Genomic DNA, 144,179 nt, shown 5'->3' on the forward strand with positions numbered 1-144,179 from the left:
AATGGTGATCCTTGTGTGGAGGCGCAAGATATGGGTATGGTACTTAATGAAAACTTTGCAGCTGTCCTCGCAAAGGAGGGGGACGATGCCGACGTTGAATTTAAGGAGTAAAATAGTGAAATATTGGAGATGATAAACAGAGTAAGAGAGGAAATATTAATGGGTTTCGCATCCCTAAAACAGATAATTCGCCAGAGCTGGATGAAATATATCCGAGCCTATTAAAGGAAGCAAGGGAGGAAAATGCGGAGGCTCTGACGATTCTCCCAGGCTACAAGAGTGGTGCCAGAGGATCAGAGGACTGCTAATGTTGTATCTGTATTTAAAAAGGGGGGAAGGGTTAAACCGAGCAATTAAGGGCCAGTTAGCTTAACCTCGGTGTTGGGCAAATTACTGGAATCAATTCTCGAGGCAGTATCAACCTTCAATTAGAAAGACAGAGAGCAATCAACGACAGTCAGCATGGGTTTATTAAGTAAAGCCGTATCTGACTAACTTCATATAATTCTTTGAGAAGGTAACAAGGAGGGTCGAAGAGGGCAGTGAATTTGACGTTGTCTACATAGATTTTAGCAGGCTTTTGACAAGGTCCCACATGGCAGGCTCATTAAAAATGTAATAGCCCATGGGATCCAAGGGAGAGAGGCAAACTAGGTTCAAAATTGACGCAGTGGCAGGAAGCAAGGGGTAATGGGTGAGGGGTGTTTTTGCGACTGGTAAGCTGTTTCCAGTGGGGATCCACAGGGCTCGGTTCTCGATCACTTACTTTTTGTGGTATAAATTAATGAGTTAGACTTAAATGAAGGGGGCATGATAAATAGATTTGTCGATGATACAAGAATTGACCGTTTGGTTAGCAATGAGTAGGAAAGCTTTAGACTGGAGGAAGATATGATGAAATGGTCAGATCAGCAGAAATGTGGCAAATGGAATTCAACTGGAAAATTGTGAGTCAATGCATTTGGGGACTGCCATAAAGGCACAATTAATGGGAGGATACAGAGAGGAGTGCAGGAACAGAGGGACTTTGGAGTGTATGTCAACAGATCCTTAAAGGTAGCAGGACAGGTCAATAATGTAGTTACAAATGGCGTAGATAATGCATTCCTTTATAAGCCGAGGCCATGAATATAAGAGTAGGAAAGTTATCCTATAACTGAATACAACACTGGTTCTGCCATAGCTTGCGAGCTGTGGGCAGTTCTGGTCACCACATTGCACGAAGGATGTAATTGCACTGGAGAGGTTGCAGAGGAGATTTACGAGGATATTTCCAGTATTGGAAAACTTTAGCTATGAGGAAAGTTTGGATAGGCTGGGGTAGTTTTCCTTGGAACAGAGGAGGCTGATGGGAGATTTAATTGAAATGTATAAAATTATAAGGGGCCTAGCAAGAGTGGCTAGGAAGGAACTAATTCAATTAGAGGAGGGTTCAAGAACCAGGGGGGGGAACTTAAAGTACTTGATTGAATGATTAGAGTCGAGATGCGGATTTCTTATTTACCCAGAGGGTGCGGGGGAGTCTGGAACTCACAGACTGAAAGGGTGGTAGAGGCAGAAATCCTCATCCCATTTAAAAAGTACTTGTATGTGCACTTGAAGAGAGGTAACCTTCAGGGCTACGGACCGAGTGCTGCTAGGTGGGATTAGGCTGGCTAGCACGGATACGATGGGACGAATGGCCTCCTTCTGTGTCGTAATTTTTCTATGTTTCTATTTCAGAGGTAAACATGTCGTTATTCTGTATTGTCAATCCCAGACGACCAGCTGCCCAGAGGTGATGAATTCATAATCCCACTGTAACAGGTTAGGAAACTGAATCTTAAACTGGGGCAGTTGATGGGCTAGCGGCAGGAATGTGATCAGGAAACAAGCGGGAGGTCGAAAAAGTCAACTGGATAAGTAACGTCTTTCAGGGAAGAGCATTTTAGTAAATTGTATGCGGTGAATTGTCACACTGCCGGGTGGAAATGGGCCGTAGAGATTTGGTAGCCTGTTTTACAACCATCCTGATTTGTGTTTGCGGTGATTAGTGTCTAATATTCAAATGTTGTCACGTTGGACCCTGCAAGGTTCCAATCCATCTTGCAATCCAGCAAGTACAAAAACTCAGTGCAGTTGCTTTAATTGTGGCGACCACCTCACTTCCTCCCAGCATCTCTTGCCGCTCTCATTGTCTTCAAGCTTCTGGGTATCATTTTCTGCGAGGTGGAGCAAGAGACTCAGTCGCTGTTCCTTACAGCTCTTATGTCTCAAATTAACTGACACTGTAACATGGACTGAGCCTCCTTTTTAATGCTGTTTGCTGAGTCGTGAAGAATTTTATACCTAAATTACTGCATTTCGGGACTGTGAGGTAACTGAGTGGGCAAATTTAAGCGGGAGAGTGGGACTGAGTCTGGCGGTGACCGATCTCCGGTAACTCAGTGGAGTAAAGCAGCTCCTAGTGTTGTGTGGACCACTTTAGTTTGGAAAGCTGTCGGAGCCGTTACATGCTTGTGCAGAATTCTCCGTAGGTAAAATTGAGAGAGTGCAAGTGGTATCAGTTTTTGGGAAAGGTGGGGGATTTAGTGCGTAGAGAGAAGTAGAGAGAGTTCCCGCTGCTGATCGTTACCTCGTGACCCCTGTTTACAGTGCTGATTATTGGATATCCACTGAGGACACTGTGAGTTAGAGAGAAGTAAAGTTCCCGCTGCTGATCATTACCTCTTGGCCCCGGTGTACAGTGTTGATTAGTGGATGTCCACTGAGGACACTGTCAGGTTCCATGATTACACATTCTGTAATCAGACTGTTCACGGACACACAGAGTCTGAGCTTAGATATGAAAAGTGTCCACTCTACGCAAGGGCAAAACAGAAATGCGTCGGCCTTACAAAGGTGTTCCAGGTTGAGCCGCTGCCTTCACAAAGGGGAGGGGGAATATTATATTAATTGAACGAAAAAGGTTAGTTTAGTGTCTGATAATGCACAATATCAGCTGATGAGGTTTGAGGGTTCACAAAGATATCAGTTGAACTAAAAGTTCTTCAGTCGGTTCTGTAACGCTGGCTTATTTGTGGAGCAGAACAGGAACGTGTCCAGTATACAAAGGAAAATTATTTCCGGCCAGCACAGACACGATGGGCCGAATAGCTTCCAGTGCCTTCCGCTTCAATGATTCTATAATTCAGGATGTATGGAGAGAGAAGGAGCAGAAAAACATTAACAGTCAGTGGATATTACTCTCAATGTATTTTAGATCTGACTTTGGATCTGAGACACTGTTCTTTCTGTGAGCAGCTCAGTTCCTCTTTCTTTCAACTGTAGCTCCTTCGAGTTGAAACCGCAGCCTTCCGTCTTCACAACTAACTGCTGTTACTGTTTGCCGCAGTACTGAACATTTGGGGTAACATTAGCTACCCTCCAATCCATGGGAACTGTTCCAGAATCTATAGAAATGTGTAAGATGACCAGCAATGCATCTATTATTTCTAGGAGCACTTCCTTAAGTACCCTAGGATATAGATTATCAGGCCTTGGGGATTTATCGGCCTTCAATCCCATCAATTTCCCTAACACCATTTCCCGAAAAATACTGTTTCATTCAGTTCCTCCCTCTCATTAGATACTATTTTCCCCGCCATCTCTGGGTGGTTATTTGTGTCGTCCTTTGTGAAGAGAGAATTTCCATTCTGTCTGCATGTTCCCCTAAATATATAGTTTACGAGATAAATGTGGAATATTATCTCTCCATGTATTTTAAGAGCATTAGAACATACGAAATAGGAGCAGGATTAGGACATGCTGCCATTCCAGCCTGATCCGCATTTAACAAGATCATGGCTGATCTCCGACCTCAACCCCACCTTCCTGCATTATCCCCATACCCCTTGATTTGCTTAATATTCCAAAAATTAGCGATATTTGCTTGGATATACTGGACAGACTGAGCATCCACAGCCCTCTGGGGTAGGGCATTCCAAATATTCACCACCCTCTGAGTGAAGAATTTTCTCCTCATCTCAGTCCTAAATAGCCGAGCACTTATTCTGGGACTGTGACCCTTGGTTCTAGACGGCACAGCCAGGAGAAACATCCTTCCTGCAACAACCCTGACAAGCACTGTAAGAATTTTGTATGTTTCATTGAGATTACCTCTCATTCTTCTAAACTCTAGAGAACGAACGCCTTGTCTACGCAATCTCTTCTCCTAGGACAATCACCCCCGCCCAGTTCATTAAATATATTCAAGAAGGTGTTGCATATTTTTCTTAAGGCTAAAGGTATCAAGGGATATGGGGAGAAGGCAGGGACAGGGTACTGAATTTGGATGACCAGCCATGATCTCATTGAATGGCGGAGCAGGCTCGAGGGGCCGAATGGCCTACTCCTGCTCCTATCTTCTATGTTGCTATGTTTCTATGAATCAATCTTTTGCACTCCCTCTATTGCAAGTATATCCTTCCTTAGGAAATGAGACCAAGACTGTACACAATACTCCAGGTTTGGTCTCAGCAACGCCTTACATAACTGCATTAATTGTCTTGAATTCAATGTTATTATTAATTGAATGTCTGAGAATCAGTCTGTTGTTGCAACTCTAATTGTAACTGTCAAAAGGGAATTGTCTAAATGTTTCAAAGGGAAAAGCTTGCAGGGCTATGAGGAACCAAATATCAGAGGGACTAATGTGAGTGGTCTGCCAAAGTGCCAGCACAGTCAGGATGGGCCGATTGGCCTTCAGCTCTGCTGTCAGTTTCGGTGATTTCCCGATTCTATCTGTAGATGTATACAAATAATTAACTGATTATTCGGTTAAACCATCTCAGCGAGATTGCTACGTTGCATTATCATTCAATATGTTAATCCTCAGTATTGGGTCTGATGCCCTGCTCTTACTGTCAGGGGTTAAATTCCTCATTTTCCGAGGTGAAGCACTTCTGAGCTGAAACCACAGGTTACGGTTGTAAGCATTTCCAGTCACTGTTAACATCAGTCTGAAATATTTTCATAATCTATTTATATCGGTTTTTAAATCCACTATTTAGATCCACGCAGATTACACCTGAACAACCCCAGCTTCTCTCATCTCTCCTCATAACCGAAGTGAATTTCCACAGGTACCATGCTGGTAAACCTTCACCTAGCCTTCTCTGCTCTAAGGAGAAAAAGTTAATGTTCTCTAGACTCTCCTCATAGCTGAAGTCCTTCATTCCAGGTATTTTTATGTTGAATCTCCCATTAATATTCACTGCTCTAATGACACAAATCCAAGTGTCTCTCATCTCTCCGCATAGCTGAATTTGCACAGCCCTGGTGCCATTCTGGTGAATTTCTGCTTAAACCTCTGTGCCCTAAGGAGAACAATCCCAGCGTCCCTAGTCCCTCTGCATAACCGAAGTCTCTATGATTAAGGCCATCAGCTCAGATGCTACATCACACAGTTCCCCAGGTTACAACGTGCAAACACCTCTGAGTCTCCAACCTCTCTGTGCTCTGATTCTGAGTCTTTCTTCAAACTCTCTCCTATCCCCACACTTGCTCTTCTCCTGTTTAATTTGCCTGTGAAACCCACCACCTTGGCCTTGAACTTGTTTTAGTGAACAGCTGACCATCTAACTTCCTTTCAGGCCTGAGACAGGCTGAAAAATTGATTTAGTTTCTCTTCAGTTATGGTAATTCCCTTGCAAAACTGCATTGTGCCTCATAGTATCCTCCGATTCATCCCATTCTGTTTCTGTGATGTCCCTCATCACATCCCCTTTCATATAGTTTAGAAGATTCCAGTGGAATATGAAAAATATTTTTATTATTTTAATAACTGGACTTGGATTGAATTGTATTAATAACTGACAGTCTGGAGTTTCAGTCTGCTACTGCACCCCACATGGTGGTGGTTTATCCAATAATTAATTTATTATTCGGTTGAAAGTGTATAAGAAAGATTTGCACAATGTATTTTGTTCAATGTGTTTATACACATTCTTGGTTCTGATGCACTGCTCTTACTGTCAGTGGTTAAATTGCTCTCTGCACGAGGTGAAGCGATTCTTAGCTGAAACCACAGGCTTCCGTCTGCAGCATTTGCTGTCACTGTGAACTTCAGCCTGAAATTAAATAGAGTTACATGGAAATAACAGCACAGAGACAAGGCAATTCGGCCACAACAGGTCTATGCCATTGATTATACACCACACCAGCCACCTCCCAATCTAATTCAGATGGCGCTATCAGCATATCCTCCTATTCCTTTCCCCATCATGTTGCCAACTAATTTCACCTTAAATGGATCAATGCTATTCGCCACAGCTACACCGTGTTGTTTCATTTTCCACACTGTGTCTACTCTCTGGGTGAAGAAGTGTTTCATGAACTCCTTATTGAATAGGTTGAAATAAATGATCATCCCTCGGTTTGAAAAGGCACTTTTGAATTTTTTACTGGACTGGATTTCGAGAATAGGGCATTTTATCAGGAGAATAGTGGAGCATATTGGTCTCCCCATAGCTCAGTTATTGCCTGAAGTGCAGAGCTTAGAAATACATCAAAGTAAGACCCAATGATCAACTTCCGCTCCTTGCTGGGTTCCCTGATCTCCATCAAGGGGAGGTACTGGCGCTACCATTCAGCTCAGTGCTCCCAGGCAACTGAAGGAAGCCTCGGCCAAATGCCGTGATGTAGCTCTTTATTATCTGTTGCCTGCTGGAGAGCGAGCATGCGCAGTAGGAGGGCAAAGATCTGCCAGGCTCACCACTGCTGACCTCAGGTCAAGCAACCCACTCAGTGTCTGCACTCAAACATGAATAGATAATGCGCGGGGTCGGTGTATTGAAGATTTCGAGAGAGAAACTGGATGAGAAAGTTTTAAAATAGAGAAACTGTATATTATAGTAAATATATTTGTGTCTATGCCGTTGGTTCTCATACACTGTTCTTTCTGTGAACAGCTTAGCTGCAATTTCTTTGAACTGAATATCCTTCGAGTTGAAACCGCAGCCTTCCGTTTTCACACCTAACTGCTGCAACTTTTCACTGCAGTACTGGCCATTTTCACTTTGTTTGCGTTTTTTCATTATCTTTTCGATCTTGCATCTCAATTTCAGGCACTTTTTGATATTTTTGGATGTGTGTGTACTGTCTGTACATCTAAAGCTTTTTGGTGAATATATCATGCAGCTTTCAGATCAAGGAACATAATTTAATTCCACGTCCTCATTCAGTCTGCTGGAGCTGACCATATCACTGAATTACAGATCTGCACAGTGGGTGGAGACTAATGTCCTCCAACTTACACACTGCTGCAGCTTCCTTTGGTGCTCAGAATTTAATTCTTAAACTCCAATCCTTTCAGTCGCAATTCCCACCGATAATGTCTCAATCCATTCCATAATGGACTTTCCACGATAGCCTTGCAATTCTGTTTCTTGGTATGGTCGCATGCGGAGATGTGTAAAGATGCTCATTGTTTGAACACAGACTCCACCCAGCTGCTATCCTTTGTCTTTCAGTGATGGTTGCACTCAGTCACAAAATTGATCATTTGTGTAAAATAACAACAGAGAATGCTGGAAAAACTTAGCAGGTCAGGCATCATCCGTTGAGAGAAATTTGAGTTGACGTTTCGGGTTTAAACCCTACTTCAAAATTTGTGTATCTGTGTAACTACTTCATCATTTGTGTATCTGGGCATCATTTAAATGTGTTTTGCTTCTTTAAGGCACAGGCACATCTTGATCCTAGACATGGAGCATTGGAATTGTTTACACATGTTTATCTCAATAGATCTTATTTAGTTAGAGTCATTGAATCTTACAGTGCAGAAGGAAGACATTTAGTCCCAGGTTCGAGCTTTTAACCCATAAAGATGCAAATTTGTGCTCTTCAAGTAAATGTCCAATGGTCTTATGAAAGTTCCTATGGAAACTGATTCCACCACACTTTCAGGTGGTGCATTCCAGATCTTAACCAGACTCTGTCAAATAATGTCACCTCATTTCCCTCTGGGCCCTTTGCCAAAATCCACGAACTTTGCTTGCCGACAATATATCTCGCTACATACTCTATCAAAGCTCCATATTATTGCCACTATCTCTGTTGGTTCTCCCATTAGCATGTTCTGTTGTACGCAATGCAATTCCAGCTGCTCCAAAGGACGGCCCACATGCTTCATATTATCGTGCAAGCACTCTCTGAACTCTCCGGAAGCACTTGATATCGTTCCTAAAGTGTGGTGCTTAGAAATGTACACAAAACTCAAGTTGAGGCCTAACCAGGGATTTGTAAGTAATTAGAATGACTTCATTGTTCTTTATTCAGAACCTATTTTTTTCAAAGCCAGTTAACCCATACACGGCCTTATCTGATCTATCTACTTGACCTGTCACCTTCAATGTTTGTGAGTATGTTTCCCCAGTTACGTTTTGCCCTTTTACCCCTTGAAGACAGTTTCCTTTACAATGTACTTCCTCTCCATGTTGTTTCCCCCAAAGTGCTTCACTGCACAGTTAGCCGCCGTCAATTGCATCTGGCATCTGTCTGGCCATTTTACCACTCTCTCTATATCCTCCTGAAGTCTGCTGCTATCCAACTCACTATTTACAAGGTAGCCAAATTTTGCTGCAAATGCAAGATTCGTAATGTTACCCCTTACAAACAATTCCAATTTATTTACATATAACAAGATAATCAATGTCCTTAACAGCGACCTCCGGGGGATACCACTGCGGATTTTCACACTGTCAGTGAAACATCCGTTCATCACTGTTCTCTGCCTCTTATCCCTTCTCCAATTAAGTACTCAATTTACCATCATGCCTATAATATCATGACTTCTACTTTTCGAGTGAGTGCGTTATGTGATACATAATTGAAATTCCAGATATACGAAATAGATTGCACGGCCTATTTGTTATTTCATTAAAAACACAGTCAGGGTAGTCAAACACGATTTCAGTTGAACAATTCCAAGCTGACTGTCCGTTATTAAAGCATGCTTCTGTAAGGGAGAAATAATATTGTCCTTGACAATGGTCTCTGGTAATTTTCCCACCACCGAAGGCAGACTGTTTAGCCTGCTGTTACCAGTTATATCGCTCTCCACTTTTTTGAACAATCATGTGACATTTGCAATACTTCAGTCCTCTGGCATCAGTCTCATTTCCAAGGAAGTTTGTAATATTGTGGTCAGAAATTCTGCTATCTCCTCCATCACTTCCCTCAGCAATGTTGGATACATCCCATATGGATCGGGTGAATTGTTAATGTAAATAACGTCGACTTATTTTCCACGTCCTACCTATCTATTTTATCCTGTCCAGTAGATCTACGGCAACATGAACATAATCCTTTTCCTATGTGAAGACAGATGCAGCTAATCATTCAGTACCTCAGTCATGCTCTCTGCCTCCACAAGAATATTTCCTCTTTTGATATTAATCGGCCCCACCATTCCTTTAATGTTTATAAAAGATTTATGTTACCCACCAGTCTGTTTTCATGCGCCCCCTCTTCGCTGCTCATATCGTTTTCCAATTTCTGCCTCCACTGTCCACATTCTGGTGTTCTGCTGTATTCTGCATTTCACATTTGTCATAAGCCTCCTTTTCTCTGTTTAGTTTAATCTCTATTCTGTTTCTCTTCCAGGCGCTCTAACTTTGGAAGCCCCTTCTATCCTCCTTATGGGCACATGCTTGGTTTGTACCAAGCGGAGCAATCCCAGCTTCTCAAGACTCTCCACAAAACTGAATTCTGTCAACCCTCCTCCCACTCTGGTAAATTTCCTCTGCACCATTTACTAGGTCATGAGATCCTTCCTAATATTTGCAGGCCAGAATTGGAGACAAAGCTCCAGCTGAGGCTTAACCAGTAATTTACAAAGATTTAGCATAACTCCTTCATTTTGTACATTATGGCCCATAAATTCGGGTCGGGGGCTTCCCGCGGGTGTAAGCCCCCGACCTGCTCTTACCTTGCGTGCCGGCCGTTGAGCTGTGGGCCCCCATGGAATTGCGATCCTGGGCCTCCTCCAACTGCCAGCGCACATTGCTTGCTTATCCCAGGGGCACAGTTAGTTCGATGCGTCCCCTGGGATCACGTGGGCCTTGTAGCGCCAATGGTAGCAGAGAATGCATCATTCCTAAGTTTGACAGGAAGGGCTGTCAAACTTATAAAAGCTATAAGCCCCAAAACATCGCTAAATCTTCAAAGTTTTTTCTTACAAAATCACATTTTTAAAATACATGAAATAACTATATTAAACTAATTTAAATTTTTGAATAAAATTAATTTTATATTCTAACGGGGCTAAAAATGAATTTACCTTTCTTTAAAGTATTTAAAAATAATAAATCCGTGGAAAAAATGTTTTAATTTTGATGAATTAATCACTTACCTTGTAAAGAGCAGGCCTTGCGTCTGCTTTGTATATGTGCAACTCCTGGAGACTTACCTTCCCAGGAAAACCTGCAAAATAAATGTAAGTTCGATGCACATGCACAGCCTCTCCTGTGCACTTGTTTGAACTCTGAACCCCTTCCTTCAGGGTAACGGAAGTGCCGGTTTCCTGCGCATGCGCAGTGCAAGCAGGAAACCCGCACTTCCATTGGGCTTACGGGTGAGTAATCCATGTTTACACACCCGTGGAGACCCGAATTTCTGGGCCTATATCTCTACTATTAAAGCAAAAGGTCTTCAAAGATTTTTTTTAAAGATTGATCATATGGTCCTTCCACCTTTAAAGACTTGTGTATGTGCACTCTGTTCCTGAATGCCCTGGAATATTTTCCAATTTCCTGTACATTGCGTCTCCTCATTCGTCTGCCCAAAATTCATCACTTCACACTTCTCTGCCTTAAATGTCAGCGGCAAAGTATCTGGCCTTTCTCCAGTCTCCCTCTGTCCTGCTGAAGTCTGCTGCTATCCTCCTCACTGCTTACTACAATTACAAGTTTACTACATATCCAACCATGCTCCAAGCTGACTTGCTTTTCAGATGAAAAGAATGCGGAATGCAGACAACATCATTTTAATTTTCGTCGAAACAGAATTTAGTCCTTGTTGTTCCAATGTCGTTAAACCACTTTAAATTAATTGGGCTCAGAAGCAATCTACATTGATTTCAATGCACAGCTACATTTGCAGCACAATACAGCGAAAATAGGCGGCTTGTAACCTTAAATTCTTCCACTGTGTTGTATTTAAACCCCCTAAATTTATAGTTTAGGAAATGTTAAGTGTAATATTATCTCTTCATGTATTTTAAGAACATAAGCAATAGGAGCAGATTTAGGCCCTTTTCCCTTTGCCCCTCCTCCATCATTCAATAAGATCATGCCTGATCCTCTACATCAAATCCAACTTCACGCACTACAGTCATAGAGTCATAACGGCACAGAAGGAGGCCAATTGTTACATCGAGTCCTTATCGGATCTCTGCTGAGTGAACCAGTTAGTCCCACTCCCTCGCCTTATCCCCGTAGCCCTGCTAAAAAAATCCAGCTTCTCTAACCTGTCCTTGTAGATAAGATCCCCCGTCCTGGGAACCAATCTGGTAAATCTCGGCTGCACCTTTTGAAGGGCCTTCACATCCTTCCTAAAGTGGGCCGACCAGAACTGTATTCAATACCCTAGTTGTGGCCTAACCAGTGCTTTATAATGATTTAGCACAACTTATTTACTTTTGTACTCAATACCTCTATTATGAAGCCCAAGATCCCATATGCTTTCTTAAAAATTCTCTCAATGTGCCCTGCTGCCTTCAGGGAACTATGTCTATTAACTCCAGGGCTCCACATTCCTTGCACACTAATTAAAACTATGCCATTAAGTGTGTAATGCCTCTCCCTGTCCCTTCTGCCAAAATGCATCACCTCACACTTCTCTGTATTAAATGCCATCTGCCACTTGTCTGCCCATTCTGCTAGTCTTTCTATGTCCTGATGCTTTCGATTGGTATTAACATCATTGTTTGCCATATCCCCAAATTTGGTGTCATCAGCAAATTTAGCAATTTTGCTCTGCATTCCAATATCCATGTCATTGATATATCTCAAAACAAGCTGTGACCCCAGCACTGACACTTGAGGAACACAACTGTCTGGTATCAGACACTCTGAAAAAGAGCCATTTAACACAACTCGCTGTTTTCTGTCCTTAAGCCAATTCCTTATCCAAGCTGCCACTGCCCCACCTATTCCATGCACCTCAATTTTGATAACCAGCCTTCTATAGGGTACTTTATCAACGCATTCAGAAAATCCATGTAGACAACATCCATTGCATTCCCTTCACCAATACTCTTTGTTAATTCAGCAAAAAATTCAATTAAATTAGTCAAACACGTTCTGCCTTTCACAAATCCCTGTTGGTTCCCCTTAATTAGCTTGAACGTCTCTAAGTGCCCGGTAATTTATTTCTTGGTCATTGTTTCTACAACTTTACCCACCACTTATGTTAACTGACAAGGAGTAGCTACTAGGATTTTCCTTACACCCTTCTTCTACAATGGTGTCACATTTGCCACTTTCCAACCCTCAGGCACCACCCCCACATCTAGGAAAGATTGGGAAATTATGGCAAACCCTTCCGCTATCTCCTCCCCCAATTACCTTAGCAACCTGCGATTTAAGACATCTAGACCAGGCGACTTGTCCGCTCTAAGCATACCCAATCTTTCTAGTACATCCTGTCTATCAATTTTCAACCCTTCTGTTGCTTCTCGCTTTTGCTCTTCTATCGTTATTTTGACAGCATTCACCTCTTTATTATACACTGATAACATGTGCTCATTGAATATTCTAGCCTTGCCCTGCGCCTCTAAGCATAATAGCACTTTCTTTGTCTCTAATAGGCCCCACACCGTCTCTTACTATCCGCTTACACTTTACAGGCTGGTAGAAGATTTTAGTGAACTGCCATTCTACTATCATATTATCTCTTTGTCAATCTTCCTTTCATCATCACTTCCCCTCTCAACTTATTGCATTTCGTCTGGTTCTCCTTTGAAGAATTCACTTGACATGCATCATGCAACCCCTTTTTTGTTTCATTATCTTCTCTATCTCCCTCGTCATCCAAGGAGCCCTTGTTGGAATGGATCATCTCCTCCTTAAAGATCACTCATTGTTCCGTTGCAGTTTTCCCTGTCAGTCTTTGTTTTTCAATTTTACCAGGGCTAGATCCTTTCACATCCCATTGAAGTTAGCCCTATTCCAGTATAGAAACTCCACTCTTGATTTCAGAAATTCCTGCCCCTGCTTTCCCTTTACCGGAGCAATATCCCAATCGATATTTGGGTAACTCAAGTGCCCCAATATCACCACTCTAAAGCTCTTGCATGTCTCTGCAATTTCCCTGCAGATTAGCTTGTGGGAGACTACGATCTCCCGCATAAAGAAATAGGCAACACAGCGAGCTACAAGATATTGGTCTTTACTCCAACTCTCACAATACAGTACTGAATTTGTGAAGCCCGCGAACCTGTGATGACTCACGGATTGGTCACCTGCTGGAACCTGATTGGTTTTCCTTCTATCAGCAGCAGGCAAGTCTGAACGTGCCTTATTCCTCTCAGCTTGCAACTGTCTTGCGGGGGGAGGGGAATACAGCAGTTAAAAGGGGATTATACAGGTTTATCTACATAAACACAGTGTTTCCCCAATGTGGCAACGGCACATACGCCCGCCCAGAATCCTCGTTAACTGTAAAAGTCAGTCTCTGCGGAGGTTTGACCAAGCGGCCGTAGCGGCTGTAGTAGCGATCTGGCGTGTGAGGAGGGCTGTCTGGGAGGTCGGCCGGTTGGTTCGTCGGCTGGTCAGGCGGATGGTCTGCTGGTGGGCTGGCTGAACAGGCTGCCGGCGAAGGTGGGGCGGCGGCTGGAAAGTAAGGTTCTGGCATGTCTTGGTCCTCTGCTGGGGCCGCCGCCAACACAGGAGGTCTGCCCTGCCATGGGGGAAGAGCCGACCGAAACGGGAAGCTAAGGTCCAGGTGCGCCGGTTTGAGGCGGTCTACTGAAATAAGGTCCGGCTTCCCGCCGACATCGATAAGAAAATCTTTTTCCTCTGTCTCCAATACTGGCAAGGGGCCGGTGTATGGTGCCTGCAGTGGGCCTCTGTGCATGTCCCGGTGCACGAAGACGAACTCCGCATGTCGGAAGTCTCGAGGCACGTAGGACAGCTGCGGGCCGTGTTGCGAAGTGGGCACTAGACAGAGTTGCTGGGCCGCGTCCTGGTGCAGGGAAAGCTGTTTGGCGGCCGACCACGGCTCCGTTGTCAGGGGGAGGAAGTCGCCTGGTACTCTGAGTGGTCAGCCATAGGCCATCTAGGCCGCAGAGGCGCGGAGGTCCTCTTTGGGCGTGGTACGCAATCCGAGGAGAACCCAGGGTAGCTTGTCGATCTGTCTGGTATCGACCAGGCTGGCGCAGAGAGAGGCTTTCAAAGAACGATTAAAGCGCTCGCAGAGCCCGTTGGCCTGCGGGTGGTAGGCTGTTGTCCTGTGCAACTTGGTGCCGAGGCCGGCAATGATGGCATTCCACAACTGTGAGGTGAACTGGAGGTTATATGTCGGTCGGCACACTGAACCGGGCCACCCATGTCGAGACGAATGCTCGCGCGACGTCAGTCGTGGTGGTGGAGGCGAGGGGAACCACCTCGGGCCTTCTGGTGGTGCGGTCGACGATCGTGAGCAGGTGTGTAAAACCATGCGATGGCGGCAAGGGTCTACCAGATCGACGTGGACGTGGTCGAAACGCCTCTCGCGAACCGGGAAACACTCCAATGGTGCCTTGGTGTGCTGCTGGACCTTAGCACGCTGACACGGCATGCATGTTTTGGTCCAGTCTCTCACATCCTTGTGGAGTCCAGGCCAGGTGAACTTCGCGGACATAAGTTTCTGAGACGCACGCATTACTGGATGTGAGAGGCCGTGGATGATGTCGAAAACTCGCTTGCGCCAGGCGGATGGAACGACCGGCCTAGGCGAAGGGACTGAGACATCACACAGGAGGGTTGTGCCAGCTGCGTGGAAGTGGATGTCGGCCAGGGTGAGACTGGTAGTTGACGTCCTGAGGGCCTGGATCTCCGCATCGGCAGCCTGGTCTCTCGCCATGCCGGTGTAGTCGATGCCCAGGTGCACTGCGTGGAACGAGGGTCTTGAGAGGCAGTCGGCCACCAAATTATCCTTGCCGACGACGTGGCGGATGTCCGTGGTGAACTCCGAGATGAAGTTGAGTTGGCGCTGATGGCGCGCGGACCAGGGTTTGGTTACTTTGGCCATGGCGAAAGTGAACGGCTTGTGGTCCACGAATGCGGTGAACGGCCGGCCTTCCAGAAGGAAATGGAAGTGCCGGATTGCCAGGAACAGGGCCAGCAGCTCTCTGTCGAATGTGCTGTAAGCCTTCTCGTTCTTGCGCAGCTGTCAGCTGAATAATGCCAGTGGCTGCCACGCCTTCAACCCACTGTTGCTGGACGGCGCCGACGGCGTAATCCGAGCGTCCGTGGTGAGGGTGGTCTTGGCGCCCGGGATGGGGTGGGCCAGTACTGTGGCGTTGGCAAAGGCGCTTTTGGTCTGGTGGAAGGCTGTCGCCATCTCGCTGGACCAGGTGAGTTGCTCTTTGCCCGTTTTGCCCCTGGTGGCTTTGTAGAGGGGGCGCATGAGTGCGGCGGCACTGGGCACAAACCGATGATGGAAATTGACCATCCCCAAAAATTCCTGCAGCGCCTTAACCGAGGTGGGCTGGGGAAAGTCCGCCACCGCCTGCACCTTGGAAGGTAGGGGAATGGCTCCCCTTGGCGAGATTCTGTGGCTGAGAAAGTCAATTTGGGCTGCTCCAAACTGGCATTTGGCCGGGTTGACGATTAGACCGTGTTGGCTGAGGTGCTGGAAAAGGGAGCGCAAATGCGCAATGTGCTCGACCTTGCTGGTACTGGCCACGAGGATATCATCCAGATAGACGAACAGGAAGTTCAGGTCGCGTAGGACGGAGTCCATGAGCCGTTGGAAGGCCTGTGCGGCGTTCTTAAGCCTGAAGGGCATGCGCAGGAACTCAAACAGTCGGAAGGGGGGTGATGACCGCCGTCTTCTGGATGTCTGCGTGGTAGACGGGGACCTGATGGTAGCCGCGAATCAGGTCGACCTTGGAAAAGATGGACTTTCCTGCTAGGTGTGCCGAGAAGTCTTGGATGTGCGGAATGGGGTATCTATCGGGCGTGGTGGCGTCGTTGAGCCATCTGTAGTTGCCACAGGGGCGAGAGCCACCGCCCGTCTTGGGTACAATATGGAGGGAGGATGACCAAGGGCTGTTCGAGCGGCGGATGATGCCCAGTTTTTCCATCGTGGTGAATTCTTTCTTGGCCACCGCCATCTTGGATGGGTCCAGGCGTCTGGCTCGAGCGAACACTGGTGGTCCCGTAGTGGCGATGTGATCTTCGACCCCATGCTTGGCTGCCGTGGCTGAGAGGGTCGGTTGTGTGAGCCTAGTGAAATCTGCGAGTAGGCGGGCGTAGTTGTCATGCGCCGGGGCGGAGCAGGACCCGACGAGGGCTGGGCTGTTGCTCTGCTGGCAGGCCAGTGAAGCGAAAGTTGCTGCATCGATCAGGCGCCTGTCGCGGACGTCGACCAGGAGTCCGTGGGCGCAAAGAAAATAGGCGCGCAGCAAAGGATGTGCCACCGAGGCCATCACGAAATCCCACATAAATCGCTGGCCATTGAAACAAACCTCGGCCCGTCGCTTTCCGAAAGTAGCAATGGCTGCGCCATTTGCCGCCACGAGGGGTGGGCTGCTGCGGCCTGCCTAAATGTCGAGCTGTGAGGCAGGAATTATGCTGCATTAGGCTCCGGTTTCGCAAAGGAATCTGCGCCCAGAAAGAGAGTCGGTTATGTACAGCAGTTTAACTGTGGTGCCAATGGCCATCGTGGCGGCGGGGGTGCGGTCAAGCAGGCCTAGGCGGTGGCCCGGGGCTGGTGCATTGGGCTGGGCGGCCACCTTGGTTTGATCAAAAGAGCAGGGTGCTCTGCAGCGTTGGGCTTTGTGGCCAAAACGCGCGTGGTAGTAGCATAGTTCTGCGGCCTGGCGTGGCGGCGCGCGCTCGGTGGTGTCGGGGAGCCTCGCGGCTGCACAGCCGAGTTGGGCGATGGTGAAAACTTTGTCCGTGGCGGCTGCCAGTTGTACGCAGTCCGTGATCGGGGACCCCGCGAGGGCAGTCTGTACCTGCTGAGGAAGATGGCTGAAGAAAAGGGCCCGAAACAAAAGGCACTGCGGTACAGAGCCCAGGAGCGCAAGCATCCGGCTCATCAAGTGGGTTGGGGTAGATTCGCCGAGGCCTGGTAGTCAGAGAAGCCTGCGGGCCCTCTCCTCCTTGGACAGGCCATAAGCCTGCAGCAAGCGGCCCTTAATGATTGAGTACTTGCCGGTCTGTGGTTGGTTCCCCAGCAGGTCGAGAACTTCGGTGGTGGTAGAGCTTGCTAGTGCTGAGACTACGTGGAGGTACCTTTCTTCATCATCTTGAATCCTGCGAAGGGTGAATTGGGCCTCCGAGTGCGCGAACCAAGCTGGTGCTTGGTGTTCCCAGAAGGTGAGGTGCTTCAAGGACGCGGCGCCGGCCGACATCAAGCTGCTGCTGGTTGCCATCGGGTCGTTACTGGCCTCTGTTGGGCTGCGTGAGTCGGGGGCTTCGACCGTCGGCATCCAGGGTCACCAATGTGGGGGACTACAGTCTCCCGCGTAAAGAAATAGGCAACACAGCGAGCTACAATAAATAAGTTTTTACTCCAACTCTCACAACACAGTACTGAATTCGTGAAGCCCGCAAACCTGTGATGACTCACGGATTGGTCACCTGCTGGAACCTGATTGGTTTTCCTTCTATCAGCAGCAGACAAGTCTGAACGTGCCTTATTCCTCTCAGCTTGCAACTGTCTTGCGGGGGGAGGGGAATACAGCAGTTAAAAGGGGATTTTACAGGTTTATCTACATACACACAGTGTTTCCCCAATGTGGCAACGCCACAAGCTCCTGTATATCACTCTAACTCTTTGGAGGCCTATAGAATACGCGAATACCGTCATCATACGCTTTTTGCTGCTGAACTCTAACCAAATGGATTATGTCATTGTCCCCTCAAGAACATCCACACTTTCCAACAGTACAATGTTTTTCTTAATCGGCACTGCCATCCCACCTCCCTTTTTTCATTTGCTCTCTTTTCTGAATTCCTTGTACCCTTGAATAATAAGTGTCCCGTCCTCACAGTTTTAATGGCACGTTTCCGTTCTTGCCACAACATCATATTGCCACACAGCTATTTGTGATTTTAGCTCAAAAACGCTACTCACCACACGTTGAGAGTTTACGTACATGCATTCTAAACCCATCTCTGAATTTGTCATTGTCTTTTTTAGTCTGCTCCTACATAAAATTGTATTATTACCGCCTCAAGTACTGTCTTCTCTAGTACTAGCTAACACAAGCACTCTTTTATGCACCTTATTCCTCTTTTCTACTTGAATATGCTGGTGCTCTTTTCCCTGCCAAGTTAGTGTAAATCCTCCCCAACAGCAATAACAAACCTCACCCCGAGATTAATGGACCAGAGTCTGTTGAGGTGCTCACAGGTGATGAGTTCATAATCCCACTTTAGGAAACTTAAATCTTAAATTGGGGTAATTGATTAGTTGACGGCAGGAAAATAAACAGGAAACAACGGGAGGTCGTACATAGTCAACTAGATAATTAAGGTCCTTCAGGGAAGAGAATGATAGTAAACTGTTTGGGGTGAATTGTCACACCGCAGGGTGGAAAGAGGTGGTAGCGATTTTGCAGCCCGTTTTCAACCCTAATGATTGTTGTTGCCGGTTATTATTGTCTAATATTCAAATTTTGTAAAGCTGGAGCTTGCAACGTTCCAATCCGTACTGCATTCCAGCTTGTAAACAAACTCAGTGCTGTTGCTTTAATTGTGGGGATGACCTCACTTCCTGCCGGCCTCTCTTTCTGCTCTCAGTGCCTCAACGCTTCCTGGTATGAACTTCTGCGAGGCGGAGCATAACAATCAGTCGCCGTTACTTACAGCTCTCATCTCTCAATTTAGCTCACACTAGAACATGGAGAGAGCCGCCATGTTAATGCTGTTTGGTGAGTCGTGATCAATTTATTACCTGCTTTGCTGGATTCTGGGTCTGCGAGGTAACTGAGTGGGCAAATGTAAGCAGGAGAGTGGGACTGAATCCGGTGGTGACCGATCTCCGGTAGTTCAGTGGATTAAAGCAACTCCTGGCAAACTAAGTGGACCACTTTAGATCGGCAATCTGTCAGAGTGGATATTTGTTTGTGCTGAATTCTCCATGAGTAACATTGAGACAGTGCAAGTGGTATTAGTTTTCGGGAGAGGTGAGAGATTTGCAGCGTCGGAGATCAGATATGCAATGTATCCACTCTCCCCAAGGGCAAAACAGAAAACCGCCGCCCTTACAGCCATGTTCCAGGGTGAGTCTCCTTCTTCACAAAGGAGAGGGGAAAGATAAGAGTAATTGAAATAAAACGGTTAAGAGTATGTCTGATAAATCACAATATCACCTGATGAGGTGTGCGGTTTCACAATGTTGTTCGGTTGACTTAAAGGTTCTTCTGTCGGTTCAGTAATGCCGGCTAATCTGTGGAAAAGAACAGGAATGTACCCGGTGGGCAAAGGAAGATGCTTTCTGGCCGGCACAGTCACAATGGATCGAATGGCTTCCTGTGCCGTACGTTTCCATGTTTCTACAATTTAGGAGGTTTGGAAAGAGGAGAAGAACAATATTATCTGACAGTGGATATTACAGTAAATATATTTTTAGCACTGCCTTTGTTTCTGGGACACTTTTCTTTCCGTGAACATTCGAGTTGAAACCGCAGCCTTCCGTTTTCACACCTAACTGTTGCTACTTTTCTCTGCATGACTGAACATTGTCCATTTGTTTGCTTATTTTTCATTCTCTTTTCACACTTTCATCTCAATGTAAGGCGTTTTGTGATATTTGTGAGCCTGCGTGTACTGTCTGTGCAATTAAATGTTTCTGGTGAATATTTCGGGCAGCTTGCAGACCTAGAAATTTATTTTAACCCCTTTTCCTCATTCAGTCTGCAAGAGCTGAGCATCTGACTGTGATATTGATCTGCCCAGAGTGCGGACACTAATGTCCGCTAACAAATGCTGGGCTGCATCTGCCCTGCTGTGCTGATAATTTATCTCTTAGACTCCATTTTTTCAATCTCAATTTCCACCGTCAGTACCTCCATTCATTCCATAAGGGAGATTCCACGGTGGCCTTGCTATTCTTTTCCGTGCTATGGTCGATTGTGGAGATCAGTAAAAATGCTCAGTTTTTTCACACACACACCGCCCAGCTGCTTTCCTTTGTCTTTCAGTAATGGTTTCACTCAGTCACAAAATGGACCATGTGTGTATCTGTGCATCATTTACCATGGCTTTGTTTCTTCAAGGCAAAGGCACATCCTGATACCAGCCATGGATTTTTGAAATTGTTTACACATGGTCGTCTCGATAGGCCTTATTTATTTAGCCATTCAATCTTACAGTGCAGAAGAAAGACATTTAGTCCCAGGATCGAGGTTTTAACACATAACCATGCAAAATATGAAAGATTATATGGAATCTGATTCAATCACACTTTCAGGTAGTGTGTTCCAGATCTTAAAAAACCTCTGTGTCAAATCATTTCACCTCATCTCCGCTCTGGAACTTTAGCTGTTTATCTGAAATCTTTGAACTTTGCTTGCCGACAGTTTATCACTCCTTGCTCTATCAAAGCCCCATATATTGCTAATAACTCTGTTGTAAGGAGAGCAATTTCAGCTCCTCCAATGGATGGCACTCATACCTAGTATTATCCTGGAAACTTTCTCTGATCCCTCGCGAAGCACTTGAAATCATTTCTAAAATGCGGTGTTTAGAATTTTACACAATACTCCAGTTGAGGCCTAACCAGTAATTTGTGAATGTTTAGCTGGACTTCCTTGTTCATCTATTAAGTGCATCTTTTTCCAAAGCCAAATATCTCGTACACGCTCTTAACTGCCTCTTTAATTTGCCCTGCCACATTCAATGATCGGTCAGCATGTGCTCCCAGTTACCTTTGCTCTTTGACAACTTGAAGATATTGTCATTTGTATTATAATGCCTCGCCATGAAGTTTCTACCAAAGTGCTTCACTGCACTGTTAGCCACAGTAAATTCCAGCTGTCATAGTCTGCCCATTTCACCACTCTGTCTATTTCCTCCTGAATCTGCTGCTATCCAGCTCTCTATATATAACCTTGTCAAATTTTCCATCAGTGCAAAATTCGAAATGTTACCCCTTATACACAAGTCCAATTCATGTAGGTAGAACACGATTATCAATGGTCTTAATACCGCCCCTTGGAGGAATACCACTGCATATTTCCACACATTCAGTAAAACTTCCATTCACCACTGCTCACTCCCTCGTATCAATATATTATCGCCCCTATAATACCATGAGCCTCTGCAGTTCGGGTGATTCTGTTATGTGATACTTAATTGCAATTCCAGATATACAAAATCTACGGCACAACTTTCATCAGCCCTCAGGGATATTTCATCAAAAAACTCAATCAGGTTAGTCAAACACAATTGTTCTTGAAAAAAGCTTGCTTCTGTAAGTGAGAACTTAATGTTGTCCTTGACAATGGTCTCCAGTAGTTTTCCCAGCACTGAAGGTGGACTGATTAGCCTGGCATTAACAGGTGTATCGCTCTCCCCGTTTTGAAGAGTCACATGATATTTGCAATCCTTCATTCCTCTGGCGCTACTCCCATTTCCAAGGGGTTTTGTAAGATTGCGGTCAGAACTTCTGCTATCTCCTCAACCACTTCCCTCAGGAATGTAGGATACCTCCCATATGGATTGGCTGACATGTTAATGTAATTAACGCAATCTTATTTTTCATATTCTTTTTATGTATTTTATCCAATCCAGTAGATCTACTGCAAAAATGGACTCCATCCTCTTCCTATGTGAAGACGGATGCAAACTACTCATTCAGTACCTCAGTCATGCTCTCTGCGTGCACAAGAATATTTCCTCTTTTGACATTAATCGGCCCCACCATTCCTTTAAAATTTATTAAAGGTGTATATTACCCACTAATCTGTTTTCATGGGCTTCCTTTGCACTTCTTATATCGTTTTTACATTTCTGCCTGCACTCGCCCTATTCAACCTGGTGTTATGCTGCGTTCTGCAATTCTCATTTGTCATAAGCCTCCTGAACTCCGCTTAGTGCAATCTCTATTCTGTTTCTCATCCAGGCACTCTAACTTTGGAAGCCCCATTTTTCCTTCTTATGGGCACATGCTTGCTTTGTACAGAGGAGAACAAATCCAGCTTCTCCAGCTTCTCCACATAACTGAAGTCCCTCATCCCTGGTACCATTCTGGTAAATGTTCTCTTACCGTTCTCTGCCATAAGGTGAACATTCCCAGCTTCACAGGTCTCTGCACATAACTGAGGTCCATCATCCCTTGTACCATTCTGTTTAATATTCCCTTAACCTTCTCTGCCATAAGGTGAACAATCCCAGCTTCACTAGTCTCTCCACATAACTGAAGTCCATCATCCCTGGTACCATTCTTTTTAATATTCCCTTAACCTTCTCTGCCATAAGGTGAACATTCCCAGCTCACTAGTCTCTACACATAACTGAAGTCCATCATCCCTCGTAGCATTCTGTTCAATATTCTCTTAACATTCTCTGCCATAAGATGAACAATCACAGCTTCGCTGGTCTCTCCACATAACTGTAGTTCATCATCCCTGCTACCACTCTGGTTAATCTTCCATTAACCTTCTCTGCCTTAAGGTGAACAATCCCAGCTTCACTCGTCTCTCCACATAACCAAAGTTCATCATCCCTGCTACCATTCTGGTTAATCTTCCATTCACCTTCTCTGCCTTAAGGTGAACAATCCCAGCTTCATTAGTCTCTCCACAGAACTGAAGTTCATCACCCCTGCTACCATTCTGGTTAATCTTCCATTCACCTTCTCTGCCTTAAGGTGAACAATCCCAGCTTCACAACTCTCTCCACATAACTGAAGTTCATCATCCCTGCTACCATTCTGGTTATTCTTCCATTAACCTTATCTGCCTTAAGGTGAACAATCCCAGCTTCACTAGTCTCTCCACATAACTGAAGTTCATCATCCCTGGTACCATTCTGGTAAATATTCACTTAACCTTCTCTGTCATAAGGTGAATAATCCCAGCATCTCAAGTTTTTCCACATAACTGAAGTTCATCATCCCTGCTACCATTCTAGTTAATCTTCCATTAAACTTCCATGCCATAATGTGAATCATTCCAGCTTCACTCGTCTCTCCACATAACTGAAGCTCATCATCACTGCTACCATTCTGGTTAATCTTCGCTTAACCTTCTCTGCCATGAGGTCAACAAACCCAGCTTCACTAATCCCGCCACATAACTGACGTCCATGATCCCTGCTACCATTCTGGTAAATTTTCCGTTTACCTTCTATGCCATAAGGTGGAAAATCCAAAATGCACTAGACTCTCCACATAACTGAATTCTGATTATCCTCCTGCAATTCTGGCAAATTTACTCTGCACCGTTTACAAGGTTATCAGGTCCTTCCTAATGTGTGGTGGCCAGAATTGGACACAGTACTCCAGCTGAGGACTAACATGTGATTTACAAAGGTTTAGCATAACCCTTTTTCCTTTTATATATTATGTCGCTAATATTAAACAAAAGATATTAAAGATTTTTTTGACACATTGATCAACGAGTCCTGCCACATTTAAATACTTTTCTATGTGCGCTCTGTTTCTGAACGCCCTGTAATATTTTATAATTTCCTATACACTGCCTCTCCTCTTTCGTCTGCCCAAATTCCAAAACTTTATATTTCTCTGTATTAAATGTCAGCTGCAATGTACCTGCCCATTTCACCAGTTTCTCTCTGTCCTCCGGAAGTCTGCTACTATACAGTGCATTGCTTACTACATATTTCAAGTTTACTACTTTTCCAACCAAGCTGCAAGCTGACTTGCTTTTCAGATGAAAGAAATGGAGAATATAAAGCACTTGGCTTTCATGCACTTCCAAATGCAATTTAAAGTTTTTTATTTCAATGTCGTTTAATTACTTTAAATTATTTGGACTCAGAAACAAACTACATTGATTGCAATGTTCAGTTGTATTTGCAGCACAATAGTTGTGTAGTAGTCGTTTGTACAGTTCTATTTCTTCCATTGTGTTTCTATATAATTCCCCTAATTTATAGTTTACGAGAGGTAAAGTGGAACATTTTCTCTTCATATATTTTACGAACATAAGAACATAAGAATAGGAGCAGAAATAGGGCATCCTGCCGTTCTCGCCTGATCCGTCATTGAACAAGATCTTGGCTGATCTTTGAACCCCACTGCACCTTCACGCATTATCCCCATACCCATTGATTCGCTTAATAACCAAAAAATGATCGATCATGGACTTGAATATATTAACGACTGAGCCTCCAAAGCCCTCTGGGGTAAAGATTTCCAAAAATTCACCACCTTCTGATTGAAGAAATTACTCCTCATCTCAGTCCTAAATGGCTGAGTATGTATTTATAGACTGTGAACCCTGGTTCTGGACGCCTCAGCCAGGGGAAACATCCTTCCTGCATTTACCCTGTCTAGCCCTGTAAGAATGGTATATATTTCAATGAGATTAGCTCTCATTCTTCTAAACTCTAGAGAATATAGGCCTAGTCTGCTCAATCTCTCCTCATAGGTCAATCCACCCATCCCAGGAATCAGTCTGTTGATACAACGTTGCAGTCCCTCTATGGAAAGTATATCCTGCCTTAGGTAAGGAGATCAAAACTGTACACAATTTGAAGGTTTGGTCTCACTGGGGCCCTATATAATTGCAATAAGTGTCTTGAATTCAATTTCATTAATAATTGAATGTCTGAGAATCATTCTGTTAGTGCACTTCTAATTGTAAATGTCAAAGCAGAATAGTGTAAATGTGTCAAATGGAAAATCTTGCAGGCCTATGAGGAAAAACATATGAGGGGGTCTAATGTTTTGGGTCTGAGAAAGAGCCAGGACAGGCACGAGGGGCCGAATGTCCTCTTGCTCCGCTGTCAGGCTCTGTGATTCGCTGATTCTATCTGTGGTGGTAAGCAAGGTATTAACTAATTATACGGTTAAACTATATCAGAGAGATTGTCACAGTGCATTTTCATTCAATATGTTTATCCTCATTCTTGGGTCTGATGCCGTTCCCTTGCTGTCAGGGTTGAATTCCTCATTGTACGAGGTGACGCGCTTCTGAGCTGTAACCAGGGGTTCTGTTGTCAGCATTTTCTTTCACTGTTAACCTCAGGCTGAAATATTTTCATCATCTATTTTTATCGGTAATTAAATCCACTTTTTAGTTCCACACAGATTGCACCTGAACAACCCCAGCTTCTCTCATCCCTCCTCATAAATTAAGTGCATTTCCCTGGTACCATACTGACAAATCTGCACCTAGCCTTCTCTGCTCAAAGGAGAAAAAATTAATCTTCTCTAGTCTCTCTTAATAACTGAAGTACTTCTTTCCCGGTATGTTTATGATAAATCTCCCCTTAACATTCTCTGCTCTAAGGAGACAAATCCAAGTGTCTCTAATCTCTCCGCATAACTGAAGTTGCTCAGGCCTGGTGCCATTCTGGTGAATCTCCAATTACACCTCTGCGCTCCAACGTGGACAATCCCAGCTGCTCTCCTCTGACTACATAACTGAAGTCTGTAAGATCAAGACCATCAGTTCAGCTGCTACATCACACAGTTCCCCTGATAACAACGCTCAAACAGTTCTGAGGCTTCGCCCTCTCTGAGCACTGACTCTGAGTCTTTCCCGAATCTCTCTCCTATCCCCACGCATGCTCTTCCCCTGTTTAGTTTGCCTGTGAAACCCATCACCTTGGCCTTGAACTTATTTTTAGTGAACAGCTGACCATCTGACTTATTTTCAGACCTTAAACAAGCTGATGTATTGAATTATTGTCACTTCAGTTACTGTAATTCACTTGCAAAACAGCATTCTGTCTGATAGTATCCTCCGATTTATCCCATTCTGTTTGTGTGATGTCCCTAAGCACATCCCCTTTTCAAGTTTGGAAGTTGCTGGTGGAATATGAAATAACTATTTTTATTTTAATAATTGAATCAATTTGTACTAATAAACGACAGTATGGATTTCCAGTCGGCTAAAGCAACGCACACGGTGGTGGATTATACAAGAATTAATTAATTTTTCAGTTGAAATTGTATAAGAAAGATTGCCACAATGTACTTCTTTAAATGTGTTTAAACACATTCTCGGTTCTGAACCACTGTTCTTACTGTCAGGGGTTAAATTACTCTCTGTCCGAGGTGAAGCGATTCAGAGCTGAAACCATAGGCTTCTGTTTACAGCATTTACTGTTACTGTGAAATTCAGCCTGAGAATTAAATAGAATACATTGCAATAACAGCACAGAGACAAGGCCATTCGGCACCAAAAGGTCTATGCCATTGATTATACTCCACATCAGACACCTCCCAATCTATTCAGATGACACTATCAGCATATTCTCCTATTCTTAACTCCCTCATGTTACCAAATAGTTTCAAATTAAATGCATCTATGTTATTCACCGCAACTGCACCATGTGATCCCATTTTCCTTATTGTGTCCAATCACTGCGTGAACAATTGTCTCCTAAAGGCCTTATTGGATAAATTGAACTAAGTCATCATCTCTCGGTTTGAAAAAGCACGGTTTAAATTGTTACTCGACTTAATTTGGAGAATAATGTTTATTGTCAGGAGAATAGTGGAGCATACTGATCCCCCGATAGCTCAGTTAGTGCCTGCAGTGCAGACCTAAGAAGTACATAAATGTAAGGCCGAATGGTCAACATCGGCTCCTTGCTGAGTTCCCTGATCTCCAACAAGCGGATACTGGCGCTACCATTCAGCTCAGTGCTCTGAGGACAGTGAAGGAAGCCTCTGCCAAAAGTCGTGATGCAGCACTTTGATATCTGTTGCCTGCTGCAGAGCGAGCATGCGCGGTAGGAGGGTAAAGTTCTGCCGGGCTCACCACTGCTGACCTCAGGTCAAGCAACCCACTCAGTGTCTGCACTCAAACATGAACAGATAATGCCGGGGGTATTGGACACTTCGCGAGAGAAACTGAATTTTTAATACAGTCACTGTATATTATACTAAATATATTGTAGTTGTCTCGCTTGTTTTGAGACACTGTTCTTTCTGCGAGCAGCTTTGTTCCTCTTTCTTTGAACTGAAGTTCCTTCGAGTTGAAACCGCTGACTTCCGATTTCACAACTAACTGCTGCTGCTGTTCTCTGCAGTATTTAGCATTTCCCTTTGTTTGCTTATTTTTCATTCTCTTTAGCATCTTGCCTCTCAACTTCAGGCACGTTTTGCTATCATTGAGCGTGTGTATACTGCTTGTATATCTAAATCTTTCTGGTGAATAATTCAGGCAGCTTTCAGATATAAGAATTTATTTCAATTCCATTTCCTCATTCAGACTGCTGGAACTGAGCATATCACTGAGAAACAGATCTGAACAGTGGGCTGAGACGAATGTCCTTCAAGCAATACAATGCTGCAGCTGCCTTTGGTGCTCAGAATTTAGACTTTATCTCTTCAACTCAATTTTTTCCCAATCTGAATTCCTACCGTTACTGCCTCCATCTAATCCATAATGGAGATTCCACGATAGCCTTGTGTTTTGTGGTATGGTCGCATGTGGAAATCTGTAAAGATGCTCATTATTTGTACACAGACTCCACCCAGGTGCTTGCTTTGTCTTTAAATGATGGTTTCACTCCATTAAAATTGACCATTTTTGTATCTGTGCATCCCTTAATGGTGTTTTGTTTCTTTAAGGCAAATACACTACTCTCTGCCTCTTATCCCTTAGCCAATTACGTACTCAATTTACCATCCTGCCTATACTGTCATGTGCTTCTACATTTCGCATCTGTTATGTGATATTAATTGAAATTCCAGATATACAAAATCGGCTGCATGGCCTGTTTGTTATTTCTTCAAAAAACTCAGTCAAGTTAGTCAAACATGATATTTCTTGAACAGCTCCAAGTTGACTGTTCCTTTTTACACCATGCTTCTGTAAGTCAGACTTAATATTGTCCTTAACAATGGTCTCCAGTAGTTTTCCCACCACTGAAAGTAGACTGATTAGCCTGGCATTAACCGGTATATCTCTCTCCACTTTTTTGAACAGTCACATGATATTTGCAATGATTCAGTCCTTGGGCACCACTCTGATTTCCAAGGAGCTTTGCAAAATCGTGGTCAGACCTTCAGCTATCTCCTCCACTACTTCCCTCAGCAATGTAGCATACATTCCATATGGATCGTGCGAATTGTTAACGTAAATATCGGCAACTTATTTTCTACATCCTTGCTATCTATTTTATCCTATCCAGTACATCTACTGCAACATTAACTTCATCATCTTCCTAAGTGAAGACAGCTGCAAACTATTCATTCAGTACCCCAGTCATGCTCTCTGCCTCCACAAGAATCTTTCCTCTTTTGACATTAATCGGCCCCAACATTACTTTAATGCTTATAAATGATACATTTTACCCGCTAATTTGTTTCCATTTGCTCCCCTTTCCCTTCTTATGTAATTTTTCAATTTCCGCCTGCACTCTCCCTATTCTACCTGGTGTTCTGCTGTATTCTGCAATTGACATTTGTCATAATTTAATTTAACCTCCATTGTCTTTCTCATCCAAGCGCTGTAGCTTTGGAAGCCCCATATTTCCTCCTTATGGGTACATGCTTGCTTTGTACCGAGGAGAACAACCCCAGCTTCACCAGTCTCTCCACATAACTAACTTCTGTCAATCTTTCTACCATTCTGCTAAATTTCCTCTGCATCATTTATAAGGTCATGAGATCCTTCCTAATGTGTGGTGGCCAGAATTGGACACAATGCTCCAGCTGAGGCCTAACCTGTGATTTACAAAGGTTTAGCAAACCTCCTTCCTTTTGTATTTATGTCTCTACTATTAAAGCAATAGATCTTAAAGGTTGTTTTAACATATTGATCAATAGGTCCTGCCACCTTTAAAGATTTGTGAATGTGCGCTCTGATTCGGAACGCCCTGTAATATATTTTAATTTCCTATACATTGTCTCTCCTCATTCGTCTACCTAAATTCCATCACTTCAGATTTCACTACATTAAATGTACCTGCCCACTTCACAAGACTGTCTCTATTCCGAAGTCTGCTGCTATCCCCCTCACTGTTTACTACAATTTAAAGTTTACTGCATTTCCAACCAAGCTCCAAGCTGACTTGATTTTCAGTTGAATGAAATGGTGAATATAAAACACATGGATTTCATTCACGTCAAAATTGAGTTTTATTCTTATTGTTTCAAAGTCGGCTAATTTCTTTAAATTAATTGGACTCAGAAACAAACTACATTGATTTCAATGCACAGTTACATTTGCCGCACAATACAGGGTTATTAGGCGGATTGTATCATTCTATTTCATCCATTGTGTTTGTATATAATACCACTAAATTTACAGTTTACGAGATGTAAAGTGGAATATTATCTCTAAATGTATATTAAGAACATAAAAACATACGAAATAGGAGCAGGAGTAGGACATCTAACATTCCAGCACTATCCCTAAACACCATGATTCAATTAATATCCAAAGATTAATCGATATTCTGCTTGGATATAATTAACGACTGAGCCGCCACAGCCCACTGGCATACAGAAATCCAAAGATTCACCACCCTTTGAGTGAAGAAATGTCTCCTCATCTCTGTCTTAAATGGCCGACCCATTATTCTGAGACTGTGGCCCCTGGGTCTAGACGGCCCAGCCAGGGGAAACATCCTTCCTGCATCTACCCTGTCAAGCCCTTTAAGAATTTTATATATTTCCATGAGATCACCTCTCATTCTTCTAAATTCTAGAGAAAATAGGCCTAGACTACTCAGTCTCTCCTCATAGGACAATCCCCCCATCCCAGGAATCAATCTGTTGAACCATCGTTGCACTCCCTCTATGGAACTCTAATTGTAACTGTCAAAATGGAATGGGCTAAATGATCCAAAGTGAAAAACTTGCAGGACTTTGAAGAAAAAACATATGAGTGGGACTAATGTGATTGGTCTGGCAAAGAGTCAGCACAGACACGATGGTGCTGTGGTTCCAGCGCTGCTGGAAAGTTCTGTGATTTGCTGATTCTATCTGTGGTGGTAAACACAGAATTAATTAATTATATGGCCAGAAACATAAAAGAAATATTGTCAAAATGTATTTTCCTCCTTAAATTAAATTCCTCATTGTCCGAGGTAAAGTGCTTCTGAGCTGACACAATAGGTTTCTGTTTTCAACATTTTCTTTCAGTGTTAGCTTTAGCCTGAAATATTTTCAAAAACTATTATTAACTGTATTTAAATCCACTTCTTAGTTCCTCGCAGACTGCACCAGAACAACTTCAGCTTCTCTCATCTCTCCTCATAACTGAAGTCCCTTTCCCCAGGAATCATACAACTAAATCTCCACCTAGCCTTCTCTGCTCTAAGGAGATCAACGTATATCTCAAGTCTCTCCTCATAACTGAAGTCCTTCATTCCCGGTACTTTTATGTTAAATTTCCACTTAACATTCACTGCTCTAATGACACAAATCCAAGTCATTCTGGTGAATTTCCGCTTAAACCTCTGTGCTCTAAGGAGAACAATCCCAGCTTCTCTAATCTCTCTACAAAGATGAAGTCTCTAAGATCAAGTCCATCAGTTCAGATGCTACATCACACAGTTCCCCTGGTCACGACGTTCAAACACCTGAGGGTCCGCCCTCTCTGAGCTCTGATTCTGCATCTTTCCTTAATGTCTCTCCTATCCCCACACATGCACTTCTCCTGTTTAATGTGCCTGTGAAACCCACCACCTTGGCCTTGAACTTATGTTAGTGAACAGCTGACCATCTAACTTCCTTTCAGGCCTTAAACAAGCTGAAGTATCGAATTATCGCAAAACTGCATTGTGCCTGATAGTATCCTCCGATTTATCCCATTCTGTTTCTGTGATGTCCCACAACACATCTGCTTTTATACAGGTTACAAGATGCTAGTGGAATATGAAACAGCTTTTTTATTTTATTAAATTGACTTGAATTGAATTGCATAAATAAATGACAGTATGGCGTTTCAGTCTGCTACTCCATCACACATGGTGGTGGTTATAGAGTCATAGAGTCATAGAGTTTTGCAGCACAGAAAGAGGCCCTTCGGCCCATCGTGTCTGCGCCGCCCATCCATCCCTGTCCAGTCTAATCCCATTTTCCAGCATTTGGTCCATAGCCTTGTATGCAATGGCATTTCAAGTGCTCATCCAAATGCTTCTTGAATGTTGTGAGGGTTCCTGCCTCTACCACCCTTTCAGGCATTGAGTTCCATATTCCAACCACCCTCTGGGTGTAAAAGTTCCTCCTCAAATCCCCTCTAAATCTCCTGCCCCTTACCCTGAATCTATGCCCCGTTGTTATTGACCCCCCCACTAAGGGGAAAAGTTCCTATTTATCTACCCTATCTATGCCCCTCATCATTTTGTACACCTCAATCAGGTCCCCCCTCAGCCTTCTCTGCTCCAAGGAAAACAACCCCAGCCTGTCCAGCCTCTCTTCACAGCTGAGGCGCTCCATCCCAGGTAACATCCTGGTGAATCTTCTCTGCACCCTCTCCAAAGCAATCACATCCATCCTATAGTGAGGCGACCAGAACTGCACACAGTACTCCAGCTGTGGCCTCACCAGCGTTTTGTACAGCTCCATCATAACCTCCCTGCTCTTATATTCTATGCCTGGGCTAATAAAGGCAAGTATCCCATATGCCTTTTTAACCACCTTATCTAACTGCTCCGCTGCCTTCAGGGATCTATGTACATGTACACCAAGGTCCCTCTGACCCTCTGTACTTCCTAGGGTCCTACCACTCATTGTGTATTCCCTTGCCTTATTTGTCCGTCCAAAATGCATCACCTCGCACTTTTCAGGGTTAAATTCCATTTGCCACTTTTCCGCCCATCTGACCAACCCGTTTATATCGTCCTGTAGCCGGAGGCTTTCCTCCTCGCAATTTACCACCCCACCAATTTTCGTGTCATCTGCGAACTTACTGATCATACCTTTTACATTCTCATCCAAATCATTTATGTAGATCACGAACAACAAGGGACCCAGCACCGATCCCTGAGGTACCCCACTGGACACAGGCTTCCAATCACAAAAGCAACCATCAACCATCACCCTCTGCCTCCTGCCACTCAGCCAGTTTAGGATCCAACGCGCCAAGGCACCCTGGATCCCATGGGCTCTTACCTTCTTAACCAGTCTCCTATGCGGGACTTTGTCAAAAGCTTTACTGAAGTCCATGTAAACCACATCCACAGCATTTCCCTCATCCACCCCACTAGTCACCCCCTCGAAAAATTCGATCAGATTTGTCAGACATGATTTACCCTTGACAAAGCCATGCTGACTATCCCCGATTAATCCTTGCCTCTCCAAGTGGAGATTAATTTTGTCCCTCAGAATTTTTTACAATAATTTCCCCACCACAGATGTTAGACTCACTGGCCTGTAATTCCCTGGTTTATCCCTGCTACCCTTCTTGAATAATGGTACAACGTTAGCTGTTCTCCAGTCCTCTGGTACATCCCCTGTGGCCAGAGAGGTTCTGAAAATTAGTGTCAGAGCCCCTGCAATCTCCTCCCTTGCCTCCCACAGCAGCCTGGGATGCATCTCGTCCGGGCCTGGGGATTTATCCACGTTTTGGCCTGCTTAAACCGCTAGCCTCTGCTCCCTCTCGATGCTAATATGTTCAAATATGTCACAGTCCCCTTGCCCGATTTCTATGTCTGCATCGTCTTTCTCCATAGTGAACACAGATGCAAAAAAATCATTTAAAACCCCGCCTACATCCTCTGGCTCTACACACAGATTGCCACTTTGGTCCCTAATGGTCCCTACCCTTTCCCTGGTTATCCTCTTGCCCTTAATATACTTATAAAACATCTTAGGATGTTCCTTTATTTTGCTCGCCAGTGTTATTTCATGGCCCCTCCTCGCCCTCCTAATTTCTTTTATAAGTATGCCCCTGCACTTTTTATACTCCTCTAGGGCTTCCTCCGTCTTTAGTCTTTTGTAACTGCCAAAAGCCCCCCTTTTATTTCTAATGCATTTTTGTATATCCCTTGTCATCCAAGGTTCCCTTTGCTTGTTGGTCCCACCCTTGACCTTTACAGGAACATGTTGACGTTGTACTCTCTCAACTTCCCTTCTGAAAGTCTCCCATTGTTTTGATGTGGATTTTCCTATAAGTAGCTGCTCCCAGTCCACTTTGGCCAGATCCTGCCTTATCATATTAAACTCGGCCTTCCCCCAATTTAGAACCCTTATTTCCGGGCCGTCTTTGTCTTTTTCCATGACCACCTTAAATCTCACTGAATTATGGTCACTGTCGCCAAAATGCTCCCCTATTTACACTTCCACCACTTGCCCGGCTACATTCCCCAGAATTAGGTCCAGTACCGCCCCCTCTCTTGTAGGACTTTCTACATGTTGGCTCAAAAAGCTCTCCTGGTTGCACTTTAAGAATTCTGCACCCTCTAAGCCTTTCACACTCTGACTGTCCCAATTTATATTGGGGAAGTTGAAATCCCCCACTTTTATTACCCTATTATTTTCGCACTTTTCTGAGATTTGCCTACATATCTATTCCTCTAACTCCCCCTGACTGTTTGGGGGCCTATAGTACACTCCCAGCAAAGTGCTTGCCCCCTTTTTGTTTTTAAGTTCCACCCATATGGCCTCATTGGAGGAACCCGCTAATATATCATCCCTCCTTACAGCAGTAATTGACTCCTTAATTATTATCCAATAATTAAGAACATAAGAACATAAGTACATAAGAAATAGGAGCAGGAGTAGGCCAATCGGCCCCTCCAGCCTGCTCCGCCATTCAATAAGATCATGGCTGATCTGATCCTAACCGCCAATCCACTATCACAGAACCATCTCCTGAATCTAACAAAATTTGACACACGAAATAGGAGCAGGATCAGGCTACACGGCCCCTGGGCCCGCTCCGCTACCCACAGGGCCATGACCGATCCGAACCTAGACTCATGTCCAAATTCCTGCCCGCTCCCCGTAACCCTTAATTCCCTTTACTTCTAGGAAACTGTCTATTTCTGTTTTAAATTTATGTAATGATGTAGCTTCTACAGCTTTTTGGGGCAGCAAATTCCATGGACCTACCACCCTCTGAGTGAAGTAGTTCCTCCTCATCTCAGTTTTGAAAGAGCAGCCCCTTATTCTAAGACTATGCCCCCTAGTTCTAGTTTCACCCATCATCGGGAACATCTTCCCTGCATCCACCCGATCCAACCCCTTCACAATCTTATATGCTTCAATAAGATCGCCTCTCATTCTTCTGAACTCCAATGAGTAGAGTCCCAATCTACTGAACCTCTCCTCATATGTACATCCCCACATCCCCGGGATTAACCGAGTGAACCTTCTTTGTACTGACTCGAGAGCAAGTATGTCCTTTCACAATTATGGACACCAATTAATGAATTATACGGTTGAAAGTGTATAAGAAAGATTGCCACAAAATACTTTTTCGAAGTGTATATATACATTCTTGATTCTGATGTATTGTACTTACTGTCAGGGGTTAACATACTACCTGCCAATGGAGAAATGCTTCAGAGCAGAAACCACAGGCTTCCGTTTACAGCATTTGCTGTCATTGTTAATTTCAGCCTGAAATTAAATAGATTTACATGGAAATAAAAGCACAGAGACAAGGCCATTCGGCCCCAACAGGTCTACACAACACCAGCCACCTCGCAATCGAATTCAGATGACACTATCAACATATCCTCCTATTCCTTTTTCCCTCATTTTAGCAACTAGTTTCATCTTAAATGCATCTATGCTATTCACCGGAACTACACCATGTGGTCCCATTTTCCACATTGTGTCCACTCTCTGGGTGTTGATGGGTCTCCTAATCTCCTTTTTGGAAAAGTTGAAGTAAATGATCATCTCTCGGTTTTATACGGCACTTTTTAATTTGTTACTGGAATGGATTTGGAGAATTGTGTATATTGTCATGAGAATAGTGGAGCATATTGGTCTCCTGATAGCTCAGTAAGTGCCTGCAGTGCAGAGCTAAGAAATAAATCATAGTAAGACCGAATGATTAACATCCGCTCCTTGCTGTGTTCCCTGATCTCCAACAAGCGGAGGTACTGGCGCTACCATTCAGCTTAATGCTCCGAGGCCACTGAAGGAAGCCTCGGCCAAATGTCGTGATGTAGCTCTTTGATATCTGTTGCCTGCTGCAGAGCGAGCATGTGCGGTAGGAGGTTAAAGTTCTGCCGGGCTCACCACTGCTGAACTCGCGTCAAGCAACCCACTCAGTGTCTGCACTCAAACATGAACAGATAATGCCGGGGGCATTAAAGATTTCGAGAGAGAAACTGGATGAGAATGATTTTAACACAGTCACTGTATATTGTAGTAAATATATTTTAGTATTTTCTTTGGTTCTGAGACTTTGTTCTTTCTGTGAGCAGCTAAGTGCCGCTTTTTATGAATTAAAGCTCCTTCGGCTTGAAACCGCAGGCTTCCGTTTTCACACCTAACTGCTGCTACTGTTGTCTGCAGTACTGACCATTTTCCTTTATTTGATTATACTTCTTTCTCTTTTCCGTCTTGCATCACAATTTTAGGTGCTCTTTGATATAGTTGAGCGTCTGTGTACTGTCTGTACAACTAATGCTTTCTGGTGAATAATTCAGGCAGCTTTCAGATCCAGGAATGTATTTTAATTCCATTTCCTCATTCAATCTGCTGGAGCTGAGCATATCACTGAGACAGAGATCTGCACAGTGCGCGGAGACTAATACACTACTAAGACACAGAGCTGCATTAACCTCTTAATCAACAACGTCTCCAAACAAAATTGCCCCTGGTAATGCCTGAATCCATTCAATAATGGAGCTCCGGCCCTGCCATTGCCATTCTGTATCGTGGTGTAGCCGCATGTGGAGATCTGTAAAGATGCTCAGTGTTTGCACCCACATTCCATGCAGTTGCATTCATTTGTCTTTCAGTGCCGTTGTCACAAAGCCACAAAATGGATCTGTTATCATTTCACGTGTTTTGTGTCATTAGGCCCAAGGGCACATTTTGTTAATTGCCGTGCATTATTGGAATTAGATGCAAATGAACATCTCGGTAGAATTTCTTCAGTCACGGTGGGTGAATCTAAAACAAGGAGCAGGATATCTAAACTGATGCCAAATAATTTGGAGTGAAAACTGGAAATACTTTCTCACACAAAGTGTAGTGTAAATCTGGAACTCTCTGTAATTAGTGTCTGCCTACATTATGTGTTCATGTACTGGAGCGGGAGTTGAAGTAAAAGGAGCCAGAATGTCACCAACTCAGTCACACTGTGAAATGTCCATAAAACAATACACGGCAGTCAGTCAGTATATTCAGCCGCTAAAGGTTTTGGTGTTTGAGTAACTGATTCATGTTCTCTCTTTTTAGTGGTTTTTGGGGCTCGGAGAATCGTTTCTCAAGGTTAGTGTCGACGCTTTTCTCTAATATAATGAAATTGAGCAATTAAATTTCAAACTGCTCAATAAATGAATTTGTTATTATGTAATTGAAATTCATTGCTGTAATGCATCATGTTGTGAAGTTTGTAGCAGTAATGCATGTCTGCATCTCAGTAGCTTTCATTGCCCAGGTACTATGAGAGATGTCTTTGTTTTCTAACATTTTGGTCAGCGATTCAAGGAAAAGTACAATAAATATAGGAAGACATATCTAGGTTCAATATACGTAAAAAAATGGTGATGGAGAAGATAATGACATCAAAGATAGAAAAAAATTCCAGGACCCGAGTGTTTCTACCCGATGGGCGTGTGGCGGGAGGGGTGGGGGCGGTTAATATAACTAGGTGAGGAAATTGCTGATGCGTTAGTCATGAACTTCCAAATGTCTCTCGATTGATGAATTGGCCAATTCGATTGGAAACTAACAGGCACTGTTTATTTACGACGGGAGGAGAGATCAACTTGAAAATTTTTGGCCCATCAGTCAACATCCGTTTTGGGAAAGCACTACAATCTATTATTAGGAACAGCGTGACTGAGCATTTGGAGAGATATGAACTGACCAGAGAGATCCAGCATGGATTTGTAAAGTGCAAATCACGTCTATCGAACCAATTGTTATTTTGAGAAGGTACCTAATTGGAGTTAAACAACTGTCTATGAATGCTATTTATAGGGACATCCAGAAGGCATTCGAGTAGCCATGCGTGCAATTGCAGGCAACATATTGAATAGGAAATGAAATGGTTATTTTGTTGGAGAGAGTTAGTAGGGATAATGGCTCTAAACTCACATTGGCAGGATGTGAATAATGGTGTCCCCGGGGATCTGTACTGGGAACTCAGCTTTTCACCATATTTATAACTGACTTGGATGAAGGAATAGAGAGCCATATATCAAATTTCGCTGGCGAAAATAGTTAGGTTGCACAGTACATAATGCACACGTGAGTAAAAGGTTGTAAAGGGACATTGTTTGATTGGGTGAGCGGGAAGACAGTAGCAGATGGAATTTAAAGAGAGAAAGTGTGAGTTCTTTCCCTTTGGACGTACAAAAAAGATTTTTCGATTTTCTAATTGCTATAAAGCTCGGGAAATTGGAAACATGGAGTGAATTAAAGGTCGAAGTACAGGGATAGCTAAAATTTAGTGGAAAGGTACAGATAATTACAAAGTTTAATGGAATAATGTGCTTCACCTCAAGAGAGCTGGAATACGTGGCGGTGGAAGTTAAGTTGGAGCTGTACAGAGTCTGGCTAGACCCCATCTGGAGTAACTGGAGCTGTACAGAGCTATGGCTAGACCCCGTCTGGAGTAACTGCATTATGATCAATGAAGCGGGCCTCAGGAAGGATATAATGGCCCAACAATTGCATCGGGCGCATAGATACAGAGTATAGAGATGCAGAGAATGGATAGTTGCTCCTCGGCGATGCAGAGTTGTGTGCCACGTATGAGATCACTAAGGCCAGGAGTGCAGCGTACATCCTCTGCGTAATGGAAGAAACACCCATAAATTCTGTTAAAAATAAACCACGCCCAGAAAAGGCTCTTTCAGTCTCTTCCATTGATATAATTTTTTCAAAACTTATCAAAACTTCTAAAAAAAGATAGTTTATCTGGTCTTATTTCATATATCAATCCTTTGTTTTATGCTTTCATACAGACCCACAAGCTATTAGTCCCTTTGGATACAACTTCCTTTTTTGATCCTCAGTAAAGGGCTAAAATTGTCCTTTATCTCTTACAGGTAATGTTGTTGAACTTCAGAAAGAGATTCCCAACCATATATTCAAAGTTAATTTTCAGTATTAAATATATTATTCAGACCTCATTTAGGCTGGTAATCAACAAATCTATTCTCCATGATAAAGAGAGATTATTATATAAGTTATCTTGTTCATTTATTATTTGGAATAATTTTTTCACTGAAATTTGTTAGAATTTCATTTTATTTTACTTTCTTTTTCAACTTCCCAAATAAGTAAAATTAAACTCAAACAACAAAAAAGTCTCCTCCACCAAAACGTCCACAATTTACAGTCACAGATCTTTTAAAATGTGACACAGCCTCTTGTGCCCATTTTCAGTAACCATAAGATATGCGGATGTAATTGCTAGGCAGTTTGTAATTCGGCCAAATCTGCACCTTTCATTAGTACTTCCCCATCGGTGCGGATCATGTGTTAAGGCGAACCTGGAACAATCACAATTTCGGGAGTTAGTGCCTGTGCAAGCACTTGTGGAAATCCCGAACTTGCAGTAAATGTGACGGAGCACTCTCAGAGTACGCCGCCATACACACCGCAAAATCTGCCCCATTGGCTTTGGAGGGGGTGCAGCGGAGATTGACCAGAATGATAACAGGTCAATAAGGGTTAATTATGGGGAGAGGTTCCATAGTCTAGGCTTGCATTCGCTCGAGTACAGAAGCTTAACGGGTGATCTAATTCAGCTGTTTAAGTTCATTAACGGATTTGATCTGTTAGAAAGAGAGAAACGATTTCAGCTGGTGGGAGAGTACAGAACAAGAGGATGAGACCGGGAAATTAATGGTGGGAAACATGGAGATGGCAAAAACACTGAACAATTACTTTGTATCAGTCTTTACAGTAGAGGACACTAAGAATATCCCAACACTGGACAAACAGGGGGCTCTAGGGGGGGAGGAACTAAATACAATTAAAATCACTAAGGAAGTGGTACTTGGTAAAATAATGGGACTCAAGGCGGATAAATCCCCTGGACCTGATGGCTTGCATCCCAGGGTCTTGAGGGAAGTAGCGGTAGGGATTGTGGATGCATTGGTAATAATTTTCCAAAACTCACTGGACTCAGCAAAGGTCCCGGCAGATTGGAAAACTGCTAATGTAACACCATTATTTAAAAAGGGTAGTAGGCAGAAGGCTGGAAACTATAGACCTGTTAGCCTAACATCTGTGGTTGGTAAAATGTTAGAGTCCATTATTAAGGAGACAGTAACGGGACATTTGGATAAACACAATTTAATAGGGCAAACTCAGCATGGTTTCATGAAGGGGAAGTCATGTTTAACAAATTTGCTTGAGTTTTTTGAGGAAGTAACATACAGGGTGGATAAAGGGGAACCAGTGGACGTAGTGTATTTAGACTTCCAAAAGGCATTTGATAAGGTGCCACACAAAAGATTATTGCTCAAGATAAAAAATCACGGGATTGGGGGTAATATTCTGGCATGGGTGGAGGATTGGCTCTCTAACAGAAAGCAGAGAGTTGGGATAAATGGTTCGTTCTCAGATTGGCAACCAGTAACTAGTGGTGTTCCGCAGGGGTCAGTGCTGGGTCCCCAACTCTTTACAATCTATATTAACGATTTGGAGGAAGGGACCGAGTGTAACATATCAAAGTTTGCAGATGATACAAAGATGGGACGGAAAGTAGTGAGTGAGGAGGACATAAAAAACCTGCAAAGGGACATAGACAGGCTAAGTAAGTGGGCAGAGATTTGGCAGATGGAATACAATACTGGAAAGTGTGAAGTTATGCACTTTGGCAGGAAAAATCAGAGAGCAAGTTATTATCTTAATGGCAAGAAACTGGAAAGTACTGTAGTACAAAGGGATCTGGGGGTCCTGGTGCACGAAACTCAAAAAGTTAGTATGCAGGTGCAGCAAGTGATCAAGAAGGCCAATGGAATGTTGGCTTTTATTGCTAGGGGGTTGGAATATAAAAACAGGGAGGTATTGCTGCAGTTGTACAAGGTATTGGTGAGGCCGCACCTGGAATACTGCATACAGTTTTGGTGTCCATACTTAAGAAAAGACATACTTGCTCTCGAGTCAGTACAAAGAAGGTTCACTCGGTTAATCCCGGGGATGAGGGGGTGGTCATATGAGGAGAGGTTGAGTAGATTGGGACTCTACTCATTGGAGTTCAGAAGAATGAGAGGCGATCTTATTGAAACATATAAGATTGTGAAGGGGCTTGATCGGGTGGATGCGGTGAGGATGTTCCCAATGATGGGTGAAACTAGAACTAGGGGGCATAATCTTAAAATAAGGGGCTGCTCATTCAAAACTGAGATGAGGAGAAACTTCTTCACTCAGAGGGTGGTAGGTTTGTGGAATTTGCTGCCCCAGAAAGCTGTGGAAGCTACATCATTAAATAAATTTAAAACAGAAATAGATAGTTTCCTAGAAGTAAAGGGAATAAAGGGTTACGGGGAGCGGGCAGGAAATTGGACATGAGTCTGGGTTCGGAATGGTCATGGCCCTGTGGGTAGTGGAGCGGGCCCAGGGGCCGTGTAGCCTTGTTCTGCTCCTACCGTGTTCTAATTCTGTTAGATTTCAGGAGATGGTTTTATTCCTGTTCCTGGCTGGGGTGGAGATCGCCTTTACAGAAGGTAAGTACTGTAGAAAATATAGGGACAGAGTGATCTCCTGGAAGAATTTCGATCACCTAGATGGGTCGGAGAGGAATTTCCCAGATTTTTTTCTCCCAAATTGGCCATTGGGTCTTTATCTGGTTTTTCGCCTCTCCCGGGAGATCACATGGGTTCGGGTGGATGCAGAGTGACAGTAGATTTGAGGTTAGGATCAGATCAGCCATGATCTTATTGAATGGTGGAGCAGGCTCGAGGGGCCGATTGGCCTACTCCTGCTCCTATTTCTTATGTTCTTATGTTCTTATAACCTTACAGTTATAGCTAGGTCCTTCAGGGGTGATGTGATGAAGCACTTCTATACACAAAGTAAGCTGAAAACATTGAACTCTCACTCAAAATTACGGTTGTGACTAGATCAATAGGAAATGTCAAAACTGAGATTAGTAGATTTGTATTAAGAAAGGGTAATACGTTTTATAAAACCAAGCCAGGTAGATGGAGTTAGGATACAGATCAGCAATGATAGTATTGATTTGTGAAACAGACTAGAGGGGCTCATGACCTAGTTCTGTTCATATGTTCTTACATCCTTAATCTGGTGCACTCAGCATTCCAAGTGGAATGTATATCTTGCTTCGGTCTAAAGTGGGTGAGCTCACACTCCAACCACACTGAAGTGAATCAACTTGAGTTTTGCACACTCACTTAATCTAGCAAAGTCCCCTTGCAACATTCTGCTGCCAGCTCCTGAATTTGCAATGCCACCTAACGTAGTTTCGACATTAATTTGGATGTAATGAACTATATTCATTCCTGTAACTCATAGAGCAATGCAGTGAAAACATGAGGCCACATTACAGAATCCTGGGGACACCACTTATCACATCCTGCCAATGAGATTACATACCCGTCATCCCTGCTCTCTGTCTCCTAACTCCTTATCAATTCGCTACCAACGTCAATAGGTTGAATTCAGTTCCACGTGATTTACCGGACAAATGCTCTACTTAATGTCACGATTACTGATTTTGATCACACAAGTGGATCATTTTGTTAGCACCCCATATACTGACATTTGGCTTGAGCCAGAGATGAGCTGCAGGAGTTCAAGTGTCAATCTGCCATGAGTCCCATATCCCTTTTATTAATTCGCTCTTTTCTGTAATTCTCTATTCTGCCCTTAATTAATGGCCAATATCCCAACACTTCACTACTCCACTAGGTTTCCAATCCCCTGCATTTCTAGAATTGAATTATTCGTGAACAGGTCCACAGTGACCCTCTGTGCCTCTCCTGGCATTCTTTGAAAGGCCCATCGAGAGTTTTATCAATCGTTTCATGCGAGCAGCAAAACCAGTTCCCGCTCCTTCACTGTTGCTGCTCCTCACACACATCACCTTTACTGAGGCCAAATCTCACCAACTACTAATCCATCCCAGTCAATGAATCCTCCACTGATCCTCACACACATCGCCTTTACTGAGGCATAATCTCAACAACTACTGATCCGTCCCAGTCAATGAATCCTCCACTATCCCCTTGGACTCTTCAATGGATCAACGAACGCCCCTGCCAATTTCCATCCAGAATGATGGTTTACTATTATATATGTATTTATATAAAAAGTCTGATGTGGAAGGGTATACGTGGAATAACCAATATACTTGTGATATGGATGGCAATTACTCCTTGGAAAAAAAGTATCTAAATGGTGTAGAGGAGAAGAGGAAACTGGGGGTACAGGCACACAAATCACTTATAGTTGAGGCGCAGGTTAATAAGGCCATAACTAAGGTGGGTTTGCTCGCGTTGTTTTCTATGGAACAGAGAAGTCTGAGGAGAGACTTGAATAAGATGTTTAAAATGATGAGGGGCCTAGATTGAGTGGACAGGAAGCACCTGCATCGCCTCGCATAGAGGACAATAAAGAGGAGGCAAAGATTTAAAGTAAATTGTAAAAGGATTAGAATGGAGTTGAGGAGAGCTTTTTTACACCCAGAGGGTAGTGGGGTTCTGGAACTCACTGGCTGAAAGGGTGGTAGAGGGAGAATCCCTCATCACATTTAAAACGTGCTTGGATATGCATTTAAGTTCCATAACCTACAAGGCTATGGACCAAGAGCTGGGAAATGGGATAAGGCTGGATGGCACTTTATCGGTAGACTCAGACACGATGGCTCGAATGGCCTCATTTTGTGCCAGAAATTTCGGTGATGCTATGATTCTAGGAAAGCAAAGAATACCCTGGCATTCATTTCAAGAGGCCGAGAATTGGAAAGCAGGGAAGATAAAATAGAGAGCTTCATTAAAAGACATGAAGGTGGATAGGAAAAGACAAAAACTTAAGGAACGAATGCATGAATTTCAACAGTTATACATTACTTTCTGGCGCAAAAACAGAAAAGGAAAAGCAGCCAAAACATGGCTAACAAGATATATTACGGATAATATAAGATCCAAGGAGGAGTCACAAAAATTTGCCAGTAAAAGTAGCAAGCCAGAGGATTGGGAGCAGCTGAGAGTTCAGCAAAAAATGACCAAGAGATTGATTAAGAGGGAAAAATACAGTACAAGAGTAAACTTGCAAGAACCATAAAAGCGTATTGTAAAAGCATCTACAAGTATATAAAAAGAAAACGATTAATGAAAACAAATGTATGTCCCTTACAGTCAGAAGCGGGAGAATTTATAATGGGGAACAAGGAAATGGCATGGCAATTAAACAAATCCTTTGGTTCTGTCTTCACAGAAGAGGACAGCAATAACTTCCCGAAAATTCAAGGGACCCAAGGATCTAGTGAGAAGGAGGAATTAAAGTAAATTAGTATTATTAAAAAAATAGTGGTGGAGAATTTAATGGGACTGAAAGTTAAGTGAGGTTTAAACAGATGCTGCGAGTTGGGAATTGGCTCTTACTTTGCACCAAGGAAAGTGTCCGAGAGTGGGAGCAGTCAAACAACAACCTGCGAAAGCGAAAAAGCAACGTGACAGTCAGTGAAGGAGCTGATTGTTAATAGGACCTGGTGACTATTTCTACAGTCCAGTCGTTAAAGTAAAAGTAAAGTCTCTAGTTCAGAGTAAGTAATGTTTAAAGGGAAGTAAGGTCCCTAGTGTATTTAATATTCTTTAATTTAAAGGAAGAAAAGGGAGTATATTAAGGGTAGGACATGGCATGGCAGCTCGGCAATGTGGAGTGCTCCTCCTGTGCTATATGGGAAGTCAGGGACATTTTCGGTGTGCAGTGCGAACACATGTGCAGGAAGTGTCTATTACTACAGCTACTCGAATTCCACACTTCGGAGCTGGAGCTGCGGCTGGAGTCACTGTGGAGCATCTGTGAAGCTGAGATCTTCGTGCATAGCACGTTTAACGAGGTCGTCACACCGCAGTTAAACAGTGCACAGGGAAACAGGAAATGGGTGACCGCCAGACAGAGTAAAAGAGCAAGGATGGTAGTGCAGAAGTCCCCTGGGTCCATCTCCCTCTCCAACAGATTTTCAGTTTAGGATACTGATCGGGGAGATGGTTTCTCAGGGGAATGCAGCAAGATCCAAGTCCGTAGCACTACGAGTTGCACAGCTGCACAGGAGGGGAGGAAAAAGAGTGAGAGAGCAATAGTGATAGGGGATTCTATCGTAAGGGGAACAGATAGACGTTTCTGTGGCCGCAGACGTGACTCCAGGTTGCTATGTTGGCTCACTGGCGCTAGGATCAAGGATGTCACTGAACGGCTGCAGGGCATTCTGAAGGGGGAGAGCGAACATTCAGAGGTCGTGGTTCAAATTGGTACCAACGACATGGGTAGAAAGAGGGATGAGGTCCTGCAACAACAATGTAGTGAGCTAGGTAGCAGATTAAAAAGCAGGACCTCAAAGGTTGTAATCTCTGTATAACTCCCAGTGCCACATGCTAGTGAATATACAAATAGCACGATAGAGCAGATGAATGCGTGGTTGAAGAGTTGGTGCAGGAGGGAGGACTTCAGTTTCCTGGATCACTAGTTCTGCTCCTGGGGAAGATGGGGCCTGTACGAATCAGACGAGTTGCACCTGAACCGGAACGGGACCAAAATATTTGTGGTGAAGTTTGCTAGTACTGTTGGGGGGCGGGGGTTCAAACTAACTTGGCAGGGGGATGGGATAAGGAGTGGAGCTATAGTAGCGGGTGATGCACACCTACATATATCAGAAAAAACAAGTCAGCCTGGAAGACAGAGCAAATATGTAACAGCACATGGGAGTATGGCAACGCTGGATGGCATTTTTTTAATGCAAGGGGTCTTGCGAGTAAGGCAGATGAATTGATGTTGGTGATAAAAACATGGGAGTCAGATATTGTTGCAATAACAGAGATATGTTTGCGGACTGGCAGGTCAATATTCCGAGGTATAGAATTTTTAGGCGAGAAGGGGGAAGTGTAAAAGAGGAGGGGTTGTCGCATTATTAATCAAGGAGTCAATTACTGCTGTAAGGAGGGAGGTTATCTTAGAAGGTTCCTCTAACGAGGTCATATGGGTAGAACTTAAAAACAAAAAGGGGCCAAGCACTTTGCTGGGAGTGTACAACAGGCCGCCAAACAGTCAGGGGGAGATAGAGGAACTGATATGTTGGCAAATCTCAGAGAAGTGTAGAAACAATAGCGTAATAATAGTAGAGGATTTCAACTTCACCAATATCACCTGAGATAGTCAGAGTGTGAAAGGCATAGAGGGGGCAGAATACTTACAGTGCATCCAGGATAACTTTTTGAGCCATCATGTAGAAAGTTCTGAAAGAGAGGGGGCGGTACTTGAGCTAATTCTAGGGAATGTATCCGGGCAAGTGTTAGTAGTGTCAGTAGGAGAGCATTCATTGCGGTGACAGCGACCATAATTCGGTGATATTTAAGGAAGACATGGAAAATGACAAAGATGGACCGGAAATAAAGTGTCCAATTTGGGGGAAGGCCAATTATAATATGATAAGACAGGATCTGACCAAAGTGGACTGGGACCAGCTAATTGTAGGGAAATGCACATCAGAGTAGTGTGAGTCTTTCAGAAAGGAAATAGAGAAAGTACAACGGCATCATGTTCTCGTACAGGTCAACGGTGGGACCAACAAACCCATCGCACACTGGATGTCAAGGGACATACAAGAATGGATTAGGAAAAAAAGGCAGGCTTCTGGCAGATACATAGGAATGAAAACATTGGGAGTCCAAGATGAATAGAGAAAGTGCAGGTGGGCACTTATATATGCGATTAGGAGAGCGATGAGGGGCATGAAAAAACACTGGCGGGCAAAATAAAGCAAAATCTCAAGTTGTATAATAGAAAAATAGAAACATAGAAGATAGGAGCAGGAGTAGGCAATTCGGCCTCTCGAGCCTGCTCCGCCATTTAATGAGATCATGGCTGATCATCCAAATTCAGTATCCTGTCACTGCTTTCTCCCCATATCCCTTGATCCCTTTAGCCTTAAGAAATATATCTAACTCCTTCTTGAATATATTTAATGAATTGGCCTCAACAGCCTTCTATGGTAGAGAACTCCAGAGGTTCACCACTCTCTGGGTGAAGAAAATCCTCCTCATCTCTGTCCTAAATGGCTTACCCCTTATCTTTAGACTGTGGCCCCTGGTTCTGGACTCCCCCGCCATCGGGAACATCCATCCTGCATCTAGTCTATCCAGTCCTGTTAGAATGTTATAAGTTTCAATGAGATCCCCTTTCATTCTTCTAAACTCCAGCGAGTATAAGCCCAATCGACCCAATCTCTCCTCATACGTCATTCCTGCCATCCCAGGTATCAGTCTGGTGAGGCTTCGCTGCACGCCCTCCATGGCAAGAACCTCCTTCCTCAGATAAGGCGACCAAAACTGCACACAATACTCAAGGTGTGGTCTCACCAAGGCCCTGTACAACTGTGGAAAGACATCCTTGTTCCTATACTCGAATCCTCTCGCTATGAAGGCCAAAATACCATTTGCCTTCTTATCCACCTGTTGCACCTGCATGCTTATCTTCAGCGACCGGTGAACAAGGACACCCATGTCGCGTTGCACTTCCCTTGCTCCCAATCTATTGCCGTTCAGATAATAATCTGCCTTCCTTCCTGTTTTTGCCACGATAGTGAATAATCTCGCATTTATCCACATTATACTGCATCTGCCATGCAACTTCCGAATAATCCGACCTCTCCAAATCATACTGGACTGTCTCTGCATCCTCTTCACAGCACACACGCCCAACCAGCTTTATGACGTCTGCAAACTTGGAGATATTGGCCCAGTAGTTCCGTTCCAAACGCGTGCCTACGGTCGGGGTACTCACGCGTCTGGCCGGCGGAAATGCCGGTTTTCAGCATGCACAGCGCATGCGGAGAAAACTGGCGTTTCCTGTCCTCTGAACGAAGGGGTTCAGAGGCACAGCGCATGCAACTGCACAGGCAGCGCGTGCGCAGTGAACTTCATCGATTTCATTCATGGATTCAGTGAGGTTCAGTCCTTACAACTTACACATGAAAAAAGCATGTGTAAAGTTGCTCCAGAGGCTCCGGAGGAAGATATATTTTATCGTGGAGCTTCTGAAAGGCAATATTTTTGTTTGGGAAAGGGAGGAAAGTTATTTTAAGAAATTATGAGATAAGTTTTAATGTTTAATTCCTTTTTTTAATCGGGTTTTCAGTACTCTAGGTAGAAGGAGCAATTGTGGCTGTGTGAATTGAATTTGCTGTGTTTATTAAATGTGAAAATGACTGTTCTAAAATGAGTAATGTAACATTTCCAACATTTTTAAGAAAGAAACGGTTCATCAGTAATATATTCTTTTAAGTAATTATGTATGTATGTCCGTATATTCCTTTACGTATATGTATATATTCCTTTACTAATGTGTATGAAGGTATGTATTTAATTATGATATTCCAATAAGTTACTTTCTCTGAAAGTCATAATTAAAAACATACATTCATACACAAGTAAAGGAATATATACATACATATACACAAAGGAATATATACAGACATACATACATAATTACTTAAAAGAATATATTACTGATGAAAAGTTTCTTTCTTAAAAATGTTGGCGTCATTTTCACATTTAATAAACACAGCAAATTCAATTCACATAGCCACAATTGCTCCTTCTACCTAAAGTACTGAAAAACCGTTTAAAAATAAAAATAAACTTTAAAACTTAGCTCAGCATTTCTTAAAATAACTTTCCTCCCTTTCCCAAACAAAAATATTGCCTTTCAGAAGCTCCACGATAAAATATATCTTCCTCCGCAGCCTCTGGAGCAACTGTACTCATGCTTTTTTCATGTGTAAGTTGTAAGGACTTAACCTCAATGAAAGCATGAATGAAACCGGCGAATTTTACTGCGCACGCGCTGCCTGTGCAGTTGCATGCGTTCTGCCTCTGAACCCCTTCTTTCAGAGGACAGGAAATGCCGGTTTTCCCCGCATGCGCTGTGCATGCTGAAAACCGGCATTTCCTCCTGCCAGATGCGTGAGCACCCAGATCGTACTCATGCATTTGGAACGGAATTACTGGGCCAGCATTTTACAAGTCAATAAAATGAAAAAGTTAACAATTGCACGATTTGCCCCCTCGCATCTGCGACTGTGGGTCCAAGGAGGTGCATTGCGCAAGAGGTTATCGTCGTACGTATCCTCACACTGTTCCCTTTCGTGATCTGTATGAAGTGGTGGAAGAATTTCTGGCCATGTTAACACTCTTTCCGTGACCATAACCATCTTCATACCAGCCATTAGGGTGGTTAGTCCTATGGCGTGAGGGTTTTACGGGCTCCCACAACCCATCTGAGGGGGGGGGCACCCACACCCGCGGACGCAAGTATCCCACTGGATGTCCACCCAGAATTTATAGTTGGAGCTCCGACTCCACTTGCCGGGACTGTCTGGGGCGGGGCTCGCAACCCTATTCCTTCTGGCCCAGAAGCGGGGATGCTTACCGCTACGCAAAAGGCCCACTCCGTGCAAAAGGTGACACCCATACGTTTCCTGCGCCTTATCCCTCCCCGTGACTGGAGCCCTATGCTGCCACTTGAAAGACCAAGCTATCATCTGTACTTTTTGCGGCGCCTTGGACTTCTCATTACCAATGATGAGCAGGCGCTGCACATCCACCACGTTGAGGAGATTGCTGAGGTCATCATCAGTTCAATTGTGAGTTATTTTAATGCCGTGAATTGTGCTCATTCCAGCCATTTCACGTTGCTAATGTGAGTGGGCCTTTGGCATAGTGGTAGCATCCCCGCCGCTGGGCCACACGGCGTAGGGTTTCTAACCCCGCTCCAGACAATCCCGGCAAGTGGAGTCGGAGCTCCGGCACTAAATTCTGGGTAGACATCAATTGGGATATTTGCGTCCGTAGGTGTGGGTGGCCCCCCCCCTTCATATAGGTTGTGGGAGCCCGTAAAACCCTCCCGCCATAGGTCTAACCACCCTAATGGCTGGTACAAAGATGGTTACGATCACAGAAGGAGCGTTAAGCACGGCTAGAAATCCTTCCACCACTTCATACATTTCCCCAAAGGGAACAGTGTGAAGACACGTACGACGACGACGTTGCTAATTAAATAAATGGAATGAAAAAATGCTTTCAGGGCTTTTAAAAGGCTTTAATTCTGTTTAAAACTACTTCAGATTCTTCAAAAAAAGTAAACGTTTATAAAAGTTATCAAAAACTTCTTAAAAATACCAAAAACCTATTTAAAATGCTGCTCTACATGTAAAAATGCTTTGCAGCTTGTGAGAAACATTGGGGGCGTGTCCTTTTAAAATGAGACCTCAAGGGGCGTGTCTCACTCGCACTGCGTGCTCCAGGCTTCGCGCTGGCTGCACTCCTGGGCGGCGTGACGTCAGACGCTGCCCGGGAGTCAACATTTTAAAACAGGAATTCCAGGCGTCGCTGATGCTCAACGGCCAGCGCGTCGGGTAAGTGTAGATCGGGGGCATGCACGCGCGGCAAGCCCCCGACCCGAATTTCTGCCCCATTACAACTAGTTCCATCGTCTAGATCATTCATATATATTGTGATTAGCTGGGGTCCTAGCACCGATCCCCACTAGTCACTGCCTACCACTCGGAAAAATAACTGTTTATTCCAACTCTTTGCATCCTATCTGCCAACCAGTTCTCTATCCAATTCAGTAACTTGCCCCCAATCCCATGTTCTTTAAAGTTACACGCTAAACTCTTGTGCGGGATCTTATCGAAAGCCTTCTGAAAGTCCAAATACACCACATGCACTCGTTCTCCCTTATCTATTCTACCAGTTAAATCCTCAAAAATTCCAGTAGTTTAGTCCATCATGATTTAACTTTTGCAAATCCATGCTGAATTTGTCCGATCCTGTCACTATTTTCCAAGTGCTATATATAAGTATATTAAATGCAAGAGGATAACCAGGGAAAGAGTAGGGCCCATTAGGGACCACAGTGGCAATTTGTGTGTAGAGCCAGAAGATGTAGGTGAGGTTTAAAATGAATATTTTGCGTCTGTGTTTACTATGGAGAAGGACAATGTAGACATAGACATCAGGCAGGGGAATTGTGATATAAATGAGCAAAATAATCAGAGATTCATACAGTTATACAGCACAGAAGGAGGCCCATCGACCCATCGTGTCCACGCCGGCCATCAAGCCCTATCTGTTCTAATCCCACTTCCCAGCACTTGATCCGTAGCCTTGTATGCTATGGCGTTTCAAGTGCTCATCTAAATGCTTCTTGAATGTTGTGAGGGTTCCTGCCTCTTCCACACTTTCAGGCGTGAGGTCCAGATTCCAACCACCCTCTGGGTAAAAAAGTTTTTCCTCAAATCCCCTCTAAACCTCCAGCCTCTTACCTTGAAACTATCACCCTGGATATTGACCCCTCTACTAAGGGGAAAAGTTCCTTTCTATCTACCATATCTGTGCCCCATATAATTTTGTACACCTTAATCAGGTCCCCACTCAGTCTTCTCTGCTATAAAGAAAACAACCCTAGCCTGTCCAGTCTCTCTTCATAGCTGAAACGCTCCAGCCCAGGTAACATCCTGGTGAATCTCCTCTGCGCCCTCTCCAATGCAATCAAATCCTTCCTATAGTGTGGCTTAACTAGCGTTTTGTACAGCTCCATCATAACCTCCCTGCTTTTATATTCTATGCCTCGGCGAAGGAAGGCAAGTGTCCCATATGCGTTTGAACCACGTTATCTACCTGCCCTGCTGCCTTCAGGGATCTATGTACATGCACACCAAGGTCCTTCTGATCTTCTGTCCTCCCTACGATCCTGCCATTCATTGTATATTCCCTTGCCTTGTTAGTCCTCACAAAATGCATCACCTCAGAATTATCAGGGTTAAATTCAATTTTCCACTGTTCTGCATATCAAATCAACCCGTCTATATCGTTCAGTAGCATGAGGCTTCCCTCTTGCTGTCTTCCACTCCACTAATTTCCGTGTCATCTGCAAACTTCCTGATCATACCTCCTACATCCATATCTAAATTATTGATATTGTGGAGATGCCAGTGTTGGACTTGTGTGGACAAATGTGAGAAATCAGAAAACATCATGTTATAGTCCAACAGCTTTATTTGAAATCACAAGCTTTCGGAGCGCTTCTCCTTCATCGGGTGAAGTGGAGAGATGCATACAAGCACAGAATATAGAGTCAGAGTGCACTGCCAGATGGTTACAGGTAAACCTTCTAACTGCCCTTTATCACACCTCGGCAGAGAGATAATCACAGCAATCGAAGGTGTGAATGGTGTCCAAACAGATCAGTCAGGAAAACATTACATCAAAGAACAAAGAGGTGGTGTCATAAGGGGTCAAATGCTGCAGATGCTGGGGTCTGTATGAAAAACAAAAAACAAGCAAAAAACAATTTTTTGCAGGAAATCACAGCAGGCCCGGCCGCACATGTGTAGAGCATTGTCGTGTGTCTTGAAGGCCGCTTTGGAGAATGCTTACCCGAAGTTCGGAGCTGAGTGTTCCCCGACTGGGAGGGAACACTCCTGCCTGGCCATTGTTGTGCGGTATCCGCTCATCCGTTGTCGCAGTTTCTGCATGGCCTCGCTGATGTACCATGATCTGGGGCATCCTTTCCTGAAACGGAAAATCTCATGATGCTCCACTTCTCCAGCTTCCACCCTAACCACGTTAGAGATGCCATCCCCTATAGACAAGCCTTGTGAATACAGAGGATCTGCTCAGAGGAGGAGGAACGCGATGGACACCTACAGACGCTGAAAGACGCCCTCGTAAGAACGGGATATGACGCTCGACTCTTCGATCGACAGTTCCGACGGGCCACAGCAGAAATCGCATAGACCTCCTCAGAATACAAACACGGGACACAACGAACAGAGTACCCTTCGTCGTCCAGTACTTCCCCGGAGCAGAGAAACTACGCCATGTTCTTCGCAGCCTTCAACATGTCATCGATGACGACGAACACCTCACTAAGGGCATCCCCACGCCTCCAGTACTCACCTTGAAACAGCCGCCTAACCTCAAACAGACCATCGTTCGCAGCAAATTACCCAGCTTACAGGGGAACAGCGACCACGACATCACACAACCCTGCCACGGCAAACTCTGCAAGACATGCCAGATCATCAACACAGCTACCATCATCACTCGTGAGGACACCACCCACCAGGTACATGGTACATGCTCATGTGACTCGGCCAAAGTTGTCTACCTCATACGTTGCAGGAAAGGATTCCCCGGAGCATGGTATATCAGCGAGAACATGCAGACACTGCGACAACGGATGAACGGACAACACACAACAATCGCCAGGCAGGAGTGTTCCCTCCCAGTCGGGGAATACATCAGCAGTCAAGGACACTCAGCCTCTGATCTTCGGGTAAGCATTCTCCAAGGTGGCCTTCGAGACACACGACAACGCAAAATCGTCGAAAGAAACTGATAGCCAAGTTCCGCACTCATTAGGATGGCCTCAACCGGGATCTTGGGTTCATGTCACGCTACATCTAACCCCACCTGGCGTATAGTCATCCAGACTCGAGTAGTCATTGGCTTGTTCTCTCTACACAGCTGCGGCCAGACCTGCTGTGATTTCAGGCAAAAAATTGTTTTTTGCTTGTTTATTGTTTTTCATACAGACCCCAGCATCTGCAACATTTGACCCCTTATGACCCCACCTCATTGTTCTTTGATGTAATGTTTTCCTCACTGACCTGTTGGGACTCGATTCACACCTTTGATTGCTGTGATTATCTCTCTGCCGAGGTGTGATAAAGGGCACTTAGAAGGATTACCTGCAATCATCTGGCAGTGCTCTCTGACTATATATGCTGTGCCTATATGCATCTCTCCACTTCAGCTGACGAAGGAGCAGCGCTCTGAAAGCTTGTGATTTCAAATAAAGCTATTGGACTATAACCTGGTGTTGTGTGACTTCTCACATAAATTATTGATGTATACTACAAGGAGCAACGGAACATGCACTGACCCCTGCAGTACACCACTGTACACAGGCTTCCAGTCATAAAAGGAACCTGCGATCATCACCCTCTGCCTCCTGCCACTAAGACAATTTTGATCCAATGTGCCAAATTGGCCTGGATCCCATGGGCTCTAACCTTCTTGACCAGTCTCCCATGCGAGTCTTTGTCAAAAGCCTTACTTTGAAAAGAAAACCGTGTTTGACCAACCTACTGGAATGTTTGAGGATGTAACTGGCAGATATATAAGGGAGAAACTGTTAACATGGAGTATTTGGATTTTCAGAATGCCTTTGATAAAGTTCCACACAAGAGTTCAGTGTGCAAAAATAAAACACATGGGATTGGGAGTAATATACCGGCAGGGAGAGAAAATTGTTTAACAGACAGGAGACTGAGGGTAGGAAGAAATTGATCTTTTCAGGGTGCCATAGGGATCAGTGCCTGGGCGCCAGCTATTCACAATATATATCAATGATTTGGATGAGGGAAATATGTAATATTTCCATGTTTGCTGACGACACGAATTTGGTGGGATTTGTGAGTTATGAGGAGAAGGCAAAGAGGATTCAAGGCGATTTAGACAAGTTGAGTGAGTGGGCAAATACATGGTAGTATAACGTGCATAAATGTGAAATTATCCACTTCGGTTCGAAAAACAGAAATGTAGAGTATTACATAAATGTTGAAAATTTGGGAAATACTGATGTACAAAAGGAACTGGCTGTCCTTGTACACCAGTCACTGAAAGCAAACATGCAGGTGCTGCAATCAGTTAGGAAGGCAAATGGTATGTTGGCCTTCATTGCAAGATGATTTGGGAGGGAAAGCAGTGAGTGAGGGGGACATAAAAAACCTTGCAAATGGACATAGACAGGCTAAGTGAGTGGGCAGAAATTTGGCAGATGGAATATAATGTTGGAAAGTGTGAGGTTATGCACTTTGGCAGAAAAATCAAAGAGCAAGTTATATCTAAGTGGAAAGAAACTGCAAAGTGCTACAGTACAAAGGGATCTGGGGTCCTGGTGCATGAAACACAGAAGGTTGTTATGCAGGTACAGCAGGTGATCAGGAAGGCCAATGGAATCTTGGGTTTTATTGCAAGGGGAATGGAGTATAAAAGCAGGGAAGTCTTGCTTCAGTTATACAGGGTACTGCTGAGGCCACACCTGGAATACTGCGTACAGTTTTGGTTTCCATAATTAAGAAAAGATATATTTGCTCTCGAGTCAGTTCAGAGAAGGTTCACTCGGTTGATTCCGGAGATGAGGGGGTTCACTTATGAGCACAGGTTGAGTAGGTTGGGCCTCTACTCATTGGGACTCAGAAGAATGAGTGTCGATCTTATCTAAGCATATAAGATTGTGAGGGGGCTTGATCGGGTGAATGCCGGGAGGATGTTTCCACTGATGGGTGAGACCAGAACTAGGGGTCATAATCTTAGAAGAAGGGGCTGCCGTTTCAAAACTGAGATGAGGCGAAACTTCTTCACTCAGAGGGTAGCAAATCTGTGGAAGCTGCAACATTAAATACATTTAAAACGGACATAGACAGTTTCCTAGCTTATAAGGGAAGTAAGGGTTATGGGAGCGGGCAGGGAAGTGGACCTGAGTCCAGGTTCGGATCAGCCATGATACTAATGAATGGCGGAGCAGGCCCGAGGGGCCATATGGCCTACTCCTTGTCCTACTTCTTATGTTCTCATGTTCTTATTTGAATACAGGAAAAAAGCTGTCTTACTACACCTGTACAGGGCCTTGGTGAGACAACACCAGGAGTACTGTATGCAGTTCAGGTATCCTTACCTCAGAAAGGATATACTTGCCATAGAGGGAGTGCAGCGAAGGTTCACCAGACTGATTCATGGGATGGCAGGGCTGTCGTATGAGGAGCGATTGGGTCGACTAGGCCTCTATTCTCTAGAGTTTAGAAGAATGAGAGGGGATCTCATTCAAACGTATAAAATTGTGACAGGACTAGACCGACTCGATACAAAGAGGATATTTCCCTTGGCTGGGGGTATATAACGAGGGTTCACAGTCTCAGGATACGGGGTAGTACATGTAGGACTGTGATGAGGAGAAATTTCGTCACTCACAGGGTAGTGAACCTGTGTAATTCTCTACCTCAGAAGGCTGTGGCGGCCAAGTAACTGATTGTTTTGAAGAAGGAGATAGATAGATTTCTAGACGCAAAAGGCATCAAGGGGTATGGGGAGAGAGCGGGAATATGGTATTGAGTTAGAGGATCAGCCATGATCATATTGAATGGCGGTGCAGGCTCGAAGTGCCGAACGGCCTACTCCTGCTCCTATTTTTCTCTGTTCTTTGTTTATAAGTTAACCTTGTATAGACCAGGGTATTACTACACTTGGAGCATTCTGCAGAGTCCTGGTCTCCATTTTATAAAATGGATATCGAAGCACTGGAGAAGGTGCAATGTATAGACCAGGGTTTAACTACACTTGGACATTGTGCAGAGTCCTGGTCTCCATATTATCACATGGATATCGAAGCACTGGAGAAGGTGCAATGTATAGACCTGAGTTACACTAAACTTGGAGCACGGTGCAGAGTCCTGGTCCCCATTGTATAAAATAGATATCGAAGCACTGGAAAAGGTGCAATGCATAGACCAGGGTTTTACTACACTTGGAGCACTTTGCCGAGTTCTGGTCTCCATATTATCAAGTGGATATCGAAGCACTGGAGAAGGTGCAATTTATAGTCGAGGGTTTTACTGCACTTGGAGCACTGTGCAGAGTCCTGTCCTCCATTTTATATAATTGATATCGAAGCACTGAATAAGGTGCAATGCATATTGACAAGGAGGATACCAGAACTGAAAGGCTATATCTATCAGGAAAGATGGAACAGGTTTGCGTTCCTTTCTCTAGGAAAGGGAGGACTGGAGACGGGGATCTGATGTAGGTCTTTAAGTTTATGAAAAGTTTTGTCAGGGCAGACGCAGAAAAGATGAGTCCACATGTGGGGGAGACCAGAAATAAGTTCCATAAATAGAAGCTCGTCACTAATGATGATAATAGGGAATTAAAGAGAAACTCTTTACCCAGAGAGACACCAATGCAAATGTAGATCAGTAATTTAAATCCCTTTTATATTTCGGTTGATCATACAATCATGGAATCATGAAGATTTACAGCACAGACGGAGGCAATTTGGCCCGGCCTGCCTGTCGCGGCTTTTGGAAAGAGTGGCCCATTTTAGTCCCATTCCTCAGCTTTTCGCTTAATCCTGCAAATTAGTCATCTTCAAGTACATGTCCAATTGCCTTTCGAGATTTCCTCTGGAATCTGTTACCACGACCCTGTCAGATAGTACGGTCCGGAGCTTAGACTTGTACGGCCTTCAGCCCTCGATCTCCCTTTATCTCCCTTATCCAGTCTCGCTGATTCCCCATCGTTCCATTGCTCAATGATTCTCGCAGTCCTTCTCTCTCTGTTTCTCTCCCAATCCTGTTATTCATCTTTCTGTCGTCTTCTCTTTCTATCGTGTGCTCTTTTCCACTTCTTTTGCGAATCCATTTAACCTGTTAATTGTTCTTTCCTCTCTCTGGATGCTATCTTTGATTTGTCGTGATCTCTCTCTCTTCCTCTCCCACGCTGTTCCTGTCTATCTCTGTCTCAATCTCTCTCCCTCTCTTTGTATTTCTCTCCCTGCTAGCCATCACGTAGCTCTGTGCCTTATAACCCCGGGTAGTTTGATGTGGACAGACTAGATAAGGTGGGGTTATACGCTTGGAGCAGAAAATAATAAGTGGAGTATCAATAGAGTTGTTCCAAATTATGACGCGTATCGATAGAATGAATAAAAATAAACTGCAACCAAAGGACAAAGATTTAAATTAATTGGCAAAAGAACCAGGATGGATAAAAAGGGGATTGTTTTCCAAAGCGAGTTTTTATGATCTGGAATGAACTGCCTGAATTGGTGGTGGAAACAGATTGAATATTACCCCCCAAATAGAATTGAATGAATACCTAAAAACGGAATAGTTGTATGGCTCCGGGAAAAGGGCAGCGGTTGAGACTAATTGGAAATCTCTTTGAAAGCTTTTGGTGGGCCCACAGTTTCAAATGTGAATCCAAGGAGTTTAGCAGGTTGTTCACTCCTTTTTTTCGAATTAAGGGCAGCAGGCACATGGGAACACCATCACCTCAAAGTTCCCTCCAAGTTCCACACCATCCTGAATGGGTTCAATTAGAAGGCCACCGACCTTCTGAAGGGAAAACTAATGATGGTCAGTAGTTGCTGGCCATGCCAGTGACTGTCACAGCGGTAATGATAACAATATTGCGGGCCCACCAAAACTTGTCAATTATTTGAAATGTGTGACCGTCACAGCCTCGCTGAGATTGGTTTCTAATGCCCTTCTCTTGGTGGAGGATTCATAATTGCATTGCTTCCAGTCACGGTGCGGGTACAATGGTGACTTTCACTCTCTCAGATCGCATCATCACCTGGGCTAAATTAGCAGCACTGGGCTTTTCAAAGCAAACTTCTTTGTTCTGCTCGTATCCCAGAGTAAAATGTTCAGCCTTAAACCAGACTTTTGACAGCAAACTCGAGCTGATTTAGGTTCTTTGGCACCGCCGTTTGATTTCCTACATTACAACAGCGAATACACTGCAAAAGTAATAAATTGTCTGCAAAGTGATTTTGGACGTCCCGCGTTCATGAAAGGTGCTACAGAAATGCAAGTCTTTCTTTGTTCCCTTGTAATCAAATGCCGAACTCACCTTTTGTGGAATCTCTGTAAGCAATGTGAAACTGCACTTTAACACTGCACAATCAACATTGAGTTCCCAACCTGGCACTGCACATGAAAGTCCACAGACCCAATTCTAAAGGCTATTTCTATGTATTTTACCACAGATCCGCTAACAGCGCCAGTGATATCTGTTGACCAACCGACAGGGCTTTATGTAGTAGGAGCGACAGTCACCATTACCTGCACTGTGACCGGAGATTATCGCTATAAAACCATTTACTTTTACAAATATAATCAACGGCTGTACTCCGATCAAATTGTCACAAAGGACAATATTGGAACATTCCCGGTTACCAGTAAAGACCAAGGAGGGCGGTACCAGTGCCGATATGATATCTTCGTTCATGGAAGGTGGTTAGAATCTCACCTCAGCGAGTCTGTGACGGTCACTGTAACAGGTGAGTGACAGGGAGCAGAGGATTTTAGTATGTTTTTTTCAAGCTCCTGAAATTCTTTATACAATCATGCTTTAATCATTGGAACAATATGAATGGTTTACTATTAGGAGAGAAGAAGATAACCTAATGGGATTTGATCTTATTGCACAACTGTAGACAGGATTTGTCCACCCGTTTTATGCCTCGCCTGATAATGTTTTCCATTTATTTATTTGTGTAAAATCGAATCGTGACCACTTGTTTCAAGGAACCACCTAAGAAAAATTATCCTCTACATGTTCGAACTATCAAAGTTTAATGGCACAATGACAGCACGGCGCCAGGAATTTACATCCACTGAATGTAACGTCACCTCAGAAACCTCTCCAGACTGACTGGCGTTGAAACATTACAGGTTACGCTGTCAGGGAACAGAATCTGCATGCCGAGTCTTGCAAAATGGTCCTGTATTTTAATCTAATTACATTGTGAGGTTCCAGATCCGTCTCTGCATTGCATTTCGGCAGCAACTCACAAACAGGTGACCTTCTCCACCCAGGAGGACCAGGGCAGCATGCACATGGGGAAACCATCACCAACAAATTCACAAACAAAAACATCAATTGCAAATTTCCCTCCATATAAACACTATGGCTGCTAGAGCAGATCTGAGGTGAGAAATTCTGTGGTGAATAACTCACCTCCTGACTCCGAAAAGGCATTCCACCATCTGCATGCACAAGTCAGGAATGTGATGGAATACTCTCCACTTGCCTGGATGAGTGTAGCTCGAACTCAGGAACCTTGACACCAACCAGGACAAAGCAGCCTGCTGGATTGGCACGCCAGCCACCACCTTAAACATTTACTCCAACCACCACCAGCACAATGTGGCTGCAATGCATACCATCGACAAGATGCACTGCAGCAACTCATGAAGACTTCTTGAGCAGCACCTCCCACACCCACGACCTCTCCCTCCTAGAACGACAGGGGTAGCAGGCGCATGGGTGCACCAACACCTCAAAATCAACTCCACATCACACACGATCCTGCTGTTCCTTCATCGTCGCTAGATCCAAATCTTAGTACTCACTATTTTATTTTACACTTTGACCTCACCGGACTTGCTGTGATTCAATTAGAAGGCCACCCGTCACATTCTGAATGGGAAGCTAGGGATGGACAGTAGTTGCCGGATATGCCAGCGACTATTCCAGCAGTAACGATAACAATAATATCGGGCCCACCAAAACAATTCAGTTATTTGAAATGTGTGACAGTCTCAGCCTCACTGAGGTTGGCGGAGGTTTCATACTTGAACTGGTAGCGCTCGCAGTGTGAGTATAATGGAGCCTTTAAATCTTTCTGATCGCATCTTCATCTGGGCTAAATTAGATGCACTGGGCATTTGAAAGCAACCTTTTACGTGTTCCGCTCGTATCCCAGAGTAAAATCTCTGGCTTAAAACCGGGCTTTGTACAGAGAACTGGAGCTTATTTAGGTTATTTTGCTCCACCATTCAATATCCTACGTTACAACAGCGGCTACAGTTCAAAAGTACTAAATTGGCTGTAACTTGCTTTGGGACGTCACAAGGTCATGAAAGGCACTATAGAAATGCAAGTCTTTCCTTCTGTGTAATCAAATTCCGAACTCCCCTTTTTGTGGAATCTCTGTATCTGATATGAAACTGCGCTTCAACACCACACATTCATCAGTGAGTTCCCAACCTTGCACTGCACATGAAAATCCGCAGATCCATTTCACATTGTACTTTCTATTTATTTTACCACAGGTCCACTAACAATACCACTGATATCGCTTGATCAACCGACTGGGGCATATGTAGTAGGAGAGACGGTCACCATTACCTGCAACGTGACTGGACATAGTCGTGATAATAACTTCTACTTTTACAAAGATGATCAATATCTGCAATCCGAACAATTTGTCACAAAGAACAACATTGGAACAATCCCGGTTACCAGTACAGACCAAGCAGGGCGGTACCAGTGCCAATATAGGACCTCCGTCAATGGAAGGCAGTTAGAGTCCCTACGAAGCGCGTACGTGATGGTTATTGTAGCAGGTGAGTGACAGGGAGCAGAGATTTTTGATATGTTTTATCATCACTCGTGATATGTTTATTAATTTCTGCTTTAATCACTGTAACAGAATTAATGGTTTAATATTAGGAGAGAGGAATATAACAGAATTGGTTTTACGAATATAAGAACTTAAGAAATAGGAGCAGGAGTAGGCCATTTGGACCTTCAAGTCTGCTCCGCCATTCAATAAGACCATTGCTAATGTTCTACATCATCTGTACTTTCCTGCACTATCCCCATATCCCTTGATTCATTAAATATTCAAAAACATATCTACCTGTCTTGAATATACTAAACGACTGAGCCTTCACAACCCTCTGGGGTAGTGATTTACAAAGATTCTGGACCCTCACAGAGGAGAAATTTCTCCTCATCTCATTCCTAAATGGCCGACCCCTTAATCTGAGACTGCGCACCTTGGAGGTAGCCTCACATTTCTCCACATTATGTTCAAATTGCCGTGTTCTTGCCCAATTACATAGCCTGTCTGTATCCCCTTGAAGCCTCATTGCATCCTGCTCACAAATTATGTTACAACCCAGCTATGTATCATCAGAAAACATAGATATAATAAATTCGGTCCCCTCATCCAAATCATTGCTATAGATTGTGAATAGCTGAGGCCCAAGCACTGATCTTGCGGTATCCCACCAGTTACAGCCTGCCAACCCGCAAATGACCCGTTTATTCCTACTCTCTGCTTTTTGTCCGTTAACTGATCCTCTATAAATGCTAGTATATTACCACCAATCGAATGAGCATTAATTTTGTTTAATAACCTATTGTGTGGCAACTTATACAATGCCTTCTGCAAATCCAAAAACACCATATCCACTGGTTCCCCCTTATCTATTCTGCTAGTTACAACCTCAAAAACCTCCAACAAATTTGGCAAACACGTTTACCATTTCATAAATCCATGTTGACTCTGCCAATCCTATTATTATTTTCGAAGTGCCCTTTTACTAAGTCCTTAATAATAGATTCTAACTTTTTCTCGAATACTGATGTCAGGTCAACTGGTCTGTAGTTCACCATTTTCTCTCGCCCTCCTTTCTTAAATAGTAGGGTTACGTTTTGTTTTTATTGCTCAAATCTTGACAGGATCCCTGTAACACTGACCCTGCATTCAGACCCTATGAATCTATTAGCGGCAAGGGGCGTTACAGGAGATAATGGGATGAAAATCGTCACGGGCGGAAGCGCAAAACGAGCGAAAGCAAATCAGCCTCCCGTTTCACACCCCATGAATTCAGATTCCATTGTAGGCAATGGGAACGAAAGTCCGGTGATGTGTAAAACGGGCTGATGATGGGCTATCGCTTGTTTTAGGCTACTGTACAGGACTAATGATTACCTCATTGTGTCAGAATTTTGTTAATTCAACCCGGCCAAAGAATCATGACAGCGCAGCCCGTGGCCAAACTTGGAGAGTAACTGTAACCACATTCTCCAGGCGGGAAAGAGGCGGAGAGTGATCGGCCTCCCGTTTTATTCTCCGCCCAATTATAACCTGTATTGACTTGAATGGATTGTAATATCGTGCTAGTTTACAATTGCCCCTGTGACTGAGTACTGAGGGAATGCTGTGTGATGGAGCTGAGAGACCCGATAATTAGCGATGTGAAGACAAGCCATTCTGACAGGGGAACTGCAGGCTGGCTATTATAATTACACAATCAAAGTCCCTGATTTCAAATTTTACTCCCTAAATCTCTGGGCCTACCACAGCGAAATGTTTAATGCCAAATGTCATCATCCTGATATTTTTTTATTCCACTGAATGTATGGTCAATTCACGAGACACCGCCAGATTGGCTGGCCATGTCAGATTACAGATTCTCAGTCAGAAAACCGGAACTGCAGAATGAGATTTTCAAAATCATCCTGATATGTGAAATATTTAACTTAAGCACATTGTAGCATTCCATATCACTCAATGGGTTGCATTTTGACGGCGCTCCGCACACCCACGACCTCCGTCATCAGAAAGGACGATGGCAGCAGCTGCATGGGAATAGCATCATCTCCCAGTTCCACATCCAAGTCAGACACCATCCTGACTGGGAACTGTATCTGGCGTTCCTTCTGTGTCGCTCGCTCAAAGGCCTGAAAGTCCGTACCAAACAGCATTGTGGGAACACAAGTGGATTCAAGAAGTGGGCTGGCAATCATCTCAAGGGCAACTGGGGTTGGGCAGTAAATGTCGGCCTTGCCAACGACGCCCACGTCCTAAATTCCAGCAAAAATGAATTCCTTCATATGAAATGCACATCCCCACGTTTCATGGGAGTTGTTCACTCTGGTTAATCAGGTTATGGCTCCACAAAGTTAGTAGAAATGTGAATTTCAATCCAACCCTTCTCTTGATATCAAAGAGGGACATTGCATCGATGAGCCCACGTTAATGAACTGGATCCCCAGCTGGTTTATTTTATGTCCCACTTCTGTTTGAAACCATCAGTTCCCCTTTTATAGAATCTCAACCACTGATACGGACCTTTCAATTTTTCACGTCACAATGGTAATTGAGTTACCAACATTTGACGGCACAAGAAGATGCAGCAATCCATTTCTGTTGTTCTTTTCATTTACTTTACCACAGATTCGCTAACAGCAGGAAATATATTAATGCAGAAGAGTGCGAGGTGATACATTTTGGCAAGAAGAATGAGGAGAGGCAATAAATGGTAAAATTCAAAATGAGTGCATGAACATAGACATCTGGGGTTATATGTCGACAGATCGTTGAAGGTGTCAGGGTAGGTAGAGAAAGCGGTTAAAAAATCATACAGGATCCTGAACTTCATAAATAGAAGCATAGAGTACAAAAGCAAGGAAGTTATGATGAATCTTTACAAAACACTGGTTCCGCCTCAAAGCGATTATGTCTAATTCTTGGCACCACAGTATAGAAACGATGTGAAGGCAGTAGAGAGGGTGCATAAAAGATTTACGAGAATGATTCAAAGGGTGAATGACATCAGTTACGTGGATTCAGCAGAGAAGTTGGAGTTGTTCAGCTGAGAGCAGTGATGGTTGAGAGGAGATTTACTTTACATAGGATTACATAGGACTAAGTCGGATATACGACACAGAAACAGGCCATTCAGCCCAACCAGTCCATGCCAACGTTAATGCTCCACTCGAGATTCCTCCCGGTTTACCTCATCAAAATCTATCAGCATAAACCTCTCTTCCCTTTTCCCTCATATGCTAAACTCGCCTCCCCTTAAATTCATCGATACTTTTCCCTTCAACCAATCCCTGTGATAACGAGTTCCACATCCTCACCATTCTCTGGGTAAAGACGTTTCTTATGAATTCGCTATTGCATTTCTTGGTGACTATCTTATATTAATTGCCTCTATTTATGAACTTCCCCACAATTATAAACATTCTCTCTTTATCGAATCTATCAAAACCTTTCATAATTTTAAAGACCTCTTTCAGGTCACCCCTCCACCTCCTCTTTTCAAGAGAAAAGAGACCCAGCCTGTTCATCCTTTCCTGATATGTATACCCTCGCATTTCTGGCATCAGCCTTGGAAATAATCTCTGCACCATCTCCAGTTCCTCTATATTATTTTAAAATATGGCGACCAGAACTGAGCGCAGTTAGTGTGGTCTATCCACGTTTCGATTCAGGTTTAGCAAAACTTCCCTACTTTTCAACTCTAAACCTCTAGAAATAAACCCTAATTCTTGGTTTGCTTGTTGATGGCTTTGCTAACCTGTGTCGCAACTTTTAGTGAATTGTGTAGTTGTACTACGAGATCACTTTGCTCTTCTACCCAAACTAGACTCGCACCATCCAATTAATATTTGACTTCCCTGTTCTTCCTACCAAAACGTAATACATCACATTTATATGTGTTTATGTTCATTTGCCAATTATATGCCCATTCTGCAAGTTTATTCATGTCAGCCTGTAATTTGTTGTAGTCCTCCTCAGGATTGACTATACCCCAACCAATTTGGTGTCATCCACAAATTTAAAAATTGTGTTTTTGATTTCAAATCTAATTCGAAAATATAAATTGTGAACAACAGTTGTCCCAGCACTGATCCTTGTGGAAAACCACTACACACTTCTGCCACTGTGATAAGCTACCCTTTACTCCCACTCAATGCTTTCTGTCTTGAAGCCAGCTAACTATCCATTCTGCTACTTGTTCCCTGACTGCACATTATCTGATATTGTATATCAGTCTATTATGGGTTACCTTATGGATGGCCTTTTGAAAATCCAGGAAAATTAAACCTACTGCATTATCATTGTCGACACTTTCTGCTAACTCTTCAAAAAATTCAATGATAATGGTCAAGCAAGACTTTCCCTTTTGAAATCCATGCTGACTAATCATTTCTATGTCTTTTGTTTCGGGATGTTCTTCTATTTTATCCTTTAGTAAGTGCTCCATTTTTTTCTACTATCGATGTTAAGCTGACTGGTCTATAATTCCCTGGACATGTTCTATGCCCCTTCTTAACTATAGGTATTACATTCACTATCCGCCAAATCTCTGGCACAACACTTTTTTAAACGAATTATTAAATGTTTGTTGTAATACCTCTGCTATCGCTTCGCTAGATTCTACTAAAATGTTTGGACGCAATCCATCCAGATCAGGGTTTTTATTCTCTTTGAGTTTGATTAGTTTAGTTAATAAATCCTTTTTATTTTAAATGCACTTATCTCGTTACTAATCTCATCATCAAATGAGATGCCCACCTGTTCTATCTCCCTGGTAAATACTGAAGCAAAATAATTATTTAATGTTTCTGGCATCTCTCTATCGTTACCTGTGGTATTATCCTATCTACCCGTTAATGGCACTATTCCCATCCCAATTCTCTTACTTATTGAGGTGCCTGTAAAATATTTTACTGTTGTGTTTTAAAGATGGTTCTAGATGAAATGTAAAAGCCAATTGCTGAATTAAAGACAGCTGCCATGTGAGGGAAAGAAACCAATTGATACAGGCAGAGGTTATGATCTGAAATTGGTGAAGTCGATGTTGAGTCCAGACGGTTGTAATGTGATTAATCGAAGAGGAGGCAATGTTCCTCGAGCTTACGTTAAGCTTCACTGCAACAGTGTAAGAGGCCGAGGATGGAGATTTCAGAGTGGGAGTGAAGTGGAGAATTATAGTGACAGGTGACCGGGAGCTCAGGTCACCCTCACGGACTGAATGGGGGAGTTCCACAAAGCAGTCACACAATCTGCGTTTTGTATCCCCAATGTGGAGAAGACCACATCGTGAATACGAATACAATATACTAATTTGCAAGGCATACAAGTAAATCGTTGTTTCAGCTGGAAGTAGTGTTTGGGGCTCTCGACAGTGGGAAGGGAGGAGGTAAAAGGGCAGTTGTTGCATCTCTTGCCCTTGCACGGGAAGGTGCTGGGCGAAGGGGGAGGGGTGTTGTCGGGGGGGGGAGCTGTGGACCAGGGTGTCGACGAGGGAGCAGTGCCTTTGGAATGCACAAAGCAGAGGTGAGAGGAAGATGTGTTTGGTGGATGAGATCACGCTGGTGATTTCGTAAATCCTGGAGGATGATCCATCGAAGGTGCAGGCTGGTGGGATGAAAGTTGAGGACAAGGTGAAACCTACTGTCGTTCTGGGAGGGTTGGGATGGAATGAAAGCAGAAGTGCGGGAACTGGAATGAACACAGCAGTGGGCCATGTCAACCATGGCAGAGGGGAATCCTCGGCTGCGGTAAACGAATTACAAATCAGAAGCACTAGTAGGGAAGGTGGCATCGTCAGAGCAAGTTTGAAGGAGACACCGGGAGAATGGAATAGTGGATGCATTGGTTGTCATCTTCCAAAATTCTATAGGTTATGCAATAGTTCCTGTAGATTGTAGGGTGACAAATGTAATACCACTACTTAAAAAAGGAGGGAGAGTGGAAACCGGAAACTACAGGCTGGTTAGCCTAACATCAGTAGTATGGAAAATGCTAGAGTCAATTATAAAGGATGTGATATCAAGACACTTTATTTTTCCTGCCAAAGTGGATCCCCTCGCACTTTCCCACATTATACTCCAACTGTCATATGTTTGCGCATTCATTTAGACTCTCTGTATCCCTTTGCAGCTTCGTTTAGACCTCTGCACAACTTGCTTTCTCACCTATTGTTGCATCTTCCGCAAACTTGGCTAAATGACACACGGTCCCTTCGTTCAAGTCATTAATGTAGATTGTAAGTAGTTGAGGCCCCAGAATCGAGTTTTGTGGCACCCCACTAGTTACCGTTTGCCAACTGGAAAATGACCCATTTATCCCGACTTTCTGCTTTTAGTTAGTTAGACAATTATCTTCCATGCTAATTTATTACCCGCTACTCTGTGTGCTCTTATCATATGCTGTAACCTTTTATGTAGCACCTAATCGAATTCCTTCTGGAAATCCAAATACACCACATCCACTGGCTCACCCTTATCCACCCAACTCGGTACATCCTGAAAGAACTCCAGCAAATTTGGTAAACATGATTTCCCTTTCATATAAACATGCTGCCTCTGCTTGACTGCATTATGATTTTCCAAATGCTCTACCATTGCTTCCTTAATAAAGGACACCAGCATTTTCCCAGCGACAGATGTAAGGCTAACTGGTTTATAGTTTCTTGCTTTCTGACTCCCCCCTTTCATAAATAGGTGTGTTATATTTGATGTTTTCCAATCTGCTGCGACCTCTCCAGAGTACAGTGCATTTTGGTAGATTGCAACCAATACATCCACTATCACTGCAGCCACTTATTTAAAGACACCGGAATGCAGCCAATTTGGTCCAGGGGACTTTTCATCGTTTAGTCCATTATTGTACCAAATACATTTTCCTTAGTGATAGTAATAGTCTTTAGTTCCCCCCTCCCTGTTGTCCCTTGATTATACATTAGTGGGTTAATGTTAATGTTTTCTACCGTGAAAACACATTCTAAATATTTGTTCAGAGTCTCTGCCATTTCCCCGTTCCCCATTATTAATTCCCTATTCTCATCCTCTAAGGGAGCAATATTTACTTTAGCTACTATTTTCCTGATTATGTAGCTGTAGAGGCTCTTACAATCTGACTTAATATTTCTTCCTGGCTTACTCTGGTAATTCATATTCTCTCACTTTATTATTTTTTGAGTAATCCAATGCTGGTTTAAAGATAATCGGAATCCTCTTGCCTCCCACCAATCTTGTTTGCATTTGTTTTCAATTTGATACCATCCTTTACTTCCTTAGTTAGCCACGAATAGTGCTGCTTTCTCTTAAAGTATTTCTTTCTCACTGGAGAATATTTTTGTTGAGAGTTATAAAATATTTCCTTAAATATCTGCCACTACATTTCAACTGCCTTTCCTTTTAATTTGTTTTTTTCCAATCCACTGTAGCCAGCTATGCCCTCATGCCATTGACATCACCTTTGTTTAAGAGCAGGACACTGGTTTGAGATACAACTTTCTCACCCTCCAACTGAATTTGAAACTCAATCATGTTATGATCACTCTTTCGTAGAGGATCCTTTTGTATGAGGTCATTAATTAATGCTATCATATTACACAGTACCAGATACTAGGTAGCCTGCTTGGTTCCATTACTGAAGTCCTAGGGGGAGATTTTGCTAGTGCTGTTGGGGAGGGTTTAACTAAAATGGCAGGGGTTGGGAGCCTGTGCAGGGAGACAGAGGAAAGGGAAGCAATGATAGAAGCAAAAGACAGAAAGGAGAAAAGCAAAAGTGCAAGGCAGAGAAATCAAGGCTATAAATCAAACCGGGCCATAGTAAATAAGAATTCTAAAAGTACTAAGAGTGATGAAAAATCAAGCCTGAAGGCTTTGTCTCTTAATGTGAGGAGCTTTCATAATAAGGTGGATGAATTAGCTGTGCAAATAGATGTAAAGGAATAAGATATAATTGGGATTACGGAGACATGGCTCCAGTGTGACGATGACTGGGAATTCGACATCCAGGGTTATTCAATATTCAGGAAGGACAGGAAAAAATGAAAACGAGGTGGGGTAGCAGTGCTGGTTAAAGATCAGACTAACACAATAGTAAGGACGTTTATTAGCTCTGATGATGTTGAATCTGTAGGTGCAGAGCTGAGAAATGCCAAGGGCAGGAAACGATAGTGGGAGTTGACTACAAACCCCCAAAGAGTAATGCGGAGGTTGGCGATGGAATTACACCGGGAATTAGAGATGCGTTCAATAAGGGCACAGCAGTTATTATGGGTGACTTTATTCTAAATGTAGATTGGGCTAACCAAATTAGTAACAATACCGTGGAGGAGGAACTCCTAGAGTTTATACGGGATGGTTTCCTGGAACAATATTCGAGGAACCAACTAGAGATCAGATCATCTTAGACTGGGTATTATTGAATGAGAAAGGATTAATTAGTAATCTTGTTGTGTGACGCCCCTTGTGGAGGAGCGATCATAATATGATAAAATTCTTCGGTAAAATGGAGAGTGAAGTAGTTGACTCAGAGACAAGGTTACTGAATTAAAAAACAGGAAACTACGAAGGTATGAGGCAAGAGTTTGCTAGGATGGATTGGGGAACGTTACTTAAAGGGTTGACGGTGAATAGGCAATGGCAAATATTTAAAGATCGCATGTATGAACTATAGAATTTTTTCAGCCCTGCTTGCATAAAAATAAAACAAAATGTGACTCAACCGTAGCTAACAAGGGAAATTAGGGATTACATAAGATCCAAGGAGAGGACATACAATTTGGCCAGAAAAAGCAGCAACCCTGAGGATTCGGAGCCCTTAATATTCAGCAAAGGAAGAGAAAGGGATTAATTAAGCATAGGAAAATAGTTCATAAGTGTAAGCTTGTAGAGAACATAAAAACAGACTGTAAAAGCTTCGATAGATTAGTTAAGAGAAAGAGATTGGTGAAGTCAAGCGTCGGGTAACATAGGTCTAATGAGAGGGAGGAATTGAATGAAATCAGTATTTGTTGGGAAATGGTGTCAGGGAAATTGATGGGATTGAAGGCCGATAAATCCCCAGGGCCTGATAATCTACATCCAAGAGTACCGAAGGAAGTGGCCCTAGAAATAGTAGATACATTGCTGGTCATCTTCCAAAATTCTAAATATTCTGGAACAGTTCCCATGGATTGGAGGATAGCTAATGTAACCGCAAAATTTAAAAAGAGCGGTAGAGAGTAAACGGGGAATTAAGAAACGGTAAGCCTGACAACAGTAGTGAGGAAAATTCTAGAGTCCATTATAAAAGTTGTAATTGCAGAGTACTTGGAAAACAGTGACAGGATCGGAAAGTCAACATGGATTTACAAAAGGTAAATCATGTTCAGTAACCTACTGTAATTTTTTGAGGATGTAACTCGTAAAATAGATAAGGTATAACCAGTGGATGTGGTGTATTTGGACTTTCAGAAGGCTTTCAATAAGGTCCCACGTAAGAGATTAGTGTGTAAAGTTAATGCACATTGGATTGGGGTAAGGTACTGTCTTGGGTAGTGAAGTGGTTGGCAGACAGGAAGCAAAGAGTTGGCATAAATGTGTCTTTTTCCGAGTGGCAGGCAGTGACTAGTGGGGTACAGCAGGGATCGGTGCTAGGACCCCAGCTATTGACAATATATATAAATGATCCAGAGGAGGGAACTAGATATAATATCTCTAAGTTTGCAGATGACACAAAGCTGGGTGGGCGTGTGTGCTGTGAGGAGGATGTAGAACAACATCAGTACGATTTGTATAGGATGGGTGATTGGGCAGATGCATGGCAAATGCAGCATAATGTGAATACATGCGAGATTATCTACGTCCCTGGCAAAAACAGGAAGGCAGATTATTACCTGAAAGGCAATAGATTGGGAAAAGGGGAAGTGCAAAGAGACCTGGGTGTCCATGTGCACCAGTCGCTGAAGGTAAGCATGCAGGTGCAGCAGGCTTTTAAGAAGGCAAATGGTATGTTGGACTTCTTAGCGAGAGGATTCGAGTACAGGAACAACGATGTCTTGCTGCAGTTGTACATTCCTTGATGAGACCACACCTTGAGTGTTGTGTGCAGTTTTGGTCGCCTTATCTGAGGAAGGATGTTCTTGCCATGTAGATAGTGCAGCGAAGATTCATCAGACTGATACCTGGGATTGCAGGAATGACGTATGAGGAGAGATTCGGTCGATTTGGCTTACATTCGCTAGAGTTTAGAAGAATGAGTGGGGATCTCATTGAAACTTGTACTATTCTAACAGGACTAGACAGACTAGATGCAGGAAGGATGTTCCCCATGGCGGGGAGTTCAGAAGCAGGGTTCACAGTCTAAGGATAAGGGGTAAACCATTTAGGACTGAGATGAAGAGGAATTTCTTCACCCAGAGAGTGGTGAAACTGGAATTCTCTGCCACATAGGGCAGCTGAGGCCAAAATCATTAAATATATTCAAGTAGTAGTTAGATATATTTCTTGAGGCTAAAGGGATCAAGTGATATGGGGAGAAAGCAGGACAGGTACTGCATTTGGATGATCAGCCATGATCTCATTAAATGGCGGAGTAGGCTGGAGGGGCCGAATGACCTGCACCTGCCCCCTCTTCTATGTTTCTATGTTTCTATACTGTTCTAGGAAACCATCCCAGATACACACTATGAACTCCTCCTCAAGGCTACCTTGGCGAATTTGATTTGTCCAATCAATAGACTACCGAATAAGGTCAGAGTATGCGGAGTCAGGAGATAAGTAGCAGAATAGGTTGCTAGCTGGCTTCAAGACAGAAAGCAGAGAGTGGGAGTAAAGGTTAGCTATTCACAGTGGCAGAAGGTGCGTTGTGGTGCTCCACAACGATCAGTGCTGAGATCACTGCTGTTCACAATTTACATTAACGATTTAAACTATTCAATCAAAACACAATTTCTGAATTTGCAGATGATAACAAATTGGGGCAATAGTCAATAATCTGGAGGAGTCCAATCCATTATAGGGGGATGTTAATAAACTCGAAGAATGAGCAAATAATTGGCAAATTAAGTTCAACATAGATACATACGAGGTAATACCTTTAGGTAGGAAGAATAGGGAGGTCACTTATCACTTGGTAGGTTCGAATCTAGGTGGGGTAGAGGAACAACATTTCCACTGATTTCAAATACATACATTCACTTAAATTTGCGACATAGGTTATCAAGGCCACTTAGAAACAAAACAAGCACTAGGGTTTATTCTAGAAGGACACAACAGAAAAGTAGGGAAGTTATGCTGAGCCTGCATCGAACCTTTGTTGGACTGCATTTAGAGTACTGCTTGCAGTTCTGGTCGCCATATGTTAAAAAGGATTTAGATTCAAGGGAGAAAGGGCAGATGAGATTTACAAGAATGATACAAAAATGTGATGGTATACATATAGGAAAAGATTAAATTGCTGTGTCTCATTCCTCTTGAAAAAGGAAGGATGAGGAGTGAGCTTAGAGGGGTCTTTAATATTATGAAAGGTTTTAATAGATTGGATAAGGAGAGAATGTTTCCACTTGTGGGGAGGAGCATAACTGGAGGCCATCACTAGAAGAGTGACACCAAGAAATCCAATAGATAATTGAGAAGAAACTTATTTTCCCAAACAGTTGTGAGAATTTGGAACTCGCTTCCAAAGTGAGTGGTTGAACCGAATAGTATAGATGCATTTCAGGGAGGCAGGACATGAAGATGAGGGAGAAGGGAACAGAGTGTTACGCTGACAGATTTAGATTTAGACAGGAGGAGGCTCGAGTGTAGCATAAACGCCGGTATGGACTGATTGGGCCGAATGGCCTGTTTCTGTGCCGTATATCTGATGAAATCCTATGTAATCCTATCGAGTCATCATCTTCCAAAAGTCTCTCGATTGAAGAATTGAACGATTGGATTGGAAAATAGCAAGACGCAGAGCATTATTTAAGAGGGAACGAGAGATCAACTAGGAAATTATGGGCTCATTAGACTGCTCTCAGTTGTGGGGAATGTACAACAATCTATTATTAGGACAGAGTGACAGAGCATTCGGAAATAAATGAGCTGATCAGAGAGATCCAGCATGAATTTGTAAAGGTTAAGTCACCTCTGTCGAAGCTAGTTCATCGTTTTGAGGAGATACCTAAAGTGGTAGGTAAAGGACTGTCTATGGATGTTATTCAAATGGAATCTCAGAAGGCATTCGACTAGCTTGTGCATGGAATTGGAGGAAACTTATAGACTTCAAGGACAGGAAATTTACTATATTGCTGGAGACAGATAGTAGGAATAATGGCTCTGTAATGACACTGCAGGATGTGATTAGTGGTGTCCACCTGGGATCTGAACTGAATCTCAGATTTTCAGTAAATTTAACAATGACTTGAAAGAAGGAATAGGGAGTCGTATATTTAAGTGTGCTGGTGAAATTAATTTAACTGACGCAGTAAATAATGCACTCTTGAGCAGAAAGTTGTAAAGGGACATTGATGGATTGGGTGAGTGGGAAAAATGTAGCAGATGGAATGTAAAGTAAAAAAGTGTGAGAACTTCCATTTTGGACGTAAAACAAGATTCCTGTATTTCCTATTTGGTGAAAAACTGGGGAAAATGGAGGATCAGATAGATTTAGGAATCAAAGTACAGAAATTAGTAAAATCTAGTGGAAAGGTAGGAACATCATTACAAAGACTATTGGAATGTTAGCCTTTATCTCAAGATGTGGAGATGCCGGAGTTGGACTGGGGTGGACAAATGTAAGAAGTCACACATCAACAGGTTATAGTCCAACAGTTTTATTTGAAATCACAAGCTTTCGGAGCGCTGCTCCTTCGTCAGGTGAAGTGGAGAAATGCATAAAGACACAGCTTATATCTCAATATATAGTTTTATCTCAAGATATAGTTTTATCTCAAGATAGCTGGAATTCGAAGTGGAGGAAGAAAGTTGTAGCTGTACAGAGCACTTGATTACGGAGACATGGTTGCAGCGTGACCAAGACTGGGTGCTGAATATCCAGGGGTATTTGATATTCAGGAAGGAAAGTCAAGAAGGAAAAGGAGGTGGGGTGGCACTGTTAGTAAAGGATGACATCAGAGCAATAGTGAGCAAGGATATTTGCTCAGAAAATCAAGATGTAGAATCAGTTTGGGTGGAGCTAAGAAGCACCAAGGGGCAGACAACATTGGTGGGAGTTGTCTGTAGGCCTCCAAACAATAGTGGATCTGTAGGGGATGGCATCAAACCGAAAAATAGAGATGAGTGCAACAAGGTTTGTACAGTAATCATGGGTGGTTTTAATCTACAAATAGGCTGGCCAAACCAAATTAGCATTATTAGAGTGGAGGATGAATTACTGGAGCGTGCACGAGATTGTAATTTAGGCCAGTACGTTAAGGAGCCAACCAGGGAACATGCTATCCTAGGTTGGGTATTGTGCAATGAGAAGGGGTTAATTCATAAATTAGTTGTTATGGATACTTTAGGAAGAGTTACCATAATATGATGCAATTCTTCATTATGATGGAAAGTGAACAATTCCAATCAACCAAATTATTAACATTACTGTGGAGTAGGAATTCCTGGAGTGTTTACAGGATGGTTTCCTGGACCAATATGTCGAGGAACCAAACAGAGATCAGGCCATATTAGAATGGGTATTTTGTAACGAGAAAGGATTAATTAGCAATCTTGTTGTACGAGGCCCCTTGAGTCAGACGATCATAATATGATCGAATTCATCATTCAGATGGAGAATGACGTTGTCGACTCACAGGCTTGGTACCTAAATTTAAATAAAGGAAACTACGACGGTCTGAGGCGCAAGTTGGGTAGGATTGCTTGGGGAATGTCACTCAAAGGGTTGATGGTGGATATGCAATGGCAAACATTCAAAGATCGCATGGATCAACTACAGTATTTGTTCATCCCAGTTTGGCATAAATATAAAACGAAAAACGTGACTCAATCGTGGCTACCAAGGGAAATTAGGGATAGCATAAGATCCAAGGAGAGGACATATAAATTGGCCAGAAAAAGCAGTAAACGTGAGGATTGAGAACAGTTTAGGATTCAACAAACCAGCACAAAGGGATTAATTAAGAAAGGGAATATAGAAATAAGAGTAAGCTTGTAGGGAACATAAAAACCGACTGTGAAAGCTGTTATAGATATGCGAAGAGAAAAACATAGGTGAAGTCAATCGGAGGTCCCTTGCAGTCAGAATCAGGGGAATTTATAATGGGGAAAAAAATAATGGCCGACCAATTAAATACATATTTTGGTTCTGTCTTCACAAAGGAGGACACAAATTACCTCCCAGAGATGTCGGGGAACATAGGGTCTGATGAAAGGGAGGAACTGGAAGAAATCAGTATTTGTACGGAAGTGGTGTTAGGGAAATTGATGGGATTGAAGGCGGATAAATCCCCAGGGCCTGATAATCTACATCCTAGTGCACTTAAGGAAGTGGCCCTAGAAAAAGTAGATGCATTGCTGAACATCTTCCAAAATTCGATGGAATCTGGAACAGTAACCATGGTTTCGAGTGTAGCTAATATTACCCCACTATTGAAAAAAGGTGGTAGAGAGAAAATGTGGAATTACAGACGGGTAAGCCTGACATCGGTAATGGGGGAAATGCTAGAGTCCTTTATAAATGATGTAATAGCAGAGCACTTGGGAAACAGTGACAGGATCGGACAAAATCAACATGGATTTACAAAATGTAAATCGTGCTTGACTAACCTACTGGAATTTTTTGAGGATGTTACTGGTAAAATAGATAAGGGAGAACCAGTGGTTTTGTTGTATTAGGACTTTCAGAAGGCTTTTGATAAGGTCCCGCTTAAGAGACTAGCGTGTTAATTTAAGCAACATGGGATTGTGGGCAAGGTATTGAATTGGATAGAGAACTGATTGGCAGAGAGAAAGCAAAGAGTTGGAATAAGTGGGTCTTTTTCCGAGTGGCAGGCAGTGACTAGTGAGGTACCGCAGGGATCGGTCCTTGGACCCCAGCTATTCACAATATATAATAATGATCTAGACAAGGCAACTAGATGTCATATCTCCAAATTTGCAGATGACACAAAGCTGGGTGGTCGTGTGTGCTGTGAGGAGGATGCTGAGAAACTCCAGGATGATTTGGACAGGTTGGCTCATTGGGCAAATGCATAGCAGATGCAATATAATGTGGATATATGTGAGGTTATCCATTTTGGTGGTAAAAACAGGAAGGCAGATTATTATCTGAATGGCAATAGATTGGGAGAAGGGGAAGTGCAACCAGACCTGGGTGCCCTTGTGCACCAGTCGCTGACGGTAAGCCTGCAGATGCAGCAGGCATTTAAGAAGGCAAATGGTATGTTGGCCTTCTAAGTGAGAGGGTTTGTGTTCAGGAAGAGTGATGTCTTGCTGCAGTTATACAGGGCCTTGGTGAGACCACATCTTTAGTAGTGTGTGCAGTTTTGGTCGCCTTATCTGAGGAAGGATGTTCTTGCCATGGAAGGAGTTCAGCGAAGATTCACCAGGCTGATACTTGGGATGGCAGGAATGACGGATGAGGAAAGATTGGGTCGATTGTGCTTGTACTCACTGGAGTTTAGAAGAATGAAAGGGTATCTAATTGAAAGTTATAAAATTCTGACAGGTCTGGACAGACTAGATGCAGGGAGGATGTTCCCGATGGTCTGGGAGTCCATAACCAGGGGTCATAGTCTAAGGATAAGGGGTAGGCCATTTACGACAGAAATTAGGAGGAATTTCTTCACCCACAGAGTGGTGAACCTGTGGAATTTTCTATCACAGAAGGCAGTAGAGGACAATACATTAAATATATTCAAGAAGGAGTTGGATATATTTCTTAAGGCTAAAGGGATCAAGGGGTATGGGGAGAAAGCAGGGGCCGGGTTCTGAATTTGGATGATCAGCCATGATCGCATTGGATGGCAGAGCAGGCTCGAGGGGCCGAATGGCCTCCTTCTGCTCCTATCTACTATGTTTCTATGTTTCTATGTTTCTAATCCGAAAGTAGGGTTCTTAATCTAAACAAAGCAAAGTACGAAATATGAGGAGGGAGTTGGATATAATAGATTTGGGAGCTTAATTTAATTGCATGACAGTGGATTGCAATGATTAACGTTTAAGGAACGAAAGCAAGAATTGCAAAAGTTATAAATTCCTTTCTGGTGCAAAAACCGAAAAGAAAAAGCGGCCCAACAATGGATAAGCAAATAAATTTAGCATAGAATTAGCTCCAAAGAGAATACATATAGAGTTGCCAGAAGTAGCAAGCCTGAGGATTGGGAGCAGCTTAGAGTTCAGTAGAAAAGGACCAAGAGTTTGATAAAGAGGGGAAAATAGAGTATGAGAGTAAACTTGGAAGGAACATAAAAGCGGATTGCAAAAGCTTCCACAAGTATCTAAAAAGAAAACGATTAGTGTAGAAAAATGTAGGTCCCTTACAGCCAGAAACGGGCGAGTTTATAATGGGGAACAAAGAAATGGCTGGGCAATCAAACAATACTTTTTTCTGTCTTCACATAAGAGCACATTAATAACATCCCAGAAATTGTAGGGTACCTGAGGTCTAGGCAGAACGAGGAATTAAATAATTTAGTATTAGTAAAAAAATAGTGCTGGAGAAATTAAAGGGACTGAAAGCCGATAAATCCCTAGCATCTGATAATCTGCATCCCAGAGTACCATAATAGGTAGCCATGGAAATTGTGGATGCATCGGTTGTCATCTTCCATAATTCTATAGATTATAGAACAATTTCTGCAGATTGAAGGGTGGCAAATGTAACCCCACTATTTAAAAATAGAGGGAGAGAGAAAACCAGGAACGACAGACCGGTTAGCCTAACATCAGCAGTAGGTAAAATGCTGGAGTCTATTCTAAAGGATGTGGTAATCGGACACTTAGAAAATATGAATGGGATTACAAAATGTCAACATGGATTTATGAAAGGGAAATTGTGTTTGACAAACCTACTGGAGTTTTTTAAGGATGTAATTGGTAGAATAGATAAGGGAAACCTAGTGGATGTGTCGCATTTGGCTTTTCTGGTGGCCTTTGATAAAGTCTCATATAACAGTTTTGTGTTCAAAAGTAAGTATATGTGATTGGGGGAAATATACTGGCATGGATTGTTAATTGGTTATAGACAGGAAACAGAGAGTAGGAATAAATGGGTCTTTTTCGGGGTGGCAGGCAGAGACTATTGGGGTACCGCAGAGATCAGTGCTGCGGCCCCAACAATTCATAAAATATACCAATGATTTGGATGAGGGACAAAATGTATTATTGTGAAGTTTTCTGATGACACAAAGCCAGGTTGGATTGTGATTTGTCAGGAGAATGCAAAGAGGCTTCAAGGCGATTTAGAAAAGTTGAGTGAGTGGGCAAATATATGGCAGATGCAGTATAACGTGGATAAATGTGAAGTTAACCACTTAGGTATGAAAAACAGAACGGCAGAGTACTACTTTAAAGGTAATAGATTGGAAAATGTTGATGTACAAAGGGACCTGGGTGTCCTTGTACACCAGTCGCTGAAAGTAAACATGCAGGTCCAGCAACGGTTAGGAAGGAAAATGGCATGTTGGCCTTCATTGCAAGAGGTTTGAGCACAGGATCAAGGATGTCTTACTACAGTTATACAGGGCCGTGGTGCGACCTCACCTTGAGTACTGTGTGCAGTTTTTGTCTCCTTACCGAAGAAAGGATTTATTTGCCCGAGCGGGAGTGCAGCGAAAGTTCACCAGACAGGTTACTGTGATGGTAGAACTGCCGTATGAGGAGAGATTGGGTCGACTAGGCCTGTAGTCGCTAGAGTTTAGAAGAATGAGAGGGAATCTCACTGAAACGTATAAAATTCTGACAGGGTTTGACTGGGTGCAGGGAGGATGTTTCCCCTGACTGTGGGGACTTGAACGAGGGGTCGCAGTCTGAGTATACGGGGTAGGACATTTAGAACTGAGATGAGGAAAAACTTCTTCATCAGAGGGTGTTGAACCTCTGGAAATCTCCACCAGAGAAGGCTGTGGAGGCCATAGCACAGAATATATATAAGAAGGAGAGAGATAGATTTCTAGACACAAAAGGCACCAAGGGATATGACAAGAGAGTGGGAATATGGTATTGAGATAGAGGAACAGCCATGATCATATTGAATGGTGGAGCAGGCTCGATGGAACGAATGGCCTACTCCTGCTTATATTCTCTATGATAGACCCCGTCTGGTGGAACTGCATTCAGTTCTGGGCAGTGGACCATATGAATGATATGAAGGCCCAAAAATTGCGGTCAGTCTCGATGGAGCTGCAGAGAACTGAGACTTGCTCTTCGGCACTGCTTAGTTGTGGGCAGCATATGACATCACTAAGGCCAGGAGTGCAGCTCACAGCCAATGAGTAAGTGAAGACACGCCCACAAAAGCAGTGAAAACTAAGCCACGCCCACATTAACCTCTTTCAGTCTCTTCCATTTTAATTACATTTTAAAAAACTTTCCAAACTTCTAAGAACTTCTAAAAATATTTAACTAACTGGTGCTTGTACTTTTTTTATATATCCGCCGTTTGTTTTATTTGCTTTCATCAAAACCACAATCTATTGGACCCTCGCTATACAACCTCTTGTTTTGACACCCAGAAAAAGTCTAACAATGTTTTATATCTCCTACAGGTAATGCTGTTGAACTTCAGAAATACATTCCCAGCCATATTTTCAATGTTAATTTCCAGTATCAAAATATATTTTTCAGACATCATTTAGACTGTTAATAAATAATTCTGCTCTCCACGTTATAGAGGGATTATGTTGTTTGTTATAGAAACATAGAAGATAGGAGCAGGCCATTCGGCCCTGCTCCGCCATTCAACGAGATCATGGCTGATCATCCAAACCCTAGCACCCGGTCCCTACAGCGACAGCCATCCCACACAAGCTCTATCCCCGTAACCCCGCGTATTTAATCCCCCCTAACACTAAGGGCCACTTTTTTATCATGGTCAATCAACCTCACCCGCACATCTTTGGACTGTGGGAGGAAACCAGAGCACCCGGAGTAAAACCCACGCAAACACAGGGAGAAAGTGCAAACTCCACACAGGCAGTCACCCAAGGCCGGATTTGAACCTGGGTCCCTGGCACTGTGAGGAAACAGTGCTGAACCACTATGCCACCGTGCTTCCTTTATGTTGAAAGTACAGAATTGTTCACTGAAATCTGCTAGAAGTTAGAAGGAGTAAGGATACCGATCAGCAATGATCGAATTGAATGGCAGAAACAGGCTCGAGGGACTGAATGGCCTAGTTCGATTCCTATGTTCCTATATGCTAATTATGGTGTGGTTTGCTGAAGTGGTCACAGTATTCCAGGTGTAATATATATCTTGCTTAGGTCGAAATTGGTTGACCAAACAGCCCCCGACACTGAACTAAATTGCCCAGAGTTTTGCCCACTCATTAAGGTAGCAATGTCCCATTACAACGGTCTGCTGCTATCGCCAGAATATACAGCTTAGTGCCGTCAGTGGAGTTGGATATCTGGAACTTTATTCGTTCCTGTAACTCATAGATCAATGCAGTTAAAACATGAGGCCGCATTACAGAATCCTGGGGACACCACTTGTCACTTTTTGCCAGTTAGATTACAGACACATTATCGCTGCTCTATGATTCGTAACTGCTAATCAATTCAGTACCAATGTCACTAATTTGTCTTCAATTCCATGTGCTTTACCGGACAAATGCTCGACTTAATATTACGATAACTTATTTTGATCTAACCTGTGTATAATTTTGTTAACAACTCAATTCCCTTTTTATCCAGCTTCCCTGGCATTCCACTCTCCTTAATTTGCATGAATGATTTATTGGTGAACAATCCACAGCGGCATTCTGTGCCTCTCCTGGCATTCTCTGAAAGGTCCATCGAGATTTCTGTCAATCTTTTCATACGAGCAGCAACGCCCACTCCCGCTCCTGCTCTGTTGCTGATCACGACACACATCACTCTTGCTGAAGCCTAATCACACAATCTATTTATCCATCCCAGTCAAGTAATTCACCACTAACCCCTTGGGTTGTTCAATGTGTCAACCAGCACCGCTACCAATTTCCATCCGGATTAATTGTTCACTATTATTATAATATGTACAAAGTGTGAAGTGGAAGGATATACGTGGATCAACATATGTAAGTGAAATCAGGATAACACTTACTACGTAGAAACTAATTTCCGAAATGGGGTTGAAGAGCAGAGGAATCTGGGGGAACAGGGCACAAATCACTAAAATTTGAGACACAATTTAATTAACACATAACAAAACAAAGAACGCCCTGGGATTCATTTCTTAAGGCAGACCACATTGGAGCACTCTCAACAGTTCTGGTCTTAATATTATAAACTGGATATAGAGGCACTGGAGAAGGTGCAATGTATATTTACTACGATGATACCAGACCTGAAATAATGTAACTATCAGAAGAGATTGAAAAGGCTCGGGCACTTTTCTCTAGGTATATAAAGACGAAGGGGTGATGTGAAAAAGCTCTTTAGGATTATGAACGGGTTTGATAGGGCAGTTGTAGAGAACATTTTTCCACTTCCGTGGGAGACCAGATCTAAGGTCCATCAACATAAGATCGTCATTGATGAATCTAATAGGGAATCCAGGAAAAACCTCTTTATCCAGAGAGTAGTTAGAATATGGAACTCGCTAGTTGAGGAGAAGGATATGTTGATGGGGTCAGAAGGAGAGGGTGGGAGGAGGGTCGTGTAGAGCATAACAGCAGACATGGAATTAATGGGTCGAATGACCTGTTTCTGTGCTGCCATATAATGTAATGCAAACAAACAAGGCAGTTGCAATCCATGTGGGTGATTGCTGAATTGCTTTGATCTATTGGCTTTGCCTGAGACATGACTCACAATGGCAACATCATGAACCTCGCTGAAGCCTCCCGACGTGCTTCCGCATTCTAGCACGTTTGGTAGCACTGTGGCCCTAATCACCAACTCTCAACGCAGACTCTACTCTTGCTCATCTGTTACCTACACTTACATTCACCCCCTCAACATGATCCACGCTCCTGGTCTCTCCACAAGACATAGTTGCCTTAAAAACTCCAGTCCCATCCGAGTCTCTTACTAAGATATGCTTTCTCCCTTTCATCCCAGGACCTGTTCATTGAGCGACTCCTTGTCCTCAGTGTTTTCAGTTCCCATGTCAGTTTCTCTCCCCACCCCGTGTGTTCGGAGCTCGGCTGTGTTCCTAAACCTTTCCCTCCTCTAATACCCAAACCCACCATCACCTCCCCTAGAAATTTTCATCTCAGTACACTCCTCTATTGCTAAGGTCATCCACCCAGCTGCCTCTGATCCTTCAACTCCTTCCCTTGCCCTGCAAAAGAAACCATCCCCTTATCCCGCTCACCCTGCCCTGAACTTGAATTGCATTTTATTTCCTATTATCTCCCATCTCCCCATATGCCCTATCTGAACTCGTTCTGAGCACGAACACCACCTCCTACTCCCTTGACACAAGAGAGCACAAGTACGTCCCTGCTCTGCAGAAAGTGCCAGGGAATATTTACCATTCACCTGTGAGGAAGGTAAGGACCTCGGGTTAAAGTTTCATCCAAGGTTTGGTATCTCCACAGTGCATCACTCCCTCAGTACTGCAGTGGGCGTGTCGGCCCAGATTATGAGCTCCAGTGTTTGGAATGGGGCTCGAACCCACAATCATCTGACTCAGAGACGAGAGAGTGATAAACACTGACTGCACTGAACTTCGCACATCACAAAGACGGAGAATTCTAAGATGTTTCTCCACTCGCTTTGATGGGTTATCCCACCATTTGCTTGCAACTTTAGATGCCCTGAAAAGTGCATTAGCGCCTTCTGTCGGCGAACAACGCCATCACAAAAGCAGGTCACTAACATCAATCCCTTTCTATTTCGGTAGAGCATAAATTCATAGCATGATACCGTCTCTCAGGAACAGAAGTAGTCCACTGCACCCATCATGTCTGTGAAAGCTGTGTGAAAGAGCTGTACAATTGTGTCCCACACCCCAGGTTTTAAATTAAAGCTGGACATTAGCGCCCTTCAATACATGTCCAATTGAATCATGAGTGTTCCAGTGGAATCTGTATCCAGCACCTTTTCACTTATTGCTTTGCCAATCTTAAAATCATCTGAGTGAAGAAATTCTCCGCCGGTCCCTTCTTGTTCCTTTCTCAATTATTTTAAGTCACTGAGCTCTATTTATGGACCCAGTTTCCAGAGGATACAGATTCTCCCTATTTGCTCAAACTTACCCCTCTTAATTTAAAATACACCAATAAGGTTCTCCCTTCACCTTCTCTGCACAATCGCAGATTCTGCAATCTCTCCACGTAACTGAAGTCCCTCACCCCCGGATCATCCTGGTAAACCTTCACTTTACCCTACACAAGTCCTTGACATCGTTCTTAAAGTTTGGTGCCCAGAACACTACACTATACTCCAGCTGCCAGCAAGTCAATGCTTTATAAATGTTTAGCATGATTTTTACCGTAGAACTTCAGCTGAAACCTGAAATTACCCTGAATGAAAAATCTGGCGTGTATTTACCCGGAGAGAACATCACAATTACCTGCAATGGCGACATAAATTCCCCGGGTAGCGATTATACCTTTTATAAAGATGGGGGCAAACTTCCATTTCCCACTACCAGCAGAGTGTCTTACATTGCGTCAACCAGCAGATATCAGCAAGGAGATTACCAGTGCAAGTATGGATACCTTGTCAACGAGCAATGGACCTGGTCCTCACTTAGTGCCTCGGTGTGAGTAACAGTAACAGGTGAGTGAGACGGGCAGCGTTTTTGCAATATCACAACTGGTAAGTTTTTTATTTATCTGGAGAGACTAGATGAGATGGTTTTGTACCTTAAAGCTGAAAAGAATAAGGGGCGGCTCAATAGAGATGTTCAAAATTATAAGGGTTATCGACAGAGTAAATAAAATAGAAACTGAACCAAAGGCACAGATTTAAGATCATTGGCAAAAGATCCAGAGAGGAACTAAAGAGCACTGTGTTACACGGCGAGATGTTGTGATCTGGAATGCCAAGCCTGGAAGGGTGCTGGAGACATATTCAATAGCAACATTCAAGAGGGAATACATTTTTGATGCATAGTAATGACCTGGACTTGGTTATACAGATCATAAGTCTCAAAGTTGGCAGACGAGAGGAAACTCGGAAATATAGTGAGCAATGAGGAGGACAGTAATAGACCTCCGGAGGACAATTACACAATCCCAAACCAGCGACCTCCACCAACCAGAAGACAAGAGCTTCAGGTGTATGGGAACACCATCACCACCAGGCACCCCTCCCACTCTCAGACCCTCCTGACTTGGAAATATATTGTAATTCCTTCATTTTTCATTGCATTAAACCGTGGAACTCCCTGCGGGCGCACTGTGTGAGCACCTTCCCCACACAGATTGCGTCGGATCAAGAAGAATACCCACCCCCATCTTCTCAAGGCCAACTTGATATAGGGAACAAATGATGGCCTTACCATTAGCGGCCTCATCTGGAATGATTCAAAAATATTTTGGGACCACCGAAATAACTCCATTATTTGAAATGCGAATCCGCAGAGTTAACGTGGAGGTTCAGTAATCTTACCACATGTTCATCTTCGCTAAATTAGCAGAAATAGCGATGCCCAATTAAGCATTTTCCTTGTTCCGCCTGTATTCCAGAGTAAATTTTCTGGCCTAATATTTGACTTTGGAAAGAGAATCGAAGCTGATTTATTTTCTTTGACTTTGCCATTTGATTTCCTACATTTCAGCTGTGACTTGAGCTCCAAAGTATTACATTGTCTGTGAAGCGATTTAGGAGTTGCTGAGTTCCTGAAAGGTGCTATATAAATGCAAGTTTTCTCTTGCTTTTAATCAGGTCCCGAACTCCACTTTTGTGGAATCTCAGTCCCCAATGAAAGGACTTCCCTCCAACGTAGCACAATTACTTTTGAGTGAACAAATGACATGAACAACCGCAGATCTATTTCTAATTGTGCTTTCCGTCAATTTTACCTCAGATCCGCTAACAAAGCCAGTGATGTCTCTTGAACAACCGAGTGGGGTGTATGTAGTAGGAGAGAGGGTCACCATTACCTGCACTGTGACCGGAGATTATCGCAATAAAGCCTTCTACTTTGACAGAGATGGCCCAATGCTGTCCTCTAGCCCAATCGTAACAAAGGGCAACATTGCAACATTCCTGATTACACAGCGTAACCAAAGAGGGCGGTACCAATGCCAATATGGAATCTCCTTCAATGGAAGGCAATTATTTTCCCCGCTGAGTGAGGCTATTACGCTGACAATAGTAGGTGAGTAACAGGGGGCAGAGTTTATTAATATGTCTATGCAACATGCTTGGTATTTTCAAAAATCCATGTGTTATTCACAATACCAAAATGAAATGTTTAACGTTAGGAGAAAGGAATAAAAGCGAATGGCCTTTGATCTCATTGCTCAAAGCTTGACAGGATCCGTGTAACAATGGCCCTGAATACACCGCTGTGCATCTACGGTTATTAACAGCAATACTGAGATATTGCACCTGTAATTTGTCTCGGGTGGAGGAGCAAAAAAGACGAAAGTGAATCGGCTGCACGTTTTTACGCTATCCGATTCCATTGTGTGTGATATTAAACCTACTCGCTCAGCAGAAAACTGGCCGGTGGTCATTTACATTGTCCTGGCTATATCCAGCTCACAGCTTACAGCTCATGGTGGGCAATTGTGAGCAAATCCACCAAGCGGGAAAGAGCTTATTTCGGGCCGGTTTCACGATTTACACTCCGCCCGATTTTACCATTAATTTACTTCAGTACAACGTAAAATCGGGTCGGCTGATTGGGTCACAACCTTTCGGAAATTACTTTCATTTGACTTCAAGGAGAGTATAATAGTCTGGGGTGAAAAGCGGATTGCAGAACTGTTCACGCACGGCGGGATATTGATTTTACATTAATGTGTTTCCTTGTTATCCTCACAGCTCATCCTCACAAACCATTAATATCACTTAACCTTCTGGATAAAATATTTGTGAGAGGGGAGATGGTCAGAGTTACCTGTAGAGCCCGATCTCCATATTCAGGGAGCATGTTCTATTTGTACAGAGGAGGGCAAAATAATCCAATCAAAATGGTCAAAGCCAATTCATGGGAATCCGCGGTCATCTTTGACATCACGGACAGCATGGGGACTGGGTCAGAAGATTACTCCTGTGTGTATAAGGGAACAATGTCAGAGCGGCAGATAACCTCAGACCGAAGTGATACCGTGGAGGTAACGGTAATGGGTAAGAATCAATTGTTTCACTGTAATACAATCGGATATCACTGCTTGTCTCTCACATAATGACAATATAGGAGAATGAAACATATGGCCTGCGGTAGCATTACATGGGCGATAGCGATTTGCCGCTCATTTTATGACCCGCCTGATTATGTTTTCCATTTAATTATGTGTACAAAATCAAATTGCGGCCGCCTGATTCAAGGATCCGCCTAAGAAAATGTTTATCACTAGAGGTTCGAACAATCAACGATTAGTGCCACAATGACAGCACGGCGCCAGGGATTTAACCCCACTGAGTGTACTGTCATCTCAAGAAGCTCTGCAAGCTTACAGGAGAATCTGCGTGCTGAGATTTTCAATAAGATCTTGATATGCACGATATTTTAATCTAATTATCTCGTGGGTTTCCATCTCTCTCCCTGCATTCCATTTCGATAGTATTTCAATTCCACGGGACCTTCACCAGCCAGAACGACAAGGGCAGCAGACTCATGGGAGCAACATCCGCTCCAAATTCACCTCCACATAAACACTGTGACTACTAGAGCTGGTCGGAGGCAGGGAATTCTGTGGCGAGTGTCTCACCTCCTGACTCCACAAAGCCTTTCCACCATCTCTTTGCACAAGGCAAGAGTGGGTTTGAATACTCTCCACATCTCTGGATGAGAGCAGCTGCAACTCAGGAAGCGTGACACAATCCAAGACAAAGCAGGTCACTTGATTGGCAAATTATGCAGCACTTTAAACAGTCACTCTATCCACCACCGGCACAAAGTGGCTGCAGTGTTTACCATCTACAAGTTGCACTGCAGCAAGTCACCAAGACTTCTTCGGCAGCACCTCCCAAACCTGCAACCTCTCCCACCTAGAAGGATAAGTGCAGGAGGCGCATGGGAACACCACCACCTCCAAGTTCACCTCCAAGTCACAAATCAGCCTGACTTGGATATATATCATCATTGAGATCCCAACCTTGCGCTTTACATGAAAATCCCCAGATGCATTTCTAATTGTACTTTCTGTTTATTTTACCACAGCTCCGCTAACAACGCCAGTGATAACTCTTGATCAACCGAGTGGGGTGTATGTAATAGGAGAGACGGTCACCATTTCCTGCACCTTGACTGAAGATTATCGAGATAAATTGTTCTACTTTTACAAAGATAATCAATATCTGCAATCCGATCAAAATATCAGAAAGGACAACATTGGAAAAATCCCAGTTACCAGTAAAGGCCAGGGAGGGCGGTACCAGTGCCACTATAAAACCTCTGTCAAGGGAAGACGGTTAGAATCTCATCGTAGCGAGTCTGTGACGGTCACTGTAGCAGGTGAGTGACAGGGATCAATGGATTTTGTATGATTTTATCAAGCTCTTGGAATTTTTATAAAATCATGCTTTAATCATTGGAACAACATGAATGTTTTAATATTAGGATAGAGGAAGAAACCGAATGGGTTTTGAACCTATTGATCAATTCTCGAAAGGATTCATGTAATTCTGGACCTGTGTTCAATTGATGTGAATCCATTACCGACAAAGGGCATTACTGGAGATAAGGCGATGAAATTCGTCACGGGCGGTAGCTCAAAACGGGCGCTAGCGATTCGGCCGCCCGTTTTCAGCCCTGCCTGATAAAGCTTTCCATTTAATTATGTGTATAAAATCGAATCATAAACACTATGTTCAAGGATCCGCCTCCAAAAAAATGTCCCACTTCATGTTTAAACTTTAAATTTTATTGCCACAATGAAAGCACAGCGTGTGGGATTTAACTCCACTGAGTGTAGTGTCAGCTCAAGAAGCTTTCCAGATGGGCTGGCCATAACAGATTACAGGTTTCTCTGTCCGAGAACAGAATCTGCGTGCCAAGACTTTCAAAATGATCCTATTATGTGTGATATTTTAATCGAATTACTTTGTGGGTTTCCATATCTCTCTCTTCATTTCATTTCGTCAGCATTTCACTTACACGGGACCTCCACCAGCCAGAAGGACAAGGGCAGCAGGTGCATGGGAACAACATCCACTCCAAATTCACCTTCAAATAAACACAGTGGCTACTAGAGCAGGTCTGAGGCAGGGAATTCTGCGGCGAGTGTCTCACCTCCTGACTCCACAAAGCCTTTCCACCATCTCCTTGCACAACTCCAGAGTGTGATTGAATACTCTCCACATCTCTGGGTGAGAGCAGCTGCAAATCAGGAAGCGTGACATAATCCAAGACAACGCAGCTCACTTGATTGGCAAACCATGCAGCACATTAAACATTCACTCTGTCCACCACCGGCGCAAAGTCGCTGCAGTGTTTCCCATCTACAATATGCACTGCAGCAAGTCACCAAGGCTTCTGCGGCTGCTCCTCCCAAACCAGCGTTCTATTCCTCCTAGAAGGACAAGGGCAGCAGGCACATGGGAACATCACCGCCTCAAAGTTCCCCTCCAAGTCACACACCATCCTGACTTGGACATATATTGCTGTTCCTTCATCGTTGGTACGACCAACCCTTACAATTCATTACATTGTTGTGCACTATGACCACACTGGCCTCGCTAAGGTTCAATTAGAAGGCCACCCACACCTTCTGGAGGGGAAACTAAGGATTGACAGTAGTTGCTGGACATGCCAGCGACAACCACAATGGTATATATAAAAATAATTGTGTGCTCGCAAAAACGGCTAAATTATTTCAAAAGTGTGACACTCAAAGCCTCGCTTAGATTGGTTGCTCACTGCCTTCTGTTGGCGGGGGTATCATACTTGCAGTGGTACCAGTCGCTGCTATGGGAATAATGAAGACTTTCACTCTCTCTGATCTCATCTTCACCTTGCTAAAGTAACAGCACTGGGCATTTCAAAGCAACCATTTCCTTGTTCCGCTCGCATCCCCGAGTAAAATCTCTGGCCTGAAACCGGACTTTGGACCGAGAACTTGAGCGGATTTTGGTTCTTTGGCATCACCATTTGATTTCCCACATAACAACAGCGAATACACTTCAAGATTACTAAATTGGCTGTAAACTGCTTTGGGACGTCCCATGGTTATGCATGGCGCTAGAGAAATGCAAGTCAATCTTTTTTTATAATCAATTCCCGAACTCCCCTATTGCGGAATCTCTGTATCCGATGGGAAACTGTGCTTCAACACCGCACAATCATCAATGAGTTCCCAACCTTGCACTGCACGTGGAAATCTGCAGATCCATTTCTAATTGTACTTTATATTTATTTTACCACAGATCCGCTAACTACACCAATGATATCACTTGATCAACCGAGTGGGGTGTATGTAGTAGGAGAGGCGATCACCATTACCTGCAATGTGACCGGAGATTATCGAGGCAAATCGTTCTACTTATACAAAGATAATCAATACCTGCAATCTGATGAAATGGTCAGAAAGGACAACATTTTAACAATCCCGGTTAACAGTACTGACCAAGGAGGGCGGTACCAGTGCAAATATGGGACCTTCGTCAATGGAAGGTGGTTAGAAACTCAGCACAGTGAGTCTGTGATAGTCACTGTAGCAGGTGAGTGACAGGGAGCAGAGGATTTTAGCATTTTTCCAGCACTCTTGGTATGTTTATAAAATCATGCTTCTATCACTGTAACTGAATTAATGGTTTAATATTTGGAGAGAGGAATAAAACAGAATTGGTTTTAAGAACATAAGGATATAAGACACAGGAGCAGGAAAGGCCATTTGGCCCTTCAAGCTTGCTCTGCCATTCAGTAGGATCATTCGCAATCTTCTACAGCATCTCCACTGTCCTGCACTATCCACATATCCCTTGATTCCCTTAATATTCAAAAATCTATCTACCTCTGTCTTGAATATACTCAACGACTGAGCCTTCACAGCCCTATGGGGTACTGAATTCCAAAGATTTATCATCCAGTCAGTGTAAAAATTTCTCCTCATCTCATTCCTAATTGGCCGAAACCTTAACCTGAGACTGTGGACCTTGGATCTAGACTCACACTTCTCCATATTCTGTTCCATTTGCCCTGTCCCTGCCCACTCACTTTGCCTGTCTATATCACCTGGAAGCCTTCTTGCATTCTCCTCACACCTTAAGTTGCACCAGCTCTGTATCATCAGCAAACTTGAATATATTACAATTGGTCCCCTAATCCAAATCATTGATGTAGATTGTGAAAAGCTGAGGCCCAAGCAAAGATCCTTACATAACCCCACTTGTTACAGCCTGCCAACCCGAAAATGAATCTTTTATTGCAACTCTCTGTTTTCTGTCCGTTAACCAATCCTCAATACATGCAAATATATTATCACCAATCCCATGAGCCCTAATTCTGTTTAGTAACCTCGTGTTTGGCACCTTATCGAATGCCTTCTGAAAATTCAAATACACCACCTCCACTGATTCCCCCTTATCAATTCTGCCATTTACAACTTCAAAAAACTCCACCAGATTTGTCATACATGATTTCACTTTCATAAATCCGTGTTGACTCTGTCAATGCTATTTGTATTTTCTGAGTGACCTATTACCATTTCCTCAATAACAGATTCGAACTATTTCCCTACTACTGATGTCAGGCTAACTGGCCTGTAGTTCCCCGTTTCCTCTCTCCCTCCTTTCATACATAGTGGGGCTAGGTTTTAATCTGATTCCTCAACTCTTGACAGGATTCATGTAACATGCCCTGCAATCACTCGCTGTGCACCTGCTCACCGCAAAGGGCATTACTGGAGATACTGTGACATTCCTCATGGGAATTAGCGTAAAACAGGCGAAAGCGAAACAGCCGCCCGATTCACACCCGACAGATTTCTGATTCCTTTTCAGGCAATTGAAATGGAAATCCGGCGATGTGTAAAACGTGCTGATGTTGAGCTATCGCCTGCTTTAGGCTACTGTACAAGACGAATTTATACTCCTTTGCGTCTGAATGTTGTGCATTCAATCCCGACGAAAAACATGAGCTCACAGTCCATGGCGACACTTGGAGGGTAACTTTAACCACACCCTCCAGGTGGAAAAGAGGCGGATAGGGATCGACCTTCCATTTTACTCTCCGCCCAATTATACCCTCCATTGACTTAAATGGAATCTAATATCGTGCTAGTTTACCATTGTCCCTGTGACTGAGTACTGAGGGAATGCTGTTTGATGGAGCTGAGAGATTGGATATTTAGCGATGTGAAGACAACACATTCTGACAGGGGGCGGCCGGCTATCTCTTAAAATCACGCAAAATCTGACCCTGATTTCCAATTTTACTCACTAAATGTCTGGAACTACCACAGTGGAATGTTTAACGTCAAATGGCTTCTTCCTGCCAAAGTTTTAACTCCACTGAATGTATGGTCACCTCACGAGGCACCGCCAGTGTGGGTGGCCTTGTCAGATTACAGATTCTCAGTCAGATAACCGAAACAGCGGAATGAGATTTACAAAAACATCCTGATACGCAAAATATTTTAACTTAAGTACATTTAAGGTTTCATATCACTCAATGGATTTCGTCTGCACCTCGAAATCCCTCGACTTCCATCATAAAAAAGGACGATGGCAGTCGTAGCATCTGAACAGCAAAGTCTCCTAGTTCCACCTCCAAGTCACACACCATCCTGACTTGGAAATATATTTGGCGTTCCTTCATCGTCGCTCGCTCAAAATCTTGGAAGTCCATACCGAACAGCATTGTGGGAGCATAAATGGGTTAAAGAAGAAGACTGAACATCATCTTCTCAAGGGCTACTGGGTTCGGGCACTAAATGCCAGCCTTGCCAGCGAAGCCCACATCCTACAGCCCAGCAACTCTGCACTGCCTGATGTGAAATGTAAATCCACACAGTTTATGGGAGTTGTTCACTCTTTTTATTCAGGTTATGGCTCGACTAAGTTAGCAGAAATGTGAATTTCAAAGGAAAATATCTTCTCCTGGTATCAAAGATGGTAATTTCAGCGATAAGCCCAGATTTTGGAACAAGATCCCCAACTGATTTATTTTCTTTTTGAAACCATCAGTTCCCTTTTTGTCGAATCTCAATTGCCGATACGAACATTTCAATTAAACACGTCACAATCGTTATTGAGTTACCAGCCTTTCATGGCACAAGAACATGCAGAAATCCATTTCTGTTGTTCTTTACATTCATTTACCACAGATGCAGTAACAATACGAAATATATCAACGTGGAAGAGTGTGACATGATATATTTGGTACGAAGAACGAGGAGAGACAATAAAAATTAAAAGCTACAACGCTAAAGTGTATGTGTAACCAGAGAAACCTGGAGGTATTTGTGCACACATTGTTGAAGGTGGCAGGGCAGGTTGACAAAACAGTTATACAAGCATACGGGATCCTGAACTTCTTAAATAGCAGAATAAAGTACAAAAGCAAGGATGTCATAATAAACATTTATAAAACACTTGTTCGGCCTCAACTGGAGCATTGGGTCTAATTCTGGGCACCGCACTCTTGGAAGGGTTGGAAGGCCTTAGAGAAGGGCAGAGAAGATTTACGAGGACGATTCCAGGGAGGACAAACCTCAGTTACGTGGATAGAGTAGAGAAGCTGGGGTAGTTCTCCTTAGAGCAGAGAAGGTGGAGAGGAAGTTTGATTTGTACAATCAGACCTGCGTCCCCTGGTTACCTACCTTGCTGTCACTGGAAAAACGTTCTCCTTATTTAATCTATCTAAACGCTTCATGATTTTGATCACCTCTATTAAATCTCTACTCAACCTTCTCTGCTCTGACGAGTCAATCACAGCTTCTCCAGTCTCTCAATATAACTGAAATCCCTCTTCCCTGGAACCATTCAGGTAAATCTCCTCTACACCATCTGTAAGGCATTGACATCCTTCCTAAAGTGTAGTGCCCTATTCTGGGACACAGTATTCCTACATGGCGTCTAACCAGTGATTCCTACAGCTTTAGCATATCTTCTTTGACTTTGTAGTCTAAGCCTCTGTTTGATACAGCTTTTCTTTAAATGTAACCTCAGCCTATCCCGCCACATTCAAAGACTTGTGCATGTGCACCCCAGGTCCCTCTGTTCCTGCACCACGTTTGAAATTGTACAATTTCGTTTAAACATTCCCTCTTAATTCTTTGTACGAAATTGTGTCACTTCACACTTATCTGCATTAGATTTCATCTGCCATGTTTCTCTCAATTTCACCAATCTCTCTATGTAATCCTGAAATAAAAACAGAACATGCTGTAAATACTCAGCAGGCCAGGCAGCCTCTGTAGAGAGAGAAACAGTGTTAACGTTTCACATCGATGATCTTTCCTCAGAACTGGAAAACTTAGAGTTATAAAACATTTTAAGCAAATGCAGAGGCAGTGAAATGGGGAAGGGAGGAAAGATCAAATGGGAAGGTCTGTGTTAGGTTGGAAGGCAGGAAAGATTAAATTACAGTAGGTCTGATTGTACAATGCAAAAGGAGATGGTATGGGACCAGTAAAGAAACAAAAGCTGGGTCTAGAGGAAGTGTAAATGGGAATAGCAGAATCATGTCCCCTTGATGTGTGTTGATATCATCCTCACTGCTCACTATATTTTCGACTGTCTTGTCTTCTCCAAACGTTTCAGTTATCCCCTGTGTACACAAGCCCAGCTCATTCATATTTTGGTTCTCAAGAATAAGTCTATATTGCATTTTGAATCGATGGTCACTACTTGTTCCTTTCGAATTACAGGTCTACCCAAACCAAATATATCAATGGATTCCAATGTTCTTGTGAAGGGTGGAGAAGTCACCTTTAACTGTACAAGCCCACGGGAGCTTCCTGGCATCACATTTTACTTATACAGACATGGAGAAACGAATCACTCGGATGTCCAGCATGCTGCTGCAGGGTGTAATTCTCTCACCTTCACCATCAGGAATATAGGTCATTCCGATGGAGGAAGTTACACCTGCCTGTACAAAGCGGATGTGAGCGGAAGGCGGCTAACATCGGCTCTGAGTGACCCTGTACATATAACTGTAGGAGGTGAGTGAGATTCACAGAGTCACTGTATTTATCGGACCCCAGCACAAGGGGTGCTTGCATCATAGTTAGTCTGCATCAGTTGTTCTGTTTAAGGATTAAAACTGGCATGTAAATGACATCAATATGTTAAAATTCTTATTGGATGTTGACTCATAGGCTGCCCACTTTACACCCCGTCATACAAGACTGAACAGGTGGGCGATGTGACATTGCCCACTTTTATGCCAGTGCTTGAATACCCTTTGACTCTTATTCCATTAAGTGTTTGCTACTTACTGCGTGACTGATGGCAGAACTAAAGCGCTAACCATTGGATGGTTTTACTTCTCCAACTCCGATTAAAAGTTTGATTCACTCGCTTTCTCCTGTAGTTCCTCATCGATTCTATAATAGTGCAATATTAACCCTAGGGAAGCTGAGAAAAAAAAATATTCACGTTACCGACTTTAACAAAAGGTCATTTTAACCTGGTAAGCAATAAGCAAAACAAACAATCTGCTGTTTGAAATATACAACAGTTCAGTCGGCATCTGTGGAGAGAGCAGGATGTTGTGACAAAGGTCCGCACCTAAAAAATTAGCTCAACTCATTCTCTCCTCGCATGCGCAGTTTTGACCCAATGACCAGAATGAAACTTACAGAATGAAACTGACTAATTTACGTGCAATCTGTTATATTTTTGCCGCCAGCTGGGAACAGTCGCTTTGTCCCAGAACACGGTTAATATCCAATGAAAGAATCAAAGAATGAACGAGGCAACTAATCAATCGAACAATGAGAATCAGCTTCGTGCTGCGTCATGTTCTCCCAATGCATTGTGACGTCAACTGCATGCCAAACCCCCGCCGACTTTATTACTGATTCGCTGATATTGCAGCACTGATTTAATGCGGGTCATTTATTATAAAAAACAGAGGAGGAGAGAACGACTTTGAACATCTGAGGCACGTTTTCGAAACAGTGAAAATCCAAGGAACCGCGAACATTAAGTATCGCGAGTGTTGGAAATGCTATGCCATTTTATGTGAAGAGACAAGGGAATCTGAGGTCGTTCTCCTTAGAGCAGAGAATGTTAAGGGGAGATGTAATAGAATGGTTCAAAATTATGAGGGTTTACGCTAGAGCAGATAAGGAGAAACTGATTCTACTGGCAGTAGGGTCGATAACCACAGGGCGCAGATTAAAGATCACTGGCAAAACACAGAGGTGAGATAAAATTATTAAATAAACAAGCGAGTTGTTGTAATCTGGAATGCACTGCCTGAAAGTGAGGTGGAAGCAGATTAAATAGTAACATTCCAAAGGGAATCGGATATATACTTGAAAGTGAGAACAAAATGCAGGGCTGTGGGGAATGAGCAGAGGTGTGATACTATTTGTATAGCTCTTTCACAGGCACGATGGGCCAAATGGGCTCATTCTTTTCTGTGCAATTCTATGATATTATATCAACCTTTTAATTTCTTATGTATTTTTTCTGCTTTGGAATTCACTCCGGATCCACTGCCTATCGGTGGCTTCTGTTAAGCTGCAGATTATCTATTTTTTGTAGAAACTGTTGTTTAACTTGTTTACGCTGTGTCCCTTTACCTCACTTAGATAAATCCTTTGCGCTGGAGGCTGGTGTTGGCTCTGCTGTGGGTCTGATTCTCATCTTTGTTCTGTTGGGTGTGTGCTTCTGGAAGAAAGGTGGGTTAATCAACATGCATTATCCGTTCATTACAGACACGCAGACCATGCTTACTGCCGCCTCTCCATGAACACAGTACTGACAACCTCCTCCAACCATCTCCCACTTCACCCATAAGCTCGGACTGTAAATATTTGGAAATCGTAGACTGACAGGCGAAATAGCGAGGGTCGAAGCAGAAAGGGTCCTGGGTAGAAATGCGTCTTTGGTGGAAGCACATAACGGGAGTATTTTAAATAGCCGCCTGTTATTTGCTCCATCCGATATTTAGTATCATTGATTTCAATAGAATATAGATTTTAACGTAGAATGGGCGGCTCAACGCTACTGCTAATTTTGAGCAACTGCATTGCTGGAGCACAAATGTGTCTGACTTGACCGTGCAAGATGGATGATATCGCATTTGCCACCTATGGTATTCCTCATGTATGGAACTGAATGTCCTGTGGGGTGTAGAACATGCTGAGTGAGCGATACCGTCCATTTTCCTTTATCAGTCAAGTGGAATTCCAACCCACAGTGTCACATTGTAACGAATGAATCGAAAAACTCGGTATTCTTAGTCTGGAAGGAGACGGCTGAGAGGTGATGTTGTGGAGGTGGCTAGGGTAGTACATGAGTATGGAGGAGGAAAATGTGCAACACAGCATGGAATGAAATTATAGTTTAGCGGAGCAGGAGATGGGCACTGTGTACAATGGAAATCCTGCCTGAATTCGACCGTTTCCCACCGGTGGGTTTATTTAAAAGTACCCCCTTCGGGTTCCTTCATAAAACATTGGGTGGTTGTGTCGGGACAGTTATGGTGCTGGGGCACAGGTTTCTGTGTCCAAAAGACCTTTTCAGCTCATTGACTCTACTCTTATTTCTATTTTGTAAACCATTATTTGGCTCAGATTTCTAACACTTACATTTTCTTCTCAGGGAAGTGGAGAAGCAGCAGAGAAATTAGGTGAGATCATTGACTGTTGAATTGACAATTACAACCACACCTGGCCAAGATAAAACTCAGATGCAGATGTTCAGGAATAATTGTACCCTGTATACTTCACTTCCTTTTCATATTAGAAAGAAACTCCCCCACTCACACTCACGCACACACTCCAACACGCAATTAGACGTATATACATACATACACTCACAAATACATATATATATACACAGACTGGTATACATAATCACACACATTCACACACAAGAACACATATATTTTCTCATACGTTCAGTGAAAGACACAGATACACGCTCATAATAAAGCATACACTCCAACTCAAACACACAAATATTAAAACACACATACACACACTCAAACACACAATCATAATAAAACACACACACACTGAAACACACACACAATCACACACACTCAAACACACACACAATCACACAAACTCAACCATATTCAAACACTAATCCAGGCAGTTTTCACTTACTTCAGTAATTTTGTTTGCATCTGCACTACATCCCTTTAAATGTGTTTTTGTTCATTATCTCATTAAACTATAGCCTTTCTCATCTGGGGATCCCATATTAACGACAGCTCAATGAGAGATGAAATCCCTCTTTGTGCTCACTGAATCGATATCGCGAATCGGTTTGTGATGATTTCATCAAATTCTTATTTTTAGCCCAATGGAAATTCTGCTCGCCAAAAAGATTGTCCAACGGGAGGAAATATTCACAAACTATGTAATGGTGCCGCTCCACATGGTGAGAGCAGGAGATAGGTCCTCATTAATCACCCTAGACGTCAAACTAATCATTAGTTCCAGGGTAACAAGGAATAACCTGGCCTGGGAACAGTTGGATAAACACATGTTCCAGGACGTGGGCAGAGAGATACTTCTACATATAACATGGGATCCATGTCTGAAATCCAATCAATACCTGTATCAAGAATTTAATGATCTGTGCCATCGAAAATAAAATGATTAATTGACGATATATGTTGTTTTAAGGAACACAGCGCCTCCTGGTGACCAAAGCAGTGAGACCCTAACATGTAAGTTCAGTTTTGTATTCGTACATCCAAAATTCTCCTTTGCATTTAGCTTTTCTTGCAGTTAACGAAAAGGAATGAACACAATATTATTGTTACATTTCTAGTAACCGTTTGTAGACATTTTATTGTATTAGCAAACCAACTTTGAATCACATATACTGTCAATCATTCTGAAGCATTTAGTGAATCTGACCAAGAATCAAAATAAACTCTGAATATATATTTTCATCATTCAATGAAAGTGATTTTTCAGACAGGGAGTGATGAGGGACTGTAGTCAACAGATGCAGAGAGGATAGTCGGAAAGAGGTCGCTCGACCCGGCACATAGATGTAAAACAAACCCCTTTTTTATTCCGACCCACTGTGCTAATTTGTTTCTAATAGGAAATCTGATCATGCATTTTTTTAAATATTTATATATTTACAGTACAGTAGTGTAATAGATGGCAATTGCTGAAGCAAGTGGAGTCGGTAATAGCATCACAGGTTTTTGCAAACATGCTGAGAAGCTGCACCACGCCACCACTGGTGGATAGATGTAATTACAGTATGCCAAATTTCTGTCGCAGATTTTGATTCTACAAGTGAATCAAGCAGAGGAATTTATCATGAGCAATGTGAAGCAACTAATTACAATCGGAAGTGCGATTTATAAAGAGCACAAAAGATTTGTATGGTATTGCTCATCGAATTCGCAGTGCAATAGGCATGTGGAGTCCGGGCTAAGTAGAGTCTTCAAGTGCAGCATTGCAGGGTCATCTTCTTAGGGTGTCAGTCGGAACCGAGGATGACTTGCTTCCACACTAAAAATTAGTTCTCAGGTGACTACACGCTCTGTCAAAGGTGGGGCAGACGGTGGTTGAAGGGGTGGGTTGGTGGGCTGCATGGGTTGACGTGCGCTCCTTCCAATTTTTGCTCTTGTAGGGTAGTGAATTACTGGACCGGGGTACACAGATGTAATTAAATTCCAATGTTGGCCGTCTTTCCCTTTTGTACAATACTTCACGTTTTATTGTTATTTAATGATAAATAGCAAAACCCTTTCAAAGATGTGAAGCTAACACATTGGGTTAGGAGGAGCACCGAACTTCTTCTCCAGTAACTTTTAATGCGTTGTAGTGCCACCCGTGGTTAGATGGTGTAATAACAGTGTGAGACATTTACATATAAAGTTTCCAGAATAAAGGATCACATAGGTTATTATAATGAGAAAAGATTGAACAAAAATGATGACAACATTTTTACAACAACAAGTAAGATTTTGTAGAGAGGTAGCAACATGCCTGTATGATGTAAATATTTCGGAATCAAGTGTTTCCTTATTCAAATAGCTAAAGTTATTATCATGGATAAAAATGCATTAATATTCAACAATCGAGAGTTTAGCACTCATTCAGATCACAGGACAACTCTAGATTAGGCAAGCTATCGCTGCATCAGCGATAATCCGAGAAACATCAAGTCATACAGTGAAAATCTACTGCCCATGTCGAGAGAAACCTCAGCCAACCCATCCACTTCCTGGAGAAACCGAGGAATTGAGAAGGGAAGCTCAGCATAGGAGATGCATTCACTTCCTAGTGGATAGTCAAATACCCATTGGTAGTTGTCAATGGCCAGCTAGTTCCCACTATTGAGTGTGGAGATGGTGTCCCATCCATATGATGATAAACAAACCCTCCATAGGAATAAAACTCTTTAATAAAAGAGGGAAATGCTCTAAGTATTTAAACATCAATCCATTTGTTATTGTGTTTTGTTTTGTTTAGATGCTGTTCTTAACCTGCAAACATTGCCGAGAGTAAACGCTGTAAGTTAAAAATGCACTGGGATTTTATTTTTCCATTGATGTGGACTTTTATCTCGCTCATTCCATCTCCTGGAACGATGTGTCCAAATATTTGTTGCCTTCAGAGTTCTTCTTCTTTTGAAATATCACAATTGCCTTGTCCAGTAATTAATATACATGAGGACAAAAATGTTTTTGATCACACTTCAATATGTCTTTAAACGGCGACAGAATGATGTCCAATGCAGAATAATGAACGGATCTCTATTTTTCTAAGCGGATTGAACAAATGTATTTGCAATAGAACAATAATATTTGAGGGGTGAGGTGTAGATTTGGGCCCGCTATAGGAACTGAAGGGAAATTACAGAGTTCAATTACCACGAATGCAGCTGCAAACACACTCCTGTACAAGCGAATCTAGGCAGTGTACAGCATTTACAGTTTAACAATTGGTTAATGTCTGGAATATGCAGAGCATTTTGACATAAACAAGACCATTTTCTATTTCACCCACTGAACCAACATGCGGTTTCCACATCTTACACACAACATCCTAGTATCCCACCTGGAAAGTTAAGTTGTCCCTTCATTTTCCGATGCTGTCAGAGATAGGCGCTGGAACTTTTGGCTTAGAGTGGGCCTAAAACAGTGATCTGGATTCAGCCGCCCATTTTACACCTTACTGATGTCCCTTTCCATCGATGTCAAAGTGATCGGTGGCCGAACCCTTATCGTCCCTTCAGCACCTCTGATCAAGTAGAAAATTCCTCCCGCTCTCTGTTTCCATCATGTCCTGTTGCCCTGCTGCTGCTCGAGTGTCCCTTCTTGTTTTAAACAAACAGCATTACCTGAGGTGAAAACTTCATCTGCAAATGTAACCGTTAGCAGACAGTTAATACCCTTTAGAGCAGTGCAATATTCCCCGTTTAATACTGCTCACTCCAACAACGCTGCTTTTGACATTTTTCGGCTTCTGCCTTGGAGCATCAGCTGATAGAATTTCGCTGAACTGTTACCAGAGTGTAGTTGTTCGATTGCTTTTCTGACCATTTGCACCATTCCTTTCAGAGTCAGCGAGACACCGTCCAAAACCTCGGTGAGGACTCCGTCCTCTATGCAGCAGTGAAACTCTAGAAGACCAGGCACATCCATCTCAACAGTACCGGACAATGCCATGGTCATCAGCATTTCACCCATTAAAATATTATTCAGCGAGACTTTGTGTTTGCAAGAAGCCATCTATAGAAATGTAATCTGTGAGAAATGTCTGACCCCACTCCAGGTATTTAGTTTACTTTGTGCGTAATTTAAACAAACATTTTAGAACATGGTAACCAGGAGCCGGCCATTCAGCCCCTCGAGCCTTCTCTATGGAATGAGATCATGGTTGGTCTGAACGTCAACTCGGTTTACCCGGTTTGTGCCAATCATTTGATATGCTGACCTAACAAAACTTTTCAATCCCTCTCTCGAAATCTCCTATTGTCCCCCAGCACAGAGCCTTTCTGCGGGTAAACTTCTAAATTTCTACAAAACTTCGCGTGAAGATGTGCTTCCTGAATTTGCTTCTGAGCGGCCTACCTCTAATTTTATAATTACCTTGTTATAGATTTCATTACCAGAAGAAATAGATTACCTATAGCCAACCTATCAGATAGTGTAAACATTTTAAGAACCTTGATTAATTAACACAATAATCTCCTGTACTCAAGGGAAAACAATCCAAGTCAATGCAACCTATCCTCAGAATGTAACTCTCTAAGCCCCGGTAACATTCTGGTGAATCTGCGCTGCACCCCTTCCAAGGCCAATAGATCCTTCCTGAAGAGCGATGCCCAGAAATGACCGCAGTATTCCAGACCGGGTCTGACCAAGGATTTGTACAACTCAAGTTTAAATTCCATCCTTTTTGCCATGTTCCTTGAGATAATTGTGACTGAATCGCTGTTTCTGTGTAGCCGGGCACAAAATGCAAACTTGGCCCCCAGTCCATGAATTTCAATAATCGATTAACCACCGGATTGGGGGCTATCAATTTCGCCAATACTCTCGGCACCACCTTGCAGCAGTAGGGTAGAAGCGGTGTTTTAGTAAAGTAAAACTTCTTACTAAGCTTGCACATTACAGAACGGACCTCACTTTGGGGAAATTAGAATAGATCAGGAAACTTCATGAACATCTTTGCCCTCTCCGCTACTGCTGGAGTTTCCTCCAGGAAGGCAATTCTGCTCTAAATAATTTGCTGTAAAATATGTTTTTGCTTTTACTGCCTGGGTGCTAAGTTTCACCATAGCAGAGCGCCGAATGTTAAATCTGGCGCAGAGTATCGCGCGCACCTTGAGGAATGGGATTGACTTTCCTTTCACTGATAAAAACGGGGTTTATTATGTTAAAACTGTGCGATTCCCCTCTGCCCTGCCAGAGTTTCCTCTCTGCGCTCTGCCCGGGTGATGCTTTGTTGCAGGAAATAATTATAACTGTTAATGGCATGGAAGATGATTTAATAGCTTTATAATAGCATATGCATTTGAGCGTACAGCAATGTCATGTGTTCAATATCTGAATAAAGGCATTACAATTTCGCAGAAGTCTAATTACACAGTAGTGGTGTTTGTTTATTTACTACAAGGTCCCATGAGGTTTGAAAGTCCAATAAAAACAAATTGCATTTATATCCTTTCCTTAAACGGTCCAAGGTGTTTCACAGGAAGGTAATCAGAAAAAAATTGAGATCGAGGTATCTGAGAAGATATATATTCCTTGGCTCACCTAGAGTGCAAAAATCAATCTGTCTCAGCCTTGAATATGCTCAACGAATCAGCATCCACAGCCCTCTGGGGTAGAGAAGTCCAATGATTCATAACCCTCTGAATGAAGTTATTCCTCCTGATCTCAGGAATGAATCTATTGAACCTTCGTTGCACCACTCCTAAGGCATGTATATCCTTGCTCCGATAAGGAGATAAAAATGGCTGAGACGTTAAACCGAGTCCCCGCTTACTTTCTCAAGTAGACATAAAGTATCCAATGACACTATTCGATAATGCGCAGGGGCGTTCTCCCCTGTGTTCTGGACAATGTTTGTCTCTCAACCAACATCACTAAAACAGATGATCTCCACCTCATAACAATAGAAAATGCTGGAAAAACTCAGCAGTTCAGGCAGCATCCGTGGAGAGAAATTTGAGTTGACGTTTCGGGTCGGAACCATTTTTCAAAATTGGAAATAAAATAAAATCGATCGAAGGCAGGACTGCGATCGACAAAAGAAGTAAAAGAGACAATAAAAGGTATTCGAAAGCAAACGAGATGGTTATAGGCCGGTGGAGACAAAAGACAGCTGAGATTAGGTGTGAAGTGAACTAGCAGGTAAGAGACAGCTGCCAGGTGAAAGGGAGAAACAGAAGGAAATGCGGGTGGGAAGGAAGACCCAAAACAAACGGGTGGAAAAAATTATAAGTAAAAAAGTAATAGGGGACGAGGTTATGATCTGAAATTGTTGAACTCGATATTGAGTCCGGAAGGCTGCAAAGTGCCTAATCGGAAGATGAGGTACTGTTCCTCGCATTGCACTTCGTGGGACATTGCTGTGCACAAATTGGATGCCGCATTTCTGACATTGCAACAGTGATTGCTCCTCAAACGTACTTCATTTGCTCTACAGTGTTTCCTGAGTTCGTGAAATGGAAGACTTTATTTTTTCTTTCGACTGTAACAGGGTGGAAATACCTTGCCCTTACTAAAGCCCCCACAAAACATACTTTCCGCCCTCTTTCACGTCCACACATCTCCACTAACGGGCGGGTAAACCTATATCGCTCATGATACACTAGCTCCCAAAGATAAAATTACAAACGTTGTGTGGACCAGCGGTCAGCGCTTTGTAAAAGTGAGAACTGAAGATTGGGCTGGAATCTGAACTGTGATTCAGAAAGTGGGAGGACCAATCATCGGCAGCCAATGAGGAACAAGAGGGGCTGCTCGCTCACCGTGGACACCATCACATATTCAGGCACTACCCATTGAACTGAGCTGTTTCTGGGAGCCTGAGATTAACTCCTGCTCCGATATAATTAAATGTTTGGAGGTGATGAGTCTGTGGGAGAGGCGCTCAAAGAAGCAAACAGCAGCCCTTGGACAGCAGCGCTCCTCTCTCTGTCCAAGGTTTGCGTGCTTAGCTGTCAGTGTGGATGTAGCTCAGTGGCAGAGCGCATGCTTTGAATGTATCAAGGTCACGTGTTATAATTTTTTAGTCTCTCAAGCACAGTATGACTGTAATTATGAAAATATAATCTCTATTTTCTCTGACAGAGAGCCAGCTGCCCAGCGATACTGATGGCTCACAGCTTTTAAATACTTTTCTGTTCTCAAGGTTTCTGCTCCTCTTTGAACATTTCAAAAACAGGTCTGTGGCATAAATGCAATGACCAAGGTTTAGTTTCCAAGCTGACATCCGATCTTTGAATCAGCAAGTGAGATGGAAGAACCACAGGGCGTCAAACAGGAACTAGAGCTGTGGCTGCTCGCTCAGCATTGTGACGTCACACAATCTGGCCAGTCTGTGACTGTGGGTGAAGAGCAGCTCCGGCCCACTGAATGTTTCTGGAGCCTCAGCTGTTGTAACCTGCTGCCCTCATAAAGCAACATTCAGGAACTGTGGTTAAAGAAAATGCTTGGAGATGCAACTTAGGCTCGCATACCACTGAGCTACATGTCCGGGGCACAAAGCTAATGACATCAAGGATAGAAGGACTGAGTTCCTTACTTTCTCAATGCCAACATTCATTTGCTAGACTTAAAATAAGCTCCTTTTTTGCTCCAAGTATGTACTGAATATGTGCACCTAATACAACTGTGGGTGAAGAGAAGAAACCAGGGCTCAGCACAGAAGTGTGAAAGGGGCATTGAGCAGGAAGACATGGGGACTCCTTGGGCTCCTCCCTCAGGGAAAAAGGAGACTAAGAGGAGACCTCAGAGAGGCCTTTATCATTATGAAGAGGTAACAACATATAACCATAGAATCTTACATCACAACAGGGGCATTTGGCTCCGTTGTGAGAGTGTCGTCTCTTTGAAAGAACAATCCAATTTAATCCCACAGCCCACTATTTGTCCCATAACTATCCTTCTAAGAACATATAAGAAATAGGAGCAGGAGTAGGCCATTTGGGCCCTCGAGCCTGCTCCTCCATTGAATAAGATCATGGTTCATCTTCTACCCCAACTCCACTTTCCTGCACTATCCCAATTCCATCAATTCCTTTTATATCCAAAATTCTATCGATCTCTGTCTTGAATTTACTCAAGGATTGAGCATCCACAGTCCCCTGGGGTGATTAATTGCAAAGATACACCACCATCTGAGTGAAGAAATTTCACCTCTTCCCAGTCTTAAATGGCCGTCCCCTTATTCTCAAACTGTGACCGCTGGTTCTATACACTGCAGCCAAATGAAACATTCTCGCTGCATCTAGCCTGTCGAGCCCTGTAAGATTTGTATATGTTTCGAGAGAATATAGGCCTAGTCTACTCAACATATATTAATAGTACAATCCCCCTATCCCAGCAATCAGTCTGGTGAACCTGTGTTTGCACTCCCTCTAAGGCACGTGTATTTTCCCTTAGGTAAGGAGAACAAAAGTTTTCACTGACACTCTGAATTCTTATCCTCACATGTAGCATGTACATTGCACTTGTTGACTAGGATCAGTTTCTGAGGATCCTCGTTCTCTATCTCACATCAGTTCCCTTTAGTCAGTCCACTATCAATCAGACTAATCCCGTTGTAACCCTGTAGCTCCCTACGAGGTGTTACCGAGATCTGGAGCAAACTGTTCAGATGCTGCTGCCGACTTCCTTTCGTTAAGTTTCTGCTCATCTCCCCTGTAAACATTAAAAGAAACTGCAGCAAAGCAGCAATTGTGAAGGTTTTGTGACCAGACCAAAATCCGATATCCGAAACAGAAAGTGAGGTGGAAGAACGACAGGGAGTCAAACAGGATCAAGAGCTGTGACTGCTCGCTCTGCATTGTGAATACACACGATTCCGTCAGCCAGCGGCTGCTGTGAGCTGAGATGTTGAGGAGTCCGGGTTGATGAAGAGCAGCTCTGGGCCAATTCAATGCTGGTGGAGCTTCAGATGTTGGAACAACTTGCTGCCCTCATGAAAAGTGGATGTTTAAACTAGTGGATGGGGTGCCGAGCAAGCGCACTGTAATCAAGGGAAAAATTAACGGGCACTTGGGAGTTTAAATTAGTGAAGTAGAGCCACCACGAATTTGTAAAAGGCAGATCGTGTTTGACTAGTTCAATTCAAATTTCTGCTAAAGTAACAGGGCGGATTGATGAAGGGAATGCAATGGATGTTGTCTACATGGATTTTAGGAAGGCATTTTACAAATTACCACACAGAAGGCTGGGTACCAACATTGCGCCACATGGAATAGGCAAGTTAGATATGGAATTGGCTTCAGGACAGAAAACATCGTGTTGTGGTAAATGGTTGCCTTGCAGACTGGAGAATCGTAGACAGTGGTGTTTCGCAAGTGTCTGTGTTGGGGCCACTGCTTTTTTGAAATGTTTAAATGACCTGCATATTTGTATACAGAGTAGAATTTCTAAAATTGCTAATGACACCAAACTTGGGGGTGGGTGACAAACAGTGGGGATGATACCAATAGACTGCAACAGGACATAGATAGGCTAGCAAAATGGGAAGACAAGTGGCAGATGGAATTTAATACAGAGAAGTATGAGGTGATGCATTTTGGCAGAAATAACAGGAAGAGGCAATATACACTTCATAGCACAGTTTTAAAGAGTGTGCAGGGAGAGAGGGACCTGGGAATTAATGTGCATACGTCCCTGAAGGTGGCAGGACATATTAGGAATGTGGTTAGCAAAGCATATGGGATATTGGGCTTCATAAATAAAGGTATTGAGTACAAAAGTACTGAAGTTATGATGAACGTTTATAAAGCACTGGTTATGCCATAACGGGAGTATTGCGTTCAGTTGTGGTCACCACATTTAAAAGAGGAGATTAACACAATAGCAAGGATGGATATTAGCACTAATTATGTGGTACCCGTAGGGTTAGAGCTGACACTTACCTAGGGGCAGAAAAAGATAGTGGGAGTTGTATACAAACACCCAAAAAGTAATACTGAGTTTGGGGCTGACATTAAACGGGAAATTAGAGAAGCGTGCAATAAGGGCACAGCAGTTATCATGGGTGACTTTAATCTACACTTAGATTGGGCTAACCAAATTAGTAACAATACTGTGGACGAGGAAATAGTAGACTGTATACGGGATGTTTTCCTGGACCAATTTGTCGAGGAAACAACTAGAGATCACACCATCTTAGACTGGGTATTACGTAATGAGAACGGATTAATTAGCAATGGTGTTGTGCCCGGCCCCCTGGGGAGGAGCGATCATAATATGATAGAATTCTTCATTAAGGTGGAGAGTGAAATAATTGAATCAGAGACTAGAGTCCTGAATTTAAATAAAGGAAACTACGATGTTATGAGGCAGACAAAGGGATTAATTAATAGGGGGAAAATATAATATGAGAGTAAGCTTGCAGAGAACATCAAAACGTACTGGAAAAGTCTTTATAGATATGTGAAGGGCAAAAGATTGGTGAAGTCAAGCGTAGGTCCCTTGCACTCAGAATCAGTGGAATTTATACTGGGGAACAAAGAAATGGCAAAACAATTAAATACATACTTTGGTTCTGTCTTCACAAAGGACGACACAAATAACCTTCCAGAGATGTCGGGGAACATAGGTTTGAATGAGAGGGTGGAATTCAATGAAATCAGTATTTTTAGGGAAATTGTGTTAGGGAAATTGACGGCATTTAAGGCCGATAAATCCCCAGGGCTGGATAATCTACATCCTAGGCTACTTACAGAGTGGCCCTAGAAATAGTAGATGCATTGCTGGTCATCTTCCAAAATTCTATAGACACTGGAATAGTCCCCATAGATTGGATGGCAGCTAAATTAACCCCACTATAAGAAAGGTGCTGGCGAGAAAACGGGGAATTATAGATCGGTAAGCCTGACATCGGTATTGTGGAAAATGCTAGAGTCCATTATAAAAGATGTAATAGCAGAGCACTTGTAAAATAGTGACAGGATCGGACAAAGTCAACATGGGTTTACAAAAGGTTAATCATGCTTGAATAATCTACTGGAATTTTTTGAGGATGTATCCAGTAGAATATATAAGGGAGAACCAGTGGATGTGGTGCATTTGGACTATCAGAAGGCTTTCGATAAGGTCCCGCATAAGAGATCAGCTTGCTAATTTAAAGCACATGGCATTGGGGGGAATGTATTGAATTGAATAGAGAACCGGTTGACAGACAGGAAGCAAAGAGTTGGAATAAACGGGTCTTTTTCCCAGTGGCAGGCAGTGATTAGTCGGGTACCACAGGGATCGGTGCTAGGACCACAGCTGTTCACAATATACATTAATGATCTAGCCGAGGAAACTAGCTGTAATATCTGCACGTTTGCAGACGACACAAAGCTGGGTGGGGGAGTGTGCTTTGAGGAGGATGCAGTGAAACTCCAGTATGATATGGACAGGTTGGGTGATTGGGCAGATGCATGGCAGATGCAGTACAATGTGGGTAAATGTGAGGTTATCAACATTGGTGACAAAAACAGGAAGACAGATTATTATCTGAAAGGCAACAGATTCGGAAAAGGGGAAGTACAAGGAGACCTGGGTGTCCTTGTGCACCAGTCGCTGAAGGTAAGCATGCAGGTGCAGCAGGCGGTTAAGAAGGCAACTGGTATGTTGCCTTCACAGCGAAAGGATTCGAGTAAAGGAGTAAGGATGTCTTGCTGCAGTTGTACAGGGCCTTGGTGAGACCATACCTTGAGTAATGTGTGCAGTTTCCGTCGCCTTATCTGAGGAAGGATGTTCTTGCCATGGAGGGAGTGCAGCAAAGATTCACCAGACTGATACCTGGGATGGCAGGAATGACGTATGAATAGAGATTGGGTCAATGAGGCTTATATTCGCTGGAGTTTCGAATAATAAGTGGGGATCCATTGAAACTTATAGAATTCTAACAGGACTAGACAGACGAGATGCAGGAAGGGTGTTCCCGTTGGTGCAGGAGTCCAGAACCAGGGTTTACAGTCTAAGGATAAGGGGTAAGCCATTTAGGACTGAGATGAGGAGGAATTTCTTCACCCAGAGAGTGGTAAACCTGTGGAATTCTCTACCAGAGAAGGCAGATGTGGCCAAATTATTAAATATATTCAAGAAGGAGCTAGATATATTTCTTAAGGCTAAAGGGATCAAGGGATATCACAGAAAGCAGGGACCAGGTTCTGAATTTGGATGATCAGCCATGATCTCATTAAATGGTGGGACAGGCTCGAGGGGCCGTATGTCCTACTCCTGCTCCTATCTTCTATGTCTCTTTGTTTGTATGTTTCTCAGAAGGATGTGAAGACACTTGAGAGGGTGCAGAGGAGATTTAACGGTGATGGGGGATCTTAGTTACAAGGACAGGTTGGAGAAGCTGGATTTTTATCATTACAGCAAAGGAGGTTGAGGTGTGACTTGATAGAGGTGATTATGACAGGTTTGCCTTGGCTACACGGGGAAAGGCTCTTCCCAACAGCTGATGTTACAATGACTAGGGGACACAGATTTAACCTTTTGGGCAAAAGATACAGGTGGGATGTGCGGAAAAACGTTTTGATTGAGCGAGTGGTGACGATCTGGAAGTCGCTTCCGTTAGAAGAGGCTGGAAGTGGAGACACTCAAACTTTTCTAATGGAGACTGGATAGGCACTTGAGGGAATTAAAGTTGCAGGGCTACGGGGTAAGAGTGGGGGAATAGCACTGACTGGATTTCTCTATAGACAGCCGGCAAGGACGCAATGGGCCGAATGACCTCCATCTGTGCCGTTATGATTCTATGACTATGTTTGAAATGATTGCTTAAGGATTCAATGCCGCATGCTCCCGAATGGAGATAATCGGCCACAGAAATGTTCTTATGACTGTGTAGGTATGAGGTTAACTTAGAACAAATTGTTTATACAATTAATTTAATTCACATCTAAAAACAGGCTGTGCAGTGCGATTTTGAACTGAGTGCGTTTTAAACAGAGTAGTGCGAGTTGAGTGAATCAGGGAGTTAGGTGAGGAGTGGGAGGAGGAGTTCCCTTGCTTCGCCTTTGCTTTTCCTAACTTTTCACCCTGTAGGAATTGGTTCTTACTTTACACCAAGTAAAGAGCTCGAGAGCAGGAGCAGTCAAACAACAACTGCGAAACCACTAAAATGACCTCACAACCATGGAAGGAGCTGATTGCTAAGTAGGACCTGGTGACTATATGTACATTCCAGTCGTTAAAGTAAAAGTAAGGTCTATAGTTTAGAATAAGTAGTGTTTAAATAATATAAGGTCCCTAGTGTAATTAATGGCCCAGAAATTAGGGTCGGGGGCTTCCCGCGTGTGCATGCCGACATTTCAGACCTCGGCCTGTGTGGAAGCGTCTGTGGCCCGGTCCAGGTCCCGGCGCGCTGTGCTAGCGTGATCCAGCGACGTAGTTAGTTCGATGAGCCAGCTGGGATCACGTGAGTACTGGGCAACTAATCGGAGGTTGCAAAAGTTCATTCATGAGTTTGATATTAAGAACTGTCAAACTCATGAAAACTCCGGGCGCCCAAAACAGTACTTAAACTTAAAATAAAAGTTAAAAAAATCCCACTAATTAAATGAACTATTAATAACATTAAAAAACTATTTAAAAAATTATTCAAATTTCGGAAAACATTTTTTTTCACGAAATCGGGTCCAAAAATACACTTACCTTACTGTAAACTCTACTAAAATAATAAACCTGTGGAAAAAAAATTCTAACTTTAATTATTGGACCACTTACCTTTTAAAATGCAGTCCTTATGCCCGATTTTTACATTTCTAAAATCGAAAGACTTACCCTCACGGAAAAATCTGTAAAAAAAAACGTAAGTGCAAAGCGCACGCAGAGACTTCCTTGCGCACACGTTCGTTCAGAGGTCCGGAAATGCCAGTTTCCCACGCATGCGCTATGCATGAAAGAAACTGGCACTTCCATCGGGTCCACGCGTGGGTACTCCGTCCATACTCACGTGTTGGGACCCGAATTACTGGGCCATTATTCTTTAATTTAAAGAAAGTAAAGGGAGTAAATTAAGAGTAGGGCATGGCAGGGCAGCTCGGCAGTGTGGAGTGCTCCTCCTATGCAATGTGGGAAGTCAGGGACACTTTCTGTGTCCAGGGCGAACATGTGTGCAGGAAGTGTCTCCAGCTGCAGCTAGTCGAAATCCGCCTTTCGGATCTGGAGCTGTGGCTGGGGTCACTGCGGAGCATCCGCAAAGCTGAGATCTTCGTGGATAACATGTTTAACGAGGTGGTCACACCGCAGGTAAACAGTGAACAGGCAGACAGGGAATGGGTGACCGCCAGACAGAGTAAAAGAACTAGGAAGGTAGTGCAGGAGTCCCCTGGGTCCATCTCCCTCACCAACATATTTTCTGCTTTGGATACTGATGGGGGAGATTGTTCTTCGGGAATGCAGCAAGAGCCAAGTCCGTGGCACTAGCAGTGGCTCAGCTGCACAGATGGGGAGGAAAAAGATTTGGTGAGCAATACTGATAGGTCATTCGAACGTATGGGGAACAGATAAACATTTCTGTGGCTGCAGAGTTGACTCCGGGATGGTATTTTGCCTCCCTGCTGCCAGGGTCAATGATATCACTGAACGGCTGTAGGGCATTCTTGAGGGGGAGGGTGAAAATCGGAAGCCATGGTTCACATTGGTACCAAGGACATGGGTAGAAAGAGGGATGAGGTACTGCATTAAGAATTTAGGGAGCTAGGTAGCAGATTAAAAGCAGGACCTCAAAGTTTGGAATCTCTGGATTTCTCCCGGTGCCAAGTGCTAGTGAGTATAGGAATAGGAGGATAGAGCTGATGAATGTGTGGCTAAAGAGTTGGTGCAGGAGGGAGGGCTTAAGTTTCCTTGATCACTGGGTCTGCTTCTGCGGAAGGTGGGACCTGAACAAGTCGGAAGGGATGCTCCTGAACCGGAACGGGACCAAAAGCCTTGTAGGGAAGTTTGCTAGTACTGTTGGGGGCTGGTTTAAAATAACTTGACAGAAGGATGGGATACGGAGTGCAGCTATAGAAGGGGTCGCTGCACAGCCAAATATAGAGGAAAAAACAAGTCATCCTGTAAGGCAGAGCAACTATGTAATGGCACAAGGGTGTATGTCAAGGCTGGGTGTCATTTGTGTTAAGGCGAGGAGTCTTGTGAGTAAGGCAGCTAAATTGAAGGTGTTGGTGCAACCATGGGGGTAGGAAATTGTTGCTATCACAGAGACATGGTTGAGGGAGGGGCAGGACTGGCAGCTCAATATTCCGGGGTATAGAATTTTCTGGCGAGACACAGGGGTGTGTAAAAGAGGAGGGCTTGTCACAATATTAATCAAGGAGTCAATTACTGCTGTATGGAGGGATGATATCTTAGCAGGTTCCTCTAATGTGGCCATATGGGTAGAACTTACAAACGAGAATGGTGCCAGCACTTTGCTGGGAGTGTACTATAGGCCCCCAAACAATCAGGGGGAAATAGACGAACAGATATGTAGGCAAATATCAGAGAAGTGTAGAAATATTAGGGCAATAATAGTAGGGGATTTCAGCTTACCCAATATTAACTGGGATAGACCGACTGTGAAAGGCTTAGAGGGGCGGAATTCTTACTGTGCATCCAGGAGAGCTTTTTCAGCCAGCATGTAGAAAGTCCACCAAGAGAGGGGGCGGTAACTGGACCTAAATCTAGGGAATGTAGCCGGGCAAGTGGTAGAAGTGTTAGTAGGAGAGCATTTTGGTGACAGTTTCCATAATTCGGTGAGATTCAAGGTAGTCATGGAAAAGCAGAAACATGGACCGGAAATAAAGATTATAAATTGGGGGAAGGCCGATTTTTATATGAAAAGGCAGGATCTGGCCAAAGTGGACTGATATCAGCTACTTGTAGGACAATCCACATCAGAGAAATGGGAGTCTTTCAGAAAGGAAATAAGGAGAGTACAACGTCAACGTGTTCCCGTAAAGGTCAAGGGTGGGTTCAAAAAGCCAAATGAATCCTGGCTGTCAAGCGATATATAAGAATGGATTACGAATTAAGGGGGGCTTTTGGTGGGTACAAAGGACTAAAAACAATGGAAGCTCTAGAGGAGTATAGAAAAGACAGGGGCCTAATTAAAAAAGAAATAAGGAGAGCAAAGAGGGGGCATGAAAAAACACTGGCGGGCAAAATAAAGGAAAATCCCAAGGTGTTTTTATAAGTATATTAAATGGAAGAGGATAACCAGGTAAAGAGTAGGGCCCATTAGGGACCAAAGTGGCAATCTGTGTAGAGAGCCGGAAGATGTAGTTGTGGTTTTAAATGAATATTTTGCATCTGTGTTCACTATGGAGAAGGGTGATGTAGGCATAGAAATTAGGCAGGGGGATTGTGATATACTTGAAGAAATGAGTATTCAGAGGGAGGAGGTGCTAGCCATTTAAGCAGACATAAAAGTGGATAAATCCCCAGGCCCTGACGCGATGTATTCCAGGCTGCTGTGTGAGTAAAGGGAGGAGATTGCAGGGGGTCTGATAGAAATGGTCAGAACCTCTCTGGCCACAGGGGAGGTGCCAGAGGACTGGAGAACAGCTGACGTAGAACCATTGTCCAAGAAAGTTAGTATGGATAAACCAGGGAATTACAGGCCAGTGAGCCCAACATCAGTGGTCGGGTAATTACTGGAATAAATTCTGAGGAACAGAATTATTCTCCAATTGGAGAGGTAAGGGTTAATCAAGGATAGTCAGCATTGCTTTGTCAGGGGGAGATCATGTCTAACAATTTGATTGCATTTATCGAGGGTTTGACTAGGTGTGTGAATGAGGGTAGTGTAGTTGATGTAGTCTACATGAACTTCAGCAAGGCTGTTGAAAATGTCCCACATGCGAGAATGCTCAAGAAGATAAGAGACGATGGGATCCAGGGTGATATGACACATTGCATCCAAAATTGGATTAGTGGCAGGAGACAGTCGATGATGGTCTAAGGTTGTTTTTGCGACTGGAAGCCTGTATCCAGTGGTGCACTGCAGGGATCGGTGCTGGGTACTTTGCTTTTGTTGTGTACATTAATGATTAAGATATGAAGGTAGGAGGTATGATCATTAAGTTCGCAAATGAAACGAAAATTGGTGGAGTTGTAAATAGTGAGGAGGGAAGCCTCAGGCTACAGGACGATATAGGCGGGTTGGTTAGATGGGCAGAACAGTGGCAAATGGAATATATCGCTGAAACGTGTGAGGTGATGCATTTTGAGAATAATAATAAGGCATGGGAATACACAATGAATGGTAGGACCCTAGGAAGAACAGAGGATGAGATGGGCCTTGGTGTGCATGTACATGGTGCATCCCTGAAGGCAGCAGGACAGGTAGATAAGGTTTTTAAAATGGCATATGGGTTACTTGCCTTCATTAGCCAAGGCATAGACTATAAGAGCAGGGAGGTTATGAAGGAGCTTTACGCTGGTTCGGCCACAGCTGGAATACTATGTGCAGTTCTGGTCACCACACTATAGGAAGGATGTGACTGCATTGGAGAGGTTGCAGAGGAGATTCACCAGGATGTTACCTCGACTGGAGAGCTTCAGCTATGAAGAGACATTGGACAGGCTGGCGTTGTTTTCGTTAGAGCAGAGAAGGCTGAGGGGGACATGTTGATGTGTACAAAATTATGAGGGGCTTAGATAGGGTAGATATAAAACAACTTTCCCCCTTATTAGAGTGGTCGTTAACCAGCATGCATAGATTTAGGGTAAGTGGCAGAAGGTTTAGAGGGGATTTGAGGAAAAATATTTTCACCCACTGGTTGGTTGAAATCTGGAAATAACTGCCTGAAAGGCTGGTAGATGCAGGAACTCTAAACATTCAAGAAACGTTTAGATGAGCACGTGAAACGCCATAGCATACAAGGCTATGGACCAGGTGCTGGAAAATGGGATTATTATAGACAGGGCTTGATGACCGGCACGGACATGATGGGCTGAAGGGCCTCTTTCTGTGCTGTGTAACTCTATGTATTACACTATTAATGCCATTACAACGACATCTGACCCTCAACCAGAAAACAGTGACATTGCAGCTGATATACATTCCTTTCTGGTGCAAAAGCACAAAAGGAAAAGAGGCACAGCCATGGCTTACAAAAGAAATGAAGGATTCTATTAAATCCAAAGTGAAGTCATATAAAGTTGCCAGAAAATCCAGCAAGCCTGAGGATTAGAAGCAGTTTAGAGTTCAGCAAAAATGTGTCAAGAGATTGATTAAGAGGGGAAAAATATAATATGAGAGTAAACTTGCAACGAACATAAAGGTGGATTAAAAACTTCTGCAAGTCTGTAAAAAGAGAAAGATTAGTGAAGACAAATGTACGTCACTTACATTCAGAAATGGGAGTAACTATAATGGAGAACAAGGAAATGGCAGTGCAATTAAACAAATACTTTGGTTCTGTCTTCATGGAAGAGGACACAGTTAACTTTCCAGAAATGCGAGGGAACCAAGTGTCTAGTGAGAAGGAGGAATTAAAGGAACTTAGTAATAGTAAAAATAATAGAGCTGGAGAAATTAGTGGGAATGTAAGCTGATAACTCCCCTGTGTGACAATTATTCCTGTTTAACTTTCCTCTACCTCTCTCAGTTTCTGTCTCCATTTGTACAACAATTTCTCGCAGCTTTCTCTTGCTCACAAACTCCTATTTTTCTCTTAAGTTGTGCTGAATGTGTGCTGCTTTCTTAATTTATATGCATGTGCCTTTACTGTTTATGGCTTTCGTCCATGTAATTTCCCTCATTATATTGTTTTCTTTCTATTGTCCTCCATCTTATCTTTTGCCGGTTTCCCTTTCTGCCTTCTCAGTGTGTCTGCCCAATAATTTCTCCCTCTCTCGCTCTGTCTCTCTATTCTTCTTTCTCTCTTGTTTCACTATCCATTTCAGCATCTACATCACTTACTCTTTGCATCTTTACCTATATTGATTCGTCTCTTGCAGTGTTTACTTTCTTTACCGTGTTACCTCTGCCTCTCTACGCGATGCAATCAGTTGAACAAAGACCCAGAAATGGAAAATCGGAGGAAATCCATCGTTTTGCTCTTCAGTATATCTGGCTGTTATATATTATTATGGACGCCCATTGTTGTTTAATTTCTATCTCTCCGTATGCCAGCCCTCTCTTCTTCCTCATCCTCCTGCTTCCCATTGAAACTTTCATTCCCAAATATGTGATCAGCTTTTACATGTACGTTGACGAAACCAGTTTTAATCCTCTGTCCCCTCTATCGCCACCCACTCCACCCCCCCCTTTGATGTCGGACTACATTTCCAATATCCTGCTTTGAATGAGCCATAATTTTCTCCAAACAAACATTGGCATGGCTAAATGCATCATCTTTAATCGCAGCCACAAATATTGTATCCTAATCACCAATATCAATCCCTACATTGGGCATTAGCTGCCAATGACCCTCAGCACCTCTCTGATCATAGGTTCTGCGTTATACACAATAGTCACTCTATAACAAAGTTCACCTAATTCCGCGTCAGTAGCATCGCCGCATCCATCTTGCCACACAGAGTTCAGGCCCAATCTACTCAACTCTCCCCTTAGTACATTCCTCCCATCGCATGGATCAATCTATTAAACCGCCATTGCACTGCCTTGAAGGCAAGTATACCCTTTCTGTATTAAATAGACCAACCCCGTGCGCAGTACTCCAGGTGAGGTCTCACAAAAGCCCTGTAGTACAATTGTAGTAAGAATTCCTTACTCTTGTACTCGACCCCATTGCACTAAAGGCAAACATGCCATTTACCTTTCTAATTGTTTGCTGTACCTGAATGTACAACTGAATAGTCGTTCAAATTACACTTAAAAATGCTTACAACTCAAAGTTGCTGTTTTACTTGAGGGAGCCAAATGCCTCAAAATTCAGTTTTCTGTTTACAGGCTTAATCAGATCCAGTCGAACCATATGCATTTGTTCAAAACTATCACGCTTATAACTTTTTCGCTTACCATTATTGAGGATGAGATAACAGGGCACTTAGAAAATCATAATATGTTTAGGCAGAGTCAACATGGTTTTTTCAAAGGGAAATCGTGTTAAGGAAATTTATTGGAGTATATTGAGATGCAACTGGAAGGGTAGATGAAGAGGAAGCAGGTTATCTGGATGTAGATTATTTGGATTTCCAAAAAGCATTCCACAAGGTGCCACTTACAAATGGTTATGGAAGATAAAGGCTTATTAGGTTGGTGTAAAACACTGGCATGGTTAGAGGATTGGATAACGGGCAGATAACAGAGAGAAGGGAAAAACGGGTCATTTTGCGGTTGGCAGGCTCTTATTAGTGGGGTGCCGCAAGGGTTAGTGCTTGGACCACAAATATATACAATCATAAATAATGATTTACATGAAGGAACCTATTGTAAAGTATTCAATTTGATGCCGATGCAAAGCTAGGTGGGAAAGTCAATTGTGAGGGGGATACACAGATCCTGCAAAGGGATATAGACAGTTTGCGTGTTTGTACAATAAACTGTCAGATGTACTAAAATGTGAGCAAATGTGAGGTTATTCACTTTGGTATAAAGAATAGAAAAACAGAGTATATTTAACTGGTGACAAAATATTAAATGCTAAATTTCAGAGAGAATTAGGTGTTATCGTACAGGAATATTAGTTGGTGGGTGAGTAGTTACAGCAGAACCCATGGGGGTTGAGGTTAATTTTTCCTTGTCTTTGCTTGTAGGCTAGTTCCCATGTTAGAATAAAGTTGCTCGAGTGAAACTGATCCAAAACCATACATGTTCCAACTGTGGTTTCATACCGCTTTCATTGATTGGGTGAAATCATATATTGGTAAGGGAATATCTGTCACAAGAGCCTTCAACTGCGTCTTAGAGTGTTCAGATCTTAGGACAATAAGAATTGCTGCTGAATGAAATGTCTAAGATATTGTGGAACGCCGTATCACAGTAAATTTCAGATATTGTTTGATGCAGTGAGAGGAAATTGGCTCCAATTGTCAATCATGCTATTTACACGGCACTCTTACGGGCCATACTTGTGTCCAGTTTATTTGGCTGGCCTGGTAAGGTCTGTAAAATTATTCCCGCATGAACAACTTCCTGGAAATAGCAATCACTAGCAAGGTCACCCTCTGTGGAGCTGGGTCATGACATTCTTGGACCTCCTTACATTGGAGAGAAAATGGAAAATGGGCGATACGTTTCCAGATTGCCGCGAGCAACCCATGAATTTAATATTATTTAAATTTATGTTTCGATGCCCGCAGTAGCCCTAACTACAGAAATGAATTGGTTATCTTGGCTCTTTCAGCTGTCGCAGCATCAGCGATGTCACCCACAGACGAGTACTGCTGAGGGGGTGCGAATACGTCCGGTCTCAATATTTAATGAAGGTTTTCTGAGGAGAAGCAGGCTGGTTACTGGGGGAGTGACGCTGAGTGGTGGTGAAGGATTTTCAGGTCCATTTAGGCAGTACATCAGCCGTTGAGGTAAATTTAGCTGAGAAGAGACAATCTGGGTATTTCCCGTTGATTGAAAGTTACATTTATATTGAGTTAGTTACAGATGATTCAGGTTATGATGTGCGACGGTTCCCTTCTGATGGGAACAGTTGCTCCAATGATACACGATGCTGCATCATCCTTCCAACTGGCCCTAAATCCATCCAATCAATCATCCTGTGTAACATTAATAATCACCTGGGCATGTTCAGTCAGCATTTATTTTAATTTTCACAGTTAATAACAGGAAAACGTTTAATATTATAATCATACATGTGACGTTACATAACACAGTTTGTTAAGGAGAATATATTACAGTAACCTTCGATTTGCAACTTTGCTTAAAATGTTGCACCAATATCAATTGATCCATTAAACAGGTTTTGATCTTTATTGCAATGGCCGATAAACATTGTATGGATAGACATCAGCTATTTCTATTATTTAAATAATTTTGCAATTAAATGCAGTGGATAGTTTACCCCATTCTTTAGCTCCTCTCTGAATTTACCCTGGGTCAGCACATAAATAAATGTGTTTGTGCAGCAATTGAGAACCTGAAGCATGAATCCCACAGATTCAATGTCATTTCCATCATCATTCTGAATGATGGTTGTACGGATAGATAGAGAATAAACAACAATGGTCGTCCATAGCAAAATAAAACTGCCCGATATACTGAACAGCAAAACGATGGATTTCCTTCGGTTCTCCATCTCTGGGTCCTTGTGATTCTCTCCATTGCTGAGGCCCCGGAGTCCCCTACGGAATCGACTGGACATTAAAATGTGTCTAGCGGTGAGAACATTGAGCAACAAAATCAGAACGAATGGGACACAAGGGATTAAAGTAAGATTAAAGACATCAAACGCTGCCCACGCGGGTGAAGTAAAAAAGGTCAGTTTCCAGACACAACCCCGGGGGACGTTCTCCATTATATATTCAGGGTCAAATACAAAGTACCAGGGAATGTTTATTAAACAACCCAGAGCAATCACCACCCCGATAACAACAGCCGCAGTTTTCTCGGTGCAATATTTTGTTTTCAGCTTCGGACAACAAATGGCCACAAATCGATCGAAGGTGAAAACCACTGTGAACCAGACAGATGTCGCCGTGGCTGCACAAAGCAAGACTATATTGAGACAGCACACGGGGGTAATTGTCAAGAATGAAACTGGGAAATAAATTTCAACAATGCAGCTTAATATTACATCCGTACAAACTACCAGGAGATCGGCCGTTGCCATGGCGACCAGTTAGCGAGTGATACATTTGGAGAGACCGCACTTTCCTCGGGACAGGATCACAATCGCCGCCAAGTTAACTGCAAGAGATACACAGATCAGTGAGATTTGTTTCCACTCAGACACACTTTATATCCATCGGCATTACAGTTATTTTGAGTGAAGTTTCAGGTTGCTATTGCACTGATGAATGGGATATCATGTGTGCTCTGTTGCTTCCAATCTGCTCCATCGCTGAACTCGCATCTTTCTCCAATTTCTCTCCTAGCTCCCCTCATGCCCTCTACGAGCTCAACTTGTCTATGGGACCCACCTGCTGCTCACTTGCTCCTATTCCCACCAAACTGCTGACCACCCAACTTCACTTCCTGGCCCGCATGTTAGCTGATATTGTTAATGGTTCTCTCTCCTCACATACTCTCCCCTCCCCTTCAAACATGCTGTCATGAACAACTGCTCAAAAACTATCCTTGAAGCCTGTGTCCTTGCCAAGTACCGCCCTATCTCCAACATCCCTTTCATTACCATGTCCTTGTTCGTGCTGTCTCCTCCCAAGTCCGTGCCCATCTTTCACAGAATTCCATTTTGGACCCCGTCATATCAGCTATCGCCCCCTGCCCGACTTCTAAATCGCCCTTACCAAAGTCAGAATTTGTATTCTATGTAACTGTGTCTGTGGTAAGCTATTCCCTCTCTTCCTTTCCGACCTGTCTCATGCCTTTGTCTGGACAAACCACCTCCAACGCCTCTCCAGCGTCATCCAGCTGGGTGGGACTGCAAACGCCTGGCTCTATTCTTATCTATATAACCGTAGCCTGCAACGGCTTCTGTGCTCGCTCCAACACTGTTACCTCTCGCCCCATCTTATCATCATCTACATGCTACTCATCAGCGATATCATCTGTAAACACAACGTCTTGTTCAAAGGCACGCCGGGGACACCCAGCTCCATCTCACCACCACCTCTCCCAACACGGCACTTGTCCCCATTTTGTCACACCGCTTGTCAGATTGGATGAGGAATAATTTCCTGCAACATATTATCGGGAAGACCGAAGTCATTGTATTCGTCCCTGCTTTAAACTCCATTCCCAGCCAACGACTACATCCCTCCCTGGCAAATTTATGAGGCTGGACCAGACCGTGCACAACCTTGGCATTGTAATTGACCCCGAGTTGAGCTTCCGACCACATATCTTCTCCATCACAAAGACTGCCTACTTCCACCTCCGTAACATCACCCGACTCAGCCACTGCCTCAGCGCAACTGCTACTGAACCACTCATACATGCTGCGGTGGCCTCTAGGATTGATTACTCCAAATCTTTCCTGGCAACCCTATCATCTTCCAACCTCCTTAAGCTTGAGCTCATCCAAAACTCTGCTGCCTGTATCCCAACTCGCAGCAAGGCCCGTTCACCCAGCACCCCCTGAGCTCGCTGAACTACAATTGCTCCCGGTTCATCAGAGTCTAAATTTTAATATTCTCATTCTTGCTTTCAAATCTCACCCTGGCCTCGCCCCTCCCTATCTCTGTAACTTCTTCCATCCCTACAATCATCTGAGGTTTCTGCCCCCCTCCAATTCTGGCCTCTTGGGAATCCTGGATTTCAATCGATCCACCATTGGCGACCGTGCCTTCCACTACAAAATCAATATTGACTGGGCGGGGTGAAGGTGTAATAGGGACTGGGCAGGCTGAAGGTGCAATGGAAGTTGGCTGGGCGAATTTGCAAATTAAACTGGGCGGGATGAAGGTGCCATAGGGACTGGGCAGTGTAAATATTCAGTGGAAGTGGCCATGGTGAATATCCAATGGATGATGTGCAGTGGAGCTGCAATGGAGAACAGTCTAGATGAAGGTGCAATGGAAACTGGGCGATGTGAAGTTGCAAAAGAGTCTGGGCAGGGTGAATGTTCAATGGACGTGGGCGGGTTGGAGGTGCAATGAGGAAGGGGCTAGGTGAACGTGCAGTGGGGCACGGACTAGGCAAAGGTGCAATGGGGATAGGGCTGGGTGAAGGTGCAATAGGGACTCGACAGTCTGATTTTTCTCTGGAAGTGGACAGGGTGAAGGTGCAATGCGGTACAGGCTGGGTGAACGTGCAATCGAGAACGGACTGCGTGAAGGTGCAATGGTGACTGGGCGAGCTGAAGGTGCAATGGGGATCGGGCGTGGTGAAGGTGCAGTAGGGACTGGGCAGGCTGAACGTTCAATGGAAGTCGGCGGGGTGAATGTGCAATGGGGAACAGGCTGGGTGAAGATGCAATGGGGAACTGGCTAGGTAAAGGTGCAACGTTGACTGAGCAGAGTGAAGGTGAAATTGGGACTGTGGGGTGAAGGTCAAGTGCCAATACAAAGTGAGCCCGGCTGATTAAAGAGAAAATAATAACTAAAGGTATACATTGAGTACATTACAGAGACAATAAAGGAGAGGAAGTCAAATGCCAACACGATGTTAGGAAATAAGCCAATATACAATTAGGAAATCAATGTCGAATTACAAAATTAAATTATCAATCAATATAAAAATAAATATTTCAGAATTCTATAAGCATAGGAATAGGAAAATAGGGATATGGCCACTTAGGAATGGACAGGATAAACTCTAAAATAAAAGCAGTGAAATGAAATAAATTGAACAGTTCTTTTACCTCAGTTTTTACCAGGGCCACAAACATGGTGGGCGTGAAATTATCCGAGGAATTCAAAATGCATACCAAGGCTTCTAAGATAGACAGGAGCGAGGTCTTTGATTAGAAGTGCATGTAACACGGGCAATACAGTAATCATGGTTGACTTTAATGTACATATAGATTGGATAAATCAAAAACCACTAATGGTGTGAAGGACGAATTCTTGGAATGCATGCAAGATGGTTTCCTCGATCGATATTTGGAGGAACCAACCAGGGAACAGACTCTGCTGGATCTGGTACTGTTAATGAGAAAGGGCTAATCAATAATCTTGTGTTAAAGTGTCCTTTACTGACAAATGACCATAATATGATTGAATTGTAATACGTTTGAGAGTGATGTCGTCCAATCTGAAACTAAATTCTTCAGTCTCAACAAAGGAAACTACAAGGGAATGTGGGACAAGTTGAGCATGGTAGATTGGGAGGCTATACGAAAAGGTACGAAGGTGGAAATACAATCGCTAACATTCAAGGTAATAATGCATATTTTGAAAAAAAACATATATTTCTCTATGGCATAAATACCCAAAAGGAGGAGTGATCCAACCATGGCAAACAAAATAAAATGAACTAGTATTGAGTCAAAGGTGGAAGCTTAAAAAGTTGCCAGAAAAAGGGGTCAGCCTGAGAATTGGGATTTTTTAGAAATCTGCAATGGGTGACCAAAATTTGATAAAGGAAATGAAACTGTAATATGAGCAAAAACTAGCGAAAAATGTAAAACCGGATTGTAAATGCTTCTCTAGGTATGTAAAAAGGCAAAGTCTGGCGAAAGTAAATGTAGGTCTTTTACAGTCAGAGACGGGAGAATTTATAATGGGGAATGAGGAATTGGGAGGGAAATTAAATAAATACTTTGTTTCTGTCTTCACGAAGTAAAACACAACAAATCTCCCATAAATACGAGAAAACGAAAGCTGTGGCGAGAATAAGGATCTTTAAGAAATTATTTTTAGTAAAAAAAAAAAATAGTAGCAAAATTAATGGGACTAAAATTCGATAAACCTCAAGGAATGGATGACCTGCATTCCAGGGTTTTGCAAGAGGTGGCCATTGGGATAGTGGACGCATTGCTTTTCATCTTCCAAAATTTTATAGATTCAGGAACGGTTCCTGCAGATTTGAGGATAGCAAATGTATCCCCACTACTTAAGAAAGTGCGGAGAGTGAATACGGGGAACTACAGACCTGTTAGCCTCACATCAGTCGTTGGGAAAATGCTGGAATATATTGTAAAGGATGCAATAACTGGGCACTTAGAAACGAATAGTAAGATTGGGCAGATTCAACATGGATTTATGAAAGGGAAATACTGTTTAACAAACTTATTGGAGTTCTTTTAGGATGGAATTAATGCAGCAGGCAAAGGAGAACTGGTTGATGTGTTGTATTTGGATTTTCAGAAGGCTTCGATAAGGTCACACACAAGAGGTTGGTGACCAAAATTTGGACACATGGAATTGGGGGAAATATACTAGCCTTGATTAAGAATTGGTTAACAGACAGAAAACAAAGAGTAGGGAAAAACGTGTATTTTTCAGGATGGCAGGCTGTGCCTAGAGTGGTACCGCAAGGACATTGCTTAGGTCCCAGCTATTCACGTTCTCTGTCAATGTTTTAGATGAGGGGACTAAATGTCACATTTCCAGATTTTACTGATGTCACAAAGCTAGGTGGCAGTGTCTGTTGCGAAGAGGATGTGAAGAGGCTTCAAGGGGCTCTCGACAGGTTCAATGAGAGGGCGAGAACAGGGCAGATGGATTATAATGTGGATAATTTTGAAGGTAGAAAAATCAAACAGGCAGAATATTTCCTAAGTGGTGAAAGATTGGGGAATGTAGATGCTCAAAGGGACTTGGGTATCCTTGTACATGTGTCACTAAAATGAATGTGCAGTTGCAGCAAGCTATTAGGAAGGCAAATGGTATGCTGGCCTTCATTATAAAACGATTTGCGTACAGGAGTAAAGATGTCTTACTCCAATTATATAGGGCATTAGTGAGACCGCACGTGGAGTATTGTGTACAATTTTGTTCTGCTTACCTAAGGAAGGATATAATTGCCATAGAGGGAGTGCAAGGAAGGGTAACGAGATTGATTCCTGGGATGGCAGGATGGTCGCATGAGAAGATATTGAGTAAACTAGGCCTGTATTTGCTTGAATTTAGAAAAATGAGAGGGCATCTCATTGAAGCATACAAAATGATTTCAGGGCTTGATAGGGTGGATGCTGGGAGAATGTATCCCTTGGCTGGGGAGTCTAGGACCTGGGGCACAGCCTCAGGGTAAAGGGAAGGCCATTCAGGACTGAGACGAGAGGACATTTCTTCACACAGAGGTTGGAGAATCTTTGGAATTGTCTGCCCTAGAGGGAAGTGGAGGCTCAGTCACTGGGCGTATTCAAAACAGGAGTCGATAGATTTCAGACTAGTAAGGCCATCAAGGGATATGGCGATAAGTCCGATGCATGGAATTGAGGAAGAAGATCAGCCATGAACTCATTGAATGTTGGAGCAGGCTCGAGGGGCCTAATGGCCGAGTCCTGCTCCTTTTTCTTATGTTCTTATGATAAACTAAACATATGTATAGAGGATAAATCCCGTGTCTGGAAGGACTATTTCCACTCACAGTCAAAGCTAAGGAAGAGACAGCAGAGGCACTGTATATAAATATATGTAAACATTCTTAGAACTTTCATCCAGTGCGCTTAACAAGGGTGAGAGGAAAGGTATAGTAATCTTCGCTCAAACATAAAAAAGAAATTTCTCTTGAAACCGAAACATAATAAAGTCTAGTCAGCACGGATTTCAAACGGGAAGCTCCTACTTGACCAACCGTACTGCGTTATTTGAAAAACTAGCAGAGTAGATAATGGTAAGGTAGTGAATATAATATAAATAGACATTTATAAGAGCTTCCACCGCCATAGTAGACTCGTGACTAAGGTACGAGCCTGTAGACTCAGTGGAAAAGTGGCCGAATGGATAGAAAAACTGGCTGCTCAATAGAAAACAGAGAGTAGATGATAAAGGTAGTTGCTCAGACTGGGGAAATGTGGGAAGTGGTGTTCCACAGGGGTCACTATTGGTTACAATTTACAGTAGTGGGTTGGACTTGGGAATCAGAAATATAATATCAACATTTGTGGATGACACCAAATTATGGGGTATAGTTAACACTGCGGATGTTTGCGACAAAATTCAGGAAGTTATTAACAAAATGGAATCATGGAGAGAAAATGATAACTGATTTTCAGTAAATATAATGTGAGGTTGTGTATTTTGGTAGGTGGAATAAGTAGGGCACATGAGACTTGGAAAATAAGAGTCCAAATGGTGGGAGAAGATAAGGAATTTAGGGCTACAAATTCACAAAGAGATGAAAGAAGCCATTAAGCGTACAGTCAAAGCAACGGAGTTCATTTCTAGAGGAATGGAAAACAATAACAGAGGAGATGTGTTAAACTTATATTGAACCTTGGAGAGACCACACTTAGAGTGCTGTGAACAGTTATGATCTGCTTAGCCCAATAAGAGGATAGAAGCACTGGAGAAAGTGCAAAAAATATTAGAAAGTGGAACTCGTTAAAATCCATTAAGGCTATGACTGATCTGATCTTGGCCTCGAATCCAATTCCCTGCCCGCTCCACATAACCCTTGATTCCCCTATAATTCAAAATTCTGTCTATCTCCACCTTGAATATATTCAATGACCCAACATCCACAGCTGTCTGATGGAGAGAATTCCAAAGGTTCACGACCAGCTGAGAGAAGAAATGCCTCCTCATCTCCAATTAGAAACTATGCCACCCTTGTTCTAGATTCCCCCACGCGAGGAAACATTATCTGTGCATCTACCCTGTCAAGCCCACTTAGAATATTGGCCCAGAAATTCGGTTCGGTGGCTTCCCGCGGGTGCAAGCCTCTGACGTGCACTTCCCTAGCATGCCGGCCGTTGAGATGTGGGCCTGCGTGGTGTTCCGATCCTGTGCCTCCTCCAACTGCCGGCGTGCAGTGCTTGTGTATCCCAGGGGCGCAGTTAGTTCGAGTCAACCCCCTGGGATCACGTGGGCCATGGAGAGCCAATGGTAGCAGGGTATGCTTCATTCATAAGTTTGACAGGAAGAGCTGTCAATCCTATAAATACTATAAGCCCCAAAACGTAACTAAAATTTCAAATAAATTAAAAAAAAACATTGCATTTTTAAAATAACTATAAATTACATGAAACAACTATTTTAAACAATAATTTAAATTTTTGAAAAAATTAATTACATTTTCTAACGGGGCTAAAAATAAGCTTACCTTTCTTTGAAGTATTTAAAAATAATAAACCTGTGGAAAAAATGTTATAACATTGATTAATGCACCACTTACCTTTTTAAAAGCAGGCCTGAGGACTGCACTTTACGTGTCTAATTTCTGGAGACTTACCTTCCCGGAGAAACCTGGAAAAAATAGTAAGTTAAATGTGCACGCGCTGCCTCTCCCACGCACGCGTTCCACCTGTTAACCCCATCTTTCAGGGGAATGGAAGTTCTGCTTTCCCGCGCATGTGCAGTGCACACACGAAAACGGCACTTCGATTGGGCCCACGGGCGAGTACCCCGTGCGTACTCAACCGTGGAGACCCGAATTTCTGGGTCATTATAAGTTTCAATAAGATCATTTCTCAATATTCTAAACTCCAATGAGTATCGGCCCAACCTGCTCAAATGTTCTTCATAAGACAACCCCCGATGGGAATGGGAATGACTGACTTGCTCTACAGAGAACTGGCACGCACTCGATGAGCCGACTGGCCTCCTCTGTTGCCGTTATGACTCTATGACTCTATGCCATGCAGTATTTGCAGAACTTTGCATAGATGCATGTAAGTGGCAGTTGGATAACTATAGGAGTCAAAAATGAATAGAATGATGTGTTAGTGGAGTGAGATGAGGAAATGCGGGAGATGGCTCGTGTGGAATATAAATCTGTTGGGCAGAATGGCCTGTTTCTATGCTGTAAAATTGTAAGTTATCCTATTCTATGTAAGGGGAACCTGCGGGGTGTAGGTACAATGGAAACAGGGCAGGAGGAAGGTACATGGGGTATGGGTAGGTGAAATTGCAATGGGGACTCGGCATGGTGATGGTGCAATGAGTACTGCACCTGGGGAAGGAGAATTGGGGACCGGAAGGTGTAAAGCTGCAATGGGGACGTGGCAGGAAGAAGGTACAATTGGAACACGTGTTTCCTCCAGTTTAAAATCGGGCTTGCTGTACGGTAGATAAGTGAGAAAGAAGTAATGAGTTGTTGATAGTGCTGAATCATTGTGATATAGTTAGAGGTGGACCCAATAAGAGTAAGGATGCAGCAAGAGGACATGAATAGCGACCACTGGAGGGAAGCCAGGAGCAGATATTGGGCACGGATACGAGGATAGGCGTGTTTTCATACATAGAAGCCGAGAAACCTTTTACATTCACCTGTGGGGAGGATCTGAATATGGTGCTGGGCCTAGGCTCCGCACTGCTGTCTGTCTGATATCAAATATGTTGCTGATGTTGACCACAGAGACTTATCTTAGCAACATTTAAATAACTGCGGATAAAACACGCGATAATTCGAAGCAGAATTCCCTACCTCCCCCCAGACTACGCCACCAGGCTGAATTAAAACGATAGCTAAATATTGCTGATGCTGGAAATCCGAAATAACAACAGAAACCTCGACATCCGAATAGGCAGTTTACAGCCTCCCGGACTCAATATCGAGTTCAACATATTCACATCACAATCTCGGCCTCTATTAATTTTCTATATATTTTTAATCCACGCCTTTGATTGTGCCTTCCCCCTTTTTCTCTCCCACATGCTAGCTGTCTCTTATTCTGCCAGCGCATTTCACACTTCATCTAGAGCCATCTTTAGTCTCTTCACTTGTCCTATTACCACCTCGTCTCGTCTTGAATACCTCCTAATGTCTCTTCACTTCGCTTTTGTTCTTGCATCCCCTCCCCCATTTCCCATGCGCCAAATGCCTTTTTAATCTATCTCATTTCCTGCCTTTCTTTCTCAGTTCTGATGAAGGGTATCGACCTGAAATGTTGAATCTATTTCTCTCTCCACGGATGTTGCCTGGCCTTTTCTTTCCATATATCTATATTACATTCACTAGATAATTGAGTGCATAATTCAGTTGGGAATTCTGTTGATAATTCAGTGCTTAATTCGGTGGATAATTTAATAAATAATTATTTTGATGATTCGGTTGATAGTGGTTTGGAAAATTCTTTTCCAGCGGTTTCTGTTGTTAGACCAAAAAAAAATTGAGTTTGATTTAAAGTGGGATTAAATTAGAAAAGTGAGAAGTAATATTATGTGAACGACAAGCAGATATGTCCACAGAACTTTCATTGGTTCTGCAATTTCGAGAAATTCATTCCAATGGATTTCATATATATTTATCCCATAAATTATAAAATAATTACCTACTGAATTATCCAGCGCATGAAACACTGAAGGAGTCAAATAATTGTCATCGAAAACATCGATTCAAATATCAACCGAATTAAGTATTGAAATATACAAAGAATTTTCCAAACGACTATCAACCGAATCATCAAAATAATTATTTATTAAATTATCCACCGAATTAAGCACTGAATTATCAACAGAATTCCCAACTGAATTATGCACTCAATTATCTAGTGAATGTAATATAGATATATGGAAAGAAAAATCCACTCATTTATCCACCGATTTAAACAATCCAAATATTTATCCACTCAATTATTTATCGAATTAAGCACTGCAATATCCAAAAGATTAACCACTCAATATTCTATAGAATTAAACACTGAAATATCCAATAATTATCCTCTCAAGTTTCTATCGAATTAAACACTGAAATATCCAAATAATTATCCACACAATTATCCTCCGAATAAACACTGAAATATCTAAAGAATTACCAGCTCAATTATCCATCGAATTAAATACTGAAATATCCAAAGTATTATCCTCTCAATTATCCATCGACTTAAACACTGAAATATCAAAAGTATTATCCTCTCAATTATCCACCGAATTGAACCAAGAAATATCCAAAAAATTATCCACACAATTATCCATCGAATTAAACACTGAAACATACAAATAATTATCCTTTAATTATCTATAGTATTCAACTCTGAAATATCCAATGTATTAACCATACAACTATCTAGCGAATGACACATTATATTATACAAAGAAGTAAGCACTCGATTATCCACTGAATTATCAACCAAATTAAATACTGCAATCTCCAATGAATTATGCTCTGAACTACTCACTGTTCTTTCAAAATTCAACCTATTTTTGAACTCCTGTTGATTTGTAGTGTGGTAATTATATCAGGTTCAGCAGACATACGTTTCAGTTTCCTGGGGTTCACTCTTGTAATGTGCCTACTTTGATTAACCCTATTGCTGTTAAAGAATGTATTTGTATTTCTACTTCCACATCTGTTCAGCAGGAATGTGCGATTCACAATATAAACAGAGATTAGCACTTTGACATGGCTTCTGATAAAATCCCAAAGCGCCCATGAAGATCTGAAGCGCTGCCCCGTTTGTTGTAGCTGAAGCAGCAACCGAGCAAGATCCAATGAACACATTTTTCGGTGGCGCTGGTTTAAAGTAGGCACGCTGGCCACAAAAAGGGGAAAACTTGGAGAGCAGTCCCTCCTGCAAAGGCTCCTGGTTTAAAAGGGGAAACGTGGTTCCTCACCCTTGACAATGCAGCACCAACTAAAGGAAATGTCAGTTTCTTGCAAGTTTATATAGCAGAGTGAAACTTCAACAGGCAACTTTCTGAATTAAATATTGGCAGCTGGTACCAAGGACCAGCTAAAAATATACATATTGTAAAGAATTTTACAATTTAACGTATAATTTAATAATACTTTTGTAATCAGCAATCCCACTTTCTAAAGTGGCAATTTATGTTTATCACTGAGGGACAGGTAGTTGACAAGATGTAAAATCGGACCGTATACTTCCCCAGGCAATTCAGTTATACATTAAAGAAAGTTTGAAAGTAAAACACCATATCAGGAAATATAGAGCAACACTGGACTGAACTGAATAGTGAGATCCGCAGAATTGCTCAAGGTAAATATATGAATGAATATTGCTTCAATAGATAAATAAACACAGTCACTGAAATTCCTTTAACATTTACAACTTGTTGTGCTGGAAAACATTCCTGAAGTTTTCGCTGTATAACAGTCAAAAGAAATATCACTGAAATAGAAATAATGTTATTGGGTAGTGCATCCCTTCTTTCCAATACAGAAACACCACTGAACATCAATAAATACATTCTTTATTAGTTGAAAGTGACTTTTGGAGAAAGCGAGCATAGCAGCATGATTCATTTCTATTTAGTTATTAAAGTGTTGCAGATTTAAGTCAGACGACCGTATTTCTCAATGTTTTAGTGTCCTTTAATCCGGAACCCAAATTGCATGCCATTCTTTTTAGAAGAAGCATGGTATCATCACTGGAGACTGCAGTGTGAAGGAAGACACCACGTTAATTAAGCAGGGAACATTCGGGTTAATCTGACAGCAAACCTCAGATAACTGTGCTACCCAGAGAATAAGAAAAGCACATTTTGCCAGACACGCAGCACGAGAAGCTTTGTAGTTAAGAGATTTTTTATCAGATTCATGTCTTTCTTCACCACTCACCAGGAACACCAACAGCTGCGAGAATAGGATAGTAAATGGCGATTATCTGCTGAAGTATCAGGACTTCCATTTAGTGTGAGAAGCGATGATCCCTGTAGTGATGGACACAGCAGGCCCGGTGGAAAGTGTGATGTGATACATTGAAGGCAGCCTTTATTTATACAGCAGGGAAATCTCCAGTGAACAGTTCTGTCCCCGGGCAACTGATGTTAGTTACAGTCATTTGAACAAACAGGTTGCGTCAGCCACTTTACTCCCAGGTTAATACTGTTATGGGAATAAAAATAGCAAAGTGACACGTCAAACATTGGAATAATATCTTTCCTCCAATGGATAACAAACAGGTGTAATAGTAGAATTCATCTGGTAAATGTTACAGGCGTTATACCAGGTTGGCAAATTACTGAGTGGGGTTGCTATTGATCGGTGCTGAGATAGCTTTCATTGCAAATTTACTTCAAAAATAAAACCTATGAAACTCAATGTAAATTTGTCAGTCTTGCAGATATTTTCGGGAGTTTCAGTTGGCGGAGATCACAGCTCAGAAACAACACAACGTTTTGGGCAAAAGCTTCGGGAGGGATAATAACGGTCGGTGTGATTTTATGCTGAATCTCGTTACATACTACACATCGTAAGGTGAATGGGACGTCCATATACTATTTGAATAGTGTTTGTTGAGCTGAGGCTAAAGCAGAAATACCCTTTGGATTCTAATTAGATTGCATACTCAACAAGGATTACCATTGCAAAACAGCAATCAAAAAATCAATAACATATTCAACTACATATCCAACGCAATAGTGTACAAGTCAGTGAAATTAATTATTTTATTGTGTGGAGCTCGGCTCAGTCAGAAGCTTAAGAAATCTGTCCACCTTTATTCACCGAGACACAAGGGATATATTCAAATACTTGAGGCAGTGCAGGGAACAGCCACAAGGGTGATCCCCAATGTGGAAGCCCTGGTTATTGAGGAAATAATGGAGGAATCTGGAATTACCAACTTCGATAAGACGTGACTAGGCCGATTGGGAGATAATTGATGGTATGGAAAAGGAAATTAAAAATAAATATGTAATCGAAATTGGAAGAGTTGGACAAGGGAAGCATAAACCAAATTGGTAAAAAAGGCTGATTTAGCAATGCAATCAATAGTTATAGTCATAGTGTCATCGAATCATAACGGTAAAGAAGGAGGACATTCGGCCGATAGTGTCCATGCAGACTCTCTGCAGGAAATCCTGTCGGTCCCATTCCCCCGCTCTATCCCCGTAGCCCTGCAAGTTTATTTCCCTCAAGTGCCTATTCAGTCTCCCCTTGAAAACATTGAGTGTCTCCGCTTCCACCACTTCCATCAGCAGCGAGTTCCAGGTACTCACCACTCGCTGTGTAAAATAGCTGTTCCTCACATAACCACTGTATCTATTGCCCAACAAATTAAATCTGCGTCCCGTAGCCCTAGTTCTATCAACTGGTGGCAACAACCTTTCCCCGCCTTGCCTATCCAGCCCGACAAAAACTTGTACACTTCTGTCAAATCACCCCTCAGCCTCCTTTGCTCAAATAAAAACAAATCTAGATTCTCCAATCTGTCGTTGCAGCTAAGATCCCCTAAACCCGGAACAATTAAGAACATAAGAACATAAGAAATAGGAGCAGGAGTAGGGCAATCGGCCCCTCGAGCCCGCTCCACCATTCAATAAGATCATGGTTGATCTGATCCTAACCTCAAATCTTCTATCACTCTGCATCCACCCGAACCCATGTGATCTCCCGGGAGAGGCGAAAAACCAGATAAAGACCCAATGGCCAATTTGGGAGAAAAAAATCTGGGCAATTCCTCTCCGACCCATCTAGGCGATCGAAATTCTTCCAGGAGATCACTCTGTCCCTATATTTTCTACAGTACTTACCTTCTGTAAAGGCGATCTCCACCCCAGCCAGGAACAGGAATAAAACCATCTCCTGAAATCTAACAGAATTAGAACACAGTAGGAGCAGAACAAGGCTACACGGCCCCTCGGCCCGCTCCACTACCCACAGGGCCATGACCATTCCGAACCCAGACTCATGTCCAATTTCCTGCCCGCTCCCCATAACCCTTTATTCCCTTTACTTCTAGGAAACTATCTATTTCTGTTTTAAATTTATTTAATGATGTAGCTTCCACAGCTTTCTGGGGCAGCAATTCCACATACCTACCACCCTCTGAGTAAAGAAGTTTCTCCTCATCTCAGTTTTGAATGAGCAGCCCCTTATTTTAAGATTATGCCCCCTAGTTCTAGTTTCACCCATTATTGGGAACATCCTCACCGCATCCAACCGATCAAGCCCCTTCACAATCTTATATGTTTCAATAAGATCGCCTCTCATTCTTCTGAACTCCAATGAGTAGAGTCCCAATCTACTCAGCCTCTCCTCATATGACCACCCCCTCATCCCCGGGATTAACCGAGTGAACCTTCTTTGTACTGACTCGAGAGCAAGTATGTCTTTTCTTAAGTATGGACACCAAAACTGTATGCAGTATTCCAGGTGCGGCCTCACCAATACCTTGTACAACTGCAGCAATACCTCCCTGTTTTTATATTCCAACCCCCTAGCAATAAAAGCCAACATTCCATTGGCCTTCTTGATCACTTGCTGCACCTGCATACTAACTTTTTGAGTTTCGTGCACCAGGACCCCCAGATCCCTTTGTACTACAGTACTTTCCAGTTTCTTGCCATTAAGATAATAACTTGCTCTATGATTTTTCCTGCCAAAGTGCATAACCTCACACTTTCCAGTATTGTATTCCATCTGCCAAATCTCTGCCCACTTACTTAGCCTGTCTATGTCCCTTTGCAGGTTTTTTATGTCCTCCTCACTCACTACTTTCCGTCCCATCTTTGTATCATCTGCAAACTTTGATATGTTACACTCGGTCCCCTCCTCCAAATCGTTAATGTAGATTGTAAAGAGTTGGGGACCCAGCACTGACCCCTGCGGAACACCACTAGTTACTGGTTGCCAATCTGAGAACGAACCATTTATCCCAACTCTCTGCTTTCTGTTAGAGAGCCAATCCTCCACCCATGCCAGAATATTACCCCCAATCCCGTGATTTTTTATCTTGAGCAATAATCTTTTGTGTGGCACCTTGTCAAATGCCTTTTGGAAGTCTAAATACACTACGTCCACTGGTTCCCCTTTATCCACCCTGTATGTTACTTCCTCAAAAAACTCAAGCAAATTTGTTAAACATGACTTCCCCTTCATGAAACCATGCTGAGTTTGCCCTATTAAATTATGTTTATCCAAATGTCCCGTTACTGTCTCCTTAATAATGGACTCTAACATTTTACCAACCACAGATTTTAGGCTAACAGGTCTATAGTTTCCAGCCTCCTGCCTACTACCCTTTTTAAATAATAGTGTTACATTAGCAGTTTTCCAATCTGCCGGGACCTTTGCTGAGTCCAGTGAGTTTTGGAAAATTATTACCAATGCATCCACAATCCCTACCGCTACTTCCCTCAAGACCGTGGGATGCAAGCCATCAGGTCCAGGGGATTTATCCGCCTTGAGTCCCATTATTTTACCAAGTACCACTTCCTTAGTGATTTTAATTGTATTTAGTTCCTCCCCCCCTAGAGCCCCCTGTTTGTCCAGTGTTGGGATATTCTTAGTGTCCTCTACTGTAAAGACTGATACAAAATAATTGTTCAGTGTTTTTGCCATCTCCATGTTTCCCACCATTAATTTCCCGGTCTCATCCTCTAAGGGACCAACATTTACTTTAGCCACCCTTTTTCTTTTTATATAACTATAGAAACTTTTACTGTCTGTTTTTATATTTTTTGCTAATTTACTTTCATAATCTATCTTCCCTTTCTTAATCAATCTTTTTGTTATTTTTTGCTGTCTTTTAAAGACTTCCCAATCTTCCATCCTCCCACTAGATTTGGCTACCTTATATGCTCTTGTTTTTAGTCGGATACTATCCTTAATTACTTTACTTAGCCACGGATGGCTATCTTTTCTTTTACACCCTTTTTTCCTCAGTGGAATATATTTTTCTTGGAAGTTGTAAAATAACTCCTTAAATGTACACCACTGGTCATGAACCGTCTTACCCTTTAATCTATTTTCCCAGTCCACTCTAATTAATTCCGCTCTCACACCTTCATAGTCTCCTTTATTCAAGCTCAGCACGCTTGTTTGAGATCCAACCTTCTCACCCTCTAATTGAATATGGAACTCAACCATGTTATGGTCACTCATTCCAAGGGGATCCTTTACTAGGACATTTTTAATTAATCCTGTCTCATTACACAGGACCAAATCTAAGGTTGCTTGCCCCCTGGTCGGTTCAGTTACATACTGCTCAAGAAACCCATCCCTAATACACTCAATGAACTCTTCCTCAAGGCTGCTCTGCCCAATTTGAATTGTCCAGTTAATATGATAATTAAATCCCCCATAATTATAGCTGTTCCCTTATTACAAGCCTCAACTATTTCCTGATTAATACTCCGTCCAACAGAGTTGCAACTGTTCGGAGGCCTATAGACTACACCCACTAGTGTTTTTTTCCCCTTATTATTCCTTACCTCCACCCAAACTGTTTCACTATCCTGCTCCTTTGACCCAATATCATTTCTCTGTATTATAGTGATTCCTTCCTTTATTAACATAGCCACCCCACCTCCTCTCCCTTCCTGCCTGTCCTTCCTGATTGTTAAATAACCTGGTATGTTTAATTCTCAGTCATGGTCACCCTGCAGCCATGTTTCTGTAATGGCCACAAGATCATACCCATATGTCATTATTTGTGCCGTTAACTCATTCATTTTGTTGCGAATGCTACGTGCATTCAGATAAAGAACTTTCAAATATGTTTTGTAACACTTAGTTCCTGTTTTTTCCCTTTTTAGTACTTTACTTTTTACTCCATACCTTCTGTCCCTTCCTGACACATTCTGTTTTTTAATTCCCCCACTGCTACCTAAGTCTATGACCTTCTTTGTTGTCATTTCTATGATTTGCTCTCTAGAAACCTCCCCCCCACTAATTAGTTTAAAGCCCTCTCTTCAGCCCTAGTTAAATGATTCGCCAGGACTCTAGTCCCAGCACTGGCCAAGTGGAGTCCGTCCCAACAGAACAGCTCCCTCCTGTCCCAGTACTGGTGCCAGTGTCCCAAGAAGCAAAACCCATTTCTCCCACACCAGTCTTTGAGCCACGCATTTAACTCTTTAGTTTTATTTATCCTAGCCAAATTCGCTCGTGGCTCAGGTAATAACCCAGAGATTATTACCCTTGAGGTTCTGTTTTTTAATTTGACCCCTAGCTGCTCATACTCCTTTAACAGAACCGTCTTCCTTGTCCTATCTACGTCGTTTGTACCAACATGGACCACGACAACTGGATCCTCCCCCTCCCACTGCAAGTTTCTTTCCAGCCCAGAAGAGATGTCCTTAACCCTGGCACCAGGCAGGCAACACAGCCTTCGGGACTCCCACTCTTGACTGCAGAGAACCCTATCTATCCCCCTAATGATACTATCCCCTACCACTACAACATTTCTTTATACTCCCTCCACTTGAATGGCCCCCTGTACCACGGTGCTGTGGCCAGGTTGCTCATCCTCCCTGCAGTCCCCGCTCCCGCCCTCACAGGGAGTAAGAACCTCGATCCTGCTGGACAGGAACAAGGGCTGCGTCTCCTTCAACATTACATCCTGGATCCCTGTACCTTCCTCACTCGTAGTCACACCGTCCTGTCCCTGACCACGGACTACATCTGCAGTAATTAACTTCATAGGTGTGACCATCTCCTGAAACATAGAGTCTAGGAACTTCTCCCCCTCCCTGATGTGTCGCAGTGTCCGAAGCTCGGTCTCAAGCTCCATAACATGGAACTTGAGTTCCTCTAGCAGCAAACACTTGTCGCAGATGTAAGCACCGTTAGCCTCAATGGGGTTCACTGGCTCCCACATCTCGCAACAGTAACACATCACCTGCTCCATTCTATATAATTAATTAAATTTCTTATTATTAGTTATGAAGACCCTGCCCGGATATATATGATAATATCACACCACTATTCAATAGAACTTACCAACTTAAAGGTATGAAAGAGAAGAGAAGGAAGAAAACCAAGCAACCAGCTGATCACCAACCTCCTCCTTGAATACTGTCTGTGGAGCCTGTTTGGTTGACTCGTCTCGCTGCTCCGCCTCCGCAGTGATGTCTAAGCCTGGGAGTGGGGAACAAAACAGAGCAAAAAACACACCCTCACCTCCCACTTATCCGAACTCTCCCACTTAGCAAAACTCCAACAGCACTCAATGCACAAAGCACTCCGTGCATCGCACTAGCCCCTCCCCTTTTATACCCGGATTCTACTTCCTGTTTAAACTGCACAAGAGTTTAAAAAACCGTTAAAAAATTAAACTTACTTCAAATAATTGACTTCTTAACACACTAAAATACACAAAATACACTTAAATGATTTTTCTCCCACTTAGCAAAACTGCAACAGCACTCAATGCACAAAGCACTCCGTGCACCGCACTAGCCCCTCCCCTTTTATACCCGGATTCTACTTCCTGTTTAAACTGCCCAAGAGTTTAAAAAACCCTTAAAAAATTAAACTTACTTCAAATAATTGACTTCTTAACACACTAAAATTCACAAAATACACTTAAATGATTTTTCTCCCACTTAGCAAAACTCCAACAGCACTCAATGCACAAAGCACTCCGTGCACCGCACTAGCCCCTCCACTTTTATACCCGGATTCTACTTCCTGTTTAAACTGCCCAAGAGTTTAAAAAACCCTTAAAAAATTAAACATACTTCAAATAATTGACTTCTTAACACACTAAAATTCACAAAATACACTTAAATGATTTTTCTCCCACTTAGCAAAACTCCAACAGCACTCAATGCGCAAAGCATCTGGTAATTCTACTCTGCACCGTCTCTAGTGCTTTCCCAACCTTCCTGAAGTGTATTTATAAACACAGAGAGCTGACACACCAGGGGAAAGCTCACAGTGTCGGACATAGAGAGAATTACACTGAAGTGTTTATAAACACAGTGAGCTGAAACACCAGGGGAGAGCTCACAATATTGGGCAAGGAGTGAATTATATTGACGTGTTTATAAACACAGTCAGCTGACACAGCAGGGGAGAGCTCACAGTGATGGACACGGAGTGAATTATGCAGAATTGTTTATAAACACAGTCAGCTGACACACCAGGGGAGTGCTCGCAATTTTGGGCATGGAGTGAATTACATAACATCATAAGAACATAAGGCGCAGGAGCAGGAGTAGGTGATTTGGCCCCTCGAACCTGCTCCGCCATATAATAAGATAATTGCTAATCTGATCTTGGCCTGGACTCCACTTCCCTGCCCGTTCTCCATAACCATTGACTGCCTTACCTTTCAAACATCTGTCTAACTCCAACTTAAATATATTCAATGTCCCAGCCTCCACAGATCTCTGGGGAAGAGAACTCCAAATATTCATGTCCCTCTGATGGAACAAATTCCTCCCCATTCCCGATTTAAACGTGTGCCCCCATATTCTGAAATTATGCCCCCTAGTTTCAGATTCGCCTACTGGGGGAAACATCGTCTCTGCATCTACCGTGTCAAGACCATTCAGAATCTTATAATTATCAATCAGATCCTCTCACATGCTTCTAAACTCCAATGAGTATAGGCCCAACCTGTTCCAACTATCTTCATGAGACAATCCCTTCATCTCCTGAATCAACCTCGTGAACCTTCTTTGAACTGTCTCCAATGCAAGTATATTCTTCCTTAAATAAGTAGACCAAAACTGTTCGCAGTACTCTAGGTGTGGTCTCATCAACGCCCTGCACATTTGTAGAAGGACTTCCCTCCTTTTATACTCCAGCCCCCTTGAAATAAAGGCCAACATTCCATTTGCCTTCTGAAATGAATCAGTCATTCATGAAATAAAGTTTTATGAAATAATGTTGAGCGGCATGTGGGTGGCGCTGTCCAGGGAGGGTATAAATACTCGGGCACGGGCCCAGCTTGCGCAGGACATTCTTATCAGTGTAAGAAGTCACACAACACCAGGTTATAGTCCAACAGCTTTATTTGAAGTCACAAGCTTTCGGAGCGCTGCTCCTTCTTCAGGTGAAGTGGAGAAATGCATAAAGACACAGCTTATATAGTCAGAGAATCATTTCAGATGTTTACAGGTAACCTTTCCAACTGCCATTTATCACACCTCGGCAGAGAGATAATCACAGCAGTCAAAGGTGTGAATGGTGTCCAAACAGGTCAGTCAGGGAAACATTACATCAAAGAACAATGAGGTGGGGTCACAAGGGGTCAAATATTGCAGATGCTGGGGTCTGTATGCGGCCGGACCTGCTGTGATATCCAGCCAAAAAAAATGTTTTTTCTCAGTTTTTTTGTTTTTCATACAGACCCCAGCATCTGCAATATTTGACCCCTTGTGACCCCACCTCATTGTTCTTTGATGTAATGTTTCCCTGACTGACCTATTTGGACACCATTCACACCTTTGACTGCTGTGATTATCTCTCTGCCGAGGTGTGATAAATGGCATTTGGAAAGGTTACCTGTAAAAATCTGACATGATTCTCTGACTATATAAGCTGTGTCTTTATGCATTTCTCCACTTCACCTGAAGAAGGAGCAGCGCTCTGAATGCTTGTGATTTTAAATAAAGCTGTTGGACTATAACCTGGTGTTGTGTGACTTCTTACATTTGTCCACCCTAGTCCAACTCCGGCATCTCCACACAATTCTTATCAGGATCTAGTGAAGGACAGAACTAGACCTCCATGTTGTAAAACAGTTGATTGAAGCTTTGTTTAATGCTTAGACCAAGTGCCTAGTAGTTTTCACATGTCACCTTCCTAACTATTTGCTATACCTGCATGATAACTGTTTGTGATTCATGTACAAAGACCCCCAGATCCATCTGTACCTCAGCATTCTGTAATCTCTCCCCATTTAAATAATCATTTGCTTTTTAATTTTTACTACCAATGCGGATAACCTCGCAGTACCCCACCTGCCAGATGTTTGCCCACTTACTTAGCCTATCTATATACATTTGGAGATGCTTTGTGTCCTCCACGCAAATTCCTTTCCCACCTATGTTTCTAACTTCGGCAAACTTTGCCACATTACATTCAGTCCCTTCAACCAAGTCACTAATATAGATTGTAAGTAGTTGAGGCCCCAGCACCAATCCCTGCGGCACTGCACTAGTTAAAGATTGCCAATCTGAAATTGTCCAATTTACATCTACTCTTTGTTATATGTTTGTTAGCCAATCCTCTATCCATCATACTAATATATCACTCCCAACCCCATCAGCTCTTAACATGTGTAAACATAGAAACATAGAAGATAGGAGCAGGAGTAGGCCTTTGGCCACTCGAGCCTCCTCTGCCATTGAAGGAGATCATGGCTGATCATACAGCTTCAGTAGCCTGTCCCTGCCTTCTCCCAATATCCCTTGATCCCTTTAGCCTTAAGAAATATACCTAACTCCTTCTTGAATGTATTTAATGAATTGGCCTCCACTGCCTTCTGTGATAGAGTATTCCACATGTTCACCACTCTCTGAGTGAAGAAATTCCACCTCATCTCTGTCCTAAATGGCTTACCCCTTATCCTTAGACTGTGGCCCCTGGTTCTGGACTTCCCGGCCATCGGGAGCATCCTTCCTGCATCTAGTCTGTCTAGTCCTGTGTAGAAACATTATATGTGACACCTTATCGAATACCTTCTGGAAATCCATATACACGATCTCTACTGGTTCCCCTTTATCCATCCTGCTCGTTACATCCTCAAAGAACTCCAGAAAATTGGCAAAAATGATTTCCCTTTCATAAAACTAAGCTAACTCTGCTTGGCTATACTCTAAATTTTCTAACTCTCCTGCTACCATGTCCTTAATGATGCACTCTAGCATTTTCCCAATGACAGAAGCTAGGCAAACAGGTCGAAAATTCCCTGCATTCTGTCTACTTCCAGCCTTAAATAGGGGCGTTATATTTGTGGATTTCCAGTCGGCTGGGACCTCTCCAAAATCCAGGGATCTATCGTAATTTACACCCAATGCATCTACTATCTCTGCAGCCACATCTTTTAAGGCACTGGGATGCAGGCCATCGTGTCCAGGGAAATTGTCGACCTTTTGTCCCATTAGATTGCTCAGTACATTCTGTCAAGTGACAGTCATTGTTTCAAGTTTCCACCCCGCACTCCAGTAGCCCTTTGATTATCCATTATTGGCATGCTTCAAATGCCTTCTACCATGAAGACCAATACAAAATATTTGGTGAAAATATCCGCCATATCCCTGTTTCCTATTATTAGTTCCCCAGACTCATCCTCTAGGGGACCAACGTTTACTGTAGCTAGTCGCTTTACATTATTATATACGTGTAGAAACTCTTACTCTCTATTTTTATATTTCTTGCTAACTTAATCTCATAAGCTATCTTCTCTCCCTTTACCATTTTTTTAGTTGTCCTTTGCTGGTTTTTTTAATAATTTCAATCTCCTGGCCTTTCACTATTTTTTGCAACTTTTGACATACTTTTTTTTTCCAAATTGATACCATGCTTTACATCCTTAGTTTGCCACGAATTGTTCATCCTTCCCTTACAGTATTTCTTTCACACAGGTAAATATCTTTACTGAGAGTTATGAAATGTCTCCTTAAATGATTACCATTGCTTTTCTACAGTTTTACACTCTAACATGTTTTTTCCAGTCCTCTTTAACCAGATTTGCCTTCATACCTTTGTAATTACCTGTGTTTATGTTCAGACACTAGATTGACAGCTAACTTTTGCACCCTCAAACTGAATTTGAAATGCTACCATGCTTTGATCACTCTTCCCAAGAGTATCCTTCACTTCGAGATCATTAACTAATCAAGCCTCGTTACAAATTACCAGATGTAAAATACTCTTCTCCCTGGCTGGATCCATAACATATTGTTCCAAGAAACCATCCCATTTAGTCTTTAAGAACACTTCCTGAAGTCTACCTTCGCCATTTTGCTTTGTCCAATCAATATGAAGATTAAAATCTCCCATGATGATTACCCTACCTTTGTTACAAACTTCTATTATTTCTCGATGTATACTCTGCCCTACCGTGTGGTTACTGTTTTGCGGGGCTGGAGACCATTCCCACCGGTGACTTCTTACGATTATTATTTCTTATCTCTACCCTAATTGATTCTACATCTTGATCTTGCAGGCCAATTTAATTTCTCAATACCGCACTGAAGTTAACCCTTATTAAGAGAGCTCGTTTTCCTTTCTGCCTACCGTTACGAAATGGCAAAACCCCCTGAATATTCAGTTCCCAGCCTTAGTCACATTGCAACCACGTCTGTCTAAAGGCTGTCCGATCAAACTCAGTTACTTCTATTGGTGCTGCCAACTCATCTATCTTGTTACGAATGCTGCTTGCTTTCAGATATAGAGTTGTTAATGATGTCTATTAACTATTTTTCCCTACTCGGACCCCTCTTTCTAATGCTCTCTTATGTGTATACGCTCTGTACCTCTCTGTCAAATTTTGGCTATCATTACCCCTATCGCTACCATGCACTGTTGCCTTCACTGAGATGTTGATAAACACAGTGAGCTGACACACCATGGGAGAGCTTACAGTGTTGGACATGGAGTGAATTACACTGAAGTGTTTATAAACATAGTGAGCTGACACATCAGGGGAGAGCTCACAGTGTTTGACACGGAGTGATTTACACTGAAGTGTTTATAAGCACAGTGAGCTGACACACCAGGGGAGAGCTTACATTGTTGGACACGGAGTGAATTACACTGAGGTGTTTATTAAAACATGGCGCTGGCACACCAGGGGATAGCTAACAGTGTCGGACGCGAAGTGAATTACACTGATGTGTTCATAAACACAGTGAGCTGACACATCAGGGGAGAGCTCACAGTGTCGGACACGGAGTGATTTACACTGAAGTGTTTATAAACACAGAGAGCTTACGCACCGGAGGATAGCTAACAGTGTCAGACACGAAGGGAATTACACTGAAGAGTTTATAAACACAGGTGGCTGACAAACCAGGGGAGAGCTCACGGTGTAGGACACAGGGTGAATTATACTGAAGTGTTTATAAACACTGTGAGCTGACACACCAGAGGAGAGCTCACAGTGTGGGACACGGAGTGAATTACACTGAATTGTTTACAAACACAGTGTGCTGACACACCAGAGGAGAACTCACAGTGTGGGACATGGAGTGAGTTACACTGAAGTGTTTATGAACACAGTGATCTGACACACCAGAGGAGAACTCACAGTGTGGGACATGGAGTGAGTTACACTGAAGTGTTTATGAATACAGTGATCTGACACACCAGGGTAGAGCTCACAGTGTGGGACACGGAGTGAATTACACTGAAGTGTTTATAAACACAGTGATCTGACACACCAATGGAAAGCTCAATGTGTCGGACTTTGAGTGAATTACACTGAAGTGTTTATAAAAACAGAGAGCTGACATACCAGGGGAGAGATCCCAGTGCTGGACACGGAGTGAATTACACTGAAGTGTTTTTAACACAGTGAGCTGACACACCTGGGTAAAGTTCAATTGGTTGGAGAGGGGGTGAAATACACTGAAATGTTTATAAACACAGTGAGCTGACACACCAGGGGAGAGCTCACAATGTTGGGCACGGAGTGAATTACACTAAGTGTTTAGAAACACAGTCAGCTGACACACCAAGAGAGAGTTCACAATGTTGGGCACGGTGTGAATTAAACTGAAGTGTTTAGAAACACAGTGAGCTGACACACCAGTGGGGAGCTCACAGTGTTGGACACGGAGTGAATCATACTGAAGTGTTTATAAACACAGGGAGCTGACACACTAAAGGAGAGCTCACAGTGTGGGACACGGAGTGAGTTACACTGAAGTGTTTATAAACACAGTGATCTGACACACCAATGGAAAGCTCAATGTGTCGGACTTTGAGTGAATTACACTGAAGTGTTTATAAAAGCAGAGAGCTGACATACCAGGGGAGAGATCCCAGTGCTGGACACGGAGTGAATT

At 43.0% G+C, this 144,179-nt stretch overlaps 1 protein-coding gene and 1 long non-coding RNA gene across 5 annotated transcripts; both read left to right on the forward strand.

The window, feature by feature from the left end:
• Positions 1-18,964: 18,964 nt before the first annotated feature.
• LOC147087296 (Fc receptor-like protein 5) lies at positions 18,965-96,228 on the forward strand. Of its 4 annotated transcripts, XM_085978218.1 has the most exons (7): positions 18,968-19,108; positions 36,697-36,729; positions 58,498-58,791; positions 60,569-60,862; positions 84,951-85,244; positions 85,916-86,221; positions 87,258-88,091. In XM_085978218.1, the coding sequence occupies exons 1-7, from the start codon at positions 19,078-19,080 to the stop codon at positions 87,557-87,559; spliced, it is 1,554 nt and encodes a 517-aa protein (XP_085834344.1). In that variant the 5' UTR covers positions 18,968-19,077; the 3' UTR covers positions 87,560-88,091. The 4 variants fall into 4 exon arrangements, with proteins under 4 accessions (XP_085834345.1, XP_085834344.1, XP_085834346.1 ...); XM_085978219.1 differs by lacking the exon at positions 58,498-58,791 and having other exon boundaries at positions 18,965-19,108; XM_085978220.1 differs by lacking the exons at positions 84,951-85,244; positions 85,916-86,221; positions 87,258-88,091 and adding exons at positions 93,907-94,203; positions 95,803-96,228 and having other exon boundaries at positions 18,977-19,108.
• Positions 96,229-97,259: 1,031 nt separating this feature from the next.
• On the forward strand, positions 97,260-102,286 carry LOC147087297 (uncharacterized). Its single transcript, XR_015075609.1, has 3 exons — positions 97,260-97,895; positions 99,667-99,707; positions 100,758-102,286. It is a non-coding gene; the product is annotated as an uncharacterized LOC147087297 (long non-coding RNA).
• Positions 102,287-144,179: the final 41,893 nt, after the last annotated feature.

The sequence above is a fragment of the Somniosus microcephalus genome, unplaced genomic scaffold, assembly GCF_052327205.1.
Source record: "Somniosus microcephalus isolate GS21.2 unplaced genomic scaffold, FLI_Smic_1.0 unresolved_chr6, whole genome shotgun sequence".
Taxonomy (NCBI): Eukaryota; Metazoa; Chordata; class Chondrichthyes; order Squaliformes; family Somniosidae; genus Somniosus; species Somniosus microcephalus.

Excerpts from the sequence above, each read along its gene's own strand:
- LOC147087296 (XM_085978218.1), top strand. The coding sequence starts at position 19,078 with ATGGAGAGAGCCGCCATGTTAATGCTGTTTG. Across the intron at positions 58,792-60,568 it reads TGTGACGGTCACTGTAACAG|GTCCACTAACAATACCACTG; the intron begins GTGAGTGACAGG and ends ATTTTACCACAG. Across the intron at positions 86,222-87,257 it reads CGTGGAGGTAACGGTAATGG|CTCCGCTAACAACGCCAGTG; the intron begins GTAAGAATCAAT and ends ATTTTACCACAG.